General features: G+C 41.2%; 3 protein-coding genes across 6 annotated transcripts; all 3 read right to left on the bottom strand.

The window, feature by feature from the left end:
• Positions 1-15,606: 15,606 nt before the first annotated feature.
• On the bottom strand, positions 15,607-62,919 carry PLOD2 (procollagen-lysine,2-oxoglutarate 5-dioxygenase 2). 4 transcript variants are annotated; one of them, XM_059855401.1, is made up of 20 exons: positions 62,566-62,919; positions 48,937-49,028; positions 47,360-47,496; positions 41,783-41,946; positions 40,596-40,708; positions 38,636-38,699; positions 37,804-37,901; positions 35,939-36,040; positions 32,125-32,250; positions 30,410-30,531; positions 25,094-25,198; positions 24,709-24,834; positions 23,382-23,523; positions 22,135-22,197; positions 20,713-20,826; positions 20,248-20,313; positions 19,666-19,770; positions 18,200-18,346; positions 17,854-17,979; positions 15,607-16,816 (listed from the first exon to the last, which is right to left on the bottom strand). In XM_059855401.1, the coding sequence occupies exons 1-20, from the start codon at positions 62,660-62,662 to the stop codon at positions 16,661-16,663; spliced, it is 2,265 nt and encodes a 754-aa protein (XP_059711384.1). In that variant the 5' UTR covers positions 62,663-62,919; the 3' UTR covers positions 15,607-16,660. The 4 variants fall into 4 exon arrangements, with proteins under 4 accessions (XP_059711384.1, XP_059711385.1, XP_059711386.1 ...); XM_059855402.1 differs by lacking the exon at positions 22,135-22,197; XM_059855403.1 differs by lacking the exons at positions 20,713-20,826; positions 22,135-22,197.
• Positions 62,920-81,467: 18,548 nt separating this feature from the next.
• LOC132331708 (phospholipid scramblase 1-like) lies at positions 81,468-93,210 on the bottom strand. Its single transcript, XM_059855406.1, is given in 11 exon segments — positions 81,468-82,478; positions 82,480-82,509; positions 83,707-83,868; positions 84,888-85,049; positions 85,842-86,062; positions 87,119-87,161; positions 88,182-88,339; positions 89,731-89,799; positions 90,596-90,624; positions 91,259-91,377; positions 93,065-93,210. Coding segments are annotated over 9 exon segments (879 nt in total). The 5' UTR covers positions 90,603-90,624; positions 91,259-91,377; positions 93,065-93,210; the 3' UTR covers positions 81,468-82,451.
• A 9,016-nt stretch (positions 93,211-102,226) lies between these two features.
• LOC132331469 (phospholipid scramblase family member 5-like) lies at positions 102,227-116,539 on the bottom strand. Its single transcript, XM_059854885.1, has 7 exons — positions 116,367-116,539; positions 113,645-113,796; positions 109,630-109,672; positions 108,531-108,751; positions 107,302-107,463; positions 106,499-106,660; positions 102,227-105,605 (listed from the first exon to the last, which is right to left on the bottom strand). The coding sequence occupies exons 1-7, from the start codon at positions 116,377-116,379 to the stop codon at positions 105,567-105,569; spliced, it is 792 nt and encodes a 263-aa protein (XP_059710868.1). The 5' UTR covers positions 116,380-116,539; the 3' UTR covers positions 102,227-105,566.
• Positions 116,540-144,179: the final 27,640 nt, after the last annotated feature.

A 144,179-nucleotide genomic window follows, 5' to 3' on the forward strand; every position in this document is an offset into this window, starting at 1 on the left:
TCCGTCGCACCTTCACCACAGAGAGAGATATCTGGGCATTATTTGCTTCTTTCCAGCTGAGGAGGAGTGAGCACAGATGAGCTGAATGCCTGTGGATCGTGTAAATGCAACATTGTTCTCCAAATTTAATCACTTCTGGACTACTTTTGGAACAAGTCTGCTGCATAGGAAATTGTTCCTTAGGAATAAACATCTGCATCTTGCCAGATCAACCACAGTTTACAAGATGGTATTTATGCTGACTTTCTTCCAGCCAAGGGAGGAGAAGAGATACATGAAGTTTGCTGGAACAAAAGCAACTCTTCAATTTCTTCAGCAGTTTTTAATGATAGAGTGATTTTTTTTTTTTTCATCCTTTGCCTGGCAGTGTGAAGCTTCAGTCTTGAGAAACTCCAGACAAACCATTCTTGCTTGAAATTTGATGAAGACCTCTCCCTTGCCTAGGCTGGGGTGAATTTGTCTGAAACAGCCTTGTTATAACAGAGTCTTTGTCACTTGTGTGACTCTTCCCATGTTTTGTCACCTGGGGACTGCAGGTCCCCCTTTCTGCACCAGACTGAATTTGGGGCCTGTCTGCATTCTGAGCTGTGGCTGCACTGATTTGGGGATGGCATACAGTTAAGTTGGCCTCCAGCTCATTTTCCACTTCCTAAGGACGTAGTAAAGGAGCAAATTCTCCACCAGCAGGAGGTAGGAAACACTTCAGAATCAGCAATTCACAAAGCACAGACATCACTTAAACACAGGGAAGCTAATATTTGGTTTCTTCGTGCCAAAAGCAACAGCCAGGAGACAGGATGGGATTAGTTGGGCTCTGTGAGAAAAGAGCATTCTCCTTTTCTTGTGCTTAATTCATGAGTAGTGAGAGCTGTGAGGAACATAGGCTAATATAGCTTGCTTTGGTACTTACAGTGGTAATTAATAATTCTCTCTGCAAAGCCCCAGCACTGTCACATCTGTAACTCCAACAAAGTTGACTTCCCCAAGACTCCTCTAGGAGCAATGGCAAGGAAAAGGAGTTTGAGGCAGCTGCAAGAAGAACCTGAGCTCCAATTCCTCTTACCAGAGCAGCACAGGCCAGGTCTGTGCCGGGGTCATTGGGCAGAGATGGTCTCACTAATATGATACTGATATTTATGGCCCTCAAGAACAAAATCACATCAAGCAGAGAGTTTCAGGTTATTTAATTCCTCTGAAGATGCAAGCTGTCCATAGCAGTCCAAACAAAAGGAGAGGGGTTGAATCTTTGGCAGCAGGATTTGACTCTACACATAGCTAACATAAAGTCATTAGCTGTGTAGTCTTGGATCATTGGTAAAATCCCCCTCTGAATCCAGAAATGCATTTTGTGGCTGGGTCTGACTGTTGCCATAGGCCAAACCAACATCTTCAATCCAAGCACAACCTCAAACGGAGGAAGCTGAGGTCAGACAGTTGTGGCTTGGGTTCATGTCTGCTTGCTACCAAGTCAAAGGCTTCCCTCTCAAAAACAGAGTGCTAATGATCAAGTGACAATCCAAATGCAAACAAGAAAAAAGCACCAAGACAACATCTGGAAGCAATACTGGTAGGAAGGGAATGTGAAGACGTGGCCAAATGCTTCACTGCCAAAGAGGGGTGAACAAAAAAAAAGAAAATATTTATGACGAGGGGCTTTTCCCTGCCTGTGTTCAAAGAACATCAACAGAGCATCTGTGCAGAATAAAACACGAGGAGAGAAAGTACCTACGTGGCGAGGGAATGAGGAGAGTAGAAACTGCTAGAAAAGCAACTCAAGGCTAGCTAAGGAAAAGGAAGCTGATTAGTATGCAGTCAAGTTGAGATCTACACAATAAATAGCATAATCAGCATTCATATACATCTGTCCAATAAAGCCTGAAGGAGCCACCATTTTCCCTTAACAATCCCCAAGTTTAAATCTGAAATTACCACGCACTGGCAAAGTCAAATTTCTGAAATCTTTCTTGCCACGATCAATCCATTGATTAGGTATCAGCATAACACAAGGAGTCAAATTAATAAAATCCCCTGGAAACTTTTACAGTAGTATTTAGGCTATAGTGACTGCTGACACAATGAATGCAGATGAATTCCAGAGATGAGCCAGCAAAGAAAATACATTGAAGCAGAAGGAAAATTTTAAAGCAAATCCGAGCATTTCCTGAAATGGTAATTTTGCTGGATTTGGCTTCTGAGGAGGAGGAGGGAGGAAAAAAAAATCAAAAGCTACTTTTCTCTTCTCTTCTGCAGCAGCTTTAACAGAAACATTCCTCTTTATTCCCTGTCCAGTTCTTATACCCACACACCTTCAGAGGAGATTTCCAAATACTAGGAGATAGAGAGAGATTCAGGACAAATATTTATTCTGTGCTGGAAGGGGGGGATTAAGGGACAGCAAAACCCAGGTATGCTGTTGTATAAAAAGAGAGAGTGATGGTGCCAAAAGCACCCATGGTCTGGTTCCCATTTCCCAGCTCCCAATGCCTCTCTGCAGGAGTCTGAGGCTCCCAGTGCTATGGGGAGAGCCTGGCAGCAGCCAGGACTCGTGGCCTCCGTCCTCAGGGATAAGCTTTGGCACAAGCCTTCAAGCTGAATTTCCTCCTCATGGCTGCAAACACAGAAGCCAACACCCATTAGAGTCAGGACATGGAAAAAGCTGTTTGTACAAGCTGCTTTTAGAAGACCTGGTTCTGCAGCTGAAAGCACTTCTAACCTACTGTGGAATTATACAATGGAGCAAGAGACAAATTTCCACCCCTGCTGGAAGTGAGTTTCACAGGCTTTATTCTCCCTCTGAATCACTTCAGCTCTGAAACACTCTTCCAGTTAAAAAGTCATTTCTGAAAGCACCTCCATCCAAGTGACAATTCAAATAAAATATACTACACACATTTATTTGTCCTTAATAGTATCTTCCTGGATGGATATACACTTTCCATATATCTACGAAATGAAACCTGACCAGAGACGTGAAGAATTCCCGAGGATGCGAGATCTGATGAGTAAGCAGCTGCTTTATTAGCAGCCATACAGCTCTTGATTTAGAGGCTTCATTCACTCAGAGCTGAGGAACATCTTCTGTGCCTGATGCTATAAATGTCTGTCAGGACTAAAAATGGCAGCAGGACATTTCTGTTGTTGCTTCCCAGGCGTGTCTCCCGAGCCCAGTGAAGCTGTGCGGGTGACAGAGGAAGCAGATGCCCTGGCAGTGGCACAGCAGCCCCACCTCTTGCATCCACACCTCCTGCTGTGCTCCTGCAGCGAGGATGGCTGCCCAGGGAAAGCAGAGCCATACCACAGGGGTCTCCTTGCACCCACCCACAGCCCAAAGCACTGAACCCACTCCACACCTCCAAACTCTCCAGCAACAGGACGAAAGCTCGGCTCTCCAGCACTGCTCTGTCCTTTCCAAACTATCTGGGAGTGCCAGATCTGTATTGATCCCTGGCCAAGAATGACCTCTCAGGACAAACACAAGCATGACCTACCCAGCTGACAGCCCAGCTGTGGTTGCAGAGGGCTGTAGGATAACCAGGGTGTGCAGCACCATGGCCCTGGTAAAGCAGTGCTGACACGTGGCACAGGAGCCACTCCATGCACCTCTTTCCAACACTCTGCTTTCTCTGTGAGGAAAGTTGTCCTTTCCCCCCTTGCCCCATCAGTCTGATTTAACCTGACTCATTACTACCAACCACAGAAACCCCATGATAAATCAAGACACTTGCTACATTTTCCATTCTTATCGGAAAAAAGTTCTTAACCCTTCATGTGCTCCTTTAGTGCCTTTAAAGGAGCAAAACACTAAGTAGCCACCAAGCAAGATAAGGAAATTTTTTTTTCTGGATTAGTCTTTAAGGCCAGTTTGGGAATTCCCTTATTTTCCAGCTATTTTTTTTTTTTTTTTTTTGGAAACTGCTCTTCCCAATTACCATATCTAGAAAGGAAAGGCACAGCATGAAAAGGCTCAAAACTGGAACTTTTCAGCTCACACAGAAAATGACATCAACAATCTCAAGTAAGGAAAAAATTGCAGTTGTATTTTCTGATCTGCCACACCCATAAAATCAAAAGCCAATCCAAAAAAATTCCAAATGGCTTTACTCACCAAGAAATTGCCTCTTCTGATAATGACTTCCTTTGACAATAAAGTTACATTGAAACAACTGAACTTTGCCAACACAGAACTTATGAGGTAACACAAAGATTTCACATTCTATTAGTCAGCAGCTCAAGATCTTTACTTCCAGACCAGGTAAAGAAACTAAATTAACAATGAATATTCATAAAACATAATAGTCCAAGCATTTTACAGGTTTAAGGTGTAAAATATACATTTTTCCTTTTTGTATTTTTCACTGAAGCCTACAAACCACATGATTGGTTAATGCATTCACTGAAGTATGCAAAATTTCCATGTAAATTTTTCTGATATGACTGAGTAGAAAAATCCATCAAATTAAAGCTGATGAAAATTGCTGTATTTACCTGCCTCTTGTTAAGAAACTTCAAGACGTGGGTCTGTGCAATTTTTTTTTTAATATGGTTTTAAGTTCTATATTATTTTTTCAACCTGGCTTTAGAAATATGCAACTAAACATGTATGTCAGTGGTCACCTGAAACATTTGAGTGTTTTGGTAAGGAATTAACTTATTAAAAAAAAAGGGTTTAAATATTTAGGACATTAAATAATTTCAAAGAAACATGATGACGTGATGACATTTTACTTCTGGGAGGTAACTTATTTTCTCTTATCCAAATAATTAGCAAAAAGCCTTGGAAAAGGGGTCCCACCTCTCCAGGTTAACTTCATACTCACCACCATACACCATATGGAAGTGGCACATTCAACCACCATCTAGGAAAACATTAACCAAATAATTAGCCCCATCATGTATTAACACAACCTCTATATATTAATTTACAAAAGCCCTCACCAAAGACAGACCACAGCAGTGAAACATGGCACGGGTCACCTGCTCCAAGAGCCACAAGCTCAGGATGAAGGGCTCACCTGTGGGAGCTGAGAAACTGCTCTTGCCTGGAGCCCTCTGTGCCCACCTCATCCCACGGGCTGCACAGACCACTCACAGAAAATCAGGAAACCTCGTCTGTGCTTTTCCACAGAGCAGAGCTCTGTAGAGCTCAGAAGAAGCAGCTTAAAAATTTACACTTCAAGAACACTTGAGAATAAAGATCCCTTGTCTCTGTCTGCCTTGCTCCTGCCTGCATTCACGCAAAAGCCACGGCCCCCCGTGCTGGTTTTGTGTCCCTGGAAAGCTGACATCTGGCAAACACATGAGAGCACGAGACTCAGAGGTAGCATTTCATTAGAAGGTAGAACAGGTACAGGAGAGGCTGAGCACAGAGCAGGGAGGTGCAGGCTCTCTGCTGACCAGGGAAGGGAAGAGATGCTCCCACGGCATCGCTTTGGCTCTGCTGCCGCTCTTGGCTCCCGCAGTCCGGCTGATTTTGGGCTCATACCAGAAGACATTTTTAGAAAGTAACAGAATAGGACCAGGAAAGAGATCCCGCACCAAACATCAGCTTGTTGGGAGGTTTTGTCTTTGTTTCCTCGCTCTGCAGACGGAGCTGGCAGAGGCTGTGTCTGCTGTCCCTGCTCGGAGCCCCAGCCCCGGCCGCGCTGCCGGGAAGCGCTCGCAGCAGCCGCGGCTCTCGCCTGGCAACTGAGTCACTCAGCCAGGGGCCATGGCCAAGGCTGGAAACCCAAACTCTGCAGCCTCTTCCCAGATTTGCTGCCAAATGGAATGAACGAATCAGTTCTGAGCCACAATTTTCCCATCAAATGCTTTGACGCACGTAGATGAAAGGCTGTGCGAGCGCTGCTCTATTACCAGACGCTATTTCATCCTCTCCCAGGTTGTAAATTGCAACTTCCACCTAAAAATGTGGGCATGCAAGTATTATTCATGGCATTTTTAGGTGCATGTGGACAAATGCACACTCTACAAATGTGACTATATTGCTTGAAGTGTTTTTCCAGCTTTTCCTTCTGTCCTAATTTCTATTATCCAGACCCCATCCTGGTTTTAACAAGCATGTGTGCAATTTTGGCTGCAGGATGGCAGAGAGGATAAAGGCACTGCTTTATTTACAACTTCTACTCACCAGAGAAAAAGTACCTGGATAAGAAAAAGCCTTTTTCCCCTTCCACTGTCTCTGCTCACATTTTTATTAACTAGTTTAAATATTTTGACCTCCCCAGCAAATTACAGAAGAGAGTTGATAGAACACACAGATCACGAAATGAAATTGAGAAAGGTCATTTCTAATAAGCTTAAGTCAAATGTGCAGAAATTCAGCATTTTGCAGGCATGGCCCCAAAACTGATCTCATTATTTTATTGTTCATACACTTTAATTGTTTCAAAATTATGGTTATTTAGTCTCTATTTATTAGAGTTTTAAAGATGATTCCTGTAAGCAGCCTTAAGTAACCACCAAATAAATCAAATAACGTTCATGTGGTATATTTATGCAACACATACCCAAGATAGCAGAATAAATTACCAGAAGCTTAGCAGACAGGAGACTATTGTAGGACTATCCAAAACTCACTCCTAAATTATAAGCATTTTTCAATGCTGTTATTATTCTTGGTTTAAGTTTAGTGAATATGAGAATTCTAATAGCCTTCTGCCCCAAGTTCTCATGAAAATGAGCATAAAAAGCAACTTCACATATTCAGAGGGCCTTCTTTCAGCTTCATGTGCTATCATTTAACTAAAACATAATGCACTCCAGCTTGCAGAGGGCAGAAGTTCAGTTCAAAGAGTTTTAACACACCTTCAAACAATTTCCTGAATGATAAATAAATACAATTTGACACTATGCAAAGCTGTTAGTCCACTATCTAATGCAAGTCTTTAGACAGTCCTGACCTTACAGATAGTCCAAAAAGGAAAGCTCTATTTTGGCTTTTGGTTTCAATATATTTATTTCTGAACTGAAGGAGGGATGAAGAGAGAGGAACTGGAGCCTGCAGAAGCATACCATGAAGAAACCATGCTTCACATTTAAGTAGCATTTTTATTGCCAGTGGTGTTGGCTGTGTTGTTGGACTGTTTTCTCCTTTCCCACACCACTCTACTACACAGAAAAACATTCATAATTCAAAACTTAGGCAGTTGGAAAGCTAGATGAAAAGGAAGAATATTCTCTTTATCAAGGTTCACTTTATACACAGGGCTATCAACATGCTGAACTCAAGCCAGGTGGGAACACAGAATGAAGCTCTGTATCTTCAACTTCCAGGAATCCAAGGGAGGCAGTGAAATGTTCCATAAAAGAGTGAGGAAGGACTGCAGGCATCTCTGTAATCTCTTTACCAGTGGACCACAGGCGTTTAGGAAAACACTGGATTCAAGAAAGGAGCTGGCACAAGGGATGGAGAAGTGCCATGGCTTAGCAGTGCTCTGCTTGGACCACGGGACGCTGCACCAGCAACACACAAGGAAGGCAGCACAAAGGAAAAGATTAATGAATTAAATTCATCTAAAAACTGTTGGCAAGGAAACAGAGTAAACTAAAGTTGGGGTGGGAGAACGTAGGGGTTCCAATTAGTGGCCTTATAAATAATTCTTACTGTTTCAACTGGCCAAATGTCAGAAATAAGCAGAGGTGCCTACTGGGAATTCAGCCCCTTAGAACAGAAAATGGAAGACAGCCATGGACCTGTTAACTTCTGACATGATCAATATATTTCACTCTCCATTACAGCTGAGCAAGTCAATTGAAAGAAGACATTTACTGTTATTTTTTTGCATGAAGGACAGACCATGATTTGCAATGTTGACACTTGCTCACTCAATTCCACTGCCTTGCACTTTTTCTAAACTCATTTCCTATGCATTAAGATTTATAACTTTGCTTTGTATACATCTACTTGGTTCCTTATAAAGAAAAAAATCCCAACAAACAAAAACCCCAAAAAATCAAACACACAAACTTATTTCTTTCCTTTTAAAAATGAAACTGAATCCCAGATCAGTTTTCTTTAGTAGGGTTTTTAAAAAAAAATCTGCAAACTTCAGTAGTGAGAGGAAAACATTCTTATCATTAGCAACAAACACTCATCACTTCTTAGACATTTAAAAGAGAAAAGATAAAAATCTAGTAAAGTTTGCTGTAAGTTTTTATCGCAAGCAGATTTTCAGTGGAAGATATTCAGTCCAAAAGAGCTTCCTTGGCTTGCCTTTGAAGTAAAGAAGCAGCACTACAATACAGCATGCTGCACATAAAATCCTCAGCTTGGAGATAAGCACATCAAAAACAAAGGGGCAGAAGCAGATGGGAATATTTGTAAAAGAATTACACAGAAGCAAAATTTATTTTTGAGTTATTTACAATAAATACATGAGTACCCTTCTCTAAAGTTTCTTTGGGAAGCAAAAAAAAAACTTTTCAGCCTTATGAGACCAATTCCTTTTGCTTTAGCAAGGAGCTGCAGTTTTACTTTGTGCATATTTTACTCCATTATCTGCAGGAATCAAATAACTCTGTAAAGACATTTCCAGAAAAAAGAATAAGATTTGCTTAATGCAGATCTCCTACACTTTGTCAACCAGAGTTTGTTCATATGTAAACACTCAGATTATGTATTTCTGCTATTTCTCTGAAAGAAAGAAGTATTCACTTCTCATTTCTATAGTTCTAGTGATTAACATTGTTCAAGAACTGTACTAGTTTCCTTCATTTCCCAATTTAAAAGAACAAAAAAACCAAGCAAATAAAAAGGGCATAGAAACCAGCCCTGCCCAGAGTCATGGAAAAGGCAGAGTGTGGTATCAGCCTTCCCTCTTCCAGAGGCTTTGCTCTGTCTCAGTACTCTGCTTGGACATCCATCCAGCCCTGGTGCGACTCTGCCATTGCCATCCTGCTCCCACAGATCCACAAGAAAAAACAAGGAGCTCTAGCTGGATTTCCTAATTACCAAGACAGAAAGGGTTCATTTGCTCCCATTCTCAGGAAAAGAGTGTCTTTAATTCCCAGCTGTAAGATCCAGGTGAGACTTCAGCATCCTCTGAGATGAGCATCCTTTCCTTCAACAATCATCTTATTTACCCCAAATGTGAAGTTTGTGCAAGACACCAGAATTGTGGACCTGTGCTCTCTCAACCCTTGGCCTCTGTGGTCTCACTATCAAACCACACCTCCTGCTTTGCAGGAAATAGATAAATTAGCACTTTAGACCCAAGGGTTTTGCAAACTTCTTACCTGTTCTTATGTACCCACAAGCAGAGGACATGTTGCAGCTGTGTGTAAAAGCTGAAATTAATGCTTAAATGAGCAACCTGCACTCACAGATGCAATCAGTGTCAGTACTGCGTGAAACCTGTCAAAAACTCACCTGTCCCTATACTTGCTGCTAGCTTAGCAGAACTTACCCTGCAATGCTAATGCCAAGCATGAGACTGGGCAGGCATTAGAGCATTGCAAGTAGGGGCATCTGAGATAAGGAACCTTGACTAGGTTGGTAGTTTGGTTTTATTTCTGAATATGTATGTTTTAATGAAATCTCTCATTTTGGTTGTACATGAATTAAAGACCCTTCAGAAATAAAGTCTGAAACTAGAAGCTCTTTTTAAAGAGAGTTAAAATTATGCCAAAAAAAATGTTCTTCAGGCTGTGGTAATTTGATGACATTCCTCAAGTGCCATCTCAGGGTTCTGGTCATAAAATCCTCCACGTAGGGAATATTTTTGTTGTCTCAATGGCGGCAAAGATTTTCTCTCCTCTGCAATATAATCTCTAATTTATTTATTTTGAGCTTCTGATTCCCATCTCTCAAATGTTGCTATAGCAGTACATTAATGTACTTTTGTTGCCTTGATACTAAAAGTAAATAAAAATTTAAACAGCTTGCCAAGAACAGATCCATTTATTTGCTCAAAAAACAGTTCAAGAACACCTGCACAGCAATTTTGGAAACATACTGGGATGTCCATTCAGCCTTTCCTGTTTGTGTAACTTCAGATAGATTATGTCTACCTACTGTTGGAAAACAGAGCATTTCTCATACCACTGTGTTCAAGTTAAAGAACATCTCATTTTTTCTACTTTTGCTATTTGAACAACTAACATGGATCAATTAATTCATGTGAAGTTCATATTCATGTGCTTTTTTTCAGTAATATTTAGAGAAAAATGAAGCCATCCCTATGTACTCTTCTCTGTGCCCTAATTTTCAGAAAAAGGGTATAATATTTTTCAGTATGAGCTGCACAATGAAAAAAACCTATTTGCAGAACAAGGCCAAGCTACAGCCAGGCTATAGGAAAAAATGAAGCATAGGTTTTGCTCATGTACATACACATGGATAATGAGATGAAGACTAAAAAGCCCTCACCAAAGACAGACCACAGCAGTGAAACATGGCACGGGTCACCTGCTCCAAGAGCCACAAGCTCAGGATGAAGGGCTCACCTGTGGGAGCTGAGAAACTGCTCTTGCCTGGAGCCCTCTGTGCCCACCTCATCCCACGGGCTGCACAGACCACTCACAGAAAATCAGGAAACCTCGTCTGTGCTTTTCCACAGAGCAGAGCTCTGTAGAGCTCAGAAGAAGCAGCTTAAAAATTTACACTTCAAGAACACTTGAGAATAAAGATCCCTTGTCTCTGTCTGCCTTGCTCCTGCCTGCATTCACGCAAAAGCCACGGCCACCCGTGCTGGTTTTGTGTCCCTGGAAAGCTGACATCTGGCAAACACATGAGATGTGGAGGGGGCACAGTTTGGATGGAGAGACGTGCACTGTATGCCTGAGTGATGGGAACACAGGCAAGAAGGCTAAGAGGACCAAAAGTTCATAGCACATGTGGCCAAAATTTTCTCATGCAGACTAACACATGCGATTGAAGTATAAGAACTGAGAATTTCCTCTATTTTCAAGTAACTCTATCAAAATCTCCAGTTTGCAATTCCTGATGGCACAGCAAAGACAAGTCTGGATGTAGGAATTCTATAGCAAACTCTTTTATATACCAGGACCTAGCCTACTTTACATGGTATGTGTTTAAACAATGACCAAATGCTTGAAATAGCTGCCTGGGTGAATCACAGTGCACAAAAGTGATTCAGAGATGATGAGTCTCTAAATTTGGCTGTCCCAGAAGTTCATTGTTGCACTCTGTACCCGCCCACCTCGTACATGCTCCCAGCCCTGCCAAAGATAAAACTGGCTTCTAGTACCTCATACTTCATACTCTGTGCCCCAGCTTCTCATGCACTCTATTTACCTCATGCTGGAGTACCTTCCTTTAGAAGGTACAGAAATAAGTGTAATACACTTCTTACCATATCTGTGTAAGAGGTCTCTGAGGAAAAAACGAAGTTAACCCCCCAAAATCTTCATATCTCATAAGCTCAGAGACTTGATATAATTTAGGAGCTAAAACATCAGAGGAGTTAATCCTTAAAAAGCACACTCCATTTTCTCTAAGCTCTTTATACACATCCTGGGGCAACTAAGTTGGATCAAACTCTAGCAGTAAACCCTAGATTTCTCTTTAATCAGTGTGCTTACTGTGGGATCAGAGCAGGATGAAGCTTACTCTCTCTGGTACCCTCACCAATTCCATCTCTCCATCCTGACTGCTACCACAAGAGGTGGAGAAAGACCTATCATTCAAACATTAACCTCACAAGCTGAACACTTTGAAGTTGAACCTTCCCCTTACAGAAGAGTGATAATTGTTAGCAGTCAGCAATTTGCTTTAAGGAACAAAGAGCTGAGCAGTTATTCTGCTAGTCCTGCTGCTAGAGACAAGGAGAAGTGGGAAACAGCAAGGCTGCTTGCATGACTGCTCATGCTGATTGTCATTCCAACTCAGGCTCTGAAAATGCAATGCTTCCATGCCCTGTCTGCACTACAGACACTGCAGCAAGGAAGCAGCTTCTAATAAATTTATTCTGCTCCCTTCCTTTTTTCTCTGCTCCTCCCTCTCAGCAGACTGCAGAAACAAAATGGTACAGAGTCACTGGTAGTTGAGCAACTCCTCTAACAACTAAGTAAAATTCTGGGAAATAGGAGAACTCCGGTTTGAGGCCAGCAGAGCAGTTCCTGAGTCTGTTACTATATGACTATACATCTCCCTTGCCAACCTCAGGCACTCAGACATTCAACAACCATAAAACAGAAGTAAGTGGAGCAGGCAAGTACAAAGGGAGGCACAGGACCCACAAGACCAGCAGGTTTTTTTCAAGAAAGCAGTTTTCTCCACTGCCTAAGCAGCACAGCATCACCCCAGGCCAAGACCCTCGTGGCTGGCCAGGCTCTCAGCTTTGCTGCTTCTGCAGCTGCACTGATGCCAACACAGGCTGTAATCATGCTGACTGAAATCCTACTTTTGAACTGCTGCCACACTCTATTAAATATCTTAAGACTAATATGATTTTATCAGAGAGCTGATCCTACATTTGATCCTTGTGCAAAATAATCCTGAGGGGCATTGCTTTAACACAGCCAAAACAGCTCTTGTGAAGTGAGGCTTAATCCAGAAAACTCACTTTCCAGAAGCAATAAATTGCCAAGAGAAAAAGATGATCCTGCATTTAACAGCCTTTGCATCATGCCAGGATATCAAGTGCTTCTCAGACCTCCTCCTGTTAGTTGTTAGCTCCTTGTTAGTAGGAACACATCTCTGTGCAAACAGCTGCAGAAGGAAGGAATTGTGTGGGGGGAATTCTGAACTTCCACCCACCCCTTCCTCATTCTACCCTCCCCCTAGCCCTGAAACACAACAAAAGACAGCCACCACCCTGTAAGTGGGATGCACTTATACAGATTTTACCCATATGTCAAATAGGAAGAGAATTACACACAGAAGAGAAAAAAAAGAGAGACAAAGTGCCAAATATTTCACTAAAGAAAAGAAAAGCTTCTGTTTCCATTTGCATTTAAGGTTTTGACCTAGGTTCTTCAGCACTGTTGAACAAGACTATCTGCTTTATCAGATTCCAACTTCTTACATTAAGATACAGAAAGAATTTGTGTTGGAAAGCCATTTAGGTGGCACTTCCACCATCTAGGTACAATAAAATCCTGGCAGTCATAAATTAATTACTTATTTATCCAACTCTACAGTTAACACTACCAGTGTAAACCTCATCTCTAAGAACTACCAATATCAATTCTACAGCTGTATTTTGTGAAAGCTCTGCCCTCCAGTTGATAGTCTGCTGTGGAATCCAAAACAAATCCCAAAAAAAAGTAATAGTCAAGTAATTATTTGACACCTCAGTCACAGGGGCTGCTGAGTCAGGTACTGTCTTCCCTTCCACTCTCAAAAATAGCAGGCCATGCAAGAAAGTGAGAATTCACAGAGGCAGATTCAAAAAAATACTTACTCACTGCAGAATTGAATCCACTGAAGCCCATATCAGAAATAAATCAGATAAAACTGAAGCTCTTCAAAAAGCTAACTGCAGTAGCTAAAGAGAAAAATCTAAACCAGTTCTTTCGAGCAGAGAAACAAAAGCAAAACTGGTTACACACACGTGGGAGGAAAGAAGTACAAGGGTCCTTACTAGATTTTCTGTCTCTAATATCTTTATCTGCTGCAAAAGAGAAGCTGCTGTGGAATTAGCATTTAGTCCATGAATACAGCAGATGTGGGGGAAAAGCCATCATAAAGAAACAGGCACAATCAAATAGATTTCATTATTATTGCCTCACTGAAAAAAACTATTCTTGTGGGGCTTGTCAGCCTTACTCCTACCCACTCACAGTAAGCATGAAACAGTAATCCTTTGGGAACAGGGAAATGAACTGACAAATAGATACTGGAATTACTTGTTGAACAGTGATGTTAAGAAGATTCAATGTGTAAAACATGACCAAAAGCACTGAAGATTTCTTAGGAGTACTGCTGGAATAGTTCACAAATATGAAATAAAACCAAGCAATATTCAGTATTTTTAAGCAAAAGGAGAATTCAGAAATCTATTGCCTATATATTGTTCTCTTACCCACACCACAGTCTCTCCAAGCACTTAACAGGGAAAAGTGAAGCCTGATGAAAGCAGAACAAACAAAATACTTTACAAATGCCTCATCTGCTGCAGAGCACCCTTATGTCCCTGTACTCCTGAGGTTTCTCATACACTGCTGGAATTTAGCTTGCTGCTCCATCTTCTACGCCTTCTATGCCCCAAAACAAACTTTGCTAGAGAGACACGAGAGTCTAAGTGCTTTTAAAAGTAATGAAATATAGAGAGAATCTTCTAATAGTGGCACTTCTGTTTAGTCTATGTGATTTCATATCCTCACATGCCAACAGCAGGGCAAAGCTTTCAGAACTAATTCAGGTGAACTCTGCAGAAAAAAATTCTGTGAGTTCCCGAGAAGTTAATGAGAACCCTTCCATACCTGTTGCTGTCCACTTGAAAGGCAGCTGCCACCCTTTGCAAATATTTTATTGAAAGAAGAAATAAGAGAACGTTAGTAACTCAAGCATGGCAAACACATTTTCCCTTCCAACAAATGTGCAGCACAGTAAACACAGAGTTACTTGTCACTACGTGACAGAGTCAACTAAGAGTTGCAAACACAAACATTTAGCAGTAATTAAAGCCCTTGGGGTTTTCTGGAGGCAAAATACACACAAAAAAGAGATTTTTTGCTGAGAATTACAGAATACATAACTAAAATACAAGTTATGGGGGGGAGGAAAAAATTCTGCAGAAATCCAGAAATTCCCCTGTGCTACAGGATTGCATTTTTGGGATTTTTTTCCAAGAAATCTCAAAACAATAAAGTGCCTGTTAACTGATCCAATGGTAAAAAATATTATTCTGTTCTAAGTTAGCCGAAGAGATCACAGAACAATGCTCAGAAAAAGATGACTAACAAAGGCTGTTTTCATTCTGAAGGCTTGAGGATTTTCTTATCTGTAAGGTTTGTCTAAGCACAGGCAGTAGAGAGAGAGACACTGAGACAGCTCTTCCACAACCAGGAAACAAAGCTGAGGGAGAGCAACCCCCAAATATTAGCCTGAAAAGCAAAAAAGATGACAGTGTAAAGAGAAATTGAAAGAAAGCAAGAAATTTCCTGTCAAAAGCCATTCCTTTTCAAGCCAGCCCATTTTAATATATTATTGAGGTCAATTGCCTTTGATGCATTTGCTTCAGCATAACTTTAAATATGCCTAAAACTCATTCCTCAAAACTGCAGAACAGGGACGTAAGCAAATGTGGGTATTTTCAGTAAAAGAAAAATCTTTGAAAAATCTTTGAAACTCTCTCCTAATCCTGTCAGCTGCACATAAAGTTTCTGTTTAGAAAATGTGATATAAAGCTTCTTCAAAGATACCCAGTTAAAAAGTGAAGGACTGTTTAGATCATCAAAGAGCCTCCATATAAACACAAACCCAGGAACCATCACTCCTGCTGGGGCCCTTCTGAAGGTGTAATGCAAGGCTTGGTACACAGGCACTCACTGAAACAACTCCAATAGCAAGCAACCCAAAATCTAACATGCCCATCCTCCCACCTACAGATCATTAGGAAATATTTGTCAGTAAATCAGTATTTTAAGAACAATCACAAGTGCAAAGAAACTACCTGGTACAGTCAAGTAACAGCTGCTCCATTAATTTAAAATTACCCTTTATTTTTCTCAAGGTTTTCCAACACATCGTGCATTTTGGCACGGTAGACTTTGAGACAGTTAGCTTCAAGTTTCTTTAAATTACAAACAGTAGATACAGTAGGAATATTTTAAACCAATTTCTTCAAAATAAATGTCAAGTTAAGACCCTTAGCTTTAAAAGAGACTGCCACCATTTCATTTTCCTGATACAAAAATTCAAGTAATTTTAAGAGTAGAAAACTGTCCCTATAAAACATCCTATTAAAATTTACCAGCGTTCTGAAAATAAGCATCAAATTTCCAGTATCCATTGGGAGCAACTACACATTTAGAAAAATAACTCACTTTAAACAAAGGTCACTTGCTGAAGAAAAGTAAGCTTTCAACAGGATAAGTTCTCAGAACAAATGATAAAACATTTCCTCCTTAGGTAAAGGATTTCATCCTCGTTCCATCTCTGCAATTAATTTATTTTCTTCTTCTAAGGGTGTACATTTCAGTATTGAGAATGAATTAAGAGACCAGGCTACAGAGACACTTTCCCTTCAGTATAAACCAGCATATGGAATTATTGCTTACCAGAAACAACTGTAAACAAGATTCATTTGATTTTGTTTTTATGCTGTGACTTTCCTTTCTTTGGTTGGCACCAAATATACAGACCACCAAACTTTAGCTGTGTCACTTAACTGAGTGAAAACCACGATCAATTTTCCCGGTGATTTTGTATTTAGCATTCCTTGGGGTTTGGGTTTTTTCAACGAAGAAAAGGGTTCACTGTGCTTTTCCATTTTCTCTCCTTACCCACTCTTTAGGACAGCAGAATGGAAAAACAAGTAGGACATGTTTACTTTGGGATTCAAGGCTCAGAGCAGATATCAAGAAATCTCCAACATTATTAGAACATTTTCTGTTTTCCTCCTTTTAGCCCAAAGTACCTCTGCTGTGTAGTAACAGTAACTTAGTTTCTTTTATCACCATCTTCCAGAAGAGATCTATAAATAAATGTTTATGTAAAGAACACTGCTGTTGAAGAGGACAAAGAAAAATAAAATTAAGGATCAATAAATGATACTGCAATGTATCTTGTGCCATTCAGGATAGGAAGTCCTTCGTGTAAATGTGTAAGTCTTCCTGGGTGCATGAAGCTCCATCCTTTCCTGGGGGACTCAATGGAGCAGTTGTACCTAAGGAATTTACATCCACCTCCCTGTAGCAAAAACACAAACACAATAAATCCCAAACATTTAACTTGTGCTGTAATAAATTCCTTTTTATACATCCATTACTTCAAATAATTTGCTATTAATAGGCTGGGTTTTTTTCTTTTACCATCCCTTAGCAAGGTTGTTTTCATGCCACCATCTTTAGAGCATTAATTAACAGACAAGCATTTGCAATCAGATTTCCCCTTGTCTTGCTTCAGCATTCACTGGATAGCAACTCATTCAAGCAACAAATCTGACAAACAGATCTTCAATAACTTCACTATAGATTCCACCAGAGAAGCAAACTGTGTTCACAGGCCTTGTTTCAGTACTCCACCCCTGCCCAGGACAGCATTTAAAGGAATCTTGAATGAATTAATCTGGCTGCTGGTTTCACTCTGAAGGTGTGCTTTCTAAAATAAGTGTGCCAAGCATATTTATTGGTGTTAAGTACTATGAATGATAAAGGCTTACAAACACAACAGGTTAAATCTCTCTGTGAGTAAAAGTTGGATATTGTTGTCACTGCCCTGCCTAGCTCCACACTCTGGGGACTGTTTAATTTGAATCAATATCAGACTAGAAAAAAATTTAGCTCAGAAAAAACATAAATGACACAAGAGTTAAAAATTTTCATTCTGTGGCTGATCTAATAAAGAACCATTGAAAAAATTCTACAGAAAAGAAGGCACTTGAGTCAACTTGGCACAATTTAAACTCTTTTGAAAAACTGGTTTTCACTGTACAGAAATGAAGCATTTCAGAAATGTTCAAAATGAAATGACTAACATCTCCTAAGTGTTTCTCAAACCCCTTCTCTCCCACCATCTGAAACCAGTTGGCTCAATTCAGCCTGACTGCATCAACAGTTCTGGATCCTGGAGTTGAGCAAATTCAGTGCTTGTCAAAAAACCACAAGGCATAACACATCTCAATTTGTGATGTGCATCTTTTCCTTCTCAGCTGGGTCTCTAAGCATATGTGTTTAGCCTCTACTATTAGATACTCAAAGGATAACATTTTTAAGCCAGTAACTCACCTGGAAGTCCTCTCCTACTTTGTTGAGGGCGATGTTGATGGTGAAGGTAGAGGAGTCGTGGTGAGGTCTGAGCGAGCGCTGTCTGTCAGGGCTGTATTTCACAACAAAGTTCAGCAGAGCATAGCCCTGCAACAAAACACAAGCTGTGACCTGCCAAGTCACACACAGGATACTTGGGATTTTGTTTAAAGCCGAGTTAAAATAATAAATCAGCAACATTCATCTTTAACTACAGCTATGCCAGATATAAACTCTCAACCAATCCAAAGAGTATTTAAGTATTCATTAAAATACTTAAATTTTGTCCCACCATGGAGTAATTTCTGCAAAAGCTTTTAACCCATACCTTGGTATAATAGCCAGCAAAGACTTTTAGTGTTACTGGGGCAATGAACTCTCGTATGAAGTGCAGCCATTCATTATCCAGTCCTATTTGCTTCATATGAATGTCATCGGTTGGGACATTCTCATAACCTCCAGAAATGCGGCTGTCCTAGGGAAAACACCACAAACAGCTTGGAAACAGGAACAGGGCATGTTTCTGACATTTCAACAAATATTTTTTTGAAATCCACAGAATCACAGAACTGCAACAAAGCAACGTTTCAGGGGCTGTCTGTGCAGCAATTCCACAGATAAATGTCAAGGAAAAAAGTGTGCTGAGAGCAAAAACTCAAAGTTTTTACAGGATGAGCCAATATTCAGATGTGTCACTTGTAAATAAAAGGGCTTCTTGGGATAATAAGTTTTATTTATTGAGTTGCAGATGCAGCTGAAATTCTATCAGATCAAGAGACTGCAGGCCTCAACTTGACAGGGTAATATATGATGAAACAATTTGAAGATAAAAGTATGTTAAAATTCTTTCCAGAGGCTCCTACCTACATAATAATTATGACTATAGTTTTTCATGGTACCACATTTGTGAATAAGAGAAACACTCCTCTGATTTTAGTGGCAGTTAATAAATACCTTGAGTTCTCTGAGAATGTTGACACAATAGCTCATAACATTTTCAGGTAACTCAGGTCCTTAGGGGGACAAGTCTGACAAATCAGTACTTAAGAGGTAAATGAGTAAAACTTGTCTGAACAGTTATCAACAGCTATCCAAAATCAGCCTTGTGTAACTGTCAGGTACCTGCTACAGAGCTGCACCACTGTTAGTGTCTAACCTGCAGATTCAAAGTCTGCACTGGGTTTGTGTGGCACAGCTGGGGCAGCAGAGGGGCTGCAGGGCTGGCCTTTGTGAGAAGCTCCTGGAAACCTCCCCTGTGGAGCCAATGCCAGCCACTGCAAGACAGCTGCCACTGCCAAGGCTGAGCCCAGCAGCGACAGGGACAGCACCCCTGTGGTGGCAGTGCCTTTCAGAAAGGGGATAAGTGGGGGAAAGGTGTTTTTAAAATGTTGTTTCATCGCTCATTGTATTACCAATTGAACCAGAGCAGAAAGTAAACTAATTTCCTCAAACTGAGTCTGTTTTGCCCTGTGTTGGCTATTGAATGTCCTTATCTCTCAAGGCACTTTTTAGTTTTTACTTTCTCTCTCCTGTCCAGTTGAGGGCAGTGACAGAGTGACTTTGGTGGGTGCCTGGCATCCAGCCCGGGTCAGCACACCACAAAATTAATTGAGGCATTCTTCAATCTACTGAAGAAGCAGCTACATGGTAGACCAAACTTCATACCACAAAGCAGATGTTTCAGACCATTGGCAATTGTTGGGATGTTTGTTTGTTGCAGTACACTGTGACCTACTGTTGTAAAAGTCATTAAGATCTCTCATTAAGATTACGTTTATATAGGCTGACACTTACTTGGTGTTTTCCACCAGACCATTGCCCAAAATGTTCCATTTCTTCTACTAATTCATCACAGGCAGTGTCAGAAAATATGGGAAACCAAAACACATCTGGACAGGGCTACAAGAAAACCCCAAACAATTAAAAACTCAATTCTCAAGCACGTTCTCACAAAAGCAAAAACTGTGAGCTACATTCTAAGCCCTGACCCAGCACAAGAACGTGTCAGTGCACCCACACATTCTGTGCCTTATGGCTCTAACAGCCCTGGTCTTCCACATTTCAGGTTAGTATGGGAAAACAGCTTAAAACTTAACATTGCTTTACACAGAGAAAACTTATCCCAGCTTCTCAGAGAGGCAATGTTCATTAAATCACTGTCCCTAATTGTCACAGCTGACCATCCAACACAAGTGCTCTCTCCAGATCAGTTGCATAAAAGCAAGCAGCCTATATCAAATGGCAAAAATTCAGTTCTGATCCAAAACATCAAAAAACTGTTTAGTCACAGACCAAAGCAGCATTTGCATGGAAATATTTACTGCATACCAATTTATTATCAGTCACACGAATTTCTAAAAAACTACTTATACTCACCTGTTCTACTATGTTATCAGTGAATATCTTTGAGTAGTTTGGATTTATGTAAGTTTCCTTCCAATCCTAAAAAAAAATATTTAAAAATATTGCAACAGAACAATGACGTTTGCAAGTGATCAAAAATTATTTATACTCCATTCATTTGCTTTACTGAAAGCACCAGAAACGATTTAAAAATTTCTTCTTCTCAAACAAACTTACTCCCATCATGTCAAAAATCATGAAACCTGTTACCTCAGGGCCAAATCTCCAATTTCATGCTCTGGTCACCAGCTGGCTTGCTGATATGATATATTGTCATTTGCTTAAACGGGTAACAACACCTTTTAGCAGGTGATCAATATTTAGCACACAGTAAAGAAAAGTTCTCCACATAAAGCCTTTAACTTCACGTCCTTTATAATACATAAATTTATACTTTTTTAAAATGAAATAAATTTTTAGCAATAATTAGAAGCATACCACAGGATTCTCAAATATCTGCCAGAGGTCATTGTTGTAGTGGGAAGTATTGTAATTGGCTGTAGAAAGAAGTCTTCCAAATTCATGTCTGTTGGTAATGTACATGAAAACACCCTATGCCAATTAGAGAAAGCATCATTAGCAAAACTGTCCATCTTAGCAAAGCTTTAAAAAGGTTTTCGTGATTGTGCTTTTATCAAATATAATCACACATTTGTACACATATATTGTAAAAGTGCTTCCTAATTTTCAAAGGGTTGACTCTAATCACCAACTACTCTGCATAACTTCTTGTTTACAAGCATTTACTTGCATTTATTTTCCAAACACATTAAAACAAAACATTTATTGTTGAGAACATATGTAGAGTTATAGAAAGGAAAAAGCAGAGGAGTATTGGTTGATTTGCTTTCCAGAAAACTTAAGCAGACACACTGAAAGAATCTGATCTCAAACTGAACATGCTCACACACAACAAAACCAACATCTAGGGTTTAGTTTCAAATTCAAATCTGAAAGAATAAGCTAACAATCAAAGGGTTCATGAGAGTCAGAACAAGAAACTTATTTCAGAGTATTCACTACATGATCCATCTGGTGAATTGGCCTGAAATAAAAAGATATTGGCAAATACAGCACACAAGAATATTCAGATCAGCATCCAAAACAGCTGAGCACTCCTAAGTCTGTTCATGTAATTATATGCAAGATATCAAGTAAGATACAGCTTTATTATCAAGCTATTAACAGAAGGTATTAACAGTACTTTCTTGATTAGAAGTAGTAGCAGAAAATAGTATTTTTAAAAAGAAACTTAGGTTCTTTTTGGGATTTTTCTTAGTTTGTTTTTCAGACTAAAACTTTTTTTCTGAAATATTTGTGACTTTTGGATTTGCAGCAGATGAAGACTTTACCATTTGGGTACTTTGGTACTTCTGTCTATGTTTTTGTCTGAAAAAGAGTTAAACTGTTAGAAAGATAATGATTGTGTTAAACATGCCCAGTTCTGGGCACTTACCAAATCATAAAATATCTGCAGCAGGGAGAATAAGGAGGGCCTGGGTGAAAAAACCAGCTTAAAGTGACAATGTGGTCACTGAGGGGCTGGCAGAGCTACAAGTGATCTGAGCTTTACTCCTTCCTAGGACTGCTCCACCCACTTTAGCTACAGAAGCAGTGCCAGCACACCTTGACCTTACAAGCACTGAGAAACCCCCCTGAGGAAACAAAGAGCCTCTCTGAGATGCTTTCAGCTGGGCATGGAAAACCTGTCCCTGGCAAAAACCTGACCCTTAGCAGACTGAAGAGAAAGCCAGAGCAGTATTTCATCAGAGGAAGTGGACAGAGGAGGAGTATCTTCCTGTGGTAGAATGATACTGCATGTAACAATAACTAATTAATAAAAAACAAATAAAGCAACACCTTTGGGGCTCTGAGCATATGGAATGTTTCCGAAGAAGGGGAGTCTTTTTCCCTTTGTAAAGTCTAAAATGAAGGAGAATCATCACATCAGTTTTCTGACACAACCTCTTTCTCTTTTCCCAACTAGTTTTAGGTTTCCACAGGTACATCAGGGAAATAGCAGCCTTTGCCCAAAGCTGATATGCCTTTACAGACAACATGCATCTCCAAGCAAAGCTCTCCACACACATGTCAAAGCTGTTTCCACCAGCCCCTTCTTATCTGCTGCAGTACAGAAACAAGCACGTTCCAAACCCTCCTACAGCCCAGACTGGCAAGGAGGAAAAGAGGAAGCAATTTTCTCATGAGCCAGTCAGATTAGTTTAATGAGCACATGGAAAGCACAGGTTTTGCAGGAACTGATGCTGAGGAGGTTTGAATACAACAGGACTGGACGGGGATGTTCTGAAGAATCAGTAAACAGAGGAGATCATGCCTTGTTATGAGGGAATAAAAAAAATTAATACTTGCCAACTTTTCTTGTTCAATTCAGCAAAAATATTTTTCAATGCTATAGTGTCTGGAAATAGGTCTGGTTTAGGTCTGATTTGTCTCTGTGCTGAAACTAGTGTAAATATCAGTAGAAATATGGATTTACAGATTCATAACTTTACAGTACAAATAAGTTCTCTCAATACTTCCAGGTTAACACAAGTAGCATTTATCTGACACAGTTTTAGTCTTTCTAGAAAAATTAACGAGTAATTCATGCTCCCTAAGAAGATTTCTTAAATCACCTAGGCTTTTTATTTAACACTGCCCATCTTTAGTTCCAATATATATCTACTTAATAAAAAATGGCAAAATATTCCAACTTTGTCTGCTGGAATAAAAATGTGCACAAGAGAGATGATCCAAATGCATTGGTAAATTTTAAGTCATACACAGCAGAGCAGTTGAGCCCTCTTTCATCTACTGAGGTTGTGCCAAGGAGAAAGGTATTTTAACCTCAACAGAAATGTTCAGGGAATTTAACTAGAAAACACCATGCACTCATTGCATCAGTGCATTGGCCTTGAAAAAAACCTCTGTTCTCCACAATTTAAAATAATATACCTGAAGAGTTTTATCACACAAAAATTGGCCAGTACTTTGAGTTAGAAGTAAAATATAACATCCAAGATCAATCAAGTGAAGCAGTCTCTGAGTACAGCAGGACACAAGGAAATGTGTGTATTTGAAAGCAAGCTGTGGCAGGTACACCTTACCATCTCCCTGGCATTCCTGCAGAGGGCCATATCAGGATCCAGCTTATCACGCATGAAGTAGTTCTTTTCTTTCATCTCAGATCTCAGAGTCTGTCCCTTAATTAAATATATATTAGCCATATAAGGGATATTCCATACTCCTCTGTTGAAAATAAGAAAAAGAAAAACCAACACAAAAATAGTTTAAAGCTATGAAAACTAATTTGTTGCCTATTGTATTAAATCAGCATCTCTGTATTTGCTGACAAGACTAAGCAAGTTGCAAGGAGAAGAAGCTGAAAGGTTCCCAAGACACTTGGAAAACTACATCTGGACATCTCAAAAGTAGGCGTAGGCAGTAATTCAATTTTTTATGAAATACTGTTATAAAAATATTGCAAGGTCAAATTCTCTGTGGAATTTTAACTACACATGTACTTCATGTTTCCATAGTTAATGCCATCAGCCAAACTCTCTTTTAATATTATTTTACAATACCAGATGGAGAAAGTAACTCCAAAACAGATTTTTAAATGAGTTTAAAGACTTCACACAGCTGGTCTGACCTGCTCACACAAATACCCACAGAGCAGAGCAGGCCATGTATTTATGTGAGTTGGGCCAATATCAACACAAAAGCATTGCTTTCAAAATGCTCCCTCTGCAGATTCCCCCCCTCTCGGTGCCACAAGCACATCTTTTAGTACAGCAGGACTGAAAACAAGCCAGCCCTATTAAAGCAGTCTGTTTCAGACCCTTTTGTTCTTCCACAGCAAGGAAAAGGCATCCCCATATGGAACAGTCAAGCTTAGAACAACTTATATTTAGGGGAGGGATAAGCCCAGAAGTTTATCCTTGACACAAGTATTGCTGAAGAACTCCTCAAGATATACGTGACATCATATCCAGGATGAAACACACAAAGAAGTTGTAGCTGTTGCATGGATTAAGCATTTGCCCCAAGGAGATGACAAAGTCATTTAATGAATACAACAACCACTCCTTCTGCCTGAGGTTCCAGGGATGCAGAGTTTTGGGTTTGCTATTTGTTTATCTTGCCTTTTTCTGTACTGTACACTGGTAGACACCAGAGTCCAGTTCCATCAGACAGGTACCAGTAATGGCTGTGCCCAGACCTAACCCCAGCTCATCACATTAAACACTTTGCTTCTTTTTCAAGTTGTGAGTGGGAACAAACAAGTGAATTTCTATGAAACAGAAATCACAAAACAATATACCTAACCTCATCTCTCCAGGAGTAATGCCATACTCACATATCTTCATGCAATATGTTGCTAATAACCATCCTGGGTGCCCTGCCTTGGACAATTAGTTTGCAGTTACTTACACTCTGTTCCCTTGGACAATGTCCACATAATCTTCTGATCGAGCATAATAACCATCAGGGCTCAGAGCACCCCAGAAATTGGACCAAAGCTTCCCGTGGCGAGTTACTAGTGGAGCAATTATCTTCCTGTGAAGTGACATATTGAATAAGAAAACATGAAAATCTGAAATTGAAATTCACATCAGGAATTGCTGTTTGACAGGAACAAAATGCTTTGTGAATTGCTGGCACCCGAGCCTGTTATGAACTATGGCAATGAAATACCACAAGTAAACAAAGAGGATTTAACTCTGCAACAACAAACAGGATCTTATTTTCTCAGGACAGACCCCAGAGAATCCTTTCAATTTAGAGGAAATTCTACAGAATAAGAGATTTACTATACCTGTTCTGTTCTATCAGTATTCTTAAAGTTTTTGGGTTTGTCAGCACGACATCTGCATCTATGCTTAAGTAATATTCACATGTTTTATCCTGGCGACAAAGGTCCCTAAAAAGACAAAAAAGAATTATTAACTCATGTTAATAAGACTGTCCACATGGACACATGTCCAGAAAAAATTCACAAACAAAACAGACAAAAAGATTTAAAAAAAAACCCCAAAGTACAAGTAAGAACAGAACTGATTCATTGCATTAAAAGTCCTCTGCAGCACAGTATTGTAAAGAAAGGTGTCTTTAGACTACAGCAGTTTCATTAACTAGAAGATTAAAATACATGGATTAGAGGCCTTCTATTTTTCTTTTAATTAACTAACTGGCCTTTAGCCTTTACCAAGTTCAGTAATACCTTCTACAAATTGTCTTAATAGAAAATGGGGCAGGGGGAACATGCCATTAATTTATATAGCTGGGTATCAGTACAATCACTTAAGAGTGAAGTATGACCTTATTTAGGAAGCTCCTCTAGCAAGTGGCTGCAATGCTGTCTTTGGAAAAAGATTCCACAGATACAATCTGAATGGTAACTGAAACTATATGGAGAGTGTAAGACAAAAACTTATAAACTTTTATAAAGAAACATATATTTCAAGATCTTTTCTTTGTCTTTTTGACCTACAAGTACAACAAATTGGTAAAGAGAAATGTAAACCAATTGCAAAGGCAGTGAATGAATATCTCCATACACTATTTCTATCAGTTGTGATTTTGATCTCAGAAGAATAAACTGCACAAATTCCCATGGCTTGAAGAGAAAGACAAAGAAAACACATTCTACTGTAAATATGAAAGATACACAGACTATGTTTGTAGGCTTCTGGAAGGGTGGACTTGCTAGGTGCCATGGTTTGAGGGGAAATGAGGTTTTTTTTTGGTATAGTGAATTCAGCTTTCCTATGGCATCAGAATAATAGGAGATTATTAGGAAATAGGAAATTAAATATACTTTTAGAGAAGGTGGAACAATTTCCTCAAGTCAATACTACAGCAATAGCTTCCTATCATACAGGTGGCATTATTGAATTTGTCTATTTTCCCATTTTCCCTGTTTTAATTCCACCATAACAGCTTGAAACATTATCTTAATTCTTGTTTTAAAACATCTACAATCAGTGCTTTAGTTCAAGTTTCACTTGAGTTGATTATTGTGACTGTTTTCTGCAAAGGCAAAGCTCTCTGTCACTTCAAAAGATGTGACAAAGGGTGCATGTGACAGGTTACATACAAGTCAAGGAAAGGGCTGCCATGGCTTCCTGCCTGCTCTTCTTGCATCCCCCTCCAACTCTAGCACTAATCTTCCATCAGAATTACTACTAATCAACCCCTTCTGGGTCTTTCTGTTCAAAATTTCTTCTGCTCAAAGGACTCAAGAGGTATGACTTTGTTAGAATCACAGTGGAAGGCAGAGCTTCCTCATTCCATAACTTTAAGCACTCCTTCCTCTTCAAGCTTGATCACTAAAGATCTGGCAATAATTTCAGAAAAAAATTTAAAATACCCATATGTCAGAAATGATCTTCCCACTGCTGCTGGAATCACTGTGTTTGAACACACACCCAGTTTACATCCCTGGTCAGTCTCTGGGCTTGCCTTATCTGACATCTTTTACAGACATTTTTATGACAGAAATCCCTTAATCAGCACCTTCTCACATAATGGCCCCAGTTGAAACCAGCAGGTTTTATTTTGGCTATACAGGGCCCTGCAGTTCAGTCTTTGTGGTATTTTCCTTTAGCAATCATCCTGTTCAAAGCTTTACAACCACTGAACACAAGTCACATGTAGACTTATCATTGGCTTAATCACAACTATTAACAGTAACCTGACTGTTATACTGCACTTGGCATTAGATGTGAAATTTCTTCCAAAAACATTCAGCTCCTTTATCCTTATTCTAGTGAGGAAAATAGACCTGAGACCTGATCCTAGTGCAGGGCTCCAGCCACAACACTTGCCAGCACTACCCCAAAAGCAGGTAAACCCTCTGCTGCTGACAAAAACACGAACAGATTTCTTTTTTTTAATTATAAAAATGTGATAAAGTGGAACAAATTTATATTTAGTTATAGGCAAATATACCTGGAAAATTAATACATAATAGCAAAATGCATCATCCTTTAAATTTTGTCTTTTCTTCTGCCCCCATCCCTTCTAAATCCAGAGCCAGAAAATTCTATTCCAACTGGTGCCATGTGCTTAGTGTTAGAAACCCTCCTCAGTCACACAATAATCCAAACCACAAAATACTAAATTAAAAGATTTGGTCTAAGTCACACTCAGTCATTCAGTACTCTACTGAGAACTCTCTGAAAGTATTCCTGTCCTAAACAGTCAGGAAATTTCAAGGTTACTATTCTGACTTATTTTTTCCTCCTTATTTCCTTCTCTGCAGTGTTGAAGACTGGATCACCACATGGCAGAACTTCTATTTCACATTTGACATGGTGGCTTGTATCTGAAAATGCTGGAAGAATGAAGTTTTGCCATTTGGTGATCCTTTGCACTTTAAGGTCACTAACAAAAATCCCCCAAAACACCACAGGTTTCACATGGAGGGAAAGAAAGTGATACAAGTTCAGTCAAAATTAATAAAGCAAGCACATTGACCAGAAATTAATGCATCTTCTCTTTAGGCTTTCTGTGTTGGCCATTAGCTTTGCCCAAGGAAATAAATGCAACCCTTTATATTCCCATGCTTTAGAGTGTTACATTCTCACAGTCCATGCTAACTCTCCAGATGTAGAAATTCCAGATGTGAAACTATTTGTATGCCTATCCAGGTCACTCCAAGGAGCAGATGGAAAGTGCTTTCTGGCAAAGCTCATGTGTAAAATGCTTCCTTATCTACATTCAAAGGCTAAACTCTTCAATCTACTTGCTTTCCACCCCACCTGCTCTGAAGTGAGACCAAATGGTGAAAAGAAAGGTGTGTCCTTGTACACCACTTAGAGCAATTTCAGTGCAGCAATTAACAACAATTCAGAAGAAAGCCAGGATTTTTGGTTGGCAGTGTGAAGTGAAGCTCAGCGGATCAGTTTAAAGTGTTTTGCAATCAGAGTGATGTCTGACTGAGTTTACAAACCACAAGTCCATCTGGAACAGTGACCTCATCTGAAAATGGGAGAATGTCACAGCTCTTCCCTTCATCACACTTTCCACTGAGATAGTCCAAGGGTCTGCTTGTCTGGTTGTGACAGAGACATACTGTACACCCAATTTCTCTACCATTGAGCCATCTTTCTTTTTTTTAGACATAGTTTGAACTTGCAATTAATCAAGTTATCATTTTCAGACCTCTCAGTGTGGAAATACAATTCCAAATACGGACTGAAAGCCCACAGGGAGGACACTTAAATCATTTGACAGACCTCTGAAAGAAAAGGTGTTCCAGATACAAGTCTGCAACCAAAAGCCTGGGTGACATCTCCTGCCATTTAGGGTTACATTTTGCATCTCTCCAGACAGCCACAATGTGCACATTCCCACTGAAAAGCTGAGATAAATGACATTTTTAATAAAGTTTTGGAAAATTCCTACCCTGTTCTGTTACTAATATTTTCGAGGGAGGAACAAAAAAGAACCAACTACCCCAAAAGAGAAATCCTGAAGGCTGTAAGTACCAGGAGAAAAAATATTATGGAAAACATACTTTCTATAAATAAAAGCTCAGAAGTGAATATTTTCCAACTTCCCGTTATTACTTGAACATATTTAATTGCTTTTCATGTTTTCTGTCATAACAAATTCTGTAAGAGCTGGCTGAAATCTCATCTGCAACCAAGGCAAAAACAAAGATGATTTTTCCTTCAAGAAAAACCAAACTAAGTGTAAGAACTCATACCTTAATTGGCTTTTTTTTTAACCTTTGTAAAAAAGGTTAAAAAAAAAAAGACATGGAAATGCCACTCAAGTGCTTCAAGAGTTGCTGTAAGTCAGTAGGATCTTCCAAAAGATGATGGGTTTGCAGGTCTTTGGGTGAGATTTAGCATTACTATAGACACTGATGACACTGCAGATTCTGCCTTATGTTGTCCATATAACAACAAAAAGGAAAAGGCAACTCCAGAAACTCCACCTCAGTTCCACATAACAAGCACCAAAAAAGTTTGTCATCCATGTACATCTGCTTTAGAGAGCATTAGAAACAGAGAAAGAATGATTTATAAACATGTGAATGGGTGCTTAGACGACCACTGGACATCTGCAGCATTTCCTAGAAAGGCAAGGGGAGAGGTGTGGACCTCAGCCAGAGATCAGCCTTCCAGTGGCTTCAGCACAACAAAGCCCCATTCAAACAAATTTCCAAGAACACCACAGAGACTCAAGGCCTTCATTCTTTCAGCTGAGGCTATGAACAGCCTATGCTCAACTTCTGAACAGAAATGGCCTTTTGAAATTAACTTCTCTGCTCTGACACTCAGGGAAGATCTGGCAGAAGAGTGAGTCCAAGTGTTATCATGGAATGAATGCTGCTGCAGGGCCACAGCAAGGTGCTCCTGATCTTGGTGGGATCTGGGTTGAGACACTCCATCGTGTGGCTGATGTGCTGGGAGAGCCACAAGCCACTCTGCAGGAGCCAGCTGCAGCACTGAAGAGACCCAGCAGGGCTGACAGGGGATACAAACTCCAAGGCTCAACTTTGGGCACAGAAAGTGCCAGGTTTAAAAGCTAAAGTTTTGGATTTTCTAGTAAGAACAAAAGGAAAAAGCAAGACCAAACACAAGATGAAGTCAGTTGCCTTTGTGAGAAACTTCTGCTTGAGCACTTCTGAAGGATATTCCTGCCTCTGAACCACAGGAGGAAAGAGAATTCAGTCACCTGCACATCCAGGTCAAGCTTTAACCATATGTTTACTTAAAAATAATGTCACTTTAGAAAAAAGAGTAAGCACTAAGACAACAAAAGAGCAATTGTTAAAAGCACATCCAATGCAAAAATGAAAAAAATTCTGCAATAAGGTAGCTGGAAAATAAAAAAATACTATGCATTGTCTAGGCCATCATCACAAGACAAGATGACAGACTATTGAAGTAGCCCAAACCAGAGAGATTTTTTCACAATGATCAACAGCTTTTTATATTAGACAGAAACCATAATATACTTGACAATTCATGTCTTATGTCTAGATCTTTTCCACCACAAAAGCTCCCATTTTCACAGGTGAAGATGTAAACATTAAAGGCACAAAATAATACATGTGGCAAGAGGAAAAAATGTGAGTGTTTGCATCACTATTACAGATTTATAAATTAGAACCTACATTCCCATGTTCCGGGCTTCTGCTTGACTCAGGTTTTCTTCAGGTCCAACAATTTTAATATTTCTGATAATGTTCTTGGCTTTTTCCCAGAATTTCTTGATGTGCTTTTCATGGTAAACCTCCTGTAATCATGTAAACATTTTTTTATTGCAAATGCAAGGCACCAATAACTATGAATCATAAACACAGTGTCCAAGAACACACTGTATTCTGTCCTAAAGAAACAGATGCCAAACAGTGTTTGAAGATATTCCAGTATATCTGTCATTAAAATGAACTTCATCTGTCCAAAACTTTAGGAAAATAATCCAACACATCAGCAGTATTAATCAAAGCTGTACAACAATGCAAGATTCACAAACTAGCTATGCATTATGTTTAGGATATATATGTTACAGTCTTTAAAACCCATCTACAACCTCAGGGGCATGCAGGAGTTGTGTATGCTCCTCCAGAATCACTTTAGAGAGGGAGCTGAACCTGTACCAAACTGTACAGGCACAGCCATTGTTTCTTTAAAATGCAGTCCCACCGATTGTTCCTTTAACTTCTATTCACCTTCCTCCTTAATTTTCTATTTATTTAAGAGCTCTCAGCTGCAGGCAGTCATTCCAAACCTGTGCCCTCACTGTAGCTTTTGCCTATTATGGCTGCCATTAGAATAACAGAAATATTGGGCAGGGGTTTTCCCCCTCTATAATAAAAAGCTGTTCAGTCTTTATATTCCATTTCAAACACCATAAAACTTTAGGCTGAAGCTACAAAACCAACACAGCCTACAATTCCCATGTGCCCATCACATTTATGCCCTCAAAATCCCCTTACAAACCACAATGAGCACTTAGAGATAAGCTCTACTTCTATTACTGATTCCCTTTTTGCTGTCATACCCACAGCAATGCATGAACATTGAAAACAAGTACAACTAAATTTTACTCCCATTTCTCTTCCAGCCTCATTTTTTTTTTCCAAAATAATTGCAAACATTTGACACCTCACTCATTAGAAACCCAGAATTATTTGGGTTGGAAAGGCCTTTAGATATCATCTCCTTCCAACCCCCCTGCCTTGGGCAGGGACAGCCTGCATTGGACCAGGCTGCCCAAAACAGCAATACTGACTGGAGTCCCTGGGGAAGTCCCAGCAATGCCAGATCATTAGGTAATCAGCAGGGAGTATTCAAAAACAACTTATCTGTAGTTCCAGGCAAAACACATCTGAACACATCAGCCTTTCCATGGGACCCAGCAGGAGTGCCAACAGAAACAAAAATGCCCTGGGGTATCAGCAAGATGAAAAAAAGGTCCCGTGTCACCTATCAGGTGACAGTTGTTAATAATTTGGTGTCCCTGTTGCTCAGTCCTGAGGTGGTCAGCAGCTGGCCCAGATGGTCACTGCAGGCCCTTCCAGCTGGAACTGTTCTGTTCTCATTTTACTCCACTGTTTTATATCAGTCAGTACTTCTTCCAGAAGCACACACTTCAAAATACATTTTTTCATTAGTTAAATAATCTAAGCAGTTTCTTTTAATAGATTTCAGTAAGTCCTGACACAATTTCATTTTATTTTTCCAGCTCTGCATACTAAATTCTGAAGGATTATCTCTTTCTAGGCATTTTAACTGTGTTCTTATATCAAATCCATATACTCCACACTCTGATTCACTGTATAATTTCCAAAATTGAAGCTTTGTACAATGATAAAGTCATACTTACATTATTATGAACAAAGATACTGAGTGCCTCCCGTGGGTAGTCCAGAGTCAACAGTCTGTCTAAAAATTTAGTTAGGAAAGGAGTGGGTTGTTCAATGAAAACACCAATTTTTACTCTTGGATATTCCTAAAAAAAATGATATTTTGATACAACCAATAAGACTTGCCTCTTTTCTAAGATGAGTTGCTCTTTACTATAACTAATGTCATGTAGTAAACTTAGTCCACACAGCTTTCAAACAATCCAAACCAGTGGGCTCAGAAGTGCTATGCACCCCTTTATTTCCACTGGCTTCACAAAATAAGCAAAGATAATGGATTTCATACTGGTATGAAGCACACACTGGAAGTAGAAAATAATGTAATATGGTTTTAAAATTCTTACTTTAAAAAAACCCACTAAAACAGCAAAAGAATCATTTAAGGACATACACCTAGAACAGAATGGCAAATTTTTTTTTTTTAAAACAAGGTACAGACACAGATTACATTTACAAGAAAATACAGAGCAGAGCAGTTTTTTAAAAAATAATTAAAGAATAAATACCACAAAATATTTCACTCATCTCTACTTTAAGCCAAAGACTGCAATACCCTTCTATAAATGTATATGCACTATTTCTCCCCATTCATTTTAACTGAGCCCTGCATTCTTTCCCTTCTCACTGATTTTAGAAAGATCTTTAATAAACTAAGAGAGCTGCTATCCTTACATCCAAGAACACTCAACTTCCATGGACCTTATTTTAAAGTGAATTCACATCTTTTGATGGTAGTTGGCTGCTTTGTATGTGCTTGATAGAGATCATGACCACTAAAAGAAACACAGACTGCACTTTTCTGTAGTCCTGAAGAGCATCACTGCAGTTTGCAAGACAAAAAAATTAACCTTCAAAGGCCTCAACTCCTACACAAAGAAATACACTGACTAAAGATTATTTCCATCTCTAAACCAGACAATTACTATAAAAATCTAATCCATTACAAAGCTCAGAGAGAAACCTTATATGAGCCTAAAAGGCTGCCAGCTAGCTTTCTGAGCAGGCCAACACCCACTTGAGAAGTGTCTGGGTAAAGCATCAACACATGCTGAGGTTTCAGAGTCACTGTCTACACGGGAACCCAGAAACACCCAGTGTTTGCCCTGACCCCCCTGCTCACAGCTGCAAACCTCATGAGGACTGCTGGGCAGGCACAGCCACACAGACACCCCAATAACTGCAGAACAACCAGAAATGCACTGCTGTGTCTCCAGCAAAGCACCTGTGCCCCTCTCTGGTGGCACTGCTGGGGCTGGCACGGGCACTGGGGCCACTGATGGCCAGGGACAAGGAAAGCTGCCCGGGCCAAGCTGGGCACACTGAGCTACAACTGCTGCAGCCACTTGGTCACTTTTCTAACTCAGAGTCATTCTGCCTTGTTCTCCAGGGGAAACAGAAAGAGCTTCAGGCTGGATGTGCAAAGGCAATGGGGACAATGAGGAATCACTGACACTGCTTTGTTTCACTGAAACATGAACTGCTGGGCTCCACACTGAAATCTCAGTGTGACCAAAGCACAGTGGTGTTTAAAAAATTAGGGGGAAAAATTCCTGTAAACTGCATCTCCTCAAAGCACAGAGGTCATCAATTCAGATGGTTTCCCACAAAGAGTTGTCACTGCATCATCTGAATCTAGGTCACAATGAGCATTCTGAGTATGTGAAATCAGAAGTTGCCTCTCAGCAAAACCTCTTTGGGAATACCCAGTCTGCACCCAGAGGTTGCATTTTCTCTGATAGATTTTCTCATTTTCAGTGAGGTCATGTATTTGACTTTTAAAGTTTACTTTTTAATAAACAGTAGTTGAGTGTAAGACAATTTTTGGAAGAAACACAGGACAATGTCTCAGTACAATTGCACAGAGCAAAGTCCAGGATCTCTTGCCACAAGAGTTGCCAGTGAAATGAGGAGTGAGATCATCCTTTCCAGCCACATCGGAAAGTCTCCATACCAGTGAGAAGCTTTAGAATTTAAAAGCATTTCTACGGAGTCTAAATTGGGCAATAAACTTAATTTAGGCTTCAGAAAAAAAAACCCAAAATCAAATCCCCCTTAAGAAAGTAGTAACAATTTGCACTTATTGAGTCCAGGTGCCCTCTTCAACTTATTTTCCATTACGCTGTTTCTACCTGAACAGGTGGTTAATTTGGGGGAGGCACAGGCTGCTGACATTACCAGAAGAGAGCAGTTTTTCCACACCTCAGTCATGTTTGCAGCCCAGGAGATCCTGTTTCTGTCAAAAGGACAAGGACTGAGCAAAAGACCTTGCATATGTACCTCTGAGCTCCTTTGTAGGCAATCCCATAAAAAAAAAACCCAAAATCCTCAGAAGATATGAATGTATAAATGCAGGCAGTTGAATAAAACAATATGGAGAAAATTATTAGAGGCACAGAACAGGAACTGCTCTTTTCACTGAACATTTCTTGTTTAGTAGCAACCAGACTGGCCTGAACAGAGAGCACGTTCAGAAAATGAAATCCTGCTGGTGCTTAGAAATGCCTGAAGTAAACACCTCCACTGAGGCCAAGGAAAAGCCTTGTTATTTCTTCTGGCAGACTGAGTGAGGCACGAAGTCCAAAGAATGCACTACAGTAAAGAAGACAAATTCCAAGCAGATGCACATAAACTATAGGAAGCTATCCAGTAAATCATTGCATCCCCTTACTGGCTTTCAGATTTAACTGCTCCAAAACCACATCTTAAACACCAACATCATTGGAAAAACATCTTTGACAACATCTTTTCCTCAGGTGAAATTTATAATGGGAGTGCAAATGCTATCTAATTATAACACCATTCAAATGTTTATCTTAAAAGAGAAAACAAAATTCAAAAACAGAGAAAGAATCTGAAGTCATTCCAGCAAAAACTTTTTTAGTTTATATTCCAGTCCATTAGCTACTTATTGCCCAGAAATTCTTTCACCTTTTCCTTTCATGACAAAGATAACAAGGCACTATTTCTTTCATGCTATCCTTATCATAATCTTCCAAAGACCTGTTCTCATTCAAACCTTCAATACAGAACAGAAACGAAACATCTGCTGGAAAGATCCTGTTAGACATAATCAGAAATTACTTTTTCATCCAAGTCTTACAATTCCCACATGGTAAAGGTCAGTATTTACTCTGCCTCAAATTTAGTGTACAAGCTGAAATATTTACAGAGACATGAAAGACATCATGCCTGGAGTGGAAGAGCCAAAGCTGCCAAGTACTGGATATACACACATGCCATGTGTATTGTGTGTATTTGTCCTACAACAATGCTGAAAACTGTACTGAAATCCAGATCTTCACCTACAGAAACACATTTGCTTGCACAATACAAATATTTGCATTTTCTTCTACAAGGCAAAGCAGTTTTGGACTGCTTAATCTCAGAAAACATCAATTGTAATCATGTTAGTTAAGTATTAAATGCTATTTGCAACAGAAGTTGTTCGAATGATGCATACTGACTGTTTTGCAAGTCAAAAAATCTGAAATATCTAGAGTCTTTCTACCTCTTCCAAAATCCTAATTACTCTCTAGAACCTTGCACAATTCAAAAATTTTCCATTCACCCTCACTGAACAGAGGTGAAGATCTGGAGGTCTTTTGGGTATGGCATCATCTTCAGCACTGTGCAAACCTATATTAAAATACATGTATAAAAATATTCCTGAAAGTAGTAAACCATATGGCATGAAGAAGCCACTTGGCCTCAGGAATCACTGAACACCTGTCTGCTGCACCACAAGGGCCCTGCTCCAGTGCAGAGTGCTCTTACCTTGACTGCTGACAGGTCTAGAAGGTCCAAATCACAAACACTGCAGCCAGTTTCCCGTGTCCAAGCATTGGGAATATAGTTTCCCAAATAATTCAGGTGAATCTGATACATCAATGAACAATTTAAATTAATGAAAGATGCATGCAAAGGATGATCTGTACATTTCAAACAATTCAGGTTTACTCATTCAATCACTCGTAGCTAAAGGCAACTGACAAGAAACAAACATAAAAAATAGCAGGAAAAAACTTTATCTCATTCTTTTTGTTGAAAAAGCAAATTACCTATGTACCATGAAGTCTACAAAAATGAGTATTTCATAAAAATGACAAGCACTTGAGGTGAAAAATAAAAGCATTACACATCAGAATATAAAAATTATTTGGTATACATTTCAAGAAGTGTATCTAACCAGTGCAATTTACTAATCTGCAGACTGGAGAGATTTAGTACAAAGCAGGAGTATCTCATGAATAAAATATTTTTAACTATTGGGAGTGAATTCTGGGAATTTTTTTATGCTAGTTTATTTACTAACTAGAGAAAACTTTTTGCCTAATATATTACTGTCCCTTTGATTCCACCCTGGGTTTAAAACAGAAGAATTTAACCACACTGAAAAAGTGATGCATAACAAAAGTTTCCTCTTTGTTTTTAAAACATCACTACAGGCAGAGGTGGAGGGTTTTTTTATTGGTTTTTTTTTTTTTTTTTATGTAGCATAACTCTTGGATTAGTATAAGAAGCTCCATCCTAAGCTGTTTGCCCAACTGTAAAATACAGGACCTTTCCTTTTATTGGCAACATGTCAGCAAAGCCAGTGATGACAGAATTTGAGGATTGAATTGAGGCAAAAATGGAAGGAATTGGTGATACATTTCACCCCTAGTGAGTGAAATAAGGCAAACAGATAAAGGCATCACTGTATTCACTGATCCCAAAATCAAAATACAAGGGCACAAAGAAAGAAGCCGCAGTCCCTGGGATAATAGTGAGTTTCAAACTCTACTCCACTCTCCTGAAAGGCATTCTTCTGCAAATAAGGAGCTACAGTAAGGAACATTTATTCAGAAGAAATTAGAAAGTAGCCATGCCCAATCCTTCAGCCAACAGACACCACTGCAAAGGATCCACCTGTACAATTCTTCACACAGAACAGAGATGCAGCTGCCACATTACCAAAACACAGCCATTTCTCTGAGAAACTGAGCAGGGACCTCAGAACCACAGAATCCTTACACAAGAACAGAACCTGTCACAACAGCTATTTCACAGGGCAGACAGGGCTCCACCACGGGCCCAAAGCTGACATGGGCACAGTGACAGCAGTGACCAGTGACACTGAAGGCAATGGCAAGAGCCAGTACCTGTACCTAGACAGACACACTTGCACAGAGACTTCTTCTTCTGCCTAAATGCAATCTATTTTTTTATATATGTGCATACACACACCTGGGTCTAGGGTAGGAACAGATGTGTTACTGTTTTATATCCCAGCCCATCACTCCTGGCTAGATTAACCTGCCCCCTATTATTCTGATTTAATAACCAGATGGATGTTCTTCATTGGCTTCAAGAACAGCTCTGTGTTAGTGAAAAAAATTAACAAAAGCTTACTTGCTTCCAATATCCTGTGCTAGGATGAATTTGGGAGCAAAATTAGTTGTTTCAGCAGCAATATCAAGTTACAGTGACAGCAGAATAACATGAATTCAAAGGGGGCTTTTATCCTCTCAATTCCTAATAACATTAAATGGAAATGTGCACTGGTAGTGTGGTATGACTGTTTCATACTCCTCTATTTTATTTTTTGCCTTCATGGATGTCTTGGTTTTACATGAAAATAAAACCAAACTGCCACTCACTTTAGTTGGACCGTTTCCATGAATGGTGACTGGTAGGGTGTCATACACCGAATTCCTTGCTCTTACTTTTCCTTCTTCAAATTTCAAAAGGACTTCATCTGCAAATCAACAAAGCAGTACAGTACGTTCATTAAAAAGCTTAAATTTCACAGTTTTTAAGTCCTTGATGACACAATATACCTTGCTGTTGCTATCATTGTCAGTATTATTAATTTAGAAGCTTTTGTTCACTTTTTCTAACTAGATCTTGAATTCCAAGCTCCTTATGATTAAAAAGGTGACATCAAACTTCATAGTTTCTCATCAGCAGCTTCAGCACTGCTGTTTATAGAGAAATCAGTTATTTCAGATATGATCTGACTAGAAAAAAGTTGTTCCAAAATTTAAAGTCAGATGTAAGAAAGGAAGTTTGCACAGATGCATTTTTCCATTTAAGTTCATGACAGTTAAATAAAGGAAAGTCTACATTATTCAGCTTCATTATGTATAGCCATTTGCTTGAGAACATCTAAAATGCAATTTTAATTACTAATCTTACTCCTGTAATTAAGCTTTGGAAAGGCAATTAGAAAAATTATCCTTAACTCTATATTTACTGCCAACTTCATTTATTTCAAACCATTTTTTCCATTTTAAATCAAATGTTTTACAATGAGAGAATTCAATTAATAATCAACCCAAAAGACCTGTAACTAATCTGGTGATCAGCTTTACCCACCCAAACACTTCCTTAAAATAAGCACACGTTTAAAGAACTACATTCATGGCTAGGCAGAAAAAGAAGTGTTAATAACAGTTAATAAAACACACAATGTGCCAATCACACACTTACCAACAGCTCCATTTAGGGTCTGGAAAATTGTACATTTGTGGTCCAAAGTAATGTTAATGCGCTCCTGAAATCAAAGTACCAAAGCTGTTGAGGCGTGCTAAAAGCCAATGTTTTTACAGCAACACTGCAATTATACCACAGTGGCAGCAAGGAATCAGGGAAAATGGGTTCTTTAAATTGTTGTATTTGTCTGCATTCCCAAGTTGTGCAGTTCTACAGCAATCAGTTTTGCATATGCAGAATCTTTAAACTTGAAGGATAAAGGTCGTAACTCTCCACAGGAACTGCAATTTTGCAGTATAAGCCAAAGAAAATTTGTGTCTTAAAATAAAAAAATTAACTAGTCTTGGCCAAGAAACAAAACATGCTGCGTTTCAGAGTCACAAAAATATAAAAGTCAAATTTAAGTATCATGTCAGGACAGAAAACACTGGTGGTTTTAAAGCATGTTCCCAGTGTTGTATTACTAATCCTAGCTTACTTTAAATACCATGCTTTACCATTTATAAAATGCTGATTCAAGTATGTAACATTTAAAACACACTTAAAAACAGATGACATCCTTTGTTTTGGTCTTCCAACATCTTCTTACACATTCTACAGCACTGGGCACATTATTACTACCCAGAGAATCAGTGGTGATGGACAGTAAGCACCATGGGGGTGTTTTGAGTCATGGTGCAGCAGTGCTGTGCACAGATACACAGCTTTGTCCAGAAGACAATCCATTTAGACAACCAATTATGTTACTTCTGACTTGGATGCAGAATCAGCTTTAATATCTCTACACCCTGTCTCTTCAGTTGCATACTTGGCATCTGAGTCTGCATGTAAGCAACTCAGTCATTAAAGGCTGGAGGGAGCTTCCCATGAGGAGCAGCTGAGGTTTGTCTGGTTTAGAGGAGCAGGCTGAGGGGCCCCTCCGTGCTCCTTGCTGAGGAGGGCGAGAGGGAGGTGCTGAGCTGGGGGGATGGTTCAAAGCTGCACCAGGGAAGGTTCAGACTGGACACTCAGAAGCATTTCTTTATGAACAGGGTGGTCAAACCCAGGATCAGTTCCTAGACAGGTTGTCAATACCTCCAGCCTGTCAAGGGCTTAAAAAGCATTTGGGCAACGAGCTTAGTAACTCACTGCCCAAACACTTTAGCTTTTGGTCAGGCCCATATTGGTCAGCCAGTCAGACTAGATGATCACTGCAGGTCCCTTCCAACAGAAATATTCTATTCTGTTTCTGAATCTGTATCCAAACAAGCCTGATTTTCCATTAAGTTATGCCAGAAACAACATGCATATATGTCAAAAACTTTGCATCAGCCTTAAGCATACAAATTACCAAAATCCTTTTCAAAATTCTTCTATATCACCTTCTAAAGTCTTTTTGCATCAATATATTGTCAGCTTCCCTTATCCCTCTTTTTGCAGCATCAGGGAACACCTAACACCTATCATGCTTCAACACTGCAATTCAGCAGAGAACTTTGTCAAGTGAGGACACAGTGAGGTCTTCACCCAAAATTTACAATGCAGCTTTATTGAACTTATTTGCACAGAAAGCTGAAGGCAGGATCTGAAATGGCAGCAAGCCAAAGTATAAAACACTGGATCAGCAAGCAGTTCAGTGACACCCTGGCAAAATGCCACATTCTCTGGCCATCAAACTGCCAAGTACATGGGACCCTCATTGAGATAAATGTGTCTGATCATATACCTCAGAGCTGCTATTTCTAACAATGAAGCACAACCTGCCTGGGGCTGAAAACAGCCTGAAATAATATATCAAGTCACGACCCTCTGGGAGCCTGTTCATCATTCCAGCAGTAGGAACCTCAGGAGAACAAACAACTGTCAACATGGCACTCCAGTACAGACAGCATTCCTTGTCTTTTCATCTCCTGGTGTTTTATGAGGAGCAGCATGTTATTTCAAGCAGAAAGAAAAGAGAAAGCGAGTTACTACCTACCCTTGCCAATGGGTCAACATAGATTTTGGTGTAAAACAGCTGGTCATCATCATTATCCTGCAGATTCCATTGCTGCACAATACGATTTATGGATGGAGCATAACCAATAAATCCTGCAACATCACACACACAGGTTATTTCCATAAAAAACACTACCCTGCCAACACTGTCCAACAACCAGGGACTTCATTCTGAGTGCTGCCAGTAAAGAAAAACTATGAAATTTATGAAACTTGGCTCGAAATCCAATCTTCTTCCTGAGGTATGTAACAGGTCTGTTTCAAAAAGTAAATAATTATTGGCTATTTTTATACTAATGGTATTTTAAGGAAAAAAATAAATCAGATCTGCCCAGGATAGTTCTGAGAACACCAAAGCATGATATCAGACTCTCACCTTCCCAAGAAGCCCATCTGTGGAAAAAGTTTCCTTTTCATTAATCACTTCTTACTGGCAGAGATGCCTGAATCTAACACTGCCAGAAATACAATGAGAATTCAACACAAAACCAATATACACCAAAATAAAAAAAGATGGGACAGATAGGTGAGGGAAAGAAACAGGGACACTCCCAGACCTGCACTCTGAAGAAGGGTGCCCCAGAAATGACACACTCAGTGGCTTCACACAGCACAGTGTTTGTATCAGTGCATGTGTTAATCAAGTGCTAAATTATTAGCAAAGCTGGCATTTAAAGGAGGATTTCAGAATTCATCAGTCATTGAGATTACAGGGAGCAGCTCCCACTCCTTGCAGAAGGAGCTGTGTAAGTAAGCCATGCTGCCAGGCCAGGCAGAGCTGCCAGCACATGCACCCTGTGTGCAGAGATCTCCAGAGTTTGGGAATTCTGTGACCAGGCTATAAATAGCACTCCTGCTCTGCTGGGCTTGTGCACTGCATTGTTCCTGCAGCAACGGGGTCACCCTAGCACAGCATTACACTGCCATGCACAGCTGCTTGCTAGACCCTGACCCTGTTTCTCTGCTTTTCACAAGCTGTTGCCAAACACACACTGTGCAAGTTTGAATGCAAGCTAGGCCTGAGCAGAGAAGAGGAGCTATACAGCATGTCCAGTAATCAGCTTTGTACTTGGGTAACTCAGGGGCAGCTCCACATGCAACAAGTACACAGAGCAGATAACAGAGATGGGTCATGCTCAAGTTCAAGGGTTTGAGAATCCCACTTGCCTCCTGAGTTCAGGAATCGTTTCCCACTCCGGACAACAGGATATTTGTCAGCCAGCCTTTTATCTGGCCAAATCAGCCCATCTGCTGCAAACACCACTTTGTGATTAGTTTCCTGAAATTTCTTTAGCAGCTCTTCAGGGCCCCCAGCAAAGATAACATCATAGCTTAAAAGGAAAGAAAATACATCCGTTAGGTTGGTTTCATTTTAAAGTTTCTGTGTTCAAAACTGAAATATTCAAATTTAAAAATCAAACAGCCCTTTCATTCTGGAAAATGACTCAATTAAATCATATTTAACCACCATGTAAAAATTCTAAACCCTTTTAGGAGAGAAACTTCAATCAGTACTACTTATCCAAAGTAATTTCTCCTTCTGCATTTTAGTCTTCCACATTTTGGACATTCTTTTTTCTTCACATTTTGTTTATCTGAAATTGATTTTCCTATTTCAGGTATTTTGCTTATGTTTTTAAGAACAACAATTTAAAATACCAAACTTTAACAGATGAAAAGTGGGACTGAAGGATGACTTGGATAACTTTCACTGGGAAAATCTAGATGATCTTGCTCCTAAACACAACAGCACTGGCTCTTAGATCTCAATGAAGTCCAGTTGCCCATAAAAAGTGTACTGCATCCTGACAAGGCATAGATTTCTCCTTCAACCTCTTTAATGTGCTGAAGACTTAAAAGGCTCAAAGTATCACAGTACCTGTTTATGAAAAACTTTACCTGCCTTTGAGTCACAATTCCTATTGAGGATAAAGGCCTAAAGGTGAGGCTCATCTTTGGCTGTCAGACACACAACAGTGTGCCAAACCAGAATGAAATCTGCCTGGGTTTGGCCAAGGTCCTGCAAGAATGGAGCATCCCAAGCCTGGTGGTTTCTTGCGGCCAAGCCAAATCTAAATCAATGCCTGGTGGGCACAGGGGGTTGGGAACACCACCAAGCAAACAAACCAATCCCCCCACCATGGGCAGGGATGCCACACACTAGACCAGCCTGCTCAAAGCCCCATCCAATCTGGCCTGGACTCAGAATTTGCCAGGGGTTGGGCATCCACAGCTGCTCTGGGTGACCTGTGCCAATCCCTCCCACTTCAAGGTTCACTTTACACAGCATGAAGAATGTCACAGTGAAATTGGAATCCCATCACAGATTAATCTTTGGCTGAAACAGCAAAATATTTTAATGGCAGCACCTCAGCCTTGCAGTTTCCTCATCTGAGCACAGGAATATTCTTGCCCTACACATATACCTTAAAAATTGAAAATCACGAGCCCTGATAACAGGCAAAGTAACAGTAGGGCTACCAAAACCAAGGTCTAACCTTGACCAAGGCTTTTCTTGCAAAGCCTTTTAGCTGGACTAACTAGGACAGCAGCACCCCCACCTGCAGTACACAGAATAGTTTGCTTTGCAATGGATTACCCAGCAATAGTGCCAACAGATCAACCATTACTGACCTATGGTCCTCCTTTATTACAGTTCTGAAATTATTCAAGATGTCATTTCTTCGAAGAGGATTTCATGAAATTGGCCTAAGAGAACTGAGCAACAGCTGGCTCACAAATGTAAAAAAATATTTTCACCACAAAGCAAAGTATAAACCCTGGAGAGGAACTCTGTTATGTAGTCTATATAAGTAAGTGGTTTTCTGAAAACTGTTATGTTTTTCTGCAACTTTGGCAGAAGAACGCGTGAAAGAAATAGTACATTTTGGACCTTCCCCAGTTTCACAAAAAATGCCTGTTTCTGCCCAAATTTACAGGATCCCTTTTCCATTCAATTTCTGCAGCCCGACTCAATGCCAGACCAAGGCTGCAGAACACACAAGAAACAGGAGACACATTGAAGGCAGACAAAAAGAGATCTGTCTGAGCCTTTAACTTAACAGCTCATGGCAGGCTGTGCTTCTCCTCCGTGATCAGGGTAGTGCTGCTGCTGCTGCTGGGACTTACAGCTGCAGGAAGGAACCAAACACCCTGGAACATTGCTTCCAAGGACTGTCATTCTGTGAAAGAAAGCCAAAGTTGAGCAACATGCTGGGCCAGCCACAGGCTCTGCTTGTGAAAGGGATATGCTACTTAACAGAGCACAGTTTATAATCCTAACCCCAGAGCTGAGCTGCTAAAGTACAATGGATATCATGCAGCTCTATTAACCCAGCACTCCCCATTAATGGTCAAGGCCCTCTTCTCCTGACTGTCACCACACCTCTTCCTGGGCAGGACCTCCACCTTGCTGACAGCACCCTCACCAGCTGCTTTAGGAGGCTCCCACTTTTGAAAACTTAACACCTGTAAATGCATCATTTGCTTTGTTTACCTGCTCTGTCAGATTACATTCAGCCCAGTCAGACCCCACCTCCTGCTGTAAGGGGGGATTCACTTCAGGTCTGCACCACTAAAACCATCACAAAACAGGTCCCAAGACTATCCTTGACAGTTTATACTGTTATTAGGGGTAACACAATGACTTACTTTAAACAAGACTTCAAAATTTGACAGGGAAAACCAGTGTGGACATATCCAGGAAAAAGCAGGCTTCCCTGGCAAGCAGGAACAGCTCAGAGACTCTTTTATTTATTCTTCACAAATCCTTCAAATTAAGTAGAAAGCAAGAAGAAAAAAAAAAGAAAAAAAAAACCAGAAAGTTTCCACAACCTAATCCCATTTCCTGAAGCTCCCAGATGGCAGATGCTTGGGACTGGAATCCACCCCTCCCTCCCTCCCTCTCTTTTGCAGCAGCAAAGCATCCTGGCTATGCACCCTGCACTCCCAGCAACACAGGGAAACTGCAGCAGAGACTCAGGTGCTCTAGAACTGACCATGCAAGTTTTGCACCCACAACTTCAACAATCAGAACCTGCTACTAATGGAGCTGCAGGGTAAGAGCTCACAATTCAAGGTAGTGCCTAGTAGTGACTAGCAATGTCACAAAACAGACACCAAACTATTCTGTCACTTAGACTGTGTCCCCACCAGGACCACACCTTAACCATTTTGACATACATAGAAAATACAATTATCCCTTAGTTTCTGATGAAAGTTTAAAAAATACAACAAAACAAACAACAAACTGAGACGCTTCAAATTTCTTCCATGATACAAAGAGATGCCTGTGAGAGTTCTGGATGAACAGTCACAGCACCAACCAATTTATCCAGTCTACATTGGCCATTAGCCAGTTCAATCTGAAATGGTCCAAAACAAACCAGAAGTTGGCTCAAGCAAAAACAAGCCTAATTTAAATAGTGTTCCATCTGCAGGCATTTTGCTATCTACACATAGGCACAAGCTGTCCACAGAAGAAGATTAAACTATTTCCAGAATTCTGAGCCATATAAAAAACTGCTGGGAAAAAAAAAAACCAAACCAAGAAACCAAGTTTGTTAAGTAAACAGCTCCCTAGAAATTTACAGTAAGCAAACCAGACATTTCCTTTCCCCACCCCCAAGATTAATATTCCAAATGCTTCACAATGAATATAATAAAAAACACTTGAAGAAGAAAGGAAGTTCATGACATTTGTCTTTTCCAAACTTACTGCTACATTGATCAGTGTTTAAATTGCAAACCAGGATTTCTGGAAATGCAAAAGCTCGTTAGAATTAAAATATAATGCTAGAATCAGCAAACTGTTTTTTTCTCTCCTGTCTGGAATCAGTTCCACCAGCTTTAAACAAATATGTACTTGGGATTTTGGACTTCAGGAACTTGGGAGGCCTTAAATCTTGTGATTTTTCATGGGAAGAAAGATTATGGCTTTTGCACTTCGACACACACAGTCCTCTGTACTCTCACATCTATGCCAGCAGACAGCCTGGCCCTCCAGAGAGTAAATTATGGTGGAGAAAAATTTGAGCTAGACCTCTGTACCAATGTGATAATAAATTTGCATATTTTACCACACAGGAAGAAAATTGTTATGAATTAGGGTAATAAATTCAGAAACAAAGAAATCCAATGTAAGTAGAAAACATTTGGGAAATGCTTGTTTTATCCAAGCTTTACCACAGAACAAAATCTTTGAAATTAACCTTTGAAAGTTTCACTTCTTGTATGATTAGTAGGACAACACTATGAACAAACACATAATGTATTTACTTTTAGAAAGATTTTTTTTTTCCATTTAGCAAATGCAAAATTGAACAAGTCAATAAAAAAAGAGATTCAAAAACTGGATGTGTATCGTCAAATTAGGTAACTTTACAGACCTAAGCATGCATAAAAAATATTCAGCATAATAGGCATCCCTTATAATGCTTATTTATAAATTAGTGACAATTACTTAGATTTTTTGCTTTCTAGGTATTTCTTTTACTCATCACCAGAGGTAAAATTGGAACAGAAAATAAGGTAACATATTTGAATTCACTACCAGTGTAATGGCTACTCCAACTTTCCCAAAGAGTTAATTTATGCAAAACAAATTAACTTTCCACAAATTGCCAGTGTCCAGCCACTTTGCCTTGTGATGACGTCTGCTGTGCAAAACCTGATAAGCCTTAAAAAAGTGCCCCTAAGTTTCTTCAACTGTCAAGTTTTAAATACATAAAGCAGGTTAAAAGTGGATAGAGAATTCTGGAGCAGACATCCCAGCATGTCGTGGTACCAGCAGCATGGGTGAACCCATCCATGATTCTCTCCGAGCTCACACTCAGCTGCCCCTCTCCAAGGCTGCCACTGGAGCTTCCTGTCCCTGATTCCAGACCTGGTCCCACACCTTCCTTGCAGTGATTATTTCAGAGCTGTGACCCTGCTCTGGTTCACATCAGTGTGGAAGAGCCTGGTATCTGCTGCAATCTGGATTCTGAGCTACTCGGGTCATGCTGCTGTCACAGGAAGAAAATAACAGTAAGAGAAAAAGCAGAGGGAAGCACCAGAGAAAGTGTGTTTTGAACACATTTGAGCTCTATGCTTTCTGTGACAGGAGAGGCCTATCTGGCCTGCAGGGAGGATGCTCAAGCATAGCTGTGCTGTGAGCTATAATCTGGCACCTGCAGCAGCACTGTCTCTCCATGCTTCCGTCACACAGAGAGCACAGGCACCAGGCTACATCTGACACCAAGACCCTTGTTTCAGCTCTCTAACCCACAGACATTCTCCTGTTAAATGCTTTCCTCAGGGAGCCATTTTCCTGCTTCCTCCATATCACTGTTACTTCATGGAACAAGATTATGTCTCTGGTCCCTCCTGGACACTATTTCTGGAGCTGCTTTTGCACCCCCTCCCATCCACACTCCCAGCCTGCAGCCACATCCTGCTCTCACTGCAGCTGAACAGGGAGAGGACAAATGCTTGCCTACAAGCCTGTCAGCTCCCAGCAACATTCTTTTACCCCCTCGAGGCACCAGAACTATGAACAACTCTTACATCTGTAAATCTGTTAAAAAGTAACGATTGCTCCAAAAGCAATCCACTATTTTTATGAATGAAGAAAAAAAGACGCCAACTCTCTCAAATAAAACAGCGAAGAACAAAAGCATCATGCAACTTCCAGCATGCCACAGGAGCTAGTGCTGCATGTCTATCCAAACTCAAACACAAAGACAAGAAGCCAGGTTTGCTCACCATTCCACAAACAGTACAACCAAGTCCTCTTGATCAGCATAGCTTTCAATGCCCTCTTTCAGCAGCCGAACTTTCTGCCCTCCGCCAATAGAGTTGGGCAGCTCACCACCCTTCCATTCTTCACCTTTTCCCAGAACCTGCAATAAGAGGGGAAAAAAGCACTTTTTGCTAGTACCCAAACCCATGAGGCTTTTTTAAAGCAGGCCCTTATTGAAAACAGATGCTAAAGCAGAAGCAACACATTAAAGCATAGCAAGCCAGCACTTTCAGCATCCTAGGTTTTCCATGTCTGAGGCAACATTCAGCACAATGACATCACTACAAAAACATGAGAGAGACATTTCTTAACCAAATAAGAATCAAGCAATTGCCTGCTACTGCCATTTACTCAAATGCATCTCCTTCAGGAAAAAAAAATAGGAAGAAAGCTAAGGATTGTTTCAAAACCTTTATTAGAAAAACATTCTGAATGAGACCTTTAAAATTTAATAACATCCCTTTAGGAACAGAAGGCACAAAAGACCTGGGTGGATCAGGATATAACTAATTCAAATTGCAAGTTTTTCTGCACAGAAAGGAAAGGATAGGTTTTCCAGTACACAGCTCACTGCTAAAACTGAGTTAAACATAAAACTCCTCCCCAGCCAAGCACTATAGCAGATTACATGTCAAAAAAAGAAAAAAGTGAAAAAAGCTCTTTACCTGTTTTGAACATAAGGTTTTTGGAACATATAAAGCCTGGACAACCTACACTGCATGATGTTCTGGACAAATCTACAAAGCTAAAAGATGTATCCAGAGCTCAGGCTGCTCAGGTGCTCTACTACAGCTTTATCATATTAAGAAAGGTTCTCTCAGTCCTCTAAATTCCATGTCAGAAGTCAAAGACCCAAATAATTTCCTATTTAGAGTGCAGGCACTGTGGTAAGTAAAAAGAAAAATTTTGTAACAGTATCTGAATTCCTGGATTTTCTCTTGGCAGAACCAATTTTGGGGAAAGTTTAGAAGGTTAGTGCCCTCCCTTTTTCCCAAGGTCACGCAGAGGTCAACCTAAGTACGTGACATAAAGGAGCAGAAAAGGCTGGAAAGAATGATAGAAACACATTGTCCTCTCAGAAATTACAGGCTTCTGGGAAACACAGAGAAATTTTCAGTTGTGAGCCTTCTTCCTTCCTTGCAGCAGTGCTGCAGCCTTGCTTAAGGAGAGAGATCCAAAGCCCTTGAGTGCAGTACAGCTCCCTGAAGTGTTCATACAAACAAAATGGGCCACACTGAAAAACAAGGCTCTGTGATAAAATGTGCCAGAACCTGTGAGTGAGGAGGACGGTGACCATGATAGCTACAAACCCCTGAAGCAGCTCCTAAGGCAGTGGAAGCACCTCCCTCCCATGGTGGTTCAGAGGGGCAGCAGCAGGTAAGCAACAGGGAGAGCAGCAAGAGCCCTTCCTGCCCCCCAGCCCTGCTGCTGTTTCCCTCTGTCCCAGCACACAATGAAGCTAAGGCAAGGCCAGCTACCATTTACTGGTTCTGTTTCACAGCATGGACAGCACAAACAGGTGCTACAGAAGACACAATACCTTTACTGTGTAGTTGAAATGCTTTGCAGTTCGCATGAAACGGTGAAAGCCATCGGTTTCTTTAGTTGCTACAGTAAAGACTAGAAGTTTATCTGAGGAAGAAAAGGAAAGAACATGTATTAATATGCTTTCAGGGCACAGTTTGTGACATAAAATGCAATGAACAGCAGCACTAGCTCAGGGGGCTCTATGACTTTCTGCATCTCGGTCAAAGAGAGGAGGCAAATACACTGCCACAGTACAGGTGTGAGACATTACCAAACAACAACTGCTATGGGCAAGGTGCTGCATTTAAAATTACCCTCTGGAAGACAAAGCAAATAAGTCTGTCTACTCTGTAAACAACTAGTTCAAGACACAAAAACAAAACTAGTGTGACTACGGACAAGAAGAAATCTTCAAAACAAAAATAACCTGCTGCTTTTCAGTCTGGGCTAATCCTGTAACCTCTTACCACAGGACTGAGTGGTGGTAAGAGAACTTCACCCAACCCCAGTAGCTCCCCTGAAAGCCAACAGTGCATACTCTTCATGAAAATAAGTTAAAAAACCCAGCCAATGAAACCAATCCCCCAACAGTGTTTAATGCTTTTAAATCCTTGGGAAAAGACAAAAGATCAAGGAGTTTGCATGTTTGTTGTTTTTTTTTTTTTTTATCCAGAGCATAGGTACATCAGAGCACAGCTGATTTTGCCCCCTTATTGCACACAGGCAAGTGACCATACAACCAATTTCCTCCTCACATTTCAGAGCTTTTAACACAGTTCAAATGGGGTCATGAATTTCCACTAAATAGCTTCCCAATTAAACTACTGAAACACATTTAGAATCCTATGCAATATGCTGCATAATGAAACTAAATAATTTGAAGCTATGAGAAGGGTTCATCCCTACCTAAAATCAAATATTTCATCAGACCAGCCTGGATGTCAGAGTACATTGCAGCTTCCCCAATTCAGGCCAAGTTCAGGCAATAGCTGTGCTCTAACCAGAGCCCATGAGATCAATCCTTACAATAAAATAAAATCAATCACCTATGATGAGTATTCCAGAGTGCCCGTTACTGCATTACTTGCCAAAAAAACATCTTCTGGATTTACCTTCCTTAATCCAGTAACATGTGCAAGAAGTGTCTGCTATGGAAAACATTCCTATTAATTCTTCAGCCTCGTCCACCACCACAGGTTCAGTAGCCCTCAGACAGCCAGGACATCATCCTGAGTGTATTCAAACCACTCACCACTTCCCATTTTGTTTTATGTGACACCAGCAAAAGTTAACACAAAAGATGATGACCCAGTTCCCACGCTGTAGAAGAAATTCACCTTGCAACTCACTCATGCAATGCTCTGCAGCCAATACTTCAAGAGTATTGACTCAGTCAGGCAGAAATACCTGTCAGAATACAGACACAGTTTGTAGAGCAGAACAAAACCCCCTGCTCTAATGAAATTCAAGTCTGCATGGAATTTGGTTTGAAGAAGGCATATTTCACACCTACACATTGCTACGAAATGCCAACAGCAAAGATCTCAAAAATCTGTACTTGACAACATGATGTAAATGACACAATGTGGGCTGCATCAGATTCCTTCCACAGTTACTAAGTCAAAGAAAGTTTAAACTAACATACAAGTACAGTTTGGCAAGCAAAAAATAATCCACTGTTCTTTATGGGATATTGTTACTCTCTCTTAATGGAATACACATTATTCATGTATTTCAAGATTCGCTATGGAGTCTGGTATGTTACTTGACTTTTGTGGAACAGGAGGAAAGAGAATAACGTGCCAAATCATAAGGGATTTCAACCTGAACTGTACAAAATGAAGAAAGCTGAGCAGGCAAATAATACAGGTTATACTGATATGAAATGGTCTGCACCACCAGACAATGAAGCAATCTAAATGGGCTGCCAGACTGGGGTTTGCAAACAGCCACAGAACAAAAGAAAGCTATTTTAAAGGTACTATTTACACAGAAAATGTTTTCTTTTTAACATGCTTACCCACGGTCTTTTCTTTTAATTAGACGTGAAGAAGCTGAAGAGGCTTTATTTTATGTCTTTGTTGCATCACTGACTCTTTAGTGCAGGTGGTACTTAAATAATTTTTTAAGTGCAGCAGAACTGTAATTATAGCATTTGAAGTCCCCTTAGAATTAGAGTTTCTTTCTAGATTACTTAGTCTTCACTGGGGCCTCTTTTGTTTTGGACTGTTTGGTTTTTGTGGTGCTTTCTTTTTTTTTAAGCTGTGTCTGACCAAAGAACAGAGAAACATGCTTTTATTCTATATATAGTATAAATAGAGCGACAATGGAAACTACAGTAAATGATAGTTACCTTGGCACATTATAGAGGGTATTATTACCCAAATGAGAAAAGCAGAACCATTCTCCTCCAGCTAATAAAAATATTAACCTAGTTCCTGTAGGTTGCTGTGATTATATTTAGATGTGACAACTTGAACAGTTTCACTGGCAGATTTCCACTAAACATAGCATGGGAGATGTTTGTTTCTTCCAGTGGAAGTGAGTGAAGAGAATGCTTCTGACCACTAAATACTTCTGCTAATTTCTTTTCAACATTTTCAACTTCGTTGACTTTGAAAAATCTATTCCTTGCTTACTACATTTTCAACAACTTCTTGGAATGCTTATCCCAGTTGTGTGTAGCAACATGGATACAGTGACTTTCATGATCTCACAGGAGTGTCAATGTGAAGCACAACATTCCCAAGGCAGTAAGTTTATCCAAGTGTCATTTCCATTTCAGGATGTGCTCAGCTATTTCAGCTGCTGCCACTCACAGTGTCCCTGAGCACAGTGCAGGTTTGGCCCCAGGATGCCCTGGGGGTGCAGAGGTTCAGGGCTGCACCAGAGCCCTCCCTGCACAGAGAGGCTGAGTGAGCCTCCTGCAGCATCCCTGTCTCCAGCTGTGCAGTGAAGACCCAGGCACAGCAGTGGAAGCATGCTTGCAATTACTCAGACCCCAAGCTGCCTCTGCAGCCTGGTACTCCCCAGTGAGCACCAAAACTGCAAAATTCCCCCAAGGAATTCCAGCTGCAGCTAGACACCATTCCTGCTTCACCATGCCCTCCACAAACACCCACCCTCCACTGAGGTGTCCACCCCAAGGAGCTCAGCTGTGTGATCTTACACACAGGCTTCAGCTCTGCAGTTCAGCCTGACTATCCACCCCACACAGGGACAAATCCAATCTTGGGAGTGTCTTCCAACAGGAACAGCATCCTCAAAGTGCACAAACTTAAAGAGCATAAAACCCAATTTTTCCACATGCTTTCAAGACAAGCTGAAGCTCTGCAGATAACTAGAGAATCACCAGTGGTGCCAACAGCAACTTCTCCATCTATATGGACTCAGCCTGAATGCTCAAAATCCCAAGAACCATGAAGACAGCTTCCATGAGACCAAGAACACAGCAGGTGGCTCCCCAGCTTCCCACTGCAGGGTGCTGAGGTGCCACAGAGGGTACGGGCTGGCGGCTCCCCCGCACGCAGCCAGCCAGAGGCACCTTGGCACTCACCCAGGGCTGAGCTTGGCATTTATTTCCACAAGTCAGTCTGTGCAAAAAGGAAATGTAAACCCTATGCTGAAGTTCAACAGGAAGGCATGAAAAAAAAATCTCCCAAGAGCTCCATGCCAGGTATGCGTTCAGTTACTAGGATGAAATTGTGTTAGACAGATTTCCGATAGTTACACCCACAAAACAGCTGCTCTGTTTTGAAAACAAGCCTGAGAGGGCACGAGTTTAGCCAAGAAAAGTATATCCAGTGACTAACAGAATTCATTTTCACATGCAAACTAGAAACCCTCTAGCACACAAGTTGTGAAAGACAACAACACTGCACACAGAGCACATGCAGCGCATTAGGAAATCCAGTGAAAGTTTATCAAAACAACCCACTTCTAGTCTTTTTTTGCTGCTACCACCAGGGACCTGACTGCATCATAAATATTTATTTCCAGAAAGAAGATCAATAAACCAGAGGCTTTGCCTTCAGTGCATTGCCTGGCAGGGGCTAAGCCAGGAATTGCTGTGGCAGGACCGCTTTAAGTAGCGGTGACCTTTCTCCTCGTATCCTGGCAAAGCATGCAAAGAACTACAGTCATTCCTCACACACCCACATGGTTCTTATTTATCTTGAATGAACACTCTCAGAGATTACTACATAATTTCTACCAGGGGTTGTGGGCACTGGTATAGTAGCTTCAGAGCACCCAAAACTGAGGATTTTGCTCACAGCCACACAGAAGCTGACATTTAGTCCTTGGATTCTACTACAGACTCCTCTGGAGTAGAAGTGAGCTGCAAGATCAAAGGACATCTGTTCATGGTACCACATTATGACATTAAAATCTATCTCTATCATTAAAACTAGTGGTTTATAATGGTAAACAAATGATGTTTGGTATTTGTAATACATTTCTATCCATATTCTAATGTCTACATAAAACAGTCTACTTTCCTGTTTGCAGATTACATCCCACCCTGAGCTGCTCAACACAGGAATGATTGCTCATTTAATGGAAAGATTGATATCCAAAGTCAGTTATTACAATATGCAAAATAAATCAACAGCAAGCTAATACATGAGTTGCTAGAAATCACAGAAAAAGCTTGGAAACTGGAAGGATACTAGGAATATTTCTCTTGGTTTAAGGAAAAAAACCCACACAAAATGGAAAAAAAAGGTCTGGTAGTTCTAAAGCATAGGCTGAACAGATACCTGGAAGAAGCACATGGACGTATCCAGGCTCATTGATAAAGCTGTGTAATTATCTACTACGTCTCCTGATTCTCTGGTAATGTGGGAAACCAACAGAATATAGTTTCCCACAAAAACGAAAAAAAAGAAAAAAATGGAGGGAAAAAATCCCAAACAAACTCCAAGCACAGCAAAGACTTGATTCAGCATGCTTTGACACTCATAGAAGCATGCTTCTTTATCATTGGAGAAATGCATTAAAGCTCAACACAACTGAAAAACTGTTTTCAGCGTGGATTCCTCTTGTTGAACTTAAAGAGCACAAAACACAATTTCTCCACATGCTTTCAAGCTGAAGCTCTACAGATAACTAGAGAATCACCAGTGGTGCCAAGAGCAACTTCCTCATTTATATGGACTCAGCCTGTATGCTCAAAATCCCAAGAACCATTAAGAAAGCTAAAATACCACAGAGCACTTTAAAAATCCAGATCTTATAGCACAACACAATCTTACACTTATCACTGACAAAGGCAATATTAGTCTTTTCAAAAAGGAATTTGGATTTTCCCCTATGAATAGGAGTTATTGCCTAAACTTAGGATTCTGTGTCAAAATATTTGAAAATCCGCGTACTCTGTAAAGATGTCAAACAGCTGGAGATGGGAAAAACCCATCATATACAATGTAACCATGATTATAAGTTATACCGACAGACATATGCTTGGTTACTGTAATCCAGCAGCAAACAAAGATCTTAAAAGTTCACAATGAGAAAAACACAAACTATATGTGTATGTATATGTATGTATATACACATCCAGTGAGAGCTTATGACGTACATATGCTCAAATAAAGCAGTAAGCCAACAGAAGAGCTTCTGGTCAAATAAAACTTTTGGCATAAAGAGAGAAAAGACAGAGCCATCCGACAGCTGTTTATTTTCCCCCTAGGATTCTTTAGAAACACAACAATGTGCTGAAATAGCAAACATGGTCATCTTCTTTTCTCAGGAAATAAATGTGCATTACACTGCAGGAGGGGGAAAGATGACTGGGGCATAAAACAATACAACTTCATACTTGGGAGTCCTGAAGTTTTTTTTAATCTGATCTTTATCCAAAGCTCAGCTCAGAACACTGCTGCATGCCTCCACTCATCCCACACTTCACTGCTTCCTCCAGAGGCAGACTGGCTTCAAAGTCCCACTAACCATAGCCATGATCACATAATAAGATTGGATTCTCTGCATTTCAGTAGTATGGTTGGATTGATGCTAAAAACTGTCCTTGGATGGGAGACAAAATACGCTTGAAAAGCTCATGAAAGATCAGAAAGTGGTACAAGTTAAAATAAATTATAAAATTAGAATGAAAAGATAGCACGTTAAGAGCAGTACAAGCACCTAGTACATTCTGATTTTCTATACCAATGCAGTTCTTGTGTGAGAGAGAAGGTTTTCTAGGAACCAGTGCCTTTAAAGGCCAGAATTTGAAGAAACTGACCTTACTGTAGAGACCTCAGTTTGATCTGTTTTCCTCTGTATGACAAACCTCCCTTTAATCACTGCACTTCTATGCATACAGGTCTTGCTGCAAAATACAGACAGTAACACAAACATTACTTTTGTAATTTCCAAAAACTTATGAGATTCTTTTTGGCCAGCTACTAACAGATTTGTAACAATCTTTCTTTTGATGGCAAAACTAATAGAGGTAGACAGGTATCACCTCTGCTATACCTGCTCTTTATACTGGTTCAACCTGAATAAAAAAAAGGAAAGAAAAAAAAAAAAAAGAAGGTACTTCTGTCTTCAAGCCGTAGCAAACAGTTTATAACCACAATTGGCATTCATCAGGATCACTCAATGCATGGGCTGTCTATGGATAATCCTTCCTGTGCTCTTCCATGTTATCTGTAAATCTTATAGCTGCTGGTATTGAAGCTGCCAACACTGTCCCAAAATAGGGAACAGACCTAATAAAGGCGAGAAGCTTCCAGGAGCTCTCTAGGGAAAGAAATACACAAAGTATCATTTCCCAGTTTCAAATAGCTGGTACTGTTGCAGCTTCCTCAGCCACGGAACAAGCTGCCTGTTACAGGGTTCTCCCTCTTCTCCCCTGTTTCACAGGAACAGAGAAGCAGAGTTAACAAACACATCCTTGCTCTAAGCAGGAGCTGCTCTCAATTTTCTCACAGTAGAGAATCTATGTGAGATTAGCACTTGCTAACACACAGCCCCTGGACAGGACACCACAATTTTATTTTTTTTTTTCTACAAACTGAAATTCCCTCAGGCTTTAATTCTCAGCACGCAGTGGTGTGAACAGGCACTTTCCTCTCCTGGGCAGACTGACTCAAATGGCAAGAGTACAGAGCTGCTGCTCACTGCTGTCTTTTACCACACTGTTTCTGATGTCACACCAATACAGCAGCTTAAACAGTTACCTTGAAATGGTCAAATGTTGAACAGAGCCAGTTCAAGGCCAATTAAATAAAAATTTGTGACAAACAAATCACAGCTCCTTCTGTGTATGTTTATCCATACCTACACACACTTTCAAGGGCTAGCAGGATCTCCCAATATACAACTGATTTCAGAAACATTTGAAAGCTGATTACATCTCAGCTCTTAACTTACTTTCTTTTAATTCAGTAGTATTGACTATATAGTCAACAAGAGCTCATTAAGAACTGTATGTGCACTCATCAATCACGCACGTCGGCCCTGAGTGCAGCACTGGCCAGTGCTCAGGCCTGCACTCACTCTAATGCAAGATTTCCTTGTTTTGATAGTTAAACAAAGCCAAATACAAGCAGCAGTAAAGTGCTTTTCCATCAGCTTCAGAGGACTTGGATGAGACTCTGCATACTGAGTCAGCTATTCTGCAGAAAAGCAAAGATAAGACGTGTGCCTTAGTTCCCAAACTAAGAAAAAAATTAAAATCCACTGTTTGTAAATGACATCATTGCCATGCATGAAGGAACTCCTAGCTGCTTAACTTCCTGACAAATGGGGAACAGATCAGGTTGCAGCTGTTTATGGGTGCCCAAATAGAAATGAAACCACAAACATCTTGAGAGGGAGTGGATGGAGTCATGGCACAGGCTGTGTCTTGCCTGAACGCACAGCTTGGACAGCCACGCTATAAACTGTCATCAGGGCTGTGCAGCTGAGAGCAAGACACAATTACCATCAGCTGGCTAAGTGAGAAAGTTTACTCAGCTTCTGCCTTTTTGCAGCCTTGCCCTCTCTTGTCTCTCTCATAAATATGTATCTGCAGAAGAGCATGCTCCTTCTTGGGCTGCTGTTTCACAAACCCAGCTGTTTAAACAGAAGTGGTGGCACACAGCCCTAGGCATTGCTGAAGTCAATCTTTTGACAGCTTATCAATCCATTGATGAAACTCAGCAGTTAAGATTTGCAATAATAGTTTCTCCTTCAACCAGTCTTTAAAAAAAAGAAAGCAGAGAGGAATTGAGCTGGAAGTGGGGCCACCCTGAAGACCCACAGCTGTCCTTCGCTGTCCTTCGTGACAGCACTGTGGTTCATGTTGTGAGCAGATGCTACCACCCAGATCAGTCAGTTCATCTGAAAAAGCTGCCCTACAGCTTCACATCTGGCCCTGTGTCCAAGCACTGGACACATAAAATTCTTCACACACAAGTTACACTACCCCAGAAACAAATAAAAAAAAAATCCCACACTTTTCCAAGTTCCCTTTTCTGAGTGAACAAGAAATTCAAACTCCACACTTGTGCCCTGTCCTGTACAACTCGGTCCTTCAAATCGTGAAATAAAAATTCTGTGCTACTTGTGACACAAGACACCACGACATGGCATGTACGATGTCTATTTAAAGGTGTTTTTGACATCATACATTTCACCCAGCAGCTGCAGGTATTAAAGTTATGGGCCTGGTTCTGATCCAACACAATGGCTTTGCAGTGAAGTAGGGCAAAATTAAGCAAAATGCTTCCAAAGATTAAAGTTTTATGTGAATTACAAAATTAAAGAATCTATTTTTATTAAAAAAAAAAAAAAAGAAAAATGCTATCAGATGTTGATTAGTTTCCACACAGCTGATTTCAGCAAGAATGGGTTAATTCAGCACATTAACACAGAACCACATGTACAGAATCCATTCTCAGAGGAGTGGCACTTAAATGACAAGCCTATTTTTGTTTAGCTTTTTTTTGGTCTTTGTTCCCTTACAGTGTGTTTCCATTTATTACAAATACTGCAGCTTTAAAAATATACTTTCTCTTTCCTTACACAAACAGATATCTGGGATAAAACTGTGACTTTATGTATTTAGTCTCCTTATCATTACTATAATCCATATTTTTAAAATCAAACTCACCTTAAGGAAAAAATTGAGAAGCAGTTCTATTAATCCTAAAGCTACTTGTAGTGTCAGGCTGTGCTTGCAAGCATGTATTCCTTGAGAGTTAAGTGTCATTTATTCTCTAGAGCTATGTTACCACACATCATACACAAACCTGCTGCTAATCTTTTTGGTTAAGTTGTTTTTTGTGCTGGAGAGAATCCTGCTACTGTTCAAATTAAGAGGGATCAAAAATATTCTTCCCTTTCCAATCTGTTTGCAACTGGTCCCTCAAAAACTATAAAAAATTAACATTATAAACGAAAACAAAAATGCCCTTACTGTGAGCATGCTTACTCCCCATGACAAGGGAATTCACTTAAACAGCATGTCAACTAATTTGTAATTCAGACTGGCAGCTCTACACAAATGGAAAGATACTGCTTTTGATTACACAAGGCAATAGTGCTAATTCAACAGGCAAACTAAACATTTCCCCCTGAAAAGACAAAGTAATTTATGCTTAAGTGAGCAGCAGTGAAGGAAAAAGCTAAAAACTTGCCCATACATGATAACTCCCCAGAATATGCCACCAACCTAAAGAAAACCCTGAGAAATAATGTTAGTTTAGATACTTGACAGAAACACATTTCACACAAACCACCCCTGTCTCAGATAAATACAGTGGTCATCCCAGTGCACCCCTTCAGTGCAATTTACAGCACCCAGTGCTGATGAAAAAGGTCACAACTGCTTCACTTCTCCTCGCTTTAACTGAAAATGCAGTTTACAATCAAAGCTGCAGTAACCCCACCGTATGTCAGAGCAAAGCAATGACACATCCAACCCTGTGGTGTACTTCCACAGCTTAATTATTACCTTCACCTATGAAAAGAAAGAAATAAATCTATGGGGGTTTTTTTGTTTGTTTTTTTTGCTTTTAGCCAAAGAGACTGGCATTGTGCAGCCTCTAACCCAAGTGCTACAGAGAATTCAGACTGCAAACCTTGGGTATCTTCAAGGATGAGCATCTTCCAGGAAACAATAGATGATGAAAGCACAACTTCACTGCTCCGCACCTCTGCCGCAACATTTGCTTATTTTTAACTAACTCCAAACACCCAGACCTCCCACTAGACACAGTTTTATTTGTCATTCACTATTTATTTCAAAGCAGGAAGCTAAAGATATCTCCAGGAGTAGGTAATTCCATCTAAGTGGTGCACACTGATGGTACCTGCACAATGTGCCCCAGACACAGGTGACCCAAGCACTGCCTACTGCACAGTCAGCTCTGGCTCCACCACCCTCTGCTCTTCCCCTTCTCCTCTAAGGAGCAGCTTTTTCATACAGTCCTCACAAAAAGGGTACAAAACTCCCAAGAGATCTGGAGCAGGTTTTTCCACAACACAGGTTTATGTAGCACTTTTAGGTACTGAGGTGACAAGAGGAGACAGAAGTGGCACCAGTAAAGAGGCAAGAGACAGAAAACAGGGCAGAGAGACAGAGGCAGGCACAGAGAGCTGTGCTTATGGCCTCTCCTTCCCCAAGCATGCCGAGTCTGCCAGTACTTCTAATAAGTATGTCAGGATGGTTGAATGACTAAATTTTCTTGTTTGGGCACCAGAGGTGACCCAGAAGGAAAGGCCTATCGATCGCTGTCACTCAGACACTGGGGCTGAGCCCCAATTAACAGAAATGGCAGCAGTACATGCTGTATCTCAAAGGCAGTCCTTGCAGAGCTAGACCAGCCAGCAGTTACTGCTTGAACCATTTGTGACCAGCACTTGAGGGATGCTGGGGTGGAGGAGAGCCCAGTGGCTCAGTGCTCCACAGCCAGCTGAGCTGCCACACCTCCCAGCCCAGCTGCTCTGGGAAGCCGCCCACGCTGCTGGAGCCCCCCAGGCCACCCCTCCTGCTTTGGGAGGGCACACAGACAGCCACAAACCATGGGGCCCACTTCAACCTCCTCCTGACAGCCACCATCACAACCTGGGCCCCGAGGCCTCAGCGCGGCTCCGGCCGAGCCGCCGCGGCCGCTCTGGGGAGCAGAGTCAAAGTCTGCGAAGTCATTTTCCTGCAAACAGCTGATTGATAAAACATCCTAGGTGAGAACATCATTTACATCTGCTGCCAAGAGAGTGTCTGCCTCTCACACAATCACAAACGCCGTTTCCACCGACTTTGTGCGAGTCACGATGAGCAATCTGCAAGCAGCAAGCGTGGCGCAATGAAAATATTTCAGCGCTGATGTTTTAACACAGAAACTTTTGCATCTCCACCACACAGGAGCCAGTGTTTCAGAGCTCAACAGTGCTCTTCTCTGTGACTGCCTGAAACATAACCCTGCGGCCAAGGAAGGAGCGCAGGGATTTCTGCAAACACGCCTTGCCACAGGGCCGCACTGACTGCTCCCTGTGAGCAGTGCTGTGCAACAGGCAGCTCTCCCAAAATCACTTTTCCAAACCTTTCTGAGGAAGGTCTGATTAAGAAATAAAGATGCAGCTTGGCAGTTGGTTCCAGACGGTCTTGTTAGAGCTTTTGTTGCAAGTAAGTAACACTAATGGACTGCAGTAAAAACTGACATGGAAATTGTGCCTTCACCGGCTGTTTTACACTGAATTGTACAAAGTATCAAGAGACTAGGAATTGAAAAACAGATTTCTAGAAATAGAGGCACCATAAGGTATGTTTACTGTATTACTCCTTCAAGTAATACAGCACAGACTTAGGGAAAGCATTTAAGGGTTAAAACGAATAAAAACAAGTAACACAGCAGGCAGTGTCTGAGGTCAAGAAACTGCTCTCAGAGTGGTTTCAGTTCAGCAGAGAATTGCTACAACTCAGGCTGCTCGTGTCTAAATTAAAAGAATTAAGGTCTTCCTGCATGAACACCATATAAACCTACCAGTGCTTTCTTGCACTGTAACTTGGGTGGAATAATTTCTATTACTGATATAGACAAAGCAGTCTATTTTTGGGCTGCTGAATCATACATTGCTGTCTGGAATAGGAACTCTGCTTTGCACACATTTGAAAAGCTGAAGGATTAAAGAAGAATCCTTACCATGTCAGCTATTAGTTTACACCAGCCTGAGAGCCCACATTTCAAGTGCAGGTAAAAAACAAAACATTATTTGAACAGATATGTTTGCGAGAATAACTGTTTACCATAACTAATTTCCAAAGAAGTTCCACTTACAATCTCACTGCCCTGTAAACAGGGATAGGAGCTCAACTTTTTGCTCGAACCTGTCCCCAGGGGGTGCATTCCAAGGGGCAGCAAAGGCTGAAGGGCAATGCTCACACCTCCCAACACACAGCAAGCACACCACAGCCTTCAGAGAAATACTCTGAATGACCAAAAGTAGCAAAGTATTACAAAAACTGGAAGTTAGAACTTCATTAAGTGGTCTGGTATTCTTCAACTGTTTTGGGTTTTTTAAATTATTTTAACTTTTTATACTACTTATCAACTAAAGCAGTAGTTTTAATATCAAAGTTAGAACCTGCTGACAAAACTTTCTGGTCAAATAAAGAACCCTCCTTGATTCATCCCAGAAGAAATTAAGCTAGATATTAAAATAACTTGATAACTCTTGAAAAAAGAAGCCAAGAAATGAAACTATTTTGGATTTCATGTGATAATAATGTAGTGGGATGAAATACCTTTGTATGCCTAGAATAGAAATCAGAAGTACAGACTCTAAACAGTATTAGAGCAAAAAATAGGTTTTGGCATATGGGTGGATACATGTGCTTGGACACCTCTCTCTGAGGGAATTTCCTGCATACATTTCTTTATTTTAGATGCTGAAGATAAAATTTCTTTCTACATCCTGGCCCCCTGAAGCAAACACCACCACAGGAGTGAAAGGAAGGGAAGGCTCTGCAGGACGGGACGGGGCACTGGAGGCTCCAGCTGACTTTTGCACGAAGTAGGAAACCTCATCAGCGATTGCTGAAGTTCAGAGAAGCAGTGACTGATGCTATTGCTTTTCCGAGCACTGGAAAAATATGTTCATCAACACCTTGCCTCGTGAAGACGGGAGAAAAAGGGCGGGGGAGCGGGCAACGAGAAAGTTTAGGAGTCTCAATTCGCCTTAAGGAATCCTTTTCTTTTTTTTCTTTTTCTTTTCCCTTAAATGGAATTAGGCATCTATGAACTCCTGGGCGGGTTAAGACACTTTCAGCCGAGCGGTTCGTCTCGACAACAACCTGGGGAGCTCTGCCCCGGCGGCCCCTTCCCCCAGCGCCGAGCCGCTCCGCGTTACCGTGCGGGGCAGGGACGGGCCGGTGGGAAATAAACAAATAAATAAATAAATAAATAAATAAATAAATAAATAAATAACCAACCCGGCCAAGCGGCGGGTCCCGGCGTTCCCTTCCTGGCGGATGTTGCCGAGCCGCCAGGCACAAAGCGGCCGATGTCGCCCGGCCAGCAGCGCACCCCCGCCGCCCGCACACACCTCCCGCGGGCACGGCCACCGCATTACAGCCCCTGCACCGCATCCCGCGGCCACCGCATCCCAACTCGGCCCCCGCACTGCATCCCGGATCCCGCACCGCGCTCACCTGCGGGGCCGGGGTGCCGCTCCGCCGCCGCCGGCAGCGCCAGGGCGAGCAGCGCCGGCAGCAGGAGCCGCGGCCACGGGGCGCCGCTCCTCGCCATCTTCGCCCTCCGCACCCGCCGGCCTGGCCGCGCCACCGGCCCCCGGCAGCGGGGGAAAGGGGCGGGCGTGGAAAAGGAGAGGGGAGAAGGCGCCTGGGGACCGCGGCGGGCAGACAGCGCTCCTCCTACTCCTCCTCCGCGGCGGGCAGCAGCCACGGGCGCTCCCCCCGCGCCGGGCTTTATACGGCGGTGGGAGGGCAGGCGCAGCCCGGGCACCGGCGGCGCAACAGGAGCCGCTGTCGGCGCACGGTGCCGCCGCCGGGGAGGGGCGAGCAGCCAAGCCCCGCCTCGGCCCCGCCGCCCGCCGCGGGCGCGGCCCCGCACAGGCGCGGGCCCGGGGATGGGGCCGGCGGGGTGGGGGCTCGGCCGTGCCAGCCCCGTGCTGTTTGCCGGACCAGCAGTTACTCTCGTCTGCCCCGCCAGACACTTGCTCAGTGCCATTATGTGTCGATAAACGTATTCCCAAACCTGTGATTTTGTTGGAGGGTGTGAGTACCTGAAGCCGGCGCGCCGTGAGCCCATAGAAACGACGCGAGCCTTCCGCCGGTGTGCCCCGATGGCATCGAGAGCGCGCTGTCCATCCGCTCTCCTTGAGAAGGACGCGTCTGTCAAAACCTCCATCAGCTCAGCATTCAGCTGACTTGGTTCGTTTGTCAAAACACAAAAGACTGCTACATTTTTACCATTAAGTAATAGCCAAAAAAATCACTGCAGGCAAGATCGGTAATGATAAAGTGTACTGGCCCACCTTCACTCTTTTTCTTATTGTGATACAAAGCATATTCAAATAAATATCTTAAATGTTTAAAAGTGACATAAAAAAGCATACTCAATACCATAAATGTTAAAAAGTGACATACAAAGCATATTCAATACCATAAATGTTTAAAAGTGACATACAATTTTAAAAGCAGATGTCAACCTATTGGAATCAGTGTAGATTTACACCTTGGAAATACTATTTGAAGACCAAAGGCATAATCCAAAACAAAAATTAGTGGTGAAAGTAAGATTCATGTATTTGAGTTCCACGTATATAACCATCAAATAGACACCTCATTTTTTTTATCCCAAATGTCTCTATGGGCTTAACAGATGTTCTTTTTTGGACCTATAGAGAAGAGAAAAAAAAATAAAGGGGGAAAGTAAGGGAAAACTTGCCCTGGGCTACTATGGCTCTAAGTGTGTGCTGCTATTTGGAACCAAGGGCAGAAACCAGAACCTGCATTATTCTCCCAGATGCCTTTATGGTTAATTGGAAGAGCTCATTCTTGCTGGATCAGACTGCACAGATAGCAGAGATGGAGAGCAAACCAAATAAAAAGACTGGGTCCTTGGTCTGAAGGAACTTCTGCAAGGTAGAGGCTCATGAAAGCAGCAGCTGGGAACTAAAAATGTAATTATGCAATTGATGGAGAAATAAAAACGATTCCTCCAGTTCTTGGGAAATTACTCATTATGTACTTTTTCCTCCCACCTCCTCCAGGCACACCAGAGAACAAATATGTTTTGAATGCAGACAGTATGACCACAGCACTGCACTCATCCATGAACAGCCTCTGCTCATTCCTCCAAGAGGCAGCACCACTGCTGCTGATCACCTCATCACATTAGCTGAAAACGAGCAATGCCATGACTGGGATAATCCTGCAAGTACATCTATCTTCAGGTTTGTTTTTTCAATAAACAAGTTCAAGAAATTTGGCTAATGGAAAATGAAGATGGAAAAAATAGTTAATCTATCACAGCTGTAGTTTTAAGGTAGAAAACAGTTTAAACAAGCATTTCAAAAGAGGTCCTCCACAGATCAAATCCCACCTCGGATCCAGTACAACTTAATGGCATTACTTGGACTAAGAGATAGAAAGTGTAATTGCAAAGCTGGGGAAAAAAAACCAAAACATTGAGAATAAATCACTAAAGACATGTAGAACACACTTAGTACCATCAACCCTGAAAGAAATCACAGATTTCTTCAATAAAGTCTGAGAGGAAAAAACAGGACCATTGGGTATAATTTCAGAATACCATGGAGATGATGTCATGGCTCCCAGGGATGGAATGGAAATCAGACAAAGCTTCAGCCCCTAGACTTGAGAGTAAAATCAGTGGCTGATGGTCACGTACATAGCCAGTGCCATAAGCAGCTGCTTTCACCAGAGAAAATACACAGGTCCTGAAACAGCACTGTTAGGTGGAAACCAATGGGCATAAAGAGGAGAGAGTGTCCAAGAGGAATCCCAGGAGGCATTTTGTTATCAAAATGTACAAGTAAACAGGAGCAGGAAAGAATGAAAAGAATTGGTGAAAGAACTCTGTAAATATGCAACAGTGAAAGGAAAGGAAATAGCTGGCAAAGACAGATTTCTAAAGTAGGAGGAAAATGGGTTGAGGGGACTGTGATACAAACACAGCTCATACCTGTGAGTTCAAGCCTGGACTTGGACTAGAAATTTATTTCTTGTTATTTTCCATGGTCTCTTGAAGGCTAGTTTCAATTTTAGACTCTTCTTAGAAAAGGCAAGCTTTGTCCCCAGAGAGAAAACAGAGCTGAAAGCTACCCAAAATACTGCTTTCAAAGTGACAGATGTGGTCAAGACTTCTCCTACCCCCAGAGGCTTCACTTGGACATTGGCTGACGGAAAGGAAAATGCTTGTGAAACTCCAGAACTGAGCTGCACCAGCTGTGCAGTGCCCAGGGGCTCTCTCTTGCCCTGCTCTCACAGACACTTGGGTTGGAATTGCTGCTTTTGTGCACAAATACCAACTTCAAGGCCTGAACTGGCAGCTGGTGGTTAGCAGGGTCTTCAGCTCTCCTGATGCTTTTGCAGGCTGCTTCAGGACTGTATTGCTGGTGTAGCATCTGCAACACTTAAAACATTTAAATATTAGAGCTCCTAAGCTGAAAGTTACTCTCAAAACAAAACAATTTTAAAGAATAACATAGGCAGTATTGAGTGAAATGACAAAGTATGCATGTTAAGCTACAGAGGTTAACTCCTGAAGCAATTCCTATGGCTGTTCCAAGAAACAGGCTCACATTCTTGCTATTCTCACTATTTGTTCCTTTGATTATTTTACTTTATTGAGCCTTTTTCCCTTTTCTCTGCAACAAGGCAATTTCTTCATAAGAAATGAATACATTTTGTTAAGTAGACATGGAGGATGGCAGAGAGTTTTAGTTGTGAGGCCTTGAACATGGGAGCCCAAGGATTTGTTTTTGTCCTAAAACTACAGCAGTAGTGAGGAAAACAAGAATGAGAGCAACTGCAAGCAGTCCTCACTTCCAAAATTAACTGTACAAAGTGATTTTCTAATCTCATAATCAGTTAGCAAATGTATTTATTTTTCAGACCCTGTGTATTTTCAACAGCTCAGCAATAATATCTGAAATTAAGGTGGCAAGTATTTGGGAAAAATTCTGCAGGACCTCTGCAGAAGAAAACAGCTTCCTGAATTGTTCCTAGCCCTAATTCCTTCGGTAGCTCTTCCTGGATATTTAGAGAGATCTTTTACAGTCCCAGTAACTCCCTGTCTGTATCTGCCCATCTGTACCTCCTTTTCCCTGTCTCCTAATTGTCTCTAGGAAATTACCATGAGGTTAGAACCCATCTTACCCAACCCACCACCAATTTCATATTTCAAAATGCATGAAGCCGATGCCACGTGGAATGGAAACAAGGACAGTTCACTGCAGTACCAGCCACCAGTGCTGTCAAAGGGAGGGAGGTCCTGTTGCAGAAAGCTTTCTAAACCACAGGAACTTCTTATGAGACCTTTTTCACATCCTCTAATTACTCTTCATCTCACTGTCCTTAAAACAAAAACCAGTGTGTGCAGCTGCAGTGCTTTTCCTCTCCCTGAATTTACCTCACCTTGCATCTAGGCCTCAAAACCATTCTTTTATTCTGGAGCCCTACTAGATTACCTTTTCCACAAATGCTAAAATGGGGAAGTGTTGGTCACATGAACTTCCTTCCCTAACCTTGTAACACTAAAATTATTCATTATTCATTAATTAAAACAAAAGAAAAATAAGAAGATTGATGAGTAGAAAGCCACAGACAGAAGAGACTTTCAACAATTCCCCAGCAGCAGCATTCCAAGAATAAAATAAAATTGTCATGCAAGGATCCCAAGCCCCTGACCTCAATTAAGATCATAGTTTTCTAACAGATAATAGAGTTTTGTCTGGGCAAAATGAGATATTCCCCATGTATTTTGAATAGCAGCAGTCATTAGTTATTTGCTATAAAGAACAAATTGATTAATCTCCTATTCCAGATTCTCCTCTCAAATGTCTTTCTCTTTTCATAAATTTCTTCCTCTCTGTCTGTTACAACAGTAATTCCATAACAGTGATTTCACTGCCTGGGTCAAGTGGATATAAACTATAAAATTAAATAAAAGGTTTTGACTTCTTGCTTAAATCATGGATCTAACTTATTAATCAAATTAGTTACATGAGTTCATTTTTGAAACTAGATTTCTAAAAGACCTTTGAGATAGTAAGTCATACCAATTTTTCCAGTTAGATTATTTACCTAGTGTAATTTCTAAAAAAAAAAAAATACTAGTTTTGAATTATAAATTCAACACATATCAGTATTTTATATTAGTCATAAGTAGCTGAAAATAGATGTTTGCTATTATAAAATAATACTAATAGGAATTGACATTCCAAATTAATTTAAAAAACAAAAACCCCTTGTCAGTCATAGGAAAAAAATTTCTTCAGATATATTTAGTTTAGGTGCCTGAAGTTATTTAAATTTGACCACAAGCCAACGAAACACTAACATTAAATTATAATTAACTTTTCTTCTTTTTCAAAAAAATATCAATAGGGACATGAAAGTCCATCTGGCAATAACATGGCATTAAACTGTGCATCCCACTGCCTGACTTAGTATGTGTGTGCAAGCCTGTAATAAGGCCTCTTAAGGATTTCAACCCTAATAAGAACTCTTCCATAGACAAATTATTTCCTAAGAATCAGGATAAATGGCATTGAAATTCTAGTCTCGCTCTCTGAAAATAGTTTCCCTTTGGTTGTCTCCCTTTAATTTAACCTCAATTTCAACCAGAATATTTCTCTGAGGTGCAGTGGTGTGATTATGGGTGTGATCCAACCATGGCCAAGAGCTGCCAAGTGCTCCTCGGGGATGCTGAGCCCCCGCTGATTTCCAGGGATGCTCAGCACCTTCCACTGTGGAGAACCTTTGGGTTGGAGTCAGGGCTTCTCTCCCAAACCACCCAATCAGAAATTACTTCACTTCATTCACTCGTTTATAATTTTAGCTATAAACAGCTCATAGGAGCAAAAGATTAATAGGGCTAGCAAGCATTTCCAGGGTATAATCGGCTGTCATCCCATAATTACTCAAAGAGATTGAACGAGTAGCTTTGAAATTACAAGGAGAGTTGCATTCTTTCACTGAGATGGGAGCAGCAAAACATGAATACCCATGAAAATCCCTGCTAAGTTTTTGTCTGTGGTCCATCCTTTAGCATTTAGGACATGGTTGCTCCAGCCTCAAGGGCCTATCCTGTGGTACAGAAGTCAGTGTTAATCCTGCTGATCTGGCCTTAAACCAGATGCATTAGTCCTCTGGTACTGCTTCTAGTGGACACAAAGGTCTGATCCTCATTTTTCACTTCCATTGCATTCATTTTTATGGGGTTTATATAAGCAAAGAAACTGAGAATTAAATCCTGCAGAGTAATCCCTGCTGATCATGGTTGATCTTGTAAAGATTTCACTCCCATCACCCAATAAACTATAAAATACTTCCCAGAGCCTCAAATGAGAGGTGTTGAAATGCACAATTCATCAACATGACTAAAGTGTTGCTTTTGTTATAGTTTGGGGATGCAGAAAAGAATTTAATAGAAAAGGAAGCAACATTCAAGAAAACTGGCAAAAAGAAAAATAATTTTAAACATTTGCTGTGTGGGATCAATAGAAAATAGTAGAAAAAATGCCTTTAAGAAATTTTCTGGAGCTGGGAAGTGATTGGAGTTTTGTGTCTGTCAAAACCCCATCACTGAAGAGGTGTTCCATTGAAGTGAGCCTGTGGGGTTGAGCAGGCTGAGGGGTGTCACATGTGTGTGATCCATAGGGGAGGGGAGCTCACAATGGGTTTTACAATAGCTCCCCTAAAACTGGCTATTTTTGTGATTTCAGAAGAGCAGAGGAGAGTTCTAGAGTGGCAATTTGGGAAAACCACTGGAGCAGAGAACCATGTCCCACAAGTATTCCCCTACGGGAAGACCTCAGATTTCATACCCTCTGTTACTGAAATGGTTTTGGTCAAAATTTCTTTTCCTTCTTCCCCTGCTCTGGGAGTTTTATGTCTGTTCTGTCTATCCACAATGATCTCATTCTCTCCAGCTGACTTGTTTGAGGTAAATAGAAACTGCTGTCCTAATTTTGACAGGTAGTTTTTTTTAGTAATTTAGTTTGATTTATAACAAAACTGCCATTAAATTAGTCTTATTCCTACTTCCTGTATGTTGCAAATGAGGAATCCCAGATGGCTCAAAAACAACTTCTGGCAGCATTTCTGGAGCACTAGATTCAAGAGAGAAAAGAGATGGACTGGCCATTATTTGGCTGCTGCTGAGTCCCTTTCCACAGAGCCTTTCAGCTCCCTCTTTTCAGCAGGCAGTGTGTGAAAGAGCAGCCTCAGGAAAGGTGAAGGAAAGCTAAGAACCACAGATTTTTCTTAATTTAGTGGCTGGTCAAAATATTATATGGCTTTTCAATACCCAACTATTTTGCCTCTTGACAAAAAAACCTTTTACAGGGAAAAAAGGTGGCAGCCAATAAAAACAAGGAGAGCAAAAATAGCATATTTAAATGAACAGTTAAATACAGTTACCAGGAAAGCTGAGGTTGTAAGCAGTGTCTCTGGCACAAGCAAGGAAGCAAGAAAATCTCATGACTCAATCAGTAGGGGAGTGTGCTTTCAAACTTAGAAACATTTAGGAGCTTTACACCTTTGAGGGTTCCTTCTCATCCTCTTCTCCCATCTTGCATTGTGTGTGTACATAGCTTTTTTTGTTACCAGGGGATGTGAAGGGATGTTAGGTTCAGATCACTCCTAGAAAGCTCTCTCTGCATCCCACCTGTTAGCTCACACTTGTGTACTCCATCACTTCACTCAGTGGCTGAGAGGGCAAGTGTGAGAGCAAAACAGATTCAGAGCTTTAACACTGAAATGGCCAGGAGTTACTGAAAGGATGAAAAAGTGTTAGGTAACAGGCTGTGTGCAGTGAAAGGGAAATGCATCCAGTCTGAATGGTTCTTCTCCATTGTATTTTTTAGGCCAGCAAGTAAAAGCACACATCCTTTTTTTTTTTTAAGGCTAGGAGCTTGACTGTTCTCAGCTTACACAGAAAGGGGCACAGAGGAGGCAAACTTTGAATAGCAGCACAGTTCTGATGGATATCATCCACTCTGTGTTCAAGACAACTCACCTGTCTACTGTTCAAAGACAGACTGAAATAAATTGAGAAGTTCCAACAGAACCTCAAGAGAACTCTTTTCAAAAGATTTTGAAATTTAATTATTTTTTAGCACATCACTCAACAGAATCCAGGAGGATGGCTACCTTGAATTCAGAGACTGCAATTTGTGCTTATTTAGTTTGGATGTTCAAGAAGATGAAGTCTCTAACTAAAATAATTCTGATGACTTGTCAAGATTGGCAAAACCTGACATTGGCAGTACATTTGGTTCTGGCTTTAGGAGGGTAGTTTCAGGGCTGATCTGGCTCTTCATATCCAGACAATCCTAAGCCTATGGTGTTCAAGGCAATATACAGATTGATTCTGCATTAGGGAACATGATGGAAAGAAATTCCTTTCTCTTTAAAGAAAACTAAACCAACTTTATGTATTGGAAGGCAGCAATATCCTCCAGAGTGGGGAGAAAATTGTCATGGATAAGCAGCAGAAGTCCCAGGTAGCCCTGCAGTACCCCTGCACTCTGAATGGCTGCTCATAAAGTTCCAGGCAGAATTAAGAAAGTGGCACATAAACTGAATATCAGGTTCTGACATACCTGGGTCTCCATCTTGTTCTGCTTTTCCCTCTTTCTCAGTCTTTTTTCACTCCATCAAGAGGATATGTGCAGTCTAAAATGCTGTAGCCAAAATCACTTTTTTGGAGTTTAGAAGATTGAAAATTACAGTCCTCAAGCTAAGAGTACCCTCAGACAAACTGTGCAGGCAGCCTCTGTTCCAAGGTACCTCAAGGAGGAGGGACACTTGGTAGGCACAGAGCACACATGCCCAGGAGGCTCCTACTAAATGGCCAGGAAAAAGCCAAATTGTTGTCATGGCAAAGAAAAGGGGTTGACACAAGCTCCTTTTCCTTGTATCCCTGTACCACTGTAAGGCTATGCCGGCCTTTGAGACATTTACACAGTAACAATGTTCTTTGATAAAGCCAGAATGAAATAAAGAGAAACCTCTAGCCCCTGTATCTAACTCTGGCAGGCAGCTATCCAGCAAATTATCACGTCTCCAAAACCCTTACATACAGGAAAGTCTTATTAATGTGGCTGTTCCATTGTGCTTACATTCTGCCTGCTACAATCTAGAATTTAGCTGAAAATGTGACTGCAGAACTCACTGTGGCTCAGCTGTAATGCTCCCCACACGTAGTGAGAATACTGATTATTACTTGCATTCGGGTTCCTAGAGTGGGATTTGTACATGTGATTCAGGAAATACTGAGGTCAGTAATACTGCATTTGTTACTCTGCTTGGAAAAGCTACATAAACATCTGTGTTAACCCACTAAATTCTTCCTAACCAGAGATATGTGATATAAATTATAAACAGAAAATTACCTTTATATCAGCTATTATCATATTATTTCCCTTTCATATATCCTCATTTTCAAGACACTTCTTGACAGAAGTTTTTTGAAGATAAAAAGTATTTAGTAAATATCTTTCCTCAGCAGGAACATCAGGTAATCTTAGCAGAATATTGTTAATTAGATTTTACTATGGGTATCAGTTTGGTATATATGGTATTGTTTGACTCCAGAGAGAATCAGACACATTGTGCACAGTATTGTAGTGACAGCCTGCAAAAGCCTACTGAGCACCACGTGGGCTAGCAGGGGGCTAGCAGTTTGATTGATGATGTTGAGACTGTTACTAACTATTTACTGAGCCATCAGGACTCCTCAAATCACTGTCTAAAGTTATTGTGAGGTATTATTATTGCCACAGGCTATTCATATTACCCAATTTAAAAGTTCACCCCACAAGAGGTAATAGTGATAACATGCCCAGCTTTCCAGTCTAAAGAATGGGAATCACTTGCTTCCAAAACAAAATATAATCTTTAAATTGGACCCTGCTCAAATAGCTACCAAAGCCAGAGAGAGCTCTATGACACCATTTCCAACACCTATCAGAAACAATATAAAGGCAGAAAAAAATTCCCCTCTAAATAACAGATATTCAGGAAAATTTATACACTGCTAAAGTCAGACTTCTGCAAAATCTCAGTGGGAGCCTTTTTTTGTTCGATACCTCTTGTGTCTTTTTCCAAATGGGTATCAGAGAGAATGAAGATTCTTGTTGTTTTAGTAAGACCAGGCCATTTAACCCTGCTCTTCATCTCACCCTTCTGCTGTTCATGAGCAGAGGCATTGCTGTTTATCAATATACATTTGTTCTGTTATTACAAATAATCCTCCAGTTCTCAAACATAATTCTAGCTTTTTATTCCCCCTATGCCCTATGACTGGGATGGAGACAGCTGATGATGTATGTAGCTGAATATAAACTTCCATAAACAGACGCTGTGAGTTGGAACTCAGCTGCACGTAGGCCATCCACACACTTTTTCCACTCTGACTCTTTCTCCCTGCATCCAGTTGGGGAAGTTGTTTTGGCTGTGACTCCTCTGTGGCTGACTCCACGTCACACCAATGACCAACTGGAGTGAGGAAAAAGCTACTGGTTAAATGTCCACAGCTCTCAGTCAGCACACCAGGAATCTCAGGTGAGTTGCACTCCTTTTCTCTTCTGAAAGGGATCTGCACTCTCCAGGCAACCTTCAAAGCCTAGCAGCTCTGTTTGTGGAGTCTGTCCTCTTCACCTCTCCAGAGACAAGGAACTTGCTGCAGCAATCAAAACTTTACTGGCTGTGTTTGTTTTTCATATAGTGCAGACAGGGGATATTAGGCAGGAATTTTCTTTACAATCACCGTTTGTATCACTTACTCTTGTTCTTTTCATCCCAGAGAAAGCCAAACCTTTTCCCATGTAATTTCTTTAAAGTGAGTCACAGAAGTCAACTGCTGCCCAGGCACTCACAGGAAAGGAGGATTTACATTTCATGTGTGATTTTAGGAACACTCTCTTGTCACACCATTCATCTCCATGACTAAATTAGGTCATTCTTTTGCTTTTTCCCTCTTTGTATTGTAGAGGAAAACAGACGTGATTTATCAGTCTGTCATTATGGAGGAGGCTTCATTCTGAATTTGTCCATTCACTTCTAACTCCAGGCAAACTTCAGCCTGTGATTCCCATCATTTTGGGGTTCCATAACCAGAGAGCATGACTGGGCAAAGACCTGGATACTTTGGTGATTAAATATTTATAAAACACCTAATTTAGATGGTGGGTGGATGAGAGCAAGGAAGCAACACTTCTCTGTGACGTGGTCTCCCCACAACCCACTGGAAAATTCTTGGCAGCAAGCAAAGATGCAGAAAGCAGGTACCAGGAAATATGCTTTGTTTCTCCATGTGTGCTGTGCCTGAGGTGCCTGTTGCTGGCAGGTCCCTGGGGGACAGCAGGTGTCACTGGCAATGGGACCCCAGCCCCCCTGCACAGCACCTGGGTCCTCCTGCCCCCCACCTAGGGCAGGGCTGTAGGGGACCCTGTGCCTTTCCAGAGGTGATGAGGAAGAGAATGCTACTCTTAAGGATTTAAATACTTTCCAGACTTCTACAGATTTTAAATTTATTGAATGAATTCTTAATCTTGCACTAAAGCACCTTTGGGAGCTGCATATGTAAACTTTCAAACCAAAGTAATCTTTTGCACTTGGGATCTGCTCCATTAATAGCATGGAACTGATGGGACTTGGAAGAAACTCAGTTACTGCTCCACAGTCACAGAAATCTCCAACAAACAGGGCACTGTCTAACTAAATCTAATATACTCATTAATTCAAGGATCATTATTCCATCACATACAAAAACTTTAAACACAAAATTGCTAGATTAACAGGAGTATCCTCATTGTTCTACCTGTCTGCTTTTTTTTTTTTTTTTCTTTTCTTTTGGGGAAAAAAAAAGAAATATAGTTCTTATATTTTAACATGAGAAGAGACACTTGATCAGGTCTTCTGACCAGAATGTCACACTCACTGCACTTCTCTTTCATACACTCTTAGTACAGCCAAACATGAACATGTGCTAGATTAAAACATTTTGGTCCTCAGCAGAGTAAAGTGTTGCTGCCACACTGACAGCCTGTTAACAGCCATCAGCTATTGCTAGAACTGCTGTGGGACTTTGCAGGAGGGCATTTGCAAATGCTTTATCAATACAGATTTACCTCAGCAGCAAAAGGACAGACAGCATCACTTGTTGCAGCCTGGGTGGAAAATGCCTCTTTCTTCCTCCTAGCCAAAGGAAAAGCACCTGAATCAAAATGAATTGCAGGGAGACAGCTCAGGAGCTGTCTGGGGTGGATGCTAACAGTCTCAGGGAAGGAATGAAGCTTCAGGAACTCCAACAGCTTTCCCATTTTCACCTGTAATCAGGCAGCACACCTCCAAAGAAAGCTCTCATCATGCTCTTTTATCCAGTCACTCCAGACTGCAGCTTGATTATTCAGCTGAGATTTCAAGCCCTGATATTTTTAGCATCATTTTCTTGCTTTTTCCCTTTTTCAGCAGGCATATTTGCATTTTTAAGTAGTCAAATTCTAATAATAAATGTAGATTAGTGAAAAAATCCCCCAAAATGTACCTAGATAGAAATACTGCTCTGGCTGGATCTGATCTGGGATGCAGAGATTTATCAGTGCTGTTGGTACCTCTGGACCAGGTAACTCCTTGCCTTTGACTTTGCCCATCTTGGCTCAAAGGATTTTGAAGTCAAACATGTTTTGTAGATGTTTACACCTCAATACCTCTTTCTGCAAAGATAAAAACTTCACTCGTGCACACTTCTCTCTGCAAATGTGGTTTGAGTTCCTCTACTAGTGAGAACTTTTGCTAATTTCACCACATAATTACTGAAGTGCAAATCCCCAGGAAAAACTATTTGCTGAAAAGATTTCATATTTGCAGCTTGAGAGATGCTGATTAGTTGGTGTTTTACTCTGGCATCAAATTGTAGTATCTTCCTTAAAGCACGCATAACCATTGATTTTTTTAAATTTATTTTCATTCCTTTTCATTAATATGCAATTTTGCACAAATATTTTATTCAGCTATGCATATTGGTTTAAAAGTTGAGCACCGTAAATGGAGCACAAGCACTGTATAAAAAATTTAGTTGATTTATTCAACAAATTTTGCATTCCTCTGTCTTGCTCTCTTCTCTACCAGTACCACACTAGCTAATTCTCTTTTTTTTTTATTTTCCTTTATTTTCCTTTTTTTTTTATGTTCTGCAACACATAGGTAAGTTCTTGTTCATTTCAATGGCTGCCTTTAATTCTTGGTGCAATCTAATATTAGCTTACCACCTTTAATAGCCCTTCCAAAGTTTGTTCAGTGGAAAGGACAGGGCACAGTGAGCCCTTGTCTGTGTTGAACAACTTTGCTTGTATTTCTTTTCTGTCCCAATCTGGCACCAAGCAGAATACAGGCATAAACAGTGTCTGCAAGCTGAGTCTCAGTCTGCTAAAAGACCTATATTTTTCCACGAGCCACAAATTCTGCTCTCAGAAAAATAGATTATAAAACAGTGTGCCTCAGTCCCTTCATACAGTCATATGCAGTGGGATCAAAAAAAAACAAAAAAAGAGTTTTATACCAGTTAAAAAGCAAGATTGGCTCCAGGAGCAAAGGAAAGCAGGATTTAGGTGTTAATGTGTAGGACTTTGCCAGACTTACACACTCTTGCAGTATGAGGATTCATTTTGTTCACATTCCCCAGAGCAAGTGCTGTTCTGTGTGGTTATATGTGGCTGGAGAGAGCCACAGTAAGAGCAGGAGGTTGAACTTGAGCTGAAATATTGCCTGGGCTTGGGAAAGATCATAAAGAACCAAAGGAACAACTTGCAGCATGCACAGACTGCTGGAGGGAGCTCCTCAATGCTGTACATGACAGCTCAGTGGTACAGCAGGCTATAACTGAACAGACAGCAGACCAGCACAAAGGAATGCCTGTGCAAGGTCAGATACCCTGGGAGCTTCTGCTGTTCAAATGGTGCAAAAAAAATCCCCACATTCAGGAGAAGCTGTACACTTCCACAAGAGCAGGATTACACTTCAGGGCAGGAACACGCAGCCAGGACCTCAATTAGCAAACACTACTGTACTGATGAGCTGGTCACACACAATACCAGCAAAATGCTGCTGTGAACCCCAAGGTCAAGGCAGCCCCAAGGTCTTGAGTGTCTTCAGGGCCAAAACATATGACTGGGTCATTTAAATTAGCAAGTTACCTTTTGTTTATACTTCTCTTTTTATGAATAGCTTTAATTATAGCCTTCAGCACAAGCCTCAGTTAGCCTGGGAGTTTCCATGCAGCGTTTGCTGCCCACAGCTCTCTCCTGGGGCTCCTGCCAGCTCAGTGAAGCACCACGGTGCCAGCCCAGCCTCCCAGCCCCACAGGCAGAGCTGCAGTGCCTGCACACCTACCTTTGAACTGCACCTCAGTCCATGCAGTGATGTGCAGTTACATGGGGATTTTCCTGAGGCTGAACATCTCCATGGCACTCCCTCTGCAGCACGTGGATCAAGGAACTGGAGGCTCCTGACCAGTGGTAGCTGCACTGCACTAGCCCACTGCCCCATCTCTTTTTTGGCATGCATTTGCCCTTGGGACTGAGGGTGGTTGTGCATCAGGGGCAGTGGGAGCTGAGAGGTCCTGGTGCTCACAGCTCTGTGCTTGTGCTCAGCCTCCCACCACTGTCTGCCTGCTCCTTGCAAAAGGCAAACAACAAAAGAGAAATATCGACTGTCTCAGATGCTACCAGCTGCCCTGGTTCAATAACTAGGCCAGCTAAAGGTTAAACCAGCTGAGGCATAAGCAGCAAGTTTAAATTTAACAAAATTAAAAAAAAAAAAGAGAGAGAGAGAAACAAAACCAAAGTGGGGGGTGGGGGGGGGGGCAGCAGTCCAAGTCACAGCCATTCACACTGAGCCACCTCATGTCTAGGGGGCTAAATGCACCTTAGACATAAATCAGTGACTTTAAACCAGCCCTGAAATCAGCCTGTTTCCTTGATGTACCCTGCTGTGACATATTAATAACTTTTTGCTTTCTGTAGTAAATTCTGTCAGAAATCATAGCCCAATTCCAAATTATACCATTTACCAAGCCTAATGCAACTTTAAGGACAGTACACAGTATTTTGTCTAAGTATTTTAAATCTATCATGGCTTTGCATGCACATGCACATTTTTTAATTTTTCTAGTGGTGTGTAATTGCATTTGAAGCTTAGGATTTTGCTGCTTTGGTGGGAAAGACACATCTAGCTTTCCACACTCATGTAGGGAATACATACTTTGGAGATAGTGTAATGTGAAATTCCTCCACTGAGAAAATCAGAATGACATCTAAGGAAACTGCCTGTAGATCTCAAAGCCAGGTTTAAGCAGTGGAAAGATAATTTCTGTGCTAACACTGCCACCCATCGAAAAATAAGAGGCATAGTCATTGTACGTCCCTGTTTTCCTCTCTTCTTCCTCTTTGGTATGTTGCAGTGTTTTTATGGATATTTTCTCCTCATTGCTGCCTTTAATAATGTAATGTTCTCAGGTAAAAATTGTAAATAAACTAAACCTAAGTGATAGGTCAAATATAGCTATAAACCAGAAGATGAATCCTCTCCAGAACAAAACCAGTAAGGTATGGAAATCTCCATGTGAATGGTGACAGGGAACTACTGAACCCCAGCACAGAAACATGACATGTATAACCATATTACATCATGAAAGTACATATAGAGCCCTGATCCAACAGAATTCCACCAGCTGAGCTCTTCCTCCACCCTGGGAGAGCTGCACTTTTCCTTTGTTAGAGGCAGAATCTCCCTCTGACCCCTTCTATTTTCTCTGCAGCTCTTATACCTTTGTTATCTCCTGCCTCACTAATTTTAAGATCAAACCACATGATTGCTTTTTCCTTAAAACGGCTCTTTACCTTGTGGTGGAGTGGTGGTTTCCCCTTGAAGCAACCCAGAGTTGTTTCCTTGCCTTGGTTGTGGGAGGCTTCCTTATCTTCAAGTGTCTCTGGTTTCACAACTTCTTCCCCGAACCATGCTTTCACCATTTCCTCTTGCAGGTTATTAACATCCACATCATACAACTGCCACTAGCAGTGAAACACTTGAACCATGCAATTTTACAATAAATTCCCTCGCACAAAGCTTTGATTTTCTTTATTATCTCCTGCATTTCCCAAGAGTTACCCCTGCACCAACAGTAGAGGGAGTTAACTTAGCTCAGAAACCAGCTGCTCTGTCCTTCCCTAACTCACCTTTTGCTGTGCAGTCCTGCTCCCACTCTCAGCTCCTGGTCAAAGTTATTCTCATTAGTAAAGCCAGCATGAAGTACATGAGGGATGTAAAGGCTGTCCTTGGGTCAACAAAGGGACCCAAGGAGACCTTTTTATGAACTTTGCAAATATGAACTAAAATGATTTTAAAAGGCAAACTGTTATATTTTAATACTGTAAAACAATGCTCCTCTTTTCCAATTAGCAAGGTTATTAGCAAAAACCCAATCTTGCTTAAGATTAAAGTAGTAAATCACTTTTTTTTAACACTTTTAACTTCATTTTATAGAAAGTGGAATTAATTATGCTTTTCTACTGAGAAACATCATATAAATTATGGTTTTGTGTGCTATATGGACCCCAGGGCTTCAACTGCAATTGCATCTCCTCTGCAACTAGAGATGAAAAACTCACCAGGATGGCACAGATGGAAAGGTCATTAACAGAGGTAGAGAAATCCATCTGCAAATCTCACTCTGTAAAGGGTTTTATGTAACAGCTCAATCTCACTGAGATGCTATTGAATAACAGGCAGCATGCTGGAAATCTTCTAATGCTTTGCACAGCCTGGATTTATGGACTGGGGTTAAATCATTGTATTGCTTATTGTCTGAAGGATGAAGAGGAGAGAGTTCTGGACTGGTGATTTATTAAATATGGATGCTGTTATGATTCTTTCAAAATGAAAAAAAAAAGCTCAAAGAATTATTTATTCTTCATTTAATACAGTTTCAGAAATTACCTAGTCTCTAGAAGTTCTTGAAAAATTTAAGGACTAACCATTTTTCAATTACATAGTAACAGAAAAAAAGTGAGATGACAAAGGCAATAAGATACTGTTTGGGTAACTAGAGAGTTAGCCCTGGACAGCTTTACTTAGGACCTCCCATGCAATATTTTTACTTTCATGAGAGAGTGTCAACTTTTCACAAGACAAAAGTTTATGAGCTGTGTAACCAGTGTCAGTTATCCAGTTCCCCAGGTGATGGAAAGTTCCTCCAAGTCCAACGCTCTCTCTGTTGTTTTATGATCTGAGGTTGCAGAACTTCTTTCCAGTTCTTACCACAATTCTGGCAAATCTAAGATACTTGACTGCCACTTCTTATTCTTTAGCTGGATTCACTTATTCACTCAGGTTATCTAAATTTTCACCTTATTTACTAATTTTTCTAAATACATGGTAAAGGAATAAACTGCAGAATCTGACCACTAAACTTAAGCAGCACAAAATAAAAAAAATCTAAATGGGCAACAGGAAAATTTACACAACTTCACTGTTGGATTTCACTGTATCTGAGAAACCTGTGCTTAAGCACAGATTGCTTTGATTAGTCTTCACACAATTGCTACTGCTTGCAACTGAAATCTCCCTAAGATACAAGAATTGCAACATTGTTTTCCTACACATCTTGATGTGAAATTGATCATTCTTAATGATTTGCATTCTATCATTCTGCCCTTACTGCCCTACAGAGATGTACATTAATTTTTCCTTGTAATTTTGTATGCAAGGTTATGGGAGCAATGATGCTTCCAGGACTTAAGGTGAATAACTAAGAAAAAAATTTGAATGAAAAAATTTTAATTACTTGAAGGAATTAAAACAGTCTCCTGGTTATGTCCTATTAGGCCAACTTCCTAACACCTCACTTAAATTTGCATATCTCCCCAGCTTATTGTCAGCAGATGAATTTATAATACAAGATCCTTTCCACCAAAGGCAAAGGTATCCCTGTTTTGTCTGCTTGCAAAATATTATTCCATCCATTCCTCAAACAGCCATGGACCTCACTCTAATGCAAATTGTAAATTTAAATTCTATGCAGCACCTGCCATGGAAGTAAATAAGTATTTTCAAACACTCCCAAACAATGTTTATAAAAATATTTGTGTAACTGCTGAAGTGCAGGGATCAAATATGCCTGAGCCTGGGACTTAGGAGCTGCAGACAGAAATGAAGCTGTGTGCCACCCCTTGCAGGAAAAATAATAATGATGGACTTAGCCATGTGAATCCCTAGAGGACAGGTCTGATTTCTAATACATGTACCTTCTACTCCTAACTCAAGTAACCAGAAACTTTTAGCAGATTTCAGCAAGATTGGATTTTCTCATTAACAGACGGTCAATAAAGCAGAAAATGTTTTTTTCATTTATAACAATTAATTAATTCCCTAAGAATAGTGCTGATGAATCAAAAATGCACCTCCACCATCTCCATATACAAGGAAATTTAGCAGCAGAAGCTAATTTAACAAGGAATAAGATACAATTTAAGGACATTTAGAACAGTCTGGACTGTTGTCCCAAATTTGCACAATTATTCCAACATCAAAGAGAATTCAGCTACACAGCAGCAATGGCATTTGCCTTTTCTTTTGCTTTTTTCCTGGCCAGAAGCAACCAATAAATTGAAAATACTGAACAGAAGGACTCTTCAGCAGGACTAGAATGCAACTGAAAATACTGGCAAGGACTTCTCCCCATAGTTGGATGCCCAGAACCACATTGTGCAGGTGCTTGTGTGCAGGGGTAAGAAATTGCAACTCATCCACTGCTTGGACATTTAAATAAAATATTTAAATAATTTAAATAAAGCTATAAATGCTAAGAACTTGACCTGCCATTCCATGTGTCTGCTTTTGAAGTGAAACTGCTCTGTTTATGCAGAACACTCCTTCTGTTTATTCCCTGCCCTCAAAACACCAGACAGACTCACAATCTGTGAAAAGTGTGGACTAAATGAGGAGCAAAGAGGACTGGAGAAACTGAGAAGTAACTAAGAGTGTTTTTCTTGCCTCAGGCCACACTCCTGGACAAGGCAATTACTAAAGGATTATGAAACAGAAGCAGGCACAGACAGCTTTACTTCCTGTCACCTCGACACTTCTGTTGATGAACATGCAAGCCTTCAGTTTCAGAACAGCCCAAATAAGAAAATGAGGTCATACTCAGGAGGAGTCACATTTGAGAACACACCCATCACTAGATGTGGTGGGCTGACCAGGTGCCCACCAAGCCACTCCATGCCTCCCCTTCCCAGAGGGACAGGGGAGATAAAATAAGACACAAAACAACTTAAAGGTTAAGGTAAAGCAGTTTACTAAAAGAAAAACAAAAGTTTGCACATGCATAAACAAAGTAAAAAAAAGAGAAATTTAATTCTGCACTTCCCTTGAGCAGGCAATGCCCAGCCACTTCCTGGGAAGCAGGGATTCACCATGGAAGTGATTGCTTGGGAAGGCAAACTCTGTAAAACTGAATGCAACACCTTCCTCCTCCTTTTCTTATCTTTGATATCTGAGCTGATGTCATACGGTGTGGAATGTCCCTTTGGTGAATTTGTGCCAGCTGGCCTGGCTGTGTCCCTTGCCCACCCCCAACCTGCTCAAGGCAGGTGGGATGCTGGAGAGACAGAGCTGCTGCTGGGCCAGCACTGCACCAAAACACTGCTGGGCTCTCAGCAGGGCACAGCACAGCTCTGTGAGGGCTGCTGGGGGAAATGAGCCCCAGTTCACACACACCCAGCAGCACAGAGTAATAACATTTTACACTCATTTCAGATAGTTCTGTTCAAATGCATTCCTTTGCTCTGAATGTATACATTTGATGTATTTGATAGGAATATGGAAACAGAATGTGAGCAAGGCAAAACTACCAAATAAGAATGCCCAGGAAAAATATCAGTGTCTTCTTATTAGGCTTAGGTCATTATTGATATTGAATATAGAAGTAGTCCTCTTTTTTAGGAATCAAAGTATTATTATAGTAGTTATAAATAACTACTATAATTAGTTACTTTAAAATTAGAGTTATTGGGGAAAGAAAAGGTTGCTATATATTTCTCTAAATGATATTATTGATCTGTGCAGATAAAGAGCCCTTATTTGAATACTACAAATTATTTCACCATATTAAAAAATAATGGATAAGACCATAAAGCTTTCAGCTTACAGAAGTGTAACTATAACATGTACATTTCTCAAATTCTTACTGGAGGTTGTGCAATTCATTGGCAAGTTGGGAGATCCATGTTCTTCTTCCTTCCACAGAGAACATCTAGATTTCATTACCAAACTCCTCCTTGCTGATGCTTAATTACCACTACGCTCAAAAAACATGAAGTCCTAAGGAGACAAAAAAAAAGGCAAACAAAACAAATAATTACAATTCTTAAATGTGGTTCTTAGTTCTGAGATCCCCTGGCTGCATTGCACCTGATGTACACCTTCCTCTAAGAAACCTGAAAGGGTGAGAAGAAGGGGGAGGCACATTTGCCATGCCCTCACCAGCTGAGTCTCTCAGAATGGAACATCCACAGAGACAGAAAGATGGGGAAAGACCAACATAGGAACTTTTAATATATCACTAGCCAAAGCTATGCTTCCTTTACCCTGTATTTCTGCCCTGACTTTGTTCAACCTGACTTATTCCCTCTCATTTTCCCTCAGACTGGAGTCCATCACAATAATGGCTATCCATAGTTTACTGGTGGGGGCCCCATTTCTGTGCCTGAAAGCCCAGGCTGCTCCCTCTCACTAAAGCTGCACTTGAAGCACTTGGTAGCACAGGAACACACACAGTTAAACAAAACCTGTTCATGCTCAGGGCTGTCAGAGGTTGGAGAGACCTTTCCAAACCTAAGGTGCTTCACATGCCCCTCTCCTGCCCCTCAGCAGCCCAGCCAGCACAGAAGCAGGGCATGTTCTGAAACAGTACCTTGATGCAGAATTGCACTGTTAGGTGGAAACAGGAGCGTGTTCCACACTGTTTTCAAAGAGGACAGTGAGCTGCTCTGCACTGTTGACTATTGCTGAGAAGTGCTCTGACAAGTTCAATGAGCTCAGCCTCCAGAGTAGTCCCTCCATTTGGAAATTACTGCTCAGTCCTGCTCAGTTCAGTGCCTCACATGCTTCCAAGGAGAGCTGGGAGGCAGTGGCTGCAGCATTCAGCTGCCCACCAGCCCAGTGGGCTGCTCAGGCTTTGGATGGGCCTCTTGGCTATTGCTAATCTGTATTCTTCTGGTTTCACCATCCATAAATTTGCTTTCCTCTGCTAATGAGTCTGTAAGAAGTCTTCTCTTTTCCTTTTTTCAGTCCCACCAAATATGAAAGTCTTATTAAATACCATTAGCACTGCATGTAGTCTAGAATAAGCTTATTGTCTAAAATAAATCTCTGTTGCCTTTTGCAGTCAGTTTTACACACAGAAGTTCACAAGCTGTTGCCCACTTGAAGGAGCTCCAAATTAACTCATTTACCATCACAATCTAAACACGGAGATGAAAAAGTTAGTTTATGTTGATGTATTAGTGAACTACTTACGATCAGGAAGCAAGCACCAATCATGACAGCTTTCATTTTCACATCAAGGTCCATTGGGAATGAGATTCCAAAGTTATCTGAATCTGTAAACATTTCCCTCACAAGACCAGTCCACTGCTTAGAAATCTTCCCAACAGGACAAGTCTCATCCAGAGACATCACCTATAGTTTAACATAAAATTTTCAAAAGCATCATCAAACATTCATAACATTCCCAAATCCATTTCGGAATAGATGCATTTAAAAGCTTCAGACTGTTATTTTAATTAATACAGCTATTGAGTGCAAGGGTTTGTACCAAAAGGCAATCAGACTATCAGAAAGTTGGTCTAAAGTATTAGAGGCATGAACTTGATTCTGAATCTGAAAGTTGATTCTGAATTCCGAATCAATTCCTTGATGGTGCTGGGATACCCACTCTGCTGGAAGTGGTGTCTTTTAGCCAGGACAGTGAATTACTTTCTCCTTCCATGCATCAGGAACCACTCAAGTGAAAATTAAACAAATTACATTCTTCTGCTCAAAAGCAGAGGTTAGCCCCCTGGCAACATTATGTTTTCTAAAGTTAGATCCAGTCTTCTGGGTCATGTCAAAGATTAGTTATCAAAATAAAATTATATAAATTTGCTGTAGTAACTATTTGCAACATCATTTTAAACATTAAATTGTAGCCTTGTATATCTTTTACATAATGTCCACAAAAACAATGTTGCATTACCCATACAATTTTAGAAGGAAAGTTGTAACTCTTCAGTCATTCAACTCTGTATTTCAAGTCCAAATTAACTCACTAGTTCATTGAATGATTAAATAAAGGGTTGAAGGAAGTAATTTTAATAAATACCTGATACAGTTTACTATATTTTACTTAGAGCCTGACATAACAGATTCAAAAAGATTTTGCTGCTAAATATATCAATTAAGTTATTTGTGTGCAGCCACACAGAATTCTCAGTGATCACTGATGAATGGCTTTAACATGTAATTTCTGAAAATTTTTCTGGTTTATCTAGAGTAATTTAGGTATCTAGAGAAGTCATTTGAGTATACCAGCATTAAAAGATGATGTAGAAATTATTTAATATATACAATTCAATTGATAGGTAGTAAGTTGAAGAACAAACTAGTACCAAACTACTATCTGAAATCAGACACATACAAACAATTTTTACATTGCATACCTCAAAATGAACGTCCTCACAACACCGGCACACAACACATGGGCCATTGATTTTCAGAATATCCTTTCTTTTCTCATCTTGAATGGTAAACTTTGGCAGGCAGACATGCCAGTTCTGGACAACATAACCAACTGTTGTTCCTGGAGGTGCCTGGACTTCCAGCTTCACAGAGAAGAGAAAACCTCCAAATGAATGACCATGCTTTCATATGCTAGTGAGACAAAACCCACACCAGCACACAAATGAAAAAACCACCTATTTTTCCACAAAAATCTGGCCTTACAAAGCATTTTGCTGTGAGTGTTTTCAGAGGATTGAAGACCTCTTATTCAGCTTTTGCCTTCAAGAAAACAGTAGGAGACTCCTCAGGCTCTGGAGCACACAAACTATGCATCTTCAATATAAAGACCAAAGTCCAGTGAAAGAAAGGCAGTGAATATCCCAAAAGCATTTACTGAAGGCATTATAGGGTGCAGCTACTACAAATGCCTCAGCAGGAGCTCTGAATTGGCTTAGATTTAGAGTTTCAGAAGTTGTATCATCCAGAATTATGTTAATATTTAAAAAACCTCATGATCTCCTATGTTGAATGCCACTATAGCTTTCAGAGCTGTAAAATGAAAACTCTAGCTGTTACTCTATGAAAGCTGTTGCCTTACTCTTCAATTCCAAGTGCAGATTCCAGCACCAGCCACAAGTTCCCTGACATGCTGCTCAATCAGATTTTTCATTACCACAGTCAGAAGTGCCCAGTGAGTCCAAGTGCTGCAGCACACTTCCTTCTTCCAGACCAAGAACCCCAGGCACAAATCCCACACACCTCTCTTCCCACACCTAACTGGCAGGAACCCTGACTCATTTCACCTCACCTCCTGATTTGAGGCAAGGCCACCTCAAAGCAGCCCAGGAGGTGCCTGTCCCAGGAGGAGGAGGGCAGTGGGAGGCAGAACTCACCTCCTGCAGGCAGCAGGGGCAGCAGCAGGCGTCGCAGCGGAGGGGTCTCTGCAGCGTGATCACCTCGCGGCCCAGGTTGTCGATGATCCTCATGGTGAAGGGCCGGGAGGGCCCACAGCAGTTCCTGGTCAGGCAGTCAGTGTCCTCTGCTGCAAAGTACACCCTCTGCCCCAGAGCGTTCTTCAGCTCGTATTTGTTGTTTTCTTCGAAGCCAGTCACAACTGAAAAATGGGAAGGAACCTGCTAAATTCCTAGGAGAGTCTGGTCAGACAATCCCTGCTCTTTGGGAAGGCAAAGCCTCTCTCAAAGTCTGTCAGAGGCAGCTCCTGGCAAAGGGACATTATGGAAAGGACCCTCAAGCAGCAAGCCCTGACAGAGAAGTTCAAGGGAAGACGCCACCATGAGCAAGGACATGTAGAAAGAAACTGAGATTCCCATCTGTCCCTATTGGCCACAGGCACCTGGATAAGCACCACCATCACCAATAACACAGCAGGGAAGGTTCTCAGGGGAGAACTTAATGGATAAGAGTTAAAGAGAGTTGTGAATTTGGGGGTGAAGCCAGAAAAGGGCACAAATATGTTCAGAATATGAAAGTCACAAAAAACCCGCTCGGTCAAGATTTACAGCAGCACACATCAAAAGCAACAAGAGCCAGAACAGAAACTTTAATTAATTTTTATAATAAATGAGAGCACTCTAACAAGTGTGAAAGAACCAGAAAGAAAAATCAGCAGCCACGTTAGAGGTTATCTGGGCTGTATGGTCTATTTTATTCCTTCTATTTGAAAGACATTAATTGTACAACTTGGATATTATTAAAGCACAGAATAGGGGGAGCAGAAGGAAAGCCATTCAGTTTGCTAAAGCAGCAGGATTGCCTGTAAAAGGGATCAAAGGCACATGTCAGTCCATGGAATTAGGTGGGATATGACAAGACAGAAAACAAAATCTTTAAGTAAGGGAGTAGAAATCATTGTTAACAAGTAACATTGGAAATGTGTGACTTCATCTACAACTAGCTATATATCAACTATAGCATTTATAATCAAGATTATTCAGTTGCATTGCTGTGTATCTTTTGAGATATGGAACCTGCTGAAAATGTTCTTCCCTCCTATTTTTCCTTCTTCTCCTCCACTTCTTCAGGACTTCTGGGGGGATTAAGACAGGTAATACAAGAAAGACAAAGGTGGTAATCACCTTAAAAACAGTGTCAAAGAAAGCCTAAACTTCACTGTTCTTGGGATTATTAGATTTAAATGCTTTGTACTTACTCTCAAGAATTTCAAGTTGCTGATGAATTAATATCTGGTCAATCTGGTCATGGTTGAAAAATTAAACAGAATAAACAGTTAGCAAGTTACGACTAAGAAAAAACGTAGTTTTAAGAACAGCTGCTGTTTCATTTTAGAATTAGAATGTATGGATCAATACACAGGGTAGAGGCAGATTATTTCCCAAAGTTAAGCTATGGAATAGCTCGCTCCCCTCCTTGGCCTCTCCTCTGCCAGGTTAGCAGAGTGTTCCAGGGCACTGGAGCTGAACCCAAACTGGTCTGGTTTGGGTTAGCCCAAGCACACAGGGCTAACACACCTGCGCTCCTTTAGGACCCAGAGCCTGAGAGAGCTCTGACATCATGTTCCAGAGACTCCACACAGACAAAAGCAGGAAATGGGGGTATTTTGGAGTAGAAGCCCAGCTACTGCTCAGCTCTAAGGAAAATTCAAGGGAAGATCAGCCTCTCCTCACCAGTCCTTTTTTTTTTCCCTTTTTTTTTAAAGCATTCTGCAGAACTGGCAACATTACATCAGTATTAATCTTTCCAGTGCTGAGATGAACTGTATTTTACAGTACAAAGACATATTCAGTAATGTGGAAACAATTCTTATTTTGCTATTAGCATTCTCTATGCTGTGCAGTCTGACTGGCAGCTCTACTAACAATATTAAGAGGTGTGAAGAAAGCATATCATAGAAAATTAAGTGCTTCTAATGTGCTAGAGTTTCCCATATAAAAAGCATTTATTCTATGCACCTTTCCAAAGGATATTACATCTCCCAAAGAGTAACTTCAGAAATGGGAAGGATGTGTGACAGCCCTCTGTCTCTCATCCTTTGGCACCCTACTTGGCAGGAAGGTGCTCCATGAACAAGTGCTACATCCCTAACAGGTATCTCTGCATTCAGACAATACCAAAGGCCTCATTTAGCAGCACACAAGCAGCAGCCCATGCAGCTGCAACACAGCCAGATGCTTTATTTAGCTATTTCATGGATGCAGGCTGCTTTCCCAGAGCAGAATGCCTCATCTCTGGGGAAGGAGGAAGGGTGCAGGTACCTGTGTGAGGTACTCCAGTCCAGGAGGACAGTTGGGAATAGAAGGAGGGATAGGCATCCAGATTGCCCCATCCATGGTGGGCTGGCTCTGGATAGGTGGAGGGACGAATCCACCTGGGAACCCCATGGGCTGTGCCTGGAATCCATAGTTCCCTGCACCTGTGACATTTGGCATGGTAGGAGAAATATGGTTATGAAAATTACACTGCCACGGGAGGTTCTGATGCCTCACAAAAAAACAAACCAAATAAATTTAAAATAAAATGCATCATTCTTGAAGACAGAAAAAATTTCATTCACATAGAGACAGTAAATTCAAAAAACAGAAATAAATAAATGAAAGTTATTTCTAAGTAGAGAAGAAAGAATACTTTAAATTACATTAAAAGCATTGGTATTTATACGCTGCCAGTTGAGCAAATGAGGAATTTTAAGACAAAGTTTTCCTGGAACTATACTTTTGTGAAAGAAAAAGTCCTTTTAGCAAAGTTCATCTGCAGTTTTCAAATCAGATGACTTGTAGACCTTCAGCCCACAACAGCTCAGCAGCAAATTTCACATTACATTACAACACATGGAGCAGGGCACAAGAAAGATCAGGCTGTGGCCCTGGTACCTCAGGTGATGTAAGGTGGCCACATCACCCACCCCAGAGAAGAATCCTCCCTTTGGGAATTCAAAATCACTTTTATTTCTGAGCACAGGCTCTGCAAACCAACTACCTACTGCTATTGTGGGCAAGTGTGTGCACACACAATTATTTAAAATAACAATGTCCCTGCAACCTCCAGGGCACAAGCAGTGAGTGCTTGCTCCCTGCTGCAGCCAACTGTACTTACAGACCTCAGAGTGCCTTGCCCCAGGATGCACAAGCTTTAACTTATGAACAGCACAGTAACTTTGGCCAAACATTTTGCTTTTTACCTCTGACTTATGCTCTGAGCCTGATTGTTAGCTATTTATTGTGATTTGGTTCTTCAGAAAGAAATCATTGGCAGAATGGGAGAAGCTGTTCAGGAGTGCTGCATTTTGAAGTGGAGCAGAAAACAAGACAGAAGAGGAGAGAGAAAGTGAGGGAAAGTGTAAGGTGTAACCACCTGCAAAGTACAGCAACAGAGCAAGAAACAGGAACTGAGTGCATGCAGAACTGCAAGAGAAAAACAATTCTTTCTTCACTTCTGTATTTCTAGAGGAAAGTAAGGTGAAATACTGAAGTAACATGATAATTAAAAATTCTGATTACCAGTAAGAACCTGCCGCAAATTAATTGCAATCAGTAACACCCAGCAAACCTCCCTAGGAAACTCCCTACAATGACCACTGAGGAACACCTGACATTTTTAATTCCTACCACTGTTGGTACAGCTCAGCACATACTAAAATGTAGAACCACAAAGGAAAGAAATGACTTCTCAGCAAAACAGAAGTTAAAAGAAACTCTATAGAATTAATAGCAGAAAAGTAAATTGGAGATGATCACCCTTTTACAGCCCCATAATCCCCATGCTTATTTCCTAATGCTCTCACAGATCTGTAACCAAGCCACCCACCTTGGTAAGCCTCAGGGACCTGCTGAGGGGAGCCATAGGGCATTCCAGGTGCTGTGGCAGGTGGAGGTCCTGGAAGAAAGAAAATACACTCTGAGTATGGATCATTTCCTCCTGCCCTGGATGAAAGATCCCCAGCACTGACTCCTTTTCCAGAGTACACACAGAACAAAATCTAGGCAGCTGTTTTCTGTATAGCAAAAATACACATCAAGATCATGTTTATGAGCAATGCATGCATCAACAAAATTTAGGGGAGTTCTGGTCCTGAAAGCACAGAAAAAAGACAGGTACTGCACAGGATGTCATGAAGATGTCACAGAATCACAGAACCATTCAGGGACCTCCTGAGATCATCTAATACAAGCCCTGCTCAAGCAGGGTCAGTTCACTCTGCCTGGAGCAAAGATGCTTTTGTTCATTGATATTTAGAAAGAGGCTTGAATTCAAAGCATTGCCAGGAACTGACAGGCTGCTCTCCAGCACAGAACATGGCAGTGAGCCATTCCCCTCTGTATAAAACCTTTTCTCCCAACTTCAAGTTCAGACTACAGTAATGCCTCACCTGCAGATGGAGAGTGTTATGGATTTAAAAACATTTACCATCTTCAGTTTTTAAGCACAAATAACTTGAATTTCAAGATTACTAAATTATTTATCATTTTTGCTTAACTTCAGAAATCAAGATCTGAAAATGTAAGCTCTACATTTTGTAAAATATTCCACTTTAAATGTAAATAATTTCAGGTTAAAACATTCATACATATTTCATATAATTAGAAAGTAAGCTACTAGCCAAGCTAATCTTGCTTGAATGTGCTGTCTTTGATGTTAGCAAAAGTTGACATTTTGGTTATATTTTACTCACCTTGCATTGTCGTAGATCTGCTTGCAGTTCTGCAAAAGAACATTTTTGTCTCATAATTTTTTAAATATATACTTTCACATAAGAGCTATTCAGAGTTTTCTATTATTGATAAAAGATATTTGTCTCTCTAAACTGTATGGGAAAGTGAAATTACAAATACAAGCAAAAATGACCTTAAATATCTCTGCTTCCTTCTAGGCTATGTCTCAACTACTACTTAAGTCTGAATTTTCTAGGCCTACAGTCATGTTTGAGTATCCTGAAATCAGTCTCAACTCAGAAAAGCACTGGGATGTGCAAGACTCCACTGTGCAGTAGTTCAGAAATACCCTGTAACTCATATGAACAATTTACTGCAGTAATGTAAGGGCAGCTGGCTCAGTGAATTGATGTTGCTCACAAAACCTGCCCAGGTAAACCCTGGAGCAGCCATGCTACTGCCTACTCAGCTCTTTAAGCTCTTCCATTTCTCTAGTGGTACTGCTAAATAACACATATCAGTATTTGCCTTCACAGGATAACAAAGTGTGGCTACCAAGAGGAATAAACAAAATCAAAAACCAGCCAAACAGCAGAGCCCACAGCAAAAAAATACCCACAAAACAATCTAACCCCAAACAAAACAAAATAAAATTAAACTACACACAGAAAACCCCCACTTACTGATACCAGCTTAAACCTTGAGAGTTATCTCTTTGTCTGGGGTAATGAGTGAAGCAAGGCAGCAGCAGCAACTGCTATTACAGACAGATCCAAGACAGTCAGGAGATCCAAACATGGAACTGTAAAAAAAGAATGGTACAGGCACTCAGTTTTAATAGGATTGAAAGCTTTAAAATAAAAAATAAATCTAGTTGTTAAAATTAAAAATAAATCTTAAATCTAAAAATAATACAATTCAAGTTAAATCATTAACATAATTTGCCTGTTATGATTCTTCAAACTACTTCATTTCAATGAAGATGGTTGGTCAAAGCTGGGAAGTGAAACTGAAAGCAACTCCTTCCTGTTTTTCATTCCCTGACTAAAACCAGCTCTCATGGGGTGATGTCTGATCCTTCTGGAATGTCATGCAGATTCAGTTGCTCTCAAGCCATTCCTTTTTAATATACTTTTTATTTTACTTTCCCAGCTTTTTTACTAACAAAACCACTGTCCTGTTACACATTAACTGGGCTCTGGTCATAGGGTAGATTGGAATGTAGTCACTGTATGAATGTAGGAATTTCACAAATTACAGAAGAATAAAACTAGCAAAAGATCAGTTTATGCAGTGAAATGATCCAGCTACATGAACTTCAATGAAATACTGAGAATTACAACTAAAACCCTTGGTAAAGGGAGAGTAGAGACAGAATCACATGATTCTGCCTTAAAAGAAAGGCTTTGTCCAGAAGCCAGAATCTTTCACTGCCCAGAATCTTTCACTGTCCCTACAACCACACACACCAGCCACTGTACAAGCTAGGATTTAGAAAAGGGTGATATGCTCTGTAGTAGGAAGCAATAAAGATTTTACAAAGCTCAGCCCTTAATTCACCTCTGTATCCTTTTTTTATGAATGTCCATGTTTCTTTCTGGTCACTTTCTCATTTTCAGAACTACATAACACAGCTGCATGTTCCTTAGACTGATGCATGTCACTAGATATACTGCAAATAATTCAAACGTCATAATTATGTTAACTATAGGCCTTCTGCTCTTTATCAGAAAAACGGAAAACTAGCAGGATAAGTAGTTTCATTTATTCTCCAGGTCACTAAAATGTTGCTAAGAGCACGTTAGTGTAATGAAAGCTCACAAGCCCAAACACGCTTAGTTAAATAACAAGCCAGGACCTTTCCAAGACTTCCAAGAAGTTGTAATACTCAAAAACCAGGAAGCTGAATACCCAGGAGGCATGCATTAGTTCTCCTTGTGAGGCTTCTTTGCATTCTATTAGACTGATCAGAACCCTGACCGCTGGAGAAACAGTATGCTTAAAAATCATCCCGGTGATCTAATTAAATGAGTTGGTTTCATCCAATGTTAACAAAATATTCAGAGAATTAATTTTTTTTTTTTTTTTTTTTTTTTTTTTTTTTTTTTTTTTTTTTTTTGTTCTGATGGAGTAGGACCCTCTCCCCGTACAGTAACTTTTCTCCTGGGAGTGCCAGCCCCCGGCAGGCACAGCCAGGTCACCGCGCGGGGCTCAGGCTGCTGGGACGTGCGCACATCCCCGGGCACAGGACCGCGGCTGCCGGGACCGAGGCGCTGCTGCCTCCCCTCGAAGGGGCTCTCCGGGACAGCCCGGGCAGGCAGCAGCACCTGCCCTTAACGCAGTCCTTGCCAGCGAGATCCTCCTCTACAGGGATCAATTCTAACCCAGCCCGCACTGCCCAGCCGGACAAACGCGGGGCTCCTCCTGGGCGGGCGCAGCCCCAGCCCCGCGGATCGCTGCCCATCCCCGTGAGGAAAGCCCCGGGATACCTGACGGGAGCGCCTGCAAGGAACCCCGCTGGCTAAGGAGGCTCCGGTGTGCCCGTGTCCCGCTGTCCCCGTGTCCCGCCGTGCCCGTCCCGTGCCGTTCGGGAGCTCCCAGCGCTGCGGGGCGGGGAGCGAGGGCAGGGCTGGGCTCCGGGCAGGAAACTGCTGCCAGCCCTTCCCAGAAACGCCGGTATTTCAACAGCTTTAGCTATTCGTGCATTTACTTTTTCCATTTCTAGCTGCAACAATGCCTTTTCAGTCCTTTTAAAATTAATTAATTATTAATTAACTCAATTTCTGCCTTTTAGTCAGCGGACATCACGTTGCATACAGGTGATAACGCCAAGTTCTATGTCCGCCCTGAAAAGAGCACAAATGTATCTGGAACAATTTTACCTTGCTTATAAGGCAGGAACTCAGGAGGAAAACTATATTTATGTGGACTTTATAGTTACAGGAAGAAGAATGTACAATAACGAATTGTTTGGGAAACAAAGGACTTGGAGAAAGTTGGCTCACACCCTGATTAACAGCTCCAGTGAACAGATCTTCTGCATCCTCTGTTGTACATGAATGTACATCAGATTGGAGCTGCTGGTGTCCACGTATGCCACAGGAAAGTTTCTTCAAAGAAAGCTGCATTTCATGTAAACCACATAAATCTGATCACAGTAATTGGTGCATGCATAAAACCCAAACCAGGGATTCAATAAGTGCAGGCCACCTTGTACATACTCAGTAGTCTTTGTCTTCTACCTCCCAAAATAAGGTCTCCATTTCAATATTGAACTTTCCATTGACAATATTAAACCAAAAAACCCACCCCAAACTATTGTTCTAGCCCTGCACTGGATTTCACCCAAACACCAGATTTGACAGGGATTTGAGGATTTGATTTTGCTTGTTTCCTCAGGTACAGAAGAATCTAATCTAAAGCTGACTAGCATTTTCCCACACATCTGCACTGAGTCCACTAAGAGGATTAATAGCAGACACCAAGAAACAGGTTTTAAACATCTCTTCAGAAAAAGGTATAGAATTATTTTGACATGGTTGGAAAATTATAAATACATGGAAGCTTTTGATACTACCCCTCTTTCTTACAGGAATATAGCATAGTTATATTTATCTGGGTTCAGACTTACACGCTGAAATTCAAATTGTATTGCCAAGCAAACATGACTTTGGACACAGAGATGAACACTATTTCTCAGATGAGAATATCATTGTCCTACCAGAGAGAGCAAAGATAGCAGCATATCTCTTCCTTTCACATGTCTATAAGTAGGGAAAAAAACTTATTCACCTGCAGTGGCAGAAAAAAATGCCATGATTCACTAAATACAAAGTAATTTATCAGCCTTTCTCAGATCAAATGTCTTTTCTTATCTAGCTAGGATCATTGATGTAACTGACAGTCAGTGCTTTTCTGTTAGATCAAGGGGTTGAAATGGTTAGTACCTTTTAATTTTGTCCAGTGTGCAGATTTAATCAACAGGGGAATGCCTAAAACATTAAGAAAGAAAGTTGGAATTGTTTCAGGAGAAATAAGAAAATGACCATGCTCCTAGTAATTCAGTCTTTTAGGTTTAAGCATGTTTACCTGAAAAAGAAACATTCTTTGTAGATTCTTGACCCCAATTTCTAGGATTTCTATGTCACTTATGGACTGGATATTTCTACTGCGTTAAGTTCTGATGCTCCTGATGGTTGCTCCTCATCTGACCCTGTGGCCCAGCACCAGAAGTGGGACCAGCTCCTACACCTGCTTCTCATGCAGAGGTCTCCAGTAACCTGGAGCTGGGGTGAGGAAAGCAGCTCTCATCTTTCTTGCTAACATCCCCTCACCAGCTTCTTTTCCCTCAGTGCTCAGGCAAGACACCCGTGTGAGGGGACACAGGAGGAAGTTCACTCAGGGCTGTACATGAGAGCAAACAGACTTTGTGCAGCTCAAACTCTGTTTCACCTCATTTAACCTCAGGCATGGCATTGTTTGCACTGCTACAGGAAATAAAAGTGGTTACCAGGGGGTTTGCCTTCTGTGCTTGTGGACACAATCCCAACAGAAGACTCCCTTCTCTGGTGTTTATAATCTGGAAAGCAAACCTGGAACAGCAGCAGACACGGAAGATGAAGAGAAAGATAAGCTGAGAGTAGTTGTTGTCTTTATAGGATAGACATAGGATGTGAGGTTTGAGGCACAAACTTGAGGGGGCTACCAGGAAATAAATTAAAAGAAAGAACAAAAGAAAAAGTAGAAATAGAGGAGGGGAGGGGAGGGGAGGGGAGGGGAGGGGAGGGGAGGGGAGGGGAGGGGAGGGGAGGGGAGGGGAGGGGAGGGGAGGGGAAGGAAGTGGCAGAAGGAAGGAAGGAAGGAAGGGGGGGAAGGAAGGGGCGGAAGTGGCAGAAGGAAGTGGCGGAAGGAAGTGGCGGAAGGAAGTGGCGGAAGGAAGGAAGTGGCGGAAGGAAGGAAGGAAGGAAGTGGCGGAAGGAAGGAAGGAAGGAAGTGGCGGAAGGAAGGAAGGAAGGAAGGAAGGAAGGAAGGAAGGAAGGAAGGAAGGAAGGAAGGAAGGAAGGAAGGAAGGAAGGAAGGAAGTGGCGGAAGGAAGGAAGGAAGGAAGGAAGGAAGGAAGGAAGGAAGGAAGTGGCGGAAGGAAGTGAAGGAAGGAAGGAAGGAAGTGGCGGAAGGAAGGAAGTGGCGGAAGGAAGGAAGTGGCGGAAGGAAGGAAGTGGCGGAAGGAAGGAAGTGGCGGAAGGAAGGAAGGAAGGAAGGAAGGAAGGAAGGAAGGAAGGAAGGAAGGAAGGAAGGAAGGAAGGAAGGAAGGAAGGAAGGAAGGAAGGAAGGAAGGAAGGAAGGAAGGAAGGAAGGAAGGAAGGAAGGAAGGAAGGAAGGAAGGAAGGAAGGAAGGAAGGAAGGAAGGAGAAAAAGAAGATTGAAGATTCCTCTCAGTGGCAGGCCAGGAAAAGCTCCTGAGCTGCACTGGCTGGAGCTCCAGCCATGCAGTGATGCAGTGCAATTTCTTTTTTCTGCTGTTTGCCATGCTTCACTAGCGTGCATTTTGGGAAAACCTTTAACTGTAACAAACAATGATAAGTCCTTTATCAGCTTACTGTGCTTAGGCTGCACTCACAGCTGCAAGTGGTTATCTTAGCCTCAGAACCCGAGGGCCTCAGCAATGCTGCTGGAAGGTGATTTAAATATGCAGAAGAGGTGGCAGGAGCGTTTCGCATGTCTGTATGAATTTGGGGAAATGTAATGGGTCTGAATCAGTTACACAGGTTTAAACTCTAGCTGTGGTGTGGAGGTTAGGCAGAGGGATCCTCCTCATGCCCCATGCTGAAAATAAAAGTGATTCCACTTTCTGATACTGAAATTACAGAGTTAGTTTGATTCACAACTTTTGATGACAAAGTGATAATGACCTGATACAATTTTCACAATATTTAGAACTTGCTTGGAAAATTTAGATTTTAGAAGACTGCCTCCAACCTAACTATTCACATTTAAGGAATCTTCTCCAGAACCAAAAAGCTATTTTCCTTTTTCCATTTATAGCACATGTTACAGCCAATCTAGTTGTGGTTTTGAAAGCAGGTAGGCAAATAATGTAATGTCTAGCATGAGCACACCACCAGTGTGACAGATATGATGTACACGCAGTAAAAGGCAGTTTAAATCCAAGCATTTTAAAAAGTACATAAATTGCTATTCTTGGTATTGGTATTGCTATTACTAATAGTATTTCTTTGATGTGGAACTGGGGAAATGGATTCCATCCTGCTAACATCTCATAGGCATCTGACATCCCCTGAATCTCAGTGTAGCTCTCCTTTTGTCTTGGTATTGGGCCTTCACAATTTAATAAAATATGCATTCATGAAGCCAGAAGAAGCAGCTAACACATCATCTCTGTAGTAAAGATTTGTAATTGTGAAATTGTAAACAGGCCTGTTCGCTTACTTGATTTCATTTAACAATGTCAAGTCAGTCATCAAGCCTGCAGTCTAACAAATTAGGTTTTCCTTTGAGAGGGAAACTGGGTGAAAATGGGTTTAGTGCTGTAATGTTTTAGTTAATTCAGCATCCAGATAACATCAGCGGACAGTTACGAGTTCCAAACCACATAAAGTAGCATCCCTTATATTTTTATGTATCCTGGGGAGCAACGTGTCCCCCTGTGCTGTCACCAACAATTGTACTAACCACTCACAGAGGAAAAGCAACTCCCGCGGAGAGCTGACAGCCATCACCATCAGCCCTTCCTCAAGATACTCCAACACAAGGGGAAAACAACTACTGAACAACAATGGAAGCAATACCACACACTTGGTTTTGCTACTAAATGTTTTTGTGCCACAGCAATTCCTTTCTCAGCCTGAGAAGAGGGCTAAATAAAGTTTTACTGCTGCCAGTCATGAAGGGTTTTGAATGTCAGCACTGCAGATGAACCAGCATAAGCTGCTTTGCAGTTGGAAAAGGGGATATTGGGAGGAAAAGAGCAACTCAACATAAAGAAATAGGCCATTACAGTTTACAGCATTTAGGATTAACTGTGGTACCAACAGTTTAAAATGCAGCTTGTGTAAATCCTGTTTTCTGCTAAATGGATATTGCTACTGCAAACAGGTACTTACAGGGAACATTTTTCTAGGCATGATTTTGCTCTTAAAAATTATAAATAATACCAGCCTAATTAATGAAATACACCAAAACATCAAGTCAGGACAATCCCATCCTGGGCAGACATCCAGCTCTGTATGTCAAAGCTGGCACTCTGAACTCCCAGGCTGCTCAGTTATCTTTGTGGTTTTGGGGGAGAAGGGAAGCCAAGTACTTTCATTCAAGCACTGTTGCAGGCAAAACTGAATCATACAGGAGCAGTGAAACGTTAGTGGTCCTTGAACTCTCCCTCCCTCCTTCCAATGCCTTTTCTCACAAGCACACACCACGTGTGGGTGGGATTCACTGGCCAAACAGCTCTAGACCCAACATTTCTGCACCACTGTGGAGCTGGAATTGTATAAAGCAGTTATGACAGGACACCACAGGCCTTGAGCTGACACTGCCCTTGGAAAATGAACACAAAACAAGGAAGCCTGTGAGCAGCAGCCCTCTGCCATGATGCACAGGGAACCTCTGGCTCAAGGGCAGGAGTCCCTCTGCTCCCTTTGCCCATCCTCTGGAGCCCCTGCTCACCAGTCACACCTCTCTGAGCACAGCAAATGCAATGCAGCACCCAGCCCAAGCACTTTTATCAACAAGAGGACAAGTAGAGCAATGCTGATACACAGAACCAGGCTGAGGGGAGGATGTTTTTAAAACCAGTGAAGTCCAAGTTAATGTGTTTCATAACAGACTCATCTGATAAAAATGTGCTGGGACCTTGAGGCTTCTGTTAATTAAGAAGATAATTAAAAAGTTGTAAATGTAGGACCACTAGATCTGTAAGAGTTTATGAGGTGAATTTACAGCTCAATTAAGAATGAAAATTGAGGAAGCCCAGCACCAGGCACTGTTTCTTACACAGACAGCTGGGGGATTTCAGGAGGTTCGGAAGCTGGAGAGGAGAAAACGTAGGAAAAGGAAAATGGAAAATATTTACATCAGATATAAATCCTGCTCACTACTAAGACTTAGTCACCCATGTCAGGTACTGTAAACTCTTTCCTCACACTGATTACCTGGGATGTGGAATAATCACACATGAAGAAATTGCTCATCAAGGCAGTGGGCCCCATGCTCAGGCCAGAGCCATTTCCCAGAAATCCTGAGCACAGCTTTCAGGAGGTTCACATTTACTCCTATTATTTCCTAAATCAAGTTTGCCAGATTTGTTACTCCCAGCCCAGAAGGTTTTTCTCCCTGTTTGCTGTATCATGCAGTATTATAAATTGTATTTGCCATCCAGTCTCTGATTCAATTCTTTAGTGTAATTGAGCTGCTGGTTGTTACTGATCAGGTTGTTACAAATGCCCTCTCCTCACTTCTCCTCTCCCTTTAACCATGTCTCTGCTGGCAAGGCAGCAGCAGCACATCCACACTGCCTGTGCTGATGGGAGGGAACTCCTGGCCAGGCTGGCACCTCCCTTCCAGCTGTGACAGCTGTGCTGTGTGCTGCCAGAGGACACACACCAGCAGCCAGCCCTGCCCAGCTGCTCCTGCATGCTCCAGGACCCCTGATTCCGAGAGGTCCCACACCCTGCACTTGCAGCTCCTGCCAGCTGGATGGGATAAGGGGGCCTACGAAATGCAGGCAGGCTCTGCGAGTTTCTGGAAGCAGTATGTTCCTGAAGCAGGTTTTCAAAATTAAAGTCTTTTTCACACTGGTACTTAGAATTATTCTATATGGCTCTCTTTCAGTGATCTTTCCCAGAATTTCAGAGCATGTGATTTCTGCCCAATTAGATCTAGATTAGCATTAATCAACATTCTCTATGGCTTTACTACAAATGTTTTACACCATTTCTAGTTATTCTCTTTGAACTAATAATATAAAATACTTGCTGTTAGAGCTGGCTACAATTGCACTGGACTCATCTGACAGAAAGCCTTATGACCTGATCCAAGCCCTAACATTTGTTTTATCAGGTTTTCATCAAAACCCTGTGGTTTTAATGCTTCACTGAGGTGCTGGAACTCTAAACCATACTACCTCAACCATGACTGCAGTTAAGATGATATATTTGCTTTATAAATTAGACAATGAACAAAGCTATTTAAAAAATTTACTTTCTGGGACATCATGGGAAAAGAAAGGAACCTGAGACTTTCTTTTTTTTTTACTACCTCCACAATGATTTATTGGCTTCAGGAGTGGCTTCTATTTCAGCTTATTATAATGGTTTTAGATTAAAAAGTTCACCAAGAAAGCTAGTAATATTTGTAGTAAAAAATGCATGTGGTGCTCAGCACATCAATGCTGCATGAGGCATTTTGCATGTCTGCAGATTTTCTTAAACATTTTTCTCTCTTAATCATCTCTTATCAGTTATATTCCTGAAGTACAAGATAAAAGAACATTTTAGCTTGAACAGATCAGCAATGTCGTAAAGAATTATCACTTCACCAAGCAGGATCACAAAGATTATTTTTTGCAAAAATCCATAATTCTTTTCCACTGAGAATGTATTTGTAGAGACCATATCAGACTTCACTTCTGATTGAAAACATTAATTTACTCTTAGAAATATCTTATTCTCCTTGTGTCCTCCTCCACCCCCTGCTAATTTTCGTTCCCACACTCTTTCCTTAGCTCATGTTACCCCGATTTTGCAGGGATTTGTTTCCATCAGACTTCTCCTCTTCCCAAGCCCCACAACCATTTACCCTTCCCATCTGACAGGGCCAAGGGTCTTACCCAGGGTGGTGGCAGTGCAGCTAAAACCTCGTGTTCAATGAAACCACTCAAGCACAGTCCTGGCAGGAGAGAACTGCAAAAGACCACAAGAGTTGAGATAAACCATTTTATGGGGCTGTTTCAAGAGAGTGTTAGTTGGGTTATGCATACATTTTTTTATGCCCCATAAAAAACCTCTTTATGACATATGCCATAAAACCACATTTCTTTATGACAGCAGCAGGTTGTATGGAAGTCCAAAGCATAAACACATTGGAGGAGGGAAGTTCACCTGTTGATAAAACACAAATCTTGGACAGAACACCTGGTCCCACTGGTTCCAATCACTGCAGCTAAAAGCAAACAGTGTCACCCTACAGAAGTTTCTGTGGAGCCCGTGCACGTCCTCTATTCAGGGGCCACACCTGCTGGCACAGATGATCTTGGCATATCAATTGCTGATTCTGTGCCCTTACTGAACAAAGTATTTGCCAAAGACACACCTGCCTGTTTGCACAAGAGCTTCTCTCCACAGCCTGCCTAGATTTAATGTCTCTTTTCCTTACTTTATTGCCCTGAAACTTTCACATCATCTCCTCCCCTCACTGTTTGCCATTATTGAGCAAAACAGGAGAAAATGCACCTGTCAGCAGCAAGGACAGAGCCCCACACACCTTGTGTTTGTAACAGTGCAAGTACTGGCTTGGTATCACAATGATGAATACTGAATGAGCATTCACAGCAGACAAAAGACATTTAATGACCCATCTTGCAGATCAGCAAGAGGAAAAAAATCTCTTTGATCTTCTATTAGGCTCAATTAGGAAAGGGAAGTGATCAAACTGCGGGTCAGCACTGACTTAGCAAGAGCAATATCCACTGTGTCAAGGAGGGTGAAATACACTGTACACCCTAATTCTTGGTGGTATTGCACTCTTCTGTGAGTTTTTATTTCAGTTTGTATCAGGCCCTTGAGAGTCTGAAAGCAGTAAAACCAGAGATAAAACTCTTCCTAATAAGGAACCATTTAATCAATTTATTTACCAAATTGTTCATTTAAGTAATGACCCACTTGTCCTGGTTTCTGCTAAACTTGTTTTTATCTCAACTATCGCATTTTCAGAGCATTGAAGTGATGCTGTTCTCATATGGTAGCCTTACTAAAGTGAAAACATTTCAGAATCAAATATTTAAAACTGTCCAAACTCTAAGGAGTTTCAAGTGAACACACTTCTTGGTTTAAATACTAATGTTTTTTAAAGTCCTTTAAATTTCAAACCATAAAATTTGTAAATTATTCTTATTTTCAAGGGTTCCAAGCGCAGTGTTTCTGATCCAGTCCTGGGCAAATTTGTCTAATCCAACAAATAACCAAAGTGACACAAAAAGATTTTTTTTTTTAACACAGACCACAAAGTCTATGAAGAGAAGTACTCTTGCATCACACAACCAAAGAATCTCAGAACTTACAGGGATTCTGTGTCTTCACTCTCCTACAGGAAGTGTCTGATCTTCCCACGGGCAAACCAACTCCTCCCCACGTGCTGGTGCCACCTGGGTTTGTGGCACTACAGGGGATTTCCCCTCCTCTGCCCCAGCACACAGTGACAGACCATCATGACATGACCTTTTCACCAGAGAAAACCTTTTACCTTTCCAGGTACAGCACCACACAGCACTCTCCTTTACACATGGCACTTTCTGTTTCTGCAGAAGGTGGGGAGTGTCCTGGGGCTGGGGCTTCCCCCCTGTCCACCTGCAGAAGCTGGAGAGATGCTCCAGGTGCAAAAAACTAGGTTGGGTACTGACCAGAAGAGCTCACTTTGTGGTAGACTTTATTCTGCCCATGCCCTGACCAGATCTCATAAAATAACTAACAGGTCAGCTGTAAATTGCAGGCAATAAAGATAATCCAGTATTGTGTGGCAAAGGTTTAATATAGACAGAGAAAATAAAATCCTTCAGTTAAGAGCAGAATTTAATCAGAGGTTAAAGGTATGTTGAACTTCCATCGGCATCCTGGGTGCAGCTTGTGATGTGTGAAAAGCTAAATACTGTCATAATGAGCTGTTGCTGCCATCTACTGAACACAAGCAGTGTGAACTACGCAGGTTTACAGTTCGGCTACTGATCAGAAATATTTGCTTGGCTGGATTAAGTAAAATTTCTGTTTCTTTAGAGCAATCACATTTCTTTCTAGATGAAATCCAGGATATGAATTTGCTTTAGAAAAACTCTGTGACCCTTTGGGAGATACTGAATTCTCCTTTGGGACCCACTCCTAGCCCAAGGGTTCTGTGAAAAGTGAGCATATGTGGCTCCCACAACGTGAAACACATTGCTGTTAATAAGAGTTACTAGTTAGAGCTGCGGGTTATTAAGATCTTAGAACACATTAGCTCTTCTTTAGCAACATCATGCAGAATCCATGAACTCTGCTGAGGATGGATACCTGCCCTGAGTGGCAGCTGTGGTTTAGAGGAGAGATCTCCCAGCTGGAAAAGCACTGGCATTGGCACTGAATTTCCACCAGGATGCAGAAGGGTGGCACAGAGGTCAAGCAGCCTGCTGAGGGAGTTCTAAGCACCAAGAGCTGTCCCAGCCCCACTGCTTGTTTTATCCAGAGGATGAGCCTGTTCTTGTATGTCCCAGAAGCTGCCCCTGAACGTAAACAGAGGCATTCAAACTTACTCATATACATACACATTAACAGCAAAAAACATTTGTATTAAAACAAAAAAAAACAGCAACAAAGTCACTAAGTGTGAGAAATCCAGTGTTATCATCTGGTTGGAATTAACTGAAAATTATATGCACATATTGCTTACCTACAAAGTATATACATGGACACTCACAGCTAAATTTAGCCCTGCAGCTAAATAAAAACTTATTTTGTGTTGACCACAATGAGGCTGCTTAGAGACATCTTTGGCTTAAGGGCCACAAGAAGACCGGAAATTGCAGAGGAAAAGTGAAAGATAGGTGGGGATCCTGCTGATCTTAAGGCACTGAATACAGCCAAGTGTTCAGACACACACAGCTCAGTAACAGTGCGTGAGACCCAAGATTATGGGCTACAAGAGCAGTGACTTCTGTCTAAGATGGCAAAGGGATTTAAAGAGAAAAAAAAATAAACTGGTTCTTTTTCTCAGTCTACATTCAGGCACAGAGGTCGGGCATTTAACAGAACGGCACCAGTGTGAGAACAGCGAGAACAGCAAAAAGCATCCTGCATTCCTCTGCAAACTCTGCATTCCTCTGCAAATTCTGCATTCCTCTGCAAACTCTGCATTCCTCTGCAAACTCTGCATTCCTCTGCAAATTCCGGAATTTCCACACGAGGGAGCTTCTGGCCCACGAAGCTCACAGGGCGCTTCTCCCGGGAAAGGTGGCAGCAGTGGTTTTCTGTGAGCTCCCAATTCGTGCAGCCTGATTGCACTGCTACGAGTCGCAGCGAGAGCCAGAAGTGAAATGGTTAACAGATAATGATGATTGTCAGAGCTTGTTATCCACAATTATTTTCAAGACATATGTAAATCTGTATAAATACCTAAGTGTGGTATATAATCTAAAACATACTGTTTAAATCTATAAGCATTCCTGAGTTAATTTCACTATGGGAACGTTAGTTGCAACTTCCTGACTTCACTGTGTTTGAATTCATATCCATGAACATTAATTTAAAATTAGTCTAAATATTTGTTGAGAAGTAATCACCTGATAAATTTAGCTCTTTTTCATTTTTATGAATTATTCATTATCTCCTCTCTTTCCGTTGATGTGTTGGTTGTTTTCAAGAATTGAATTACTGGTTGACACTAAAAAAAAAGGAAAAAAAAAAGAAAAAAAAATCCAGCATTTCTAGTGATTTGTAGAATGTTCCCCTTAGAAACTGTTGACTGGTGACTATGAGAGCAATTGGGTTTGCCACCAATATTTTATGGTACTGACTGGTTTGCTTATTGAAGGGAGTTTTTCAGAGGCATAAGCAAGTTCATACAGCAAATAATTTGCAACAACAGCAAAAAAATCTGTTCCTGTCTTGCATATATATCATTCCTACAAAGGAAGCTTGTATTAGCAGAAGTTGGTGGAACTGTTTGGGAACACTGATGAGGTGTGGTTGCAGGAATGAACAACCATGTGAAACTGCTGAACTGCAAAAAGCTCCTTCTGCCCGGTCATCACAGAAAATACCTGAGCTTGACAAAGGAAAAGAATAATTCTGTCCTAGGATGGCCTCAGGCAAGTCTGAATGAAAAATTACCGGCCACCAGATATCACAAAGAGGAACAAACCTTTTCAGGAAAGCCCTGAGCAGATGGCAGCAAGGATCCATAACCCTGGCTGGTACAAAGGGAAGTGATTTGTGAGCCTCTAGCACACACAGGACCATCACTCAAACTTCATCTATGGCCTGCCTTCAGTGCAAATAGTGGAAGACCAGATTTTCAGATGAGAACTTACATTCCCAAGTCTAGGGCTGGAAACCTAATTTCTGGTTGCCCCTCATTAAAACAATCTTTGTCACAAAATTAATTTACTAGCAAACGTAACTTCCATTCCTTCAATTCACTGAAATAGATCACATCTTCAACTTCCTGTCGGGTATGTCTTTATATTTGTTACTTTCAAATCAGTTTGCTACTATTAATTAAATAACAAATCAGAAAATTACTTCTAAAATTATAAAAAAGCAAAGCCCCCAGAACACACCCTCATGTGGTTAGAAACTGGTACCAGCACTTGCAAAACATCAAAGGCTTCTCTAAACTTAGACTTTCATCAGTGATGCTGCAAGCCTTCATCTAATCTTTCATGATTTCCCATGCAGGAACATCAAAAGAGAAAGAAGAGAATAGCACTGTTCCAAAGCAACAGTGCTCTATGTGAAAAGTATGTGTTTAGCTATGACACATAAAAAATATAGGTGGGAAATTATTATTTACATGAGACATATTTTAATAAACATCATCATTAGCTCCCTGTCTTTTCTATGAGGAACAAGGATTTTTGCAGTTCAAAATCATGTCCAAAGCTCAAGCGATTTCTGGAAGAAAATGAAAAAGAATTAGAAATGTATAAGCCTTCAAAGCAAGAAGATCAATTTATGTTCATTTTTACCTACTGAAACACATTCTGCATATTTCATTGTTTCTGTCATCTTGTTATAATCCATCCAAAGAGTTTTCAAAGAACATTAAGTCCTACAAATAAACAAACTGTGCATTAGATATGGAAGGCACAAAAATGCAAAAATTACTATCAAAAGTCTTACTTGCAGGCTTTTGTTACATAAAGTATTTATATTAGTCAATCACTTTCTATCTCTGCCACTGAGAAACAGTTTTGTAGGGGGCAATCCAAAAACCTTAACTGTCATTTTTATCCTACTAAAAGCAAAATTTCTGAATTGCTGTTGGAATTTTAAAGCAAACACTCTTCAGTGAATAATTGAAATAGTATTATAATTTTGGTTGGCAGTCTCTGATGTAAGTATCACAGATGATTTTGAAACCGTTTCATATTAACACAGTTATGTTGGCAAAAGAGCTACACAGCAAACATCAATTTCTAATTCTAGAAAACATGCATCTTAGCTTCATCTTTCCCCCCAGCACTGAGTATGCTCCTTCTCATATAGTTCTTATGCTTATCTTCACAAGAGAATTTCTGTAGGGATTTTCCTGTGACCTGAAGGTCTTACATACAACACTCAACAGAATTGTTGAACTGGTTTGAAATTACCATTAGAAACAATGTAACTTTTTTTTTTTGGTTCATACACTTGTTCAAACACAATAAGGGGTTTGGGGGAGTTTGGCAGGTTTGACACGTAATTTGAGATTTGATTCTGCCATACAAAATATTGAACTGCATGTGTAATACTATTTAAACAGTTTAATAAACAAAAATTTAAGAACATTTAAAAAAAAGCAGACATAAAGATTAAAATGTTTTAGTTAATTTATCTTTTATGTACTTTTATGGATTTGGTTTTCCAATGCATTTGCATTTTTGTAGCTCTCAGCTGACAGCAAGAGCCCCTTTGGCCCATCTGCACATCTCTAGAAGTCTGCCTGTCCACCTGCACACTTACAATGAGGAAACAAGCACCAATCATGACTGCCTTGATCCTCACGTCGAGATCCACAGGGACCTGGATCCCAAAGTTGGCGGTGTTGGTGAAGACATTGTTGACAAATCCAGACCAATACTTGGAAATTTTGCCGATTGTTGTCATCTCATTGAGAGCTTTTACCTGCACAAAGCAAAAACAGGAACAGGCATAAATGTAAACAAATCAAGTGCACACTGATGACATCTCCACAGAATTAATGACTGTGTCCTGACATGCTGAGTATGCTACAGTTGTCAGGTTCTCCTTTTATTCTTATTGCCGCGATGTTCTATTAGTGTCAAATTTCCCTCTACATGTGGCACGCAAGGAAGGGTCTCAAGTTTGGAAACATCAGCATCTTTAGAGCGGACAAAAAGTGGGAGAAAGCAATCTTGAAAGTTTATGCCAGTTTTGCCTTTCTTTCACAGAGTTGTGGGTTTTTTTTCCTCTCTCTTCTTTTTTATATTCTCCTAGCCCCACTGCTGTGGACCACTGTCCTCTCAGGGACAGGCATGTTCTCAATTATGCAGCCATATGCATGTTTCTTACAGTATACTGAAATTTCAGACAATACCCACTGGAGTCTTTGAATTTGGCTAACGAGTTGATAACTTGGCAAACCCAAAAATTTCTTTATGATTCTTAACTGAAGCAAAGCACTTTGTTCACATCAGAAAACTCTGTTCAGGGTTTCTTCAAGTATCTCTCATTCTCCCTCTCACCTGAGAAATGTATTCAAAGCAGTAAAACTTTCAAATTGTTAACACTTGTACAAAACATACCTCAAAGTCAACATCTCCAAAACAGCCACAGGTTGCATATGGGCCAATTATTTTCAGCACATCTTCTTTACTTTCATTCTGTATAGTGAACTTTGGCAGAAAAGGGTCCCAGTTCTGTACAACATACCCAGCTATTGTACCTGGCGGGGACTGAACTTCTAACTAGCAAACAAAAGGAAACAAAAAAGGTTTAGCTGATTTTATATGAATATATTTTCCATGAGAGCGTATTGTTTATATAATGACAAGATATTTATCTACTGAATAGAGTAATATATCATTTTACCAAACATGGAACTGGATATTGCAGTACTGTCTAACGGTGTTGTTAAATACAATGGAAAATATGAAACTCAAAAGCTGCACCAGAAACCAACACCTTACATACAATAAAAGACTTTATAAAAGCTATAAACTGAGAAAAAAAATTTATTGTATTCAGGCAGTATCCTATAAACTTATTTTAAGTAGCTGTACTACCAAAGGACCTTTTCTTTAAAAATCCTGACAAGCATAAGTGCTAAGAAGGTAAGTGGATGAGCTAACCTCATTTCATTTTCATGAAACATTCACCTAAACATTTTCATAACGCAAGAAAGATGTCTGAATAAAGAAGAGTCAAAAAATACAGAGGAAAGACCTGCTGTTCTATGGGATCTGCATTTTTCCCTCCAAGCAGCTTACTGCCATGTTCTGCCATTTCCCAGAGATATGTGGCCCTAAAGAGGCCGATCCATGGGGTGAAGGCTCAGCTCCTCAGAGATCTGCTTCCAAGTCCCACCCACAGACCCCAGTGGCCTTCACAGAGTTTCCATCCGTCACCCTCCTGGACTTCAGCGGGTGATCTCTGCCTGTGTCAGTGCAAGCAGTGTCCTGGGGTGTCACCTGACTGGAGAGACACCACCAGACCAAAGCTTTGCGTGGGATGTCAGCAAAGCCAGGTCCCATGGAAGGGAGGAGGCACAGGCAGGTCCCATGGAAGGGAGGAGGCACAGGCAGGTCTCATGGAAGGGAGGAGGCACGGCCAGGTCCCAGGGAAGGGAGGAGGCACAGGCAGGTCCCAGGGAAGGGAGCAAGCACACTGGGAACAGAACTCATTCATTGAGTCGTGCCCACCCAAAGGCCTCCCTGCAGTCCTGGCGGGAATGTGAATTCCTGAATTGCTCCCTGCCACCCTGGAGGAGCTGCCCAGCGTGATGCTGGGCCAGAGGGTGTCTGGGGTCCCTCACCTCCTGCAGGAAGCAGGGGAAGCAGCAGCTGGTGCACCGGAGGGGCCGGATGACGCGGATCACCTCGCGGCCGGCGTTGTCCGCGATGCTGATGGTGAAGGCCCTGAGGGGCGAGCACAGCTTGCGGTCAAAGCAGCCGTTCTCTTCCACTGCAAAGTAAACTCTTTGTCCCAAGGGGTTCTTTATCTCGTATCTGCTGGAGGTCTCTGTGCCAAGTATGGCTAATAAAGCAAAACAAGCAGAACGTTAATACAATACAATCTTTGCTATTACTCTGGTATAAAGTTAACGCGTGTATATATATATATACACACATATATATATATACACACACACATATATGAGCATTTATTCTAGAAGCCTATGACAAATATTTTTTAAAAAATTGTTTTGAAGTAGCAACACAAAGAAAATATACAGGGAAAGAATAGTGCCAGGTCTGTATTTTGAAGGAATTAATTTAGACTTTGATTTGCTGTACACTTTAGTACGTATCACAACAGAGAATTCAGATCCTGAGTTTTTGGTTTGGGCTTTTTCTGACTTTATCATCTGTGAAAAGTAACAACCTGAGACTATCCCACTTCAGTGACAGAGCTTTTACCCAGCAGGTTATTTGAGAATCAGGCCAAAACCATTGTGAATGGGAGAAACACATCCTACAGTATTTTATTGGCAGTAAAATTTTACAGTACTTAATATTTGTTCATTACTTTGAAACTTTATCATTAGAAAATCTTTTGCTTCACTTTGTGTTTTCTGACCTTTGCTTCTCTATTTGCTTTGTTTCTAATAGTATGTTAATGATTGTTAGATTAACTTTTCATGGAAAGATGGTTAAGCTTTAATAACACTGAGAGGGAGGTGTCTGAGGGAGAGAATTTTGGACTGTTGTAGAGACTAGTCACCTCCCAGTGGTTTGCTGCAGAACAGACAAACAATAAAGTGAGCCTTCCCCACCCAATCACTGCATAACAGCCTGACACAGGGCAGCAGGAGGGTTCACAGTGACTTCAGTGAGCTGGGGGCAAGACTTGGATGGCTTCTGGGGACACCCATGTACCAGCACTGTTAAAGGGTGACAAGGATTGCACCATACCTTCCAGAAGCTCCACTTGCTGATGGATAATTATCTGGTCCAGCTGCTTAAAAAAAATAAACAAGATGGTGGGACTTGGATAGGTCTGGGGCTGCCAGTGGTCACGTGTCTATTTTTATTGCTCATCTCCCTGTAATTAAGATTTCTTTCCTTACACAGGTTGGGTGCCTGAAGGACATCTCAAGTCCCACTTTGGACTTCTCTCTGAAATTATGGCTGAGGAAAGTGACATTAGATGTTGTGGCCATGTAATTCACCCAAACATTTGAAGAAAAATAAACGTCACTGGGGGAATAAGACAGACAACAGCCACAGAAAGCAGAATCCACTCTTGCTCCTGTTGCTCTCTTTGTCAGAGGGGAAGCTCCTTAGCCCAAAAAACCCAAGGCTGGTGCTGGGCACCATGGCAGCGCAGGAGTGAATGAGCCTGGGCTCAAGCTCAAAATATGCAGTGGCCACATCCCAAAGGACCTTGCTGGAGCAGCTCAGCAAGGCAGGCAGGGGATGCCAATGATGGCACACGCCAGCTTTAACACCCTGATCTCAGGAACACGAGCCCTGCACCCTGAATCTGGGAAATGGTCATGCCAGAGTACCAGAATGAGCAAAACAACAATGAAATGCTCAGCTTGCTGAAAACGTCTTCCCCTACGAGCTGGTTACAAATGCAGGAGAAAAACTGCTTGCCATGATACCTAGCTTTGCTGTCCTTATCATCCCTCCAACATTATTCTTTCTTGGAGAACAGTTGTTAGCATTATAAAAACAGCAAGACTTAATTCCAGCCTACCTTTCAGTTTTATGTGACTTTTTATGCCTGTTTTATGTGACAGTTTAAGGTTTTACCAATCTCTTTTCAGTAATTTTTCTGTAAATTCCTGATGAGCAAATGCTTGGCACGGGGTTTTGCCATTACTCACAGCTGCAGACACAAAGCACACAGCGACCTTCTGAGACCAGCATGGCACAGTTCTCCAGAGCCTGGCTATTTTAAAATTGATAAATCTTGCCTGGTACATACTCCAACTGTTGCAGACATTTGTCACTTCTAGTCAGCTCCTGCAGCTAGTTCAGGCTGCAAAGAGAAGCTGGTAAAAGGAGGAACTTCTTTATCCCTTTCATTAATCTCGGAAATGTGCATGCCAGTAATTGAAATAATAAAAAATCTTTAGACGTAAAAATATTCTCCCAACAATCTTTGCTGTTTGTTGTTTGGGTCTCATGAGAGAGCTCTTGGAGCTCATGGGAAGGGCTCTGCTAATGGAAAGAGAACAAAAAAGTTAAAGATAGTAGTGCTATTTTAATATTTTAGTATTTATTTTAACATGGATTTCTTTTTCCCCCATGTAGACTTTCACAGGGGAAAGAAAATTAATGACCCTGAATTGTTAAAAGCTTTGAGTGATTTTGGTCAATTGGTTTACTGTGCACAATGTATAAACAATGTTGAGACAACACAGCAGTACCACTTGTTATCCTTGTTTTGCCTTTCACTGGTTTCTGCAGGGCAGCTATTCTGATGCATTTTTATTGGGGCACTTGTGGATTGAGGGAATTCTGCACGTGCATTTGAAAGCACTCAAAGCCTTTTGGCTTAACAAGGGTCTGGTCCCCTTGAGCTCAGATATGTTAAAATTCCTTATACACAGCTAATTTTCAGTATTCATTTTCCTGCCTCCATTTTCAGTATTCAGTTCTGTGGGCATCAAATTTACATCTGATCAATCTAATCAAGTCTAAACAAAGAAGCTTTTTACAAAAGTAGTTAAACCTGAGTGGTGGCACAACATGCAGTTGAAATACTCAGAAAATTCTTCTCCAAGGTTTCACCTGTCTATTCCTGCTGTGGGAAAAAGTTCATTTGATTTTTGTTATGGTCACTGAACTACCCTTTGAGCTATGGCTGTAATCTGGAAGACAGTAATGAGGTTTAGGTAACTTTTTTCTGTAGGCAGTTATTCAAGAGTGACAATCTTAGAAAGCTGATGTGCTTGCTGAGGCAGAAGCAGTTTTTTGCCCTTCTCTGGTGCACCCCAAATAGCTGATCAGAATCATTCCTTCACCTGTACTCTGGGCGAGGATCTGCAGAGTGAAATATTGCTGACTGGCCTTTACCTACAGGACACACATTTTCCTTTCCTCTCATCCAATCCTTGGGCTGCTATTTATTGCAGAGAGATTGTAGAGATCTCTCTGAGACTGACTAAATTTGAATACTTGTATCAGAGTCAAACATGTCATGGTCTTATTGAGAAATACATTCAGCTTTCTCAAATCTATCCAGTTATCTTGCCCAATCCTGCTGGAGAATGTAATTTCTATTTGTTATTCTGTATTTATTCACAAGCACTCTCTATATAATCTTTCTTCTAGTAACGAAATTCTATAAATTAAATATGTCTCTTTCCCACTGTTTGTTTACTCTCCTAGGCACTCAGTATGGTTCCCTCACCAATACTGTTGTTTTCAGTCTACAGATAAAACAGATGGAGTCTTGTTTTAAAGATGATTCTCTGTTCCCTGTGCACTTCCAGTAGCACCCCTCTGTGCCCGTTTCCAAGAGTTTGGACCCTCTTTTCCCCAGTGCTCACAGCACCAGAATGACATCCAGTCTTTTAGAAATCTTCCCAGTAGCATAAATAATTTCCAAGTTCTGCTAGAAACATCTTCATTCAAGCATTTAATTCTGTGAAAATCTCTTAGTCCATGAGGTTAAATCCAAAGGGATTACCCCTGCAGCTGTGAATCCCACATGCATTCTGCAGGCAGCCCTCTCCCTGCAGGTGAGACCTCCTTTATGCTCCACCTACCCTGAAGGAGCCCCTCTCATTAGCCACAGGGCCAGTGAGGCTTCAGTATCACACACCAAAAGGTTCTGCAGCACATGGAAACTCGAGCTGTGGGAACATGCCAGCCAGCAGCACTGCACACATGCTTCCCACTCTTCAGACTGCAGAGAAAGCTGAGAATCCCTAGCAAGGGCTGCAGCACAGGCCAAGAACAGGCATGAATGAGGTCTTCAGTTCCAGCTGTAGCTCTGAGAGTGACCTGCTCTTTTGCCTTAATGTCAGATGCAAAGCTTCTACAAAATGGAGTGATGGTATTTGCTTGCCTACGCTGTCTGGGTAAATCTGAGGGGTAATTCGTGTTCATACAGGAGCCTGAATATGTAACCTGCCAAGTACTGACTGGCACAATCACTTTTACACTAAAAAATGCAGCTTCCATGGTCTGTTAGCAAATGCTTGTGTAATTGACAACACATATCATTTTCTGCTCAGGCATCTTGAAATGAAAGTCATCACTCCACATGAAAGACTGCTTTTGAAGAGTTTCCCCATTTCATTAGCTATCTAGATAACTTAGCTCCAAATATAACATGCATTCCATTTCTGCTTCTATACAAAACTAGCAGAAATGTGTACCTAAAGTACACAATTTGAGTGAAGTAAACATTTCCCAGCATCACCAAAAAGCAAACACAGCAGAGGTGTATCAGAATAGTGATCTGACAATGCTGGGGCCTGATTCTATCCTTGCCCATGCCAGGCAGGGCATGTGACACCTTACTCAGCATGTAAAACAGTGGAGCAGAGCTGCAGACCATCAGTGCTCTGAGCTCCAGGAGCTGAGAGATTTCACAGAGCAAAAGGGACACCACATGTTTAGCAGTAGGATGGAGAAGACTTAAGCATTCATTTTTCTTCCCCATCTATGATCTACTTCCCTGCCTCCATTTTCAAGCATTTTCCTCTCTCAGGCATTAGCATTATCTTCCTCACACAGAGTTAATGCAAGTTTGTAGCCACTCAGACTTATGCTCATCGAATTTCTATAAAATGAAGCTTCTTTCTCCTCTGTTCCTTATCTCATATTAACATCAAACAACAAAAAAGCCTCTCCATCTCAACCTACCCCTCCCCCCAAGAGGAAAAACCCAAACAACCTTATCCTCCAGGGTATCAAAGCAACATAAAAGGAAAACATAATTCTAACATTCAGAAAGGTTCAGGACCTGGTTCAGGTACTCCAGACCAGGTGGCAAATTATGAGTGTGTGATGCTTGCTTCCAGAGACTTGTTGGTTCAACAGGCTCATTCTGCTGAGGAATGTCAGAAGAACCAGGGAGGTAATCCTTAAAGATTAGTTTGGTTTGTCCCTGAGATTCTGCAGGGGAAAAAAAAAAAAGAGAAAAAACCCAGAAATATCAGGACCAAGGAGCAGCTTGCTTCTTGGATCAAAGCTGGAACAATAACATCATTCTGCAGGTGACTGTATCAGTACTTCAAGTCAGGACCCAAAAGGAATCTCCTGATGGTCCCACACATTGAGCACAGATTATAAAGCTGCCTTGGGATATGCAAAGGGGAATCACTGCAAAGAGGAATCACTGCAGATGAAGTTAAATCAGGAGATGTGGTCTTGGAGGGTACCTGATCTGCTCTGACAGCTGGTGAGCACAGAGCCTGTGCAGCAAGGCAGGAGCTGGCCTAGACTCACACACAGGGTGGCCAGAAGACCCTCAGCACAGGATGCCCAGCCCTGCTCCCTGTGAGCTGCCCTGTGTGCCAGTGTGCCCTGAGCTGCTGAGGGCTGGCTCACCAGCAAGATGCTTTCCAGCATCCTGAGGGCACCCATAATTTCTCTTAATTAGACATAACCTTTCCAGGGATCTCAGATTCCCCAAGCTGGATATTACAACCCTGATATCAAAGTCTACACAGCCTCTTATAGTGTATTATTCATTATTATCTTAATGAATGGATCAGGTATCATTATGCTGTGTTTTCTGGTTTGCTACCACAAGCAGTCCTTTAGGGCACAGTGATGGTGACCTTGGCCAGTGCTGTGAAGGTAACGAGAGCATTTACTGCCACAGGCACCTGTAAATCCACTCTGCTCCACAGGCACAGGCACCATCTCCCACAGCACAGTGACCACCTTAACCACTGGATTGCCAAAAAACTCCTGCTAGTTTTTCCAGGTACATTGTACCTCGACCTTCAGCAGCACTGCTTCTGCAGGAACCAGGAGGAGCAAACTGAAGATCTTCCCATCTAAACAGCAAATCCTTGTACTGAGCTGAGCCCCTGTGATCTGGCAGGAAAGCAGTCCCCAAACTGATCATTTTATACGTGTGACAATACTTAGACACAATGGGGTCTGAGGTCCAGAAGGAATTTTGGCTCTAAGTCTGAATCTCTTTTTTGCTATTGTGGGTTTAAATGAGATCCTTTAGTATTATTTGAACTCACTGGGAGAGAGTCATCATTCAATCATATTTTGATCTTAATTTTTCTTTGCAGCCACTGCTTTCTTTCAAAGTCTGAGACCACAGGAAGAAGTAACCCCTTTGAATTTGTTGCTGGCTTTTAAAAATGTATAACTGGGTGATAAATATTTTATATCCTCTTCTGCATCATTTTACCTCACAGGGTTCTGTTACTGCCGTAACTCTTGTTGTTACATGAAATGCCACGAAGTAGCCCAGTGTTAGTGTTATTCTTGAATAATAAAGAGGAAAAAAAGACAACAAATTGCAGGTCTACCTGTCAAATTTTAAGCTATACAAAAAACAAACAGTAAATACATTAAATATTAATGACAATTTGAGCTAGTGTGACACTTTGTCTGTTTTTGTGCATGATTCCCATTTCATTACTAGTATGGAGAACCTTAAAAGTTACCGTGTGATACAGTGAGTATTCTGTACAAACATAATTTGTAGAGTTGCATATTCCTGAAAGAGGTGAATTGTCAGTTTCTTCATACTAAAAACCATGTTCCACACCATTGCTATTTAACCATTTCTCCTAACTGATATACATCAAAAATACGCAAAACCACATTTCTCCTATATGTCTAAAGCTAAACAAAATTATAAAAAACCAAAACTATATTGCGAGAGTAAGACAATGCTGCAAAACCTGCCTGCTCCTGTGTACCTTTTAGTGCTCTAATGAAGGATGTCTTGAGTGTTTTGAGGGCAAGAAAGAGGGATAAACACTTGGCAAGCCTAGACAGACATTGCTGAAACTCCCTGGGCCAAGACATGCCTCTTCACATGCCTACAGAATGATCTCCATGGAGTTGCTCTCAAGAGAAAAAGAGATTTGTATCTTTCTGCTTAGTTGAAGCATTTGAAAACCTGGAGAAAATGGATTGTGAAGGCTGCTAAGATCAAATGCTGCATGTTTGCCCATTGCTCTGAGTACTCAAATGACTACTGCTGAAGTCAGTACGTGACAGACACATCCAGAGAGGGGTAATCTGATTAAATTCAGTTATTCTTCAGTTATTATTCTTCATATGGGGTTATCAGGTCTCTGGCCAGTTTTTAATGTGAAAAGCATTTGCTGATGCGGTATTTTCAAAGAGAAATCAGGAAGTGTGCAAAAATGATGGTACCCTTGGCTCAGTACCCACCCTTGCCAGGCATTCTGTATGGACAGGTTTAAACACCAAGATACCAACACTAAATTTTCTGACTGAATGCAGAGGCTAACATTTTATAATGTATTTTATTCAAATAACATCCTACTATAGATTTTAGTCTCCTTAGGAGCCTCTTGGATGCTGGATGCTGAAAAATTAAAGGAAGACAAAACAACTGTGCTTTGACTGATGTGGTTTTATCCTGAAACACTCATTTCATGAGACTGCTGATTGCTGGAAAGGCACAAGACTGTAGTTTTCTGTAAACACGATCTAAAAATACAGACTACAGATGCACTTACCTTGAGAGGCCATGGAGCTTCCTGAGCTACTTCTTCAAAGGAAGCCGGGTTAAAAGAAAAGGCTTTTCTTGCTGCAGCAAATAAAAAAAGGCGCACAGCATGCACAGAACTTCAGAGGTGTCTGTGTCCTGGCTATCAGCTGGCAGAGCGCTGCGCTGGCGGAGCGGCCGCGGGGGGAGCCCGCCGGAGCCAGCACCCCTCCGGGCTGGGGAGAGAGGGAAAGGAGTTCAGCCAGCGCACAGAGACAAGGGGCAGTGCCCCCACTGCCGAAATGAGCACCTCAGAACTAAAAACCTGCTTTATCGTGTCTGTGGTTATTCTGAGAATACAAAGATTCCTTGTTTTAGTTCCGTGTTTGTGTCTCCACTTCTTCAGGCTATCCGGTAAAGGCAGAGGAGCTAATGAAGTTATGGGCAGCTCATCCCTAGAGGTGTTTAAAGCCAGGCTGGATGGGCTCTGAGCCCCCTGGTCTAGGGAAAGCTGCGGCTGTCCCAGTCAGGGGGTTTGGAACTAGATCATCTTAAAGGTCCCTTCCAAGCCAGGTCACTTTATGATTCCAGGATTTCCCTACAGCTGACCCCAGTCAGCATCTTCCATGCACAGAGCAGGAAAAGCTGTCTTGGATTTCTCACTGGATTCCATCCATGTAACATCAGCCAGAGGATGTCCTCCAAGGGATGTCATGCCTATGCCCAGTCCCATAAAATCATCCAGTACATTCATTCCCCCACCACCATGCCCCCCAACACATCCACACAGGGCTCTGCTGATCCCTGTAAGATGTTTGAACTGGATTTGGAGAACTGAAACAATCTGGCACTGTTTGTCCTAGACAAGCCCTATCCAAAATTGTGACATATATAATTACCCCCAGTGCTCTGGGAGGAAAAGATGAGGAGAAGAAGGGAGAGTAATGTTGACTTACCAGCTCATATTCCTGCCTGGAGTGCCCAAGTTGCTGTGGAAATCATCAGGCAGATGTGATCTGCAGGCAGCTGTGATGCACGGCTGCAAGAATGGCAGAGCCTATGCACAGAGCCCAGCAGGGCAGAGGGAGGTGCTGGGGACCATTTTCTGTCCTCTTTGCTACTGCAAGTTGCACTGGTTTGAATCTGTCTGAAGTATGGCTGAGCAGACTAAATTCCAGAGTTTTCAGCTCAGGAAGATGCTGTAGAGGATTCTCTGAAGGAAGAATACAGAAAACTCATCCCAAAAACCCCCAAATTATATGGAAGCTGATTTTTAAAGACTATAGTAGCAAATGCAAGAGCCTCAGACCTACTTATGGATTTGGCCACATGAAATTTCCCAGGAGTTTATCATTGCCTGCTTGAGAACTCCCTGGGTGCAGTGGCAAGCACAGCCCAGCTCAGGAGCCAGACCTGCTGTGCTCAACCTGGAAACAACCAGAGAAGTGACAGAGACAAACATTTTGGTGACTGAAAAATGGGTACTGAACAAGTCCTTCTGGATTAGGAGGAATTTTGACATAACCAGAAATAAAATTTAAGAATGACCAAAAGTTTTTGCTTCCTTTCTCCCTGCCAAGGATGGGCTCCTTTGGAGCAGAGGCTCTAATCTAGAGAGCAGACACAAAGCCTAAAAAAACAAGAAAAAGTACAGGGAAAGCTCTGGATAAATATAGTAAACCTGTATTTTAAAATGATAGATGAGAATTCAAATGAGATGGCACTCAATTATCTTTAAAAATTAAGAGAGACTTACTTTACCTCCCAGAAAATTACAGGGAAAAAAACAGTAATTCTGTCACTGCATACAACAATGACAATACATTAAGAAAAGTGCCTCAAACAGAAAAAAATGCATTAAAAAAAATTTATGCTGAAAGAAGAAGTTTAAAGAGCATTTTTTGAGAAGTCCAAGTGATTCATTTGCTGACCCAGGCTCTGCCCAAGAGCTGCCCTGGCAGCACAGGCAGGTTCCCCTCCTGGCAGGAGCCAGGTTTCATTATCCTGCTGCTCATGAAATAGTTCTGCCCCAAAGAACTAATTTTCATGACATTATTTGTAAAATTGCAGTAAATAGGTAACAGAAAGAAATACAACTTGCCTTTAATTACATTTTGTGGGTTTTTTTTCATTTTTTTCCACAAATAGTCACATCTTTTACAATGTCCCCTTTTACCTTATTTCTACTGTTTTATTCCAAAGCAATAATTTTAGATTATATCAGTAGATTTCTGAAGGACTTGCAAATAATAGTCTTGCACTGGCATGAGTCCTTACAAGTAAAACCACATATTTAATAATTTATTCTGAATTTTTGGTGTGCTTTTTTTTTAAATGAAGACTCATATATTGGTCCAAACATGCTGCTGCCATGATTAAAAGCATTCTCACTAAGAAATCAGGTACATAAAGACTTACTCATATTTATTCAGGCACAAGGAGAGCCATTCTTTGGTGCCTTTAGATATGCACAGGAGGAACACTCGAAAAACGAGGAGAAACATTTAAAGAATCGTGTACTGCTACTTCTAGCCATATTTTAGGGCCTCCAGGAAGCAGAGCAGCAGCACCCAAAGGAGAATTTCACCAAGACACCAAACTGGCTGCCTCTGCCCCTTGAGGAAGGCCCAGGGGAGCCAAATCACTGCCTGCATTGACTCTACCAGTCAGGGTAGGCAGTAAAATAGAGTACACTGCCTTCCTCTGCATGAATGTGCTGGGCATCTGAAACACATTTAAAAAAAGAAATAAAAGAAGGAATTGAGTCTACATACATATATTCCTGCTACCTCTAAAGTATTCTTGCTCCATCCCATGCTGTAAAGCTGATAAAAATTGATGGGCAAATCCTTAGAAGGCACAAGCTAGCATGGATCCATCAAAATCCATGAGCCCATCCAGATCAGGGCAAACTGGTGCTTGGCTGGAGGAGTTTATACATCTAAGACCTTCCTTTTTTCCTTAAAGAAATATTGCATCTTTTCTATAACTACCAGTTCCACAAAGGCCCAGAGATCCCTCCCTGCTGAGCTGAGGTACAAGCACCACTGCAGTTAGTGGTTATTACATAAATTACTGCAGCCTGGAGGAACCATATCCATGGACTAGGACATCTTTGTCCTCAGCACAGAAACAGAACACAGATTTTCCTCCAGAAAGCATGCAGTAACAGCCAACAGGTGGATCAAGAGAGCAAAAATGCCACATGGCTCAGCACAGGTATCATTTCTCTGGAGCCTAATCACTCTTCCATTTTCTACAGGCACCACAGGAGGAGTATGGCAATGGTTTCACAAAAAACACCTTCCCAAGTGAAAACCAGGAGACAGTAACTGTTGAAATTCCCAAGTTTTAGGAAAAGCTGTTTGATTTCTCATCCCGCTCCCTGCTGTTCAGAAAACTGCTCTGTGAACCTGGTGTTTGTCCCTGTACCCAGCAGGAGAAGATGGCACTCCCCTTTCCCCACTGTACCACTATGGACTCCTCCAGCTAAGAAGAAATTTCCTCTCCCCTTGTCCCCACAACCTCCATAAGTTCAGGCAAGAGAGCTCAGCCCCTGCCCACCTGCCCTTCCTGAGCCCCAGGGGTGCCCTGTGCCATGCAGGACAGGCTGAGAGCAGCACACAGTGACCAGGGCAGGCTGAGAGCAGCACACAGTGACCAGGACAGGCTGAGAGCAGCACACAGTGACCAGGACAGGCTGAGAGCAGCACACAGGGACCATGACAGGCTTAGAGCAGCACACAGGGACCAGGACAGGCTGAGAGCAGCACACAGGGACCAGGACAGGCTGAGAGCAGCACACAGGGACCATGACAGGCTTAGAGCAGCACACAGGCACCAGGGCAGGCTGAGAGCAGCACACAGTGACCAGGGCAGGCTGAGAGCAGCACACAGGCATCAGGGCAGGTTGAAAGCAGCACACAGGGACCAGGACAGGCTGAGAGCAGCACACAGGCAGCAGGGCAGGCTGAGAGCAGTACACAGGCATCAGGACATGCACCTGAGCATCACCAGGCACGGCCTGAGCTTCTCTGCTGCTGAGAGGGGTCATCACCCATCACTGTTTGCATCCTAGATTTCCCTTCCTCAAATATCAATTGTGACCAGCATTAAAATGCATGGTTATTGCCATTTTTTTAATAGGAAATATTATAGCCTTTTTTCTTTCCTTTTCTTGTCTTCCCCTTAGCACAGGGAGAAATGCTGAGAGCGATCAGAACTATCAGACTGTGACCCTGTGCAATTACAAGCCCCAAGTTAGATTATTTCACCAAATATTGCTGTCTGCACTGGAGAGAAAAAAAAACCCAAACAATTTCTTAAATCAGCCGGCACCTAATAGGGTTCTCACCTTGAACTTTTGTTTGAGAGGCGTCTTGCTCCAGCGGGTGCCTCCAGGAGCTCCTCCCCTGCAAGGACGCCTGCAAAGCCGCTGGAATTCCGCAGGCAGCGCCTGGTGCCGCTGCGGAGCCGCCTCCGGAGGTAGCACTGCCAGGAGCTGCTGCTCAGGGTGTCGTGCACCAATTAACAGCAAAACGCAATCTTTTAAACAACAGCTCTCCAGCAACCTGATATTTATTTTGCATTCAACTCCGCTGGCAGAAATGGGATGGAAATAGCAATCTCAAAGTGACTGTGTAAGGGAGGAAACCTTCCGAGTGTTTGTGGTTAGAGATGGCACATGGTACTGAATACATATCAGAGGTTTTAATGCTACCCGAGAAGTATTGATGTGGATCAGAAACTAAATACAGATGGCAGCAAAATACAACAATCCACTGGAAGTTCGTAAAGCAGCTTCCATATCGAATCTTTGGCCTGGGGTTTGTTTCTTTGGGGGTTTCAGGGGAAACAGATGTGTCTGGTTTTTGGTTTTGTCAAGGGTATTTTTTGGAAGTATATTTCTGTAGCACTGAGTCTTAAAGTTTTTTTAATAATCTCTAAAATCTTGTTATGAAAATACAGCCTTTGTGGGGCTGTGGGCTCTGCCACTAAGCTCATGCATGTCCTGGTTTCCTACCAGGTCTGAAAGAGCTGCACAAAGCAATTAGGCCAAAAAACTGAATTCGTCCCCAGACCCAAATGTTTCAACTTTAATCACATTAAGCAGGTTTTAGAATAAAAAGCAAAGGAAGTGGCCATCAAGACTTATGTAAGCAGAACATTACTTAAGCAAAAAATAAGGCCAGGAAGGAGCAGCATAAAAGACCTGAATATGTCTTGCTCCAAAATCTGAACCAAAACTCACCACTGGTCATGAAGAAATTTGCCAACTGGTCTCTCACTTCTGAGTGATTTTGTTCTAAATAATGAACACATCTATCCTGACGGTGAATCTATCCTGAAGATCTATTCTGCTCTAGATAAATATCCTTTATTATTAATTAGGTCTGAGTGTGAGAAAGAATAACTTTCTCTGTGGCAAGAGCACATTGGAGGTCCCCTGTTTACTTGATTTGACTGTACATTGGAAACAGAGATATTTTAGGATACTTTTCTGCTTACTTTAGTATACTGTCATTAATTTGAGAAGCTGACATTAATTCCACCAGTTATTATTTTCACTTTTGCCTGAAACCAGCTGCCACGTTCAACTGAAATTCACAGAACATCTCAGACTCTCTCTGCTGACTAAACAAGAACTGAACAGTAACAGAAGTGCATCCTGCCTGTCCTTCATGCAGCCAATGCCTCTGAACACTTTGCAGGCTGAAAGCAAACAGCAGACATTCTTCCTGGGAAGTCAGAAGCTTTCACAGGACTAACCAAACTGCAACTGCTCAGCAGTCCTTAACAATTCGATTTAGTGTTTGTTTCTAATTAAAATTTACATATTTAAGCCACTGATAAAATGGGATAAAGTGCTCTGTATACATTGGTATATTAGTAGGATTATTTCTGTCATCTGGAACATTGAATGACAGAAGTCTGGGATACAAATTGCAATTAACACTCTTGGTGATAATGGAGATCTTTTTTGCTGACCTTGAAAATTCATCAAGAAAAATTAGAAGAATTGTGCTTTGCTGTAGAAGAAAAACTAGTGCTTCTCTCACACTTACCCCTCCTTCACCTCTCTCTTCTCTGAAACATCTAAATTGGAGGCAAGAGTACTGAAATGCCAGAGTATCAGAAAACACTGAGGATATGTCACATGCTTTTCCTTCCATAAAAAATGAAAAAAAAAGAAAAAACTTTGAAATTGAGGTTGGCACTCACTGCCAGGTCAGCAGTGTGAGCTCCTGCCAAGGCAGGTCCAGGTGAGGTCTGGCCAGCCCAAGCTGCACCAAGAGCACAGCACAGCAGCAGCAAACCTGCACCAAGAGGAGACCCCCAGGACCCATTCTAAGATTTTTGGAAATCCAAGCTATCCCAAGATCATTCATTGATCTTCTCCACATTTTCAGAAAAACACCATTCAATATTCTGATTCTAAATTCAAACTAAATAAAACAATGGTTTTTTACTTTTTGAGAGAAGGAAAAAAAAAGAGAAGTAGATAAGACATCCATAAGATTTAATGGCATAATGGTAACTCTATTAGGACATCAAAATTAATTTCAGTTTCCCTGAGGTATCTTATTTTAATTAACAAATCCATGATCCTGCTCTATTAATTAGCATACTGAAAGAATAATAAGTTTTAGATGATCTTGGTTCTGATAAAGCTTTTCATCCCCTAAAAAATAACAAAAGGAACTAAGAACCTCAATCCAATTTGTTTTCTACCTTTAGTATCAATGTTTTGAAATTCTGCCCAATAGTACAGCACAACTATGAGTGTTTTCTTTTCATCTGAAAATGTTCTGGTTTTGCATTTACTGCATTTAAGACATTCTACCTACTGAAGGAGTGGCAGTGGCCCACTAATAATCCTTGCAGGATTCCAGGTAATTTTATTTTTCATATTATTTCCTATTGATAACCAATAGGGAAACACATGGAATTTATTACAATCCTTATCTACTGTGGATTTTCCAGAAAAATCATACAATAGCAGTTACCCATTAGCATCCCAGCTGGGTCAAATAAATTCCTAGGAACTTATCTGGGACACCAAGCCAGCTGCACAGTAAGAGTTTTGTGCCTCAGTTTGCCAGGACCATTCAGTGGGCACCAAGCAGCCACCTTACTACTGATCCAATCACTCATTTTTATAGGCATGTTCATGCATTAGTCTGCCTAAAGCAGATCTGGAAACCTGATTCTTTTTTCCAGGTTTGTTTTATATTCCTCTCTTCCTGTATTCTTGATGAATGAAAAATGACCTAACAGGTCAATTATTGGCAACATTAAAAAAAAAAAAACTAACAAAACCACAACAAGTTTTACCATTTGTTCTTGAACCCAAAAGCAACAAATTTGTACTTTTGATTCCTGCAAATCACTTTGCAGAATGCCTGTTATACCAAGTAAAAGAGAAAAGGAAAATGTTAACAAATCACCAGTGTGATTTGGTAAGCAAAAAAAGCTAAGGAGAAACTTGTGCATACATGAAAATGTAGAGATGCCCAGAACTTCAGAACTGCTTGTCCTGCACAGATAGGCTGCTTCTTTGACCTAGCACCATCTGTAAAACAAATGAGAGCAAAAGTGAACACTAGGAGGTTGCGTGTGCACAATTTTTCTAATTAGTATGTCTTGACAGCATTTTGCTCTCAAACTCCCAGGTTGAATATTTGCAATGTTTTACAGAAGTACAGAAGCCAAAACAGTTACTGTGTAACACAAAGACAGTTACCAAGAATAGAGTTTGTAGAAATAGGTGAACAACTTAAAGAATGTGCTGTAATGGAAAAGCCACGTGACCTTCCCTAACAAGTCTGGCAGCCCATGCCTGCACAGTTCCCCTCTCCTCCAGCACTCAGAGAGAGGGGGGAGTGCAGGAGCTGCTCTATTCCCACAACAAGATGCTCTGGTAGAAGTTGGTCCTGCTGTCTGCCCATCTCAGCTCCCTCAGGATTGATCAGTTCTGGAGTATATCCCACGAGATGCCAAAGTGACACCCTGGTGCTACCCTGCCTCTGATGTATGCAGGAAAATGACAGATACTGTCTCAGATATTGTCCCTAAGGACTTTACAACCATGGACAGTTCATTGTCATAGACAACAACTTCTTGCAAGGCTGCCTAAATACTTCAGCTTTGTTTGCTTTATTTTTATTTTCATCTCCTTTTCACCACCATGTGGTCCATCGAGGAAGCCTAATTAGCATGTCCCTCTCATATCTTTGTTTTTTCTTCAGGCACCTAATAGCAATTATTGTCTGTGTTTATTTCCTACTGTTTATGTCCCAGGCATGTTAAAGAAGGATGATTGTCAGCAGAATTATAAACATGCCTTATCATCACTTTATTATGCATCTTTTTGAAAGGCTTTGTAATGTGTTTGGCAGTTTACTCAGAAAAATACAGAAGTTTAGAGAAACTTTCCCCTCCACACAAGAAAACAGGGCAGTGCTTTCAGAGATTCATTGCTCTAAAATTCTATCTGTCTTCTCAGAAGAATCTGAATCACGCAAGACTGAGACCACAGAAGCAGGGAATCTCCTTATTTCATACTTTATGTTTTTAATTAGGTTTCAACATCTCAGGATTGATATTTTTGCTGTAGTGGGGACTGGCACAGATAGATTTTTAAGGTAATTTTTCATTAATAGAAGTACTACATTAATGCTTAATAATAGACTAAATAACATCTTAATTAGCCTGTGCTTGCCAGCTCTCATACTTCTTCAGTATCAGGTAATACAGAAGCAGATACAGAACTCCAAGTTCCAGATTTGTTCAAAAGAATCCCCCTCCTGCTAAACACACACACACTCCATTTTTATATAGCAATTATACTATTTTACTCTGATACTTACAGTTTGAATGCAGTAGAAAGCCAGGGAGAGACTTGGCATGTCAAAACCAGAAAATGTATTAATTACAGCAGCAAGAAATGAGAATAATGAAATACTGGAAGAAATTCCACTCTTGTTTATTCCAGCACATTAGTTTGTTCTGATGACTAGTATATGACTGTGGCATATATATATATATATATATATATATATATACACACACACACAGAACTATACATTACATTTTATGGACTCCGACATTTGGTTAATGGTTACTAAATCTGGCATTTACAGAGACATTAGGAAAGATGGTATTTATTTGCAATTTTATTTCCCTCAGAGTGAAACATGGAATCTATACAGCTGTACAATGAAGATGATTAGAATTGCCAGAAATGAAGGCCTCCTGGGAAAAAAAAAATATCAGTAGCATAGTTTAACTACATGAACCATAATTGCATTATTAGCTCTGCTGTGCTCTACCACAGGAAAGCTAATGACATGATTCTGAAGAAGCTTTATAGATTATGGAAAACTATATAACCTCTTGCTCTCCCATTGACAACACAACTCATTTGAGATCCCTGTCATTAAGGGAAGGAAAACTGTCTCATTTTTCACAAACCCTGGGAATATGTCTTTTCATGGATTTTAAACTTTAACTGTATATATGCCCATGGACCAGCAGCTGAAATAACAAATAACTACTTATACAACCTTAGCCATGGCAATTTTAGCTGTGAAATGTATTTTCAGTCCCAGTCCAACACATAAATGACTGTTGCAGAAGGAGTAAGCAAGAGGCATTCCCTGCTCCAGGTATGGACTTGGCAGCACCTGGAAGGTAGCAAGAGGATTATTATCATAATAATTACACTATTATATTATTATATATTATTATTAGCATCATCGGATGATCATAAACTGACAGCAAAATGAAATTTCTGGGGTTTTCCAGAGTTCTAATTGTATTTACTGTTTAATCAGTCTGCCTACAGTTTACTAGCAGGTGTCCATTTTAAAAGCAGAAGACCAAAGTAATTTTCATTATGTTCTGACAACATGCAGCAGTTATTGCCAGTGAGTGACTCCCACTTTGTCCCTCCCAGCCCCCAGGCTGCAAAGACATAAATATAGGATAACCATGACTTTTTCAGTAATTACTGCAATAGAAATGCATAATCAAGGTTATTAAGTCTTGAAACACAAAACAATCCAAGACACAGTCTTCAAACAATCTTCAATCTTCTGGGCCTGGGAGACGTCTCCTCCATCACATGACACACAACCAACTTGCCTGAATGTTTCACTTGAACACATTTGCTCCAGGACTCCTTAGAGACCTGCAACAACCCTCAGGGATTTTTTCTCACTTTGTGTGTGCACTGATAGACACCTGGAGAACCCAAGTTCTCCACCACACAAGGATCAGCTGTTTCTTTTTTCACTGGGAATCCTTAAAAGTGAATTTGTGAGCTCTGTGGGAACTGAAAGACAACCAGCCCTAGGGTTTTTCCCAATCCACAGCTCAAAGGTGGGCATAATTCATTTAACCCAGTTTAGGTCTTGGGTCACTTCACCCTCCAGGACAGGGCAGCCCAGCTGGACACTGCCCTCACCCCACAGGGCTTGGGGCAGGTTTGCTCCTCTGCTGGCTCTGGGGCGCTGCTCCTGCCCTCACTGGCACCAAAAAGGGACCGAGGGCACAAGAGGCAAGGCTTTGCCTGACATGGGGTAGCAGGGTAAAAAACGAGCACGAATTTATCAGCAAAATGTCCTGTCATTATTTACACTTCATCTCCTGCATAACTGCTGGGGGGATCCCCACTCCGCAAACCCGCTGTGTCCAAGAGAGTAAAGGAAACCCGGCAGAAGGGAATTCCCCAGCAGGCATTCCGTCCGCATCCACAGCCGCGGCGGACGAGAGCCCTGCGTGCCCGGTCCCCTGCCCGTGCCCGGTGCCTGGTGCTGTCCCGGTGCCCGGCACTGTCCCCGGTGCCCGGCACTGTCCCCGGTGCCCGGCACTACCCCCGGTGCCCGGCGCCCTGCAATGTCCCGGTGCCCGGCACTGTCCCCGGTGCCCGGCACTGTCCCCGGTGCCCGGCACTACCCCCGGTGCCCGGCGCCCTGCAATGTCCCGGTGCCCGGCACTGTCCCCGGTGCCCGGCGCCCGGCACTACCCCCGGTGCCCGGCACTATCCCCGGTGCCCGGCACTGTCCCCGGTGCCCGGTGCTGTCCCGGTGCCCGGCACTGTCCCCGGTGCCCGTGCGTGTCCCCGGCGCTGCCTGCCGCCTGTCCCGCTCCATGTGCGGGAGGATGTTGCCATCCAGCGGCCGCTCCCTCCGTTACAGAGCGCTCCCTCCGCGCCGCCTCCCCGGGGCCATTCCCCACCCGGAGCCGGCTGCTGAGCCAGGGCAGAACTCAGCGGCCCCTACATCACTTCTGATCCCAAGTGCTTTCCACCTCCAAAAAGGAGGAGGAGGAGACTTAAAGCATCTAAATTAACAGTATCTGACCGATTTCTTAATAAAATCCAACCAGGTGTTTTTTCCTCTCTAGCTGAGGAGCATAACATACAGTTCTGATTCTGCTAAGAGAAGGTATGTAGGAAAGCATTGCCCTTAAAGCTGTTGTACATACTGCCTTACAAACCATAGGGGGCATTATGTTACCATGGTTTGTTCTTCTCATTTATCAGTTTTAAATGATGTTCTGCTATTGTCATATTCATCCAGCTCTCAAAATCCCTGTCTTTACACCAATGCAAGAAATAAATGCAGAAAAATATGTTCTACGTAGTCTGCTCTTTCAAAAGTCCATTTCAGGACATTCAAAGCATGGGATATGTGTGCTTTTATCTGCAACTTCATTTAGATCCATTTACATGCTCTGAAATGTGCAGGTTAATCTGTAAAGTGTCATAAATCTGTTACTGAGTGAATGTACAAAGAAAGCAATGGACTAACCTACAGGAAGAGAGGGAAAAGGTCATTTACCAGTCCTGGGCTCTGCACAGCATGCAAGGATTCCCTCATTGTTTACTTGAGAGGAAATGCAACTGCAGGTTGCACAAACTGACAGGTCTCTAAACAGTGCCTTCCACAAACCTTTCCCAGTCTGTGCCCAGTTCAGCTCCCACAGCCAGTGCCAGGTGTCCACAGAGGAGGGAGAAGAGCTCATGGCTTCAGGTGCTCCCGAAGCACAATTTATAACCTTTGCAAGCTTGCTGCAGTAAGAAGGTTTGAGGATCCTGTAAACAGAAGAAATAAAGGTAATTTCAAAACTGGCTCATAATTTTTGCTTATAGGAATTATCTTTCAGGCAGCAAGAAGGAAGCCTTTAAAGCATAGAAGTCACTGTGATTTAGCCCAAATTTAGGTTAAAAAGCAGGCATTAATTAGCAGGCTTTTTGTTGAATCTAAACTTATTTTAAACTTTAGTCTGACAGGAAAAGGTTAATTGAAAAACAGATCCTCATCTTGTTTCCTTCATTAATAAATATAGAAGAAAAAAAAGAGGCAGCTTTTGTAGATTGTTTTAACAAACAGTATTTAGTCCACTTCAGAATAAATACCAACCTCTCAGGGTGAGATTTGATACCCTCTATGCTATCAAGAGATCTGCTCAGTTCCTTGCTCAAATAAAGGCTTGCCAAAACAAAAACCAGAAGTCATGGACAAAACCTGAAGTATGAGATTGTAAAATGGCATTGAGGCTTGGGTTTTGCAAGGGAAAAAAATGAAATATCAGCCACTATTATTAAGAGTCTTTAGGAAATGTCAAATTTTTAGCATCCATTAATTCACTGCTTATTTTAGACTGTGATCCTGAGAAGAAGGATAATATGATGAGAAAGGCAGGAACATTCTGTGGTAAAATGTATTTTTCTGAACCACTTCCAGGAACAAACCAACAATTTGATACTAAGGTGGATCTCCAGAACTGCACTGTGTGTTAAATTTTGAAAGAGTTGGCATTTTACCATACCATCCGGTTTCTCTCCCATTCCTTTCAGTACAGGGATCCCTCAGATGCAGAAAGGATGCACTGGTACCTCTTGGTCTCACATCTCAGCCACTAAATGCTGCCAAAACCCTTCTGCTGCAGAGAACAAAGCCAGCTGCACCTGTCTGACAGCAAACAGTGCCTGAAACCTCGAGGAGAAGGAAGGTGTGGGTGTGCACTGCCAGCAGGCACCACGGGCTGGACAGCTCACAGCACAGAACAGTGATGCAGCACTGAGGGCAGCAGAAGACAGCCTCCAGTGCAGGAAGGTGCCAGCTCCAGGAGCTCTGGGAAAGTGCTGCACAAAGACAGACACCAGTGACTGAGCAAGGGGAGAGTTCAGTGCTCCTGACAGCTGCAGAAACACCAGCCAGAGAGAGAAAGGGAGATGGGGGCATCTGATCTTATCATTCTAGTAGAATACTTGCCTAATTACAGAGAGCCTGGGGCAGCTGCAGGTAGAGATTTATCCATAGGTTTCCCATTCCTCTGAATGGAAAGCTGCAGGGGCTGGGCTCTGGCATCCCATATAATGGCAGACACTTCAAGCAGCCACCATGCCCTAGGCCTCGTTTTAATGCTGGGGAAAGGATATGGACTCAGCTAGTGCCAGCTTTAGGGCAGTATTCCTTATTTTCAGAGATATCACAGGACAAAGAGGAGATGAGCAAGGAACTCAAAGTTCTTAGGACAGTTGGCTATACAGACCTGGTTTCTGGAATTTTCCCTTAAGATGTATTCCCTATTGAGTGTTTTTTACATGAGACAGTAAAAGAGAGCTGTGCCATTTAAAATTCAGGACTCTAAAATACCAGCAAGTGCAAAGACAACTGTTGGTAGTTTGAAATAATAATACATGTCTACAAAAAGCCTTCTTTGTTATTTTATTTATGCCTCAATTATATCACTTCTAAAAACACAGTTTGGAAAGAAGGGCACAGCTCAGTGCACATCCTTTCACCTCCTTCATGCATATGAGTACACAAAATTCACCTCAGGGTCAGAAATCAAATGGTTATTATGGCTTCAGAAGGAACATCACACATGCCGTGCTCTGTGGTATCTCACAATACAGTCTCTTCATCTCCTCAGTTACCATCCACTCTTTATTAATAAGCAGTGAGCTCAAACAGAACAAAGCTTTAATCCCATACTTCTTTTGAGCAGGATGGTGTGCTATCCTCACTTGTTACAGCCTTCTCTGAGCAGTATCCACATACCATACACTCCCAGTGATATTTACTTTCTTTTCATTTCCATTTAGGAGTATATTTTTCCACATCTCCCCCAGTGTATTTTAATCACTTGTTGAGCAATGCTATCACAGTCTGACTGCCTTGGTCTTACCATGCTTGGTGAGCTGCCAGAGCTTCCAGCAATAACAAAAGCCAGTTGCAGCCATTCCTATTATTCTGGCTGCCACTAGGAAAAGCTGACAGACTCACGTTGTCACTTTTGCAGCTGGGTGGCATTTATGAGGTGTGTTTCATGTTTTAACAGCACTAGCTTGCATCACAGAAAAGCACAAAACTTTAATTTTCATTGGAATGATCATAGGTATCATTCTTGCCACCGTATATTACGTGAAGTTAATGAACTCGGGGAGATACACTTGAACACATCATTTCCATCAGCCCCATTCATTACAAACCTTATGCCTCATTTACATGGGTTCCTGGGTTATTTTACTGGGGATGGGGAATATGCATCCACTCTCAGCAGCTCAACTTTTTTTCTCCCACTCACAAATTATTACTTCTGACAAGACAGTCTGATGTGACAGGGGAACCAAAGAAGCATAAAAATAATCAACAGTACCCTAAATCAGTGCTGTACATTCAGGATTGGATGCTAAATATGGAGGAGGCATACAATAAGGTTTTGCAAAACTGGTCTTTTTTTTTTTTTTTTGTGGGGTGGGGTGGGAAGTTTTGCTTGGTTTTGGGTTTTCTAATCCTTTTACTTGTATATTTGTCATGGGACAGTGAGGCAGCTTTTCCTGCCATTCAACAGGACTCTGCAATTGTGCTCTCCAGCAGACTCCATGCACAGGAGGGAGGGCTCCTACCTTGCAGCTTTTGGTTCTTGTTTCCCTGCACTCCTTCTCCCTAAAGCTCATCCTGATTTAAAAAGAAAATAATCACAGCTGGTTTAGAGTTAAAATTAGCTTGGAGGAAAATGGAGCATCTCAAAAAGAAAAAAGGAAAAACCACAGAAAAGTCATGCTCCCTACAGCTTTGTCAGAACAATCCCTTCTGTGAGTTGACTTAGGAATTCTCCCATCTCGTTTTACTGTTGTGCCATATACAGGAAGCTACTTCTGAATGAGAACACACCTGTGTATTTTTATTTACTGAAGCTGAGACTGTTACTGCTTTAGAGCTTGGTGTAAGGCCATTGCAGGGACAGGAGCAATGCTCTTCTCTACCTGATGCTTTTCCTTGGCAGTGTCTAGAAACTCTTGGCTCTAGCATAACTTTCTTCTTTACTTCATTCACTTTTCTTTTTTTTTATGAAGCCATAAAACAGCAAAGATGTTTATAATTTTTACATATGCTTCTTAAAAGTGAGCATTTAAAAAATACAACTGTGGAAAAACTCAAAGCTCCAAGGGCAAATTTTTTGAAAGAGCAGTGTCAGGGAAGCATGCACAAAGTACAAAACCCTCAAATTTCAAGGTCTCTTTCATCAGAAAGCCTGACTGAAGCCCATAGTGTGACAGAATTAGCAGGTAGCCCATGCAGCACTCCTTAGTAAGTCTGTCTGGGAATGATGAGTAGAACATACAGATCCTGATGACAGCATGAATCTAGTAAATAGCTCACATTAACTGAAGCTGGCAACTGCAAGTCAGCCAAAGAATATTTTGTTCCCAAAACCAAGGATTTTCCTTCTAGTTTAATCAACTCAGCCATTGTCTTCTGATTTGCTCACAGCCATGTGATATCACTTTCTCCTCATTAGTCACTAATGCATTAAAAATGGACAATTGTAATTAAGATTATCAAAATTCCCATTACAGTATGGATCACATCTCTCTGTTCTGCGGATGAACAAACTGCAAAACCCAGAAGCATTAAAAGACCTCAAGCTCTTATCACAACTCCCAAGCTACAAGAAAGCTGAAAAATTTGTTGTGGGAGAAAAATATATTCTCTGGTGGAAAGTAGTGCAGCCTGTAACACAGCAGTGTTGAGAGCACATATCTGTGCCCATGCAGGAGGTGAGTGCTGTACAGAACCATGAGATATGGAATGAACACCAGAGACACTGTGCCAATACCCAAATCTCGGCTGCTGTCAAGTGCTCTGTCATCCTGAAGGTGAATCATGCAATCTTGAAGGATAGAGATTTCAGCATATTTTGACTTCTGCTAATCTTACCAGTGAGGAAACACCAGTGTTTAATTCTCAAACATTTCTTATCTATCTGCCCACTCTTGCTCCCTTTGCAAGTTTTCTACAATGAGAAGATGGGAATATTACTTGGCTGTAAGAGAGTGGGTGGATAAGAGTAAAAACCAAATATTAAAATGGATGATGTGAATAATTAAAACCACTTTTCTATCTACTGAAGGAACAGAAAGCACCGAGATGAAAGTGAAGTCGCTTGTTTTATGAGTCGCCTGGCCAATCAATACCATCCGTCAGCAGCAACTGTATAAACACATCCCCTGAGCAGAGCCTTTGTAGAGCCACCTGCACCCTGATCCACACTGAACCCCTGTGACATTTCAAACATTCTCACGAGAAGTTTTCTTCAGCCAGTGAGTACAACATACTGCGGGGTGAGCAAATTACTGGAACATATGCACTGCTAGTTTAGGGTTTTCAAGAAGGGATTTGAGTTGCTGGGAGTTTTTCTAACCAGTGCTGCTTTTGAACGTTTGAAAACCCATATTCATTTCCATCCATGTCCCAAACAGATTTGACAAAACTTTTGCACACTTTGCAGCTTGACTCACAACTGCCAAATTCCCCAACCACAGTAAATCAGTTTAGCAGCAGTGAACTCAATGGAGAGAGGTGAATTCAATCTAGCTGAGGATTTAGCTATTGAATTTTATAGGAAAAAAAAAAAGGCATCTTGAGCAGTTATTTATTATTGGGCTATCAGGTTTATTTTGTTTTTGCAATGTTTGACAGAATCACAGGAGTGAATTGTCACTGCAGTAAGCAGTACATACAATTCTCATTAACAGTAGTATTTTTCTGGGGATTTTGCAATGCCAATGCCACCTAATCATTCCTAGATTTCATGCTTCTGCATGCACAAAGCAGAAGGAACAGGACTTAAGGAAGGTGAAGTGAAATTACTATGCCAAAAAAAATCTCATCCTGATTTCATTACTGAACTTCACAATCCCCAAGCAATGTGAGCCATGATACTTAAAGACATTTTACCTGAATTCAAGGCAGTCACTACCTTAACCAGTCCATCTTTACATTAAACTGCTGCCAAAACAAAATTTATTTATTAAAGATACTATTTACTCTTCTGTTTAGGCCTGAAATCAGCAGGTGGTTTTTGATTTCTTCAATGATCAAAATACAATAACCCACAACTGCTTCAGTGCATGTGAATAAAAGAGAAAAAATCACATTGCTTCAGTCTCCTCTTCGTATTTTTTCCAGGGTGCTAGTTAATTTTGTTGCTCCATTCTCAAATGGTGTATAGGTTGTAGTTCAGTGTACGAAGGAAGAACAGAAATGAAAGCTGTGGCAGGAGTGATGCAAGCAGCATTTCCTGCAAGCATTTTTACTGTCCTCTCTGCCCAGGCATACACATGGATAGTGGTGCTGTGGATTCACCAACATTTAACTACTTCTTCTCACACAATATTGGCAAATTCCTCACCAAAACGTTTCAATCAATTGATTCTCAGGTACTAAATAGCATTGTCATTGCCAGATCTTCAAAGGAGGTGACATTACAATACCAACAGTGACTCTGGGACATAGTGGGGACAGAAACCCAAGGAGAGAACACAGGCAGATCTACCAAGCTTGCCTGTGAAACTTCCTGTATTTCTTTATCTCAGTCATGAGACAGCATTCATTAGTCTGTTCTCTCTGCCATCAAGACTGGGAGAAGGAAAAAAACAAGCACAACCAAACTGTGAAAACAGTAATTCAGAAACAATTTTGGTCAAGGAAAAGGGAAAATTTCTTCACCTGCCCTGAAAATAAAGTAAGCAATGAAGTATGGTATCAAAGTTCTTCAAGTGAGATCTATTATTATGATAGAAACTGCTGTAGTTTCACAAAGGAGACAAAATATTTGATAGTATATCTTCTGCTTCCTAAAAAAGTGTAGTTTCACTGAAATTGAAATATTCCAAACAAAAGCTTGCACAAAGCAATATGCAGCACATCCCATATATTTCCATGGGAAATATTAAAGGAGTATAGGGGATTGAAGCATAAAGAGCATGACAGAAAATTTGTTTTTCCCAGTAAAAGCCAAAGGAATTCATTGTCAATACAGTGAGATTGTGAAGCTCCACACAGACTAGTTAGGCAACCCTAAGTGCCTTGCCTACACAAAACTTTTAGTGCAGTAACCACCTAATAATTCATTGGTAGATGTGTCAAAAAACAAACAAACAAACCCAAAACAAAACACCCCTATAGGCAGAATATGTTAAGTCTCCTCATAAATCAGTAATTATCTTTCTCAGTGCAGTTCCCAGAACAGAACAGCATTACTGGAAGCAGTGGCTAAGCAAATACCTCACATTCCAGCCTCTTTCTGACCCTACCAAAAGTATAATACAGCATAACAGTTTGTTTGGGGTTTTTGGTTTTTTGGGGTTTTTTTTAGATTTGTTGCTTGCAAAATTATTGCGAAAATGGCTTATTGATATTTAGAACAGCTTGTATTTTAGCTTGGGAGTCTTTGAGCAGTGGCCATCTCTTTGTTTGGGACTTGGTGGTCACCTGTGCCAGAACCCAGTGGCACACAGGGAGAGCCTGGATTGTTCTGCTGTGGGGTTGGATGGCAGTAACAACACTGGCTCCAGAGGAATATTTCCCTGCAAAACCTATTCTTAAGTTTCCACTGCAGAGCTGAGGATTGCTCAAAATCTTATGTTCTTCTAATGAAATAAAATAAGCATCAGGAAAAAGCACTGAAATATATTTTTAAACCAGAATGAATTCAAAGGTGCTGCTGTCAAGATCATACACCACACAATACAGAAATGTGTCTTAGCTGATCACATCCCACTGTAGTATAAAATAATTTTGAAAAGGCACCTTTTTCTGTCACCTTGTCTGACAAGCTTTGTGTATTTTATTTGTATGCAAGTGAATGGCAGTTTATTGTGTCCCAGGGGATGAAGTATTAATGATCATTTGCTCCCTGCTGTGTGGCCTGTCATAATTTTGAAGAAAGACTGACAGAAGTAACAACCAATCAGTCTGGTAATACTCACCTGACAGTGGCCACTCAGTCCCTTTTAACCAAGGTCCTTTGCCAAATCCTTAGGTAATTTTCATTTTAAAACCACAATTTTTTGATAGCATCTGCCGATTGCTAGATAGGAGCAGACTAAACAAACTGAATATTTCTTTTGTGCAGCTGTCAGACTTCTATCTCAGCAGGTGTTTTCTGGAAAAAAAGACTTCCAATCTGAAAGCCCATTTTGGTCAGCAAGAATCAATCTCTAAAACATTTGGCAATTTGTTATATCAATATCTTAACATGGTGAATTCCTTACAGCATATAAGAATTAAATCCAGTTCTGACAAGTAAATAGAAGGCAGAATTTTTTAAAATGATAGTACAAAGTCAAGTGTCAAAAAATCCCACAGATTTACACAATGTGTTGTCATTCATTTCTCTCTTCTCTGCAATGCTGCCTGCTTCATTTTACCTGGAGGCTTGTGGAAAAACCCAGCTAAAGACAGTTGTTACCAACTCTGACATGGAAATAACCCTACATTTTAATAGTCATTTCATATCATACAGCCTCACGGTAGATGCACTCTGAGCTATTAAAAAAAGTTTCAAGGAAATGATTTCAGAGTGTTTGGCGAGAACAAGGCACAGATGATTATGGAGAAGATTAGCAGATGTTGGTATCGACAGGCAGTTGCCATGTCCCCCACAAAAAGAGCTGTGCTCCTTTCCAAGCAACTGCTTTTCATTCCTGTTCACACTGAAACAATATGGAGTCCCAACACCCCTGCAATCTGCCTGAAAGCTAAATACTGATATAACTGATCTTGGTGAAAAACTGCTACTGGGGAGGAGGGAAATTAAAAATGTGTGTGTGTATATATATGTGTGTGTGTGTGTGTGTGTGTGTATGTGTCAGTGACAGGTGCACATCAGCTTGAGGCAAAGCCTGCCTCCTGGGTGACAGATAGGTTGTGACAAGGTGTGACATGGCTGATGGACCCTACCTGGAGGAAGCAGCATCACCCTCTCCCTTCCCAGGGTGTGCTTCTGAGACCTAACGACAGCCAGTATCACTCAGGTGTTGCAGCAATAACATTTTGATGGAAATTAAATAGATACATTGCATCAAAGGCGTTTGTATAAATGGCATAAGAAAGGGAAAGAGACTTGTTTGCTGCCTGCTGTTCTTTATATGCAAATCTTAATATATTACATGGCAACATACTTGCCTTCCATAGCCACATAAATGTTTTACTGTTTTATGAGATGTTTGCAATAAATGTGATTGATGATGATTTTTTTTTCATAATTGCCTATTAGAAATACACTATTTTGGTGACAAATCCTTAAGGGATATCTCAGTTTCAAAACTGAAGAGAATGAGAAGTACCTGTGCTAGGAATGGGGTGGTGCTTCTAACAAATGTCAAAAGGCACATTCAATCTGCTGGTTAATTTTACTCATACATTTCTTTAAGCTTGTTAGCATCCTTTCCAGGTTTACTGAGCTTTGCATTTCAATCAGATACAAAGATGTATAAAAATACTGCTACCGTACCTTAGGGCAGGCAAATAGCTTTAAGCTACACACACAAATAGTCACAAGGGTGAATAGCTATAATTATATTGGAGTGCATCCAAGAAACCAGCTATTCTGTTTATACTTCTTGCCTCTTTGAATTTATGTGCACTTCAAGCAAACATACTGTAAACTGATTTTAATACTAAAAATGTTGACCTTAGTATTACAGCTTCTTGACTATTTTTCATAAGATTGCTGTTGTGCTGGAAAAGATGTAAATGTCTGGATAAAAATTTATGGCAGGAAAACTGGACCATTTGTAAAATAATCTTGGGTATCACTAACAGTCACTTTAAATGCAGCAATGTTAAAGATCTTTGCCCTACAGATTTAAAGCCAAATCCTGTCCTGAGCAATTCTGAAATTGATCGAGTGCACAAACAGAAAGAAACCAACTCTATTATGCTGAGGTAGACAGGCATTTTGAAATCCTGGGTATCTGCAGGTTTCTTCCAGCAGCAGCCACATCAGAGCGTGGAGACAGCTGCACGAATGCTCTAAAGGTCATACATGGATTTGCACTCATTAGTGGCCCTTGTAATTTATTTGTCAGAGGTTTGGCTCTATTGTTTACATTAGACCTCACACGTATTGAGGAAGTGGCAGGAAAGCAGGACTGGAGCTGTTGGCATGAAGAATATGAATTATCTTCCCAGAGACATGCAACTATATCCCTCTTATCCATATCCTGGCCAGATAAAATCAAAGTAGCAGCACAGGCAAGCTTATGTTTGTGTGGTGCTGCTGAGCCCATTCCCAGCCACAGCTTTGCTTTGGCTTCTGTGGGGACTCAGAGCTTTGGTTTTTGCAGCATTAAGACATGAACAATGAGAACTCTTTTTGTACCACTTTGAGGTCCAGCAAAATTGCCAGGGATACACTACTGCTGATGAAAATGCATCATCCACTCATTAGCAGAGCCCACAAAATATCAGTAATGTATCAAGGAAATCAACTGGCACATATAATACTCAGTAAGGATGCAAATAATCACTTAGGACAGAAAAATCTTCTGCAACATTAACCGACAAAAAATTAATTTCTTATCATTTATCAAGCTTTTCAAATACACACATGGTACAATGGACTTTTTTGAGTTAAATTATAGGAAACAAAAATAGCAATTGTAAGCTAGTAAATGAATGGAATCAAACCCAGGACTTTTCACATCTGTGAATTATTAGTCCCAGATTTCCATAACAATAAATTTTTTTTCTTCTAGGTTAATTGAATTAAGAGGAAATTTGTCCAATTTTTTGCCAAATAAATTAGATTTAATATATTAACTTGGGAAGACATCAGAGGAAATTTACTGGGTTCATTAGGCTTAGGAAATTAAGTTACAGAAAATTGTGCTTCCTTGTAATGGACTTAAGCAGTAATATTTAGCAGTCTGCCAAAGATACACATTTCTCATTCAAAATAGATATCTTATAATCTGAAAAAGCCACTACTTCACAGCACCTGCAGTCATGATTTGTAATGGAAAGATTATTCCAACTTCTAAAACATCTAGAGAACTCTGCAGAATGGCAAACAATGTTAATTACAACCACTAAAATGAACCACTTGCCCATTATTAGGGGTAATGGCAAGGGGAGGTTACACTGAATTTCCAGAAAACCTGGGTAACCTGCTGAAGAGGTCCCAGGCAGACACTCCAGACTGGGCAGGGGCTGCATCATCCCCTGCTCAGCTGTGCTCACCCTCAGCACCACCCAGGGAGGGCAGGGAGCTCCCAGTCCAGTGCCCAGCCCAGCCTCTGTGTGGCTTCTCCAAACTCACAGGAGGATTAATCCACAGCCCGGACCAAACTCCATGATAAAAGTATTTACTGAGGTACAGAGGTGTAAATTCATGGCTTGGCAGTCTTGGGATATATTCTGGTGGAATGCAGGCGCACCCAGGAAATGTAGGATAACACACACAACACTTCATGGAAGTGCTCCTACAACACTACCTTGGAGCATTTTCCAGTGACAAGTTAAGCAAGGTGCTCACTCCGTAATTCCACACAGAGAGAAGAAGCAGCCCAGGCAGAACTGTTTTGTAGAAACTCCTTTGTGAATACTTCATCTCCTCTTAAAAAATAACATGTCAAAAAAACGAGAACAGGTAGGAAATAATCTTTGTGCCTTGTAAGGAGGGAAGGACCAAACCCTTTTCCAAATGAGCCAAAGGAGGAGCCCTTCCCCTCCTGTGGTTGTATCCAATAGCCCAGAGCTATTCCTAACCTGAATCAGGCCAAGGAGCTCAGTATCCCATGTGGTTACAGCCATTTCTGACAGCTCAGAGGCTACAACAGGAGAGACATGAAAACCTCTCAATCTAATCCCCAACCTGAATAGGAAGAGAAGAATTTAAGATGCTGAGTTCTCCTCCTGAGCAGGATGACACAACCACCTGGGATGTGACCTTTTAGGAGAGCACTGTCAAGTCTCATTAAATTCCATCCTAGAGGTACAAAGATTTTCCAAAAAGTATTGGCACAATTGTACCACGTTCCTACGAATGCTTGATGTTTGAAAAGTTACCTATGGCACGAAATTTTAAAAAGGATTTAAAAATTCTGAAATAGAACTGCCTTCCACATGAAACAGAAACTAAAAAGGTTTGTCATGATCACCCCTAATTCTAACAGGGAGGATGTTACTCCATTGAGGTCCTCCCTACCAAAGCAATTTATTCTGTCCACATGAAGATTGATCTGAGTGAGAGAACAGAGTGGCAGCCTCCTCATGATATCACATGCGTAGTTAGAACTCATGTGAAATGCAGTCTAGTTTGTAGCTAAATTTCACCAAAATACTACAAACTAAAAACTTCAACTGGCAAAAAAGCACCAAGAGTTACAACAGTAGTTTCCTAATCTAAACACTTTGATAAATTGGGGTCACACAGTCACTAAAAATCTATCCAGAAAGAGCACTGCAGGCTCCACAGAAAATCCTCAGTCACTACTGCTTAAATTCACCCACCCAACTTCAGTAGCCAGTGTTGATTCCAAAACAGGGAAAGACAAAAGTTTTTCAGAGGGAAAAATAAAACCAGCTCCCAGTATCTGAGGGGCCTTATAGCAGACCTTCTCAATGGCCCCTGAATAACAGATAGCAAGGCTGCTCTGGAGCTCTATTGCAGAGCCTTGCAGCAAAAAGGAATGGAGCAAGACAGCCCCGTACCACTGCACTTGGGTGGGAGTTTGTGGGCCAACATCCCTTTCTTCCAGGGATATATCAACTGAAGGAACTGGAGTGGTTACTGCTTCCCTGCTCTTTGCTTTCCTTTCTTCACACTAATTGTCTTTTGCATCTTCTTGCTCTCCCAGTTAGCAGGCAGATAATTTGATTTGCAGAAGAACACACAGAGGACTCCTTAAGTGGCTTATTCCAAACTACTGGCACTAACAAAATAACACTTCCATGGGCAACCTCAGCTCCCAGAAGGGTTTGTGTGATCTTGCAAGTATCAAGCAAATGGCACCTCATCAGAGGTGTATAAGATGGCATTTAAAGAAGTGAATTGAGCCATGGGTTTAAAATTCTTTCTTTGGTAATAAGCAATAACAATATTTTGATGATTGAGATATTCTGTGATACTGGTGTAACTGCTAAACAACAGAGGAGCAGAAATGTGGTTTGGGAGGACTCCTTTTTTTCTTGTCTCCCTCAGCAGTATTTCTAAATATTATGTTTGTACTTTCACCCTATTTTCATCACTGCCTTTAAGCACAGGCTGATTGATGTAACCTCTAAACTATTTGATGATATCTAGAAATGTCTGATTAAAGAGATGAACAAAAATGGGTGAGAATTTCTGGCTTTCTTTCAAATTCTGGCATTGAGAACTAATGTTTGAGAAGAATAAAATGAGAGGCAACAAAGGCAGTAGATTATCCCTTGTGGTTGTGGGCTCAACTCAGTCATATTTCACATATATGCTTTTTTATTTTAAATTATAATAGATTGATTGTATGGCTAGAAAGCACGGGGCTGGGAATATTTTTTATATTTGAAACTACTTCACCAAGAAATAAAAAAATATTTTAGATCTATAAGGATGCAAAAGCAAGTGTAAAACAGAATGGGATTTTCTAGGAAGACAACCAACTAAGTAGAAACGAAGGCCAAATTCTGGTGTGAAGCTCTGCAATCCTCTTCTTCTGTTACATTTCTCTAAAAAGGTTTGAAAGAGTCAAGGTAACACAAGCTGCTTAGCAACCAGGACTATCCTACTAGGATATCTTGGATATTTGACCATCCTAGGGTAAGGATGCTGCTGCTGATTTCCTCTAATTCTAGTCCTGTGTCTAATGACTCCCTTCCCCACTTCAAAAGGATAAGGGTCTAAAACAAGTATCTGGACCAAAAATTAGCACCAGGAGGCTTTGTGGGATTCTTTAGTGTCTCGTGCTCAGATAACAAATAACTTGCAAAGAACAGCCCAAAAAAGGAAGAGAAAGGAAACCAACATGGGGAGGCATTTTATAATGAGGCTGTATTTTGGAACCAGGCAGGTACAAACTCTTAAACTGGAAGACTGCTCAAGTAAATTAGGATGTGCATTGAACTGGCTCTTGGAAGAATATTCAAGAGGGAACAGGTCCCTTACTGCTTCTCTGATCCCAGCTGAGACACAGTTTTGTACCTTGCTTAAGACCCCCGGTAAAGAACTCTGTTATTTTTTCAGCTAGAAACTCAAAAGAAGGTGCATGCTTACAAGTGCCAGTTGCACTGCTGAACTTTGTGAAAGGCTTGCTTGAAACCACTTAAAACACCAACTTTAGCCCATATAAAATATCAGCTCTTCAGCATTTACTCCTACAGCTTGTACAGCTGGGACTTTGACCTTAGTGGAGCAGATGGTGTACATGGCTTAGCATATATTTCCAGGATCCACAAAAATGAAGAGCACACTACCATATGAAGTTTTTTATAATTACTCCTTGTGGCATCAGAGGTTGGTTAGGGAGAAAAACAAGACCTAAAGATTCAAATTTTCTAGATGTTTTAGGGGTGTCCTAGAATATATACAGAAGACTATAAAACCATTCTTCATATTTGATGAATCCACTTAGAAGTGACCATCTGGAAATTATCAAAATTCACAGGAACTAGAAAATATATACAGAGTGTGGTTTCATTATTCCCCACACTCCCACATCAACTCCCATATTTAGAAAGACAGAACCTCTCATTTATTTACTTTTAAAATTTTTGAGCAGATTAAACTCTTAGAGAGGATGACTAGAAGAAAAATATAATGAACCAAACTGGACAATAGTGCTTTTCTACTCTTGGCCATCTCCTCCCCTTTCCAGTACCATGTCCCTGTTACACAAACAAATGCCCCTGTCCCCATGCCCTGGGTACAGGCTGTTCCCAAATGCCCCTGTCCCCATGCCCTGGGTACAGGCTGTTCCCAAATGCCCCTGTCCCCATGCCCTGGGTACAGGCTGTTCCCAGATTCCCCCATCCCCATGCCCTGGGTACAGGCTGTTCCCAGATTCCCCTGTCCCCATGCACTGGACACAGGCTGTTCCCAGATTCCCCTGTCCCCATGCCCTGGGTACAGGCTGTTCCCAGATTCCCCTGCTCCCATGCCCTGGGTACAGGCTGTTCCCAGATTCCCCTGTCCCCATGCCCTGGGTACAGGCTGTTCCCAGATTCTCCTGTCCCCATGCCCTGGGTACAGGCTGTTCCCAAATGCCCCTGTCCCCATGCCCTGGGTACAGGCTGTTCCCAAATGCCCCTGTCCCCATGCCCTGGGTACAGGCTCTCTCACCAGACACATCATCCCAGTGAGCTCAGTCTGACACTTTGCCCATGAAACTCCAGCAATCAGTGGCCTAATGAAGGCTCTGCTCTTCCTCCCTCTAATTATCACACCTTCATTGACATGCAATGGGAGGCATGACTCAACCTCCCCACTCCAGCCCTCTCCTAAGCCTTTTTTCTTTCTTCTAGGTTTACAAAATGCCTGGCACTATTGCAAAACATCAGCTAAGCCAGTGAAAAGTACAATTTCAGTTTGGGGCTGTCTTTTCTGGAATGAAAAAAAGACCAACAGTTTTCACACAATTACCTTAGGCCTGTGGGGATTGATTCATTAAAAAATAACTTTGTGGCTTCCATGGTTTGATGCCAGTAGAATCATTAAAATAATGTGTCTTATATTTCTTAATATGAGAATTCTCATTAACATGATACATCCACTATTACCATATTCATCTCAAATTCAGTGCCAACAATTTCCAGAGTGACTTCCCATATAAAAAGGGTGATTGGAGAACTAATAATTGAAACAGACATTAACGAAGACAGTTTGATTATTAATAACCAACCTGGGCACCTTCCTATGGTAGTTTAAGCATGAATTGATTTTCTACCTGTAACATGTATTTTTCTATGAAACTTTGAAAATAAATCAAGAAAAGCCAAAACAGCTACTGTAGGTCAAAGTGTATGAAAAAAGTTTTTCCTACTTTTATTTTGCTCTTTAAAGGAAGACTCAGTATTTCAGGTAGTGTACACAGAGTAGCTTTGCTTAAGACTCTGTCTCAAGGTTCTGTAAATTTTTAACAGTGCCCTTTATAAATGTTTCAGGGCTATAGAAATGAGACAGGCCTGTAAGAAGTCTAATGGGTCCCTGTTTAGCCATTTGTAATGGGGATTTAACTGCTTTGTTTGTGAGCTTCAGCCAAGAAAACAGATTACCTTCATCAAGTACTAATACTCTAGAGTCAATCTAAACTCTGCTCAGCTATGGAAAGGTATCATGGGATGTCAATAAGTATTATAAACACTAATCCAGCAAACCTGTCAGCTGCTTTATAAAAAATATTATATCTAAATTCAAGCTCCAAGTTCAATACTGCTCTTCCATGTCCAAAGCCTTTAAAACATTGTGATGGATCATCAGAGGCACATTTCAAAACATTCCAGTCATAATTTAAACCCTTGCAGGGAAAGTGATGTTCTCTCAGCAGTAGCAAGATAAAGGCACG

Source organism: Haemorhous mexicanus, chromosome 10 (genome assembly GCF_027477595.1).
Source record: "Haemorhous mexicanus isolate bHaeMex1 chromosome 10, bHaeMex1.pri, whole genome shotgun sequence".
Lineage (NCBI taxonomy): Eukaryota > Metazoa > Chordata > Aves > Passeriformes > Fringillidae > Haemorhous > Haemorhous mexicanus.

Excerpts from the sequence above, each read along its gene's own strand:
- PLOD2 (XM_059855401.1), bottom strand. The coding sequence starts at position 62,662 with ATGGCGAGGAGCGGCGCCCCGTGGCCGCGGCTCCTGCTGCCGGCGCTG. Across the intron at positions 32,251-35,938 it reads TAGACCTGTCAGCAGTCAAG|GAATATCCAAGAGTAAAAAT; the intron begins GTAAGAGCACTC and ends CATTTTTTTTAG. Across the intron at positions 20,314-20,712 it reads AGATATTTGAGAATCCTGTG|GATTGGAAGGAAACTTACAT; the intron begins GTATGCTTCTAA and ends ATTTTTTTTTAG.
- LOC132331469 (XM_059854885.1), bottom strand. Across the intron at positions 107,464-108,530 it reads TCCCCTGCTTCCTGCAGGAG|TTAGAAGTTCAGTCCCCGCC; the intron begins GTGAGGGACCCC and ends TTTGTTTGCTAG. Across the intron at positions 105,606-106,498 it reads TTGGTGCTTGTTTCCTCATT|GACTTAATGTTCTTTGAAAA; the intron begins GTAAGTGTGCAG and ends GTTTATTTGTAG.